We start from the raw sequence: 144,179 nt of genomic DNA, 5'->3' as shown, positions 1-144,179 counted from the left end.
CTCCACACTGTGATAAGATAGAACGAGATAATCCGTCATTCGTCCCACTTCAGGGGAAATGTGCCGTGTTACAGCAGCAAAGAGGATCATAAAAAAACCTAAACATCTGGTGTAAAGTAATAAGCAAACAACTGAAAACACAAGGAAATACAAAGAAAAATGGCAATATACAATGTGAAGAGAATATAAGGTGAGGACAGGTTACATTAAATTATTTCCCACGTAATAATCTACAAATAAAAATGTGTTTTTAAGCATTTGTAGCTTGATAAAATCAGTAACAGGAGCTCAGATCGAAGCCACGACACGTAAGTCACTAATTTACCAAATATAAATCCAGTGTTTTCAAAGGTGAATCAGGGCAATGCTGAATGTTTTCCTCCATCTGCAGCAGAGCAGGATTTCTTTTAATATCAGACTTTTGTTTGCACGTGTAATGCCATCTAAGCTCATTGTGGAGACTCCAGATTAATTTCTGAGGCGAAGAGGAGGCTTGACTTGTAACGGAGAGCAGGGGGGAGCAGGGGGGAGCAGGGGGGAGATAAAGAGGCAGAGAGACAAAGCAGCGGCAGACGAATAAAGACGACAGGCCACGGGACAGAGACGGGGCTTTATCAGAGGAGTGTTACTGCACCTCCTCGGCTCACAGGCGGATCCACGGCTCTCGTTATTGATGGAACGGCAAACTCGACTCTGTGCCAAAAAGAAAAGGTCACGTTACACAAGTTATGGTCGAGGAGGCGAATGTGTCTCCAAACGTACAGAGAAAATGTTTCCACTCCCACTTCGTCATTAGAGCGGAGTTTGGTGCGACCGCAAAACAAAGAAAACAATACCGGTAATAAAACGGTAAAGTTGGTCCGAAAAGGTGATCTGATAATGAATCTGCATCTGAGTCGAACTGCGTTATTTAACCCTTGATGATTCATTTTAAAGATTAATGTACAGCAATCCCAATTTTTCACTGGATTTTCAGACGTGTGTGCGTATAACATCATATCAGGTGCAGCAGCAAAAACAAAGAAATGAAAAGAAATTCGTGTCGGAACTGAAGCAAAGACCAAATGCAGCCAGTGTGAAGATGAACGAGTCCCTGTGTACTGTTGTGTGTCGGTAAATTAAAGTGCACGTCTGTGTCTGTACAGAACATGCATGTGACGTGTGTGTGTGTTGTGCACGTGTGTAAAGATGGTGGGTTAATAGAGCGACCGAATTCTGTGCCTGAGGCGTTAATCATGTTTATTATAAAGCATTAAACATTAATCACGTTGAGAATTACTCAAACATGGAACCGGCTTCTCAGGATGTTATTTAGGAAAGTTAATTATAGTTCCTGGAAAAACACAAACACACAAACACACAGAAAGTCACAGTGGAAAGTTGCACCGAAGGACGACAAAGTGAAGCTGCACTGAACCCAATGAACTTCGGTCCAATCTGCTTTGAAAATACAGTTTTATTCAGCATTTGTTTTTTAGCTCATAACCTCAGATACTTCACCAGCTAGAGAAATGTGGACGATGAATTTCTTCCATGGAGGATGAAGAAAAGTTTAACTTATCTTATCTGATCTTATCACACTTCACCTCACTTTGAGTGGATGTGAATAGACAAAGAAAACAGGATTTATATGTTTGTGTGAAACAGTTTAAGCGTGTTAGTGTTTATTCGGGGGAAACCTGACAAAACCTCTTTGAATCATTTTTTGTGTTTTTATAGTTCCCGGAGTTCATGCAGCAGGATCACAAGGACCACATTTATCACATGCTATGCAAATAATATCCCATAATTCGTCACGTCTATGTTGGCACCTGTCGCCATCATTACCAAAGCCGGTATAAATGACAGACTTCAACGTGACGGATGCTGTTAGACGTGGATCCACGGCCTCCTGCGGAGAGCGGTCTGGCTGACTGAGCAACCTTGCTTCCTGAGGAAACTCCAGCTGCGACTCAGCATCGAGTTCACGCCACGCTCCTAACAACGTGGATTTGGATGTGCTTCAGCACTTAGCACACGCTCCTTCCCAGCAAGCGTCCGACAGACGGCAGCTAGCGGGAGGCGGCCAAGTTCAAAATCAACCCAGTCAGCAAGCGGAGGATCTTCACGCTGATATTGTGGCAGAAAAAGTGATATGAAAGGATAAATTCCCACTGAGTCGCTCTCATAGTCCATCAATCTGACGTTCAGGGCGTTCAAGGTGTTGTTTTAAGAGGAAGTTGATGAAGTGCTGTTCCCACTTCACTCTGACATCCTTTCTCTATTTCCATTTTTATGCATTTCACATAAAAAGATTTCAAACAGTCTCTGGTAATGTGTCACTAATGGTGACGTTCTCCTGAGAGTTTAACATATTGGTGGGTAGAGAAGTGGAAAAAACATAATGAGAGAGAGAGTGAGAAAGAAAACTTTTCAAAACTGCAGCCAAACTTCTTGATCGCCCCCTGGTGGCTGGCCCGTCAGCCACATAGAAGCATGATGCACGTCGGCTTCTGTCGGGGGGGGAAATGTGACGTCTCTGCTGTGGTGGATTCCTGAAGTCGATGCCTGAAGGTTCATGACTATGGTTCTAAAACGATTAGTTGATTCTCGATCAGGAGTAAATCCTCAACAATTATGATAATCAACGATCATGAGGATGTGATGACACTAACTCATCAGGTGTTGATGGGAACACACGCTGGTTGTAATGGGTTTACTCTGCATCTCCCACTACCGAAGAACAAAAGTCTGTGGAAACAATTTGCTGATCAAATAATCCCTCAAACAACAAAAGATGCTTCACCTTAAGAAACCGTCGCTGAATCATGTTTAAATTTCCATTTCAAATCATCTGCGCAGCACTAATGGACGACATCATGTTATCGTTTCAGCGTCTGGCCCTCAAGTGCATGTAAATGTGTCCCCAAAATCAATTCATGGGTTCATTCTCGCTTTTTCTCCCCCTGCGTTCTATATATTCCTCGTCTGACGGGGCAAAACGCGAGCATTAAAATAAGTAAAAGAAAAACACAATAAATGAGTCGTCTGAGCTCGGCCACTTCATGAATCCGCCGTCATAAATGTTGTTTCATCTGAGGAGCGCGGCAATAACAGGGCTGTTTGGCTTTTACTGCTGGCAGTAACTTTTAAAGCCACAACAGAGAGCGTGACACGCTGGCAGCGGGAGAGCGCTTTAATTCACTGGGACCGAGGACAGAAATATTCAATTTGCATGCATTTGTATCCAAGCTGAGAAAAGAAAGGTGAGGGGGCAGGAACAGAACAAAAAGACCCGTCGAGGAGGAGGAGGAGGAGGAGGAGGAGGAGGAGGGACGAGAACAGAACATGCACTTCTTCTTTATAGCGGAGCCATCTTGAAATCTGGTTTGTTTTTAATTGAAGCCGTAGATGGAGCCGTTACAAACGGAGTCTGCTGGACGGAAAGCAGCGGGCGGCCGGGACTTAGAACCAAGAGAAAGAGAGGAGACGGATATTCAAGCTTTTAATTCACCGAGAAGAGACGGAAAGATGACAGCGAGTCCCACTGAGGAGATGAGAATCGACTCGGGGGGGTTTCAATGAGGATTTTGAATCATCGGCATTTAAGTGGCAACCGTGCGGCTTGAAAGAAATTGAGATTATATGTTTTGGGGATATCGACTATAGTCGTACTTCAACAGGACTCTTTCATCTCTTCACTTGAAATCTTGGAGAACTTTTTAATAGCAAAGTTAATAATTGATCAGTGAGGTTGAGGGCAAACCGACAGCAACACAAAATAACACAAAACATCAGATTACTGTTTCACCACAGACCGTATATACAAGAAATCATCTTGATCGCCCCCTGGAGTTTAGTTTTTTTTCTGTGTAGCTTCTGTGTGATAGTCCCAGAACTTGAGGAAAAGGCCACAGCGCCACACACACACACACACAGACACACACACACAGACACACACACTGGCCGCATGTGGTCTGACGGCTCAGTACCACCCCCGCCTAATTTTTCAGCCAGGAAAAACCCTGCTGTGGTTTTTCTCCGTCCCGGTTATAACTTCCAATGACAGAGGAAAAAGACATTTCTTGCCAGTCAGCCAGTCAGCTCTTTTTGTCTTCCGCTGTCTGTGTCGGTCAATCGTAGAGGACGAGTGTTCTCTGGTCGTTTGCTGCGTCACGTGAATAAAAACTCTGATACATGAACCTCCTCTGTGAAAATGATTTCCCCCTGACTCACGTCTGGTAGATGTTCAACAACTCCCACGATCCCACGCTTCTTCACACCATCATACAAACATTCGGTCTTCAGTTATTGTCTTTTGCTGTTGTTTTGTTATGTTTAATGTGAATGTGGTTGACCAGCAGGGACAGTTTGGTCTAAATGTCCAAACCACAGTGACGGCCCTGTTTTCTGAAAGCTTCATCTCACCCTATGAGATCCACAGCGATTCATTATTAACCTTACACGTTCCCATTGTGTGCTCTCTCTCTTTCTGTGTGTGTGTGTGTGTGTGTGTGTGTGTGTGTGTGTGTGTGTGTGTACATGCCCGAGCCTCGTTTGTGTTGACAACGTGATAGATTCAATACATGGAGCAATAAATCATCACTGCGTCACGACTGACAGAGAACACACACACACACAGACACACACACACACACACACACACACACACACACACACACACACACACACACACAGACACACACACACACACACACACACACACACTACAGATGTCAACATGACAAGGCCAGATGTAAGGGTTTGTTTGATGTGTCCAGATGGGACAGAACTGGAAATGATCAAGTCAGTGTTGAAAATGAGACACTGAGAAAATGTGGAAGGGGGAAAAAGAAACAAGGGAGGAATAATGTGGGAGGAGGGAGGGACAGCGGTTTGTGAGACGTTGGGAACAAAACCTTTGAACTTGTGTGTCCACGAAGACGGGAGGACGAAATGAGAAAACATCTGGAAGTAAACCTGTGTGTAAAAGAGCAAATTCAGATAAACAATTAAGACATTTGATGAGTTTTGTGGTGGAACTGACAGCGGTGAACACACATGCAGCTGCACCACACAGAAACATGTGAAGGAGCAGATCACACGTCTAATGAATCATGTCAGGATCGTTTCCTGCTTCAGGGACGAGATGGCACCAAAACATAAAACCTTCTCCTCTGAAACTTTCCACTTACTGAAGACGTCTCGACCACATGTGAGACGAGACTTCGGTTTGACATGTTAAACGTCGTACACAGTTGTAAAGATATTAGAAGATGCAGAGTGAAGCTGAACTGTAGAGGAGTTAACAAGACGTAGAAAATTCATTAAAAACAGAGTTTATCTCCAATATTCAGCAGGAAACTTTTAAAATATGAAGAATTCTGAACAGCAGCTCTTGTAGTTCAGGAAGCAGAGGATCATGGGTAATATCCAGCGTTCAGTTGTGTTTTAGTTCAGAGAGTCGCATGGTTTGAAAATAATTGTTCAGGTTGTGCGTGCCGTCAATTTATTAATTATCTCAGGGTGAACAAAGCTGCACATTCTTCTTTACTTAGCTTCAGGCGCATGTGACACATAACTTAATGTTAAAAAAGGTCAGATGTCCTAAATCTATAAAAAGAATAATCTCTGTATATTATTATTTCTTGTCATGTGCTTTCTTATCAGTTCTAAGTACATTAAACTTCAGTTTCTGGCCTTGAACAACAGAGCGATGCAGTGATGGATAAAAATCTACTTAAATTCTCTCTTTCATCGTCACTACATTGTTATTACCAAGTTATTATCGATGCTTTAATAACCCTGGACCCTGTTAACTGAGCCCTGAGTGTATTTGATTTGATCGGAAATCATTTAAATAATCCACCACTCTATTATTATTACAGTGGTTGTGGATCCAGCTTGACACATTTTCCACAGTAATATTCATAAAGCACATTACAGGACTTAATAGAAACCATTACCAGGCCCCATTCGACTGGGCCTCTGTGATGTGGTGAATAGTCCTTGACCTGCTGCTGTCTGTCTCTAACAATACGACCCCGGCTTTAATTAAACACTGTTAACCGCACTAGTTGTTAAAGGGGACACGAGACGTCGCTTTGAAGACACAGACGTATTCTTTTTAGCCTCATTAGCAATGCTGACCGTAATAAAACGCACATTACTGCAAATTTGACCTTATTGGTTATGACCTCAAAAAGGCATTAATAACCAAGCAACTGTTAAGTCCATCAATGGGAAAGAAGAAGCTTTATGGCAGCTCTAATGTATATATAAGGTTATTTAATACGTCCATATAATTTAATATTTAACCCAATGAAAGGGGCGTAAATAGAAATCCCCCCCCCGACACATTAGACGTTAAGTTGCGAAGGAGAATCTTCCGCTGCGGAGAGATCGACTTCCTGGAGGTGGATTCCTCTCGGGACCCATAACAGGACACAAACCTGTTTCTGTCTGCACAACACAATACTTCTGGTTTAATGAAGCCGGCTCCCTCAGGTGTCTGTGGAATCATCTTGACGTATGCAACATATAATGTGGAATACAATACGAGTGTCTGATTTAATGATTCAATCACGGCGGCTCACATTAAATTATCGACTCTTTATGTTCGCGGAGCCTCGTGCGCGCTCCGGCACCGCTCACAATGTGCAGTGTGTTTATTCCAGCCTGTGAATGTCTGCGTCACGGCATAAATCTGCAGGAATCCTTGCTGCACCGTTGCTCCCCGCCCCCCCCACACTTCACTGCTCCTCTGAGGAGTGAAGTGAGGAAAGTCAAAGGCCAGGAGGACGTTTCCCATGGGAAGAACCAAAAAAAAGCTAATTTAACGCCATGAAACAGAATCCAATGAAAGGTGCTTCATGTATTTGACGTAGTGTACGTCATGCAGATTGGTTTTAAAATGTAAAAGAGGTCTCCCACCTCTCGACTGCAGCGTTCAGAACACGAGAGAACATCACACAAGAACAGTATCCGAGCCAGATGTGCTCTTAACATCTGTTCCAGGCAAGTTGTGATGTTGGAACTCACTGCAACAAGGCTAAACATCTAGAGCTGGCCTTTCGAAAGACATGACTGGAGGGTCGGCTGCAGTGGCTCTGCAGGGACGAGCTCTGAGCCGACGGGATCATCATGGAAGCTGCAGAGAGAGTGTGGAGGTGACCGGGGAACAAGAGGGGGGGCATGTCTGTGGACTATGGGAGAGAACCTCCACGCAGACACGGTGGAAACTGTTTTATATGTTTGTTTCAAACCAGGATTCCAACAGGAGCCAATCATCGCACCACTGTGCCGTCTGTTTTCTGTTTTGTAGTCAATATACAGTACGTGTTGGTCATTAGTTGTGACCACGTGGAACTTTCATTGGTGAATTTATCACACTCATGTGTCACTTTCCTGTTCTTAGTGACCACTCAAAGTTCTTTACAGTACGAGTCACCTCCATGCAGCTCTTTATCCATCACACTCATACACTGCTGGAGCAGCTGTCAGGGGCAGTTTGGTGTTCAGTGTCTGTCCCAAGGACAAATGGGGACTTCACCTGGAGGTCGAACTACCAACCGTCGGTGGACGACCCACTTTACACCCGATCCAGCCACAGCAGCCTGGATACTTCATTGTATGAAGTACTAGATTCAGCTAGTAAAATTTCAATCACTGAAATTAATGATGATAAATGACAATGATTGGGAAATGTAGCAGTCATCTTTTCGATCATTATCATTCTATTATTTGGAAAACGTAAATAATAACAATAATAGAAATAATAACTTTATTTGTATTGCACTTTTAAACCCAAGTAACAAAGTGCTTTAGAATAAACAATATATGATACACATTACTGTGCTAAATGCAGGTTTTTACCAAGAAACAAATGTTTTGAAGACAACTTGAACAAAATGGTGATGGAGCTGGAAAGAGAGAAGTAAAATGGAGACGTATGAAAAGAGGAAACGGACGATAGAAGGTTAATGAAAACTATTCTTGGAGAATCACAGCTGAATTACAGCAGGTTTCTAACCCTGCGATATCCAATGTAAAGCCATCACGTGAAACCAGCCTTTTAAACGTGGATAACAGGATTACACAGGTTTTACCGACTCCGTGCAGCGACTCTAAATATAACTGTCACATTCTAAAGGATTTGTGTGAACAGCCGTCACGTTCACATGTTACTGAGTAAATACATACGACTAATGAGCTTCAGTTAAATACATGGAAGGAGAAACGTGAACTCAATCATGTGTTTAATCTTAAACTGCTTTTGGAAGCAGATTAAAATGTAGAGAAAACTCTGAACAGAGGAAAAACCTCCATCGTTTGGTCTTTAAACTGGAAAATAAACTTTCTTAATTTTCTTCTGCATCATCAGTGATAGAAATATTACAAGGAAAGAACGAGAACATGTCTCGATGTCTTTAAAGGCTAAATAATAGTTTCTTCTGTAGGTCATGCCCCGCCCCTCCATGGAAATCAGTTCGGTAGATTTTGAGTAATCCTGTTGACGGACAATAAAACTAAGAAACAAACCAACTAGAATGGCACACAGTTAGCCAAGGCACAACAGTCCATTTAAATTTAATAAATTTAAATAGATATCACTCCTTTTAAATATGCCTGATCCCTTTTTCATCAAGATACATACGTTTCTCCCTGGGAAGTGTTTTGCAAATGTCAAAAACACGCCGTAGTTTGTATTGTCAAAGTAACAGAATCCCAGGATCCGCCCTTTTACTCGATTCTCAGGGTTCTTCTTCGCCATCTTTCCCAAAAAAGTTTCGTGGAAATCCAAACTGTAGTTTTTGCATCATCTTGCCGACAGGAGAGAGAACATCACCTCCTTCCTCCTTAGATTCCTCCTTTGACTGTAGCTGCACGAGAGGGGAACCGAAGTCCGCTTGACATGTGCACCTGAGTGACGGCTGCAGGTCTCATACTGACGTGGTTACACTGAGGCGTGCTGCTGAGTCATGCACGACCATTGTGGCAAAGCGGGGGGGAAACTTCTGATGTTGTCTGCATGAGGATGGAAAAACCTGGATGTTTTTACGGTCCGCAGGTTTTTCCTCCCTGTTCCCGCTCCGAGAGACGGGTCCAGTGTCGATGTGATTGAAAGATGGAGGCAGACGGTGCAGCGGGGGGGAACTGCACACAGCTCTACCAACAGGATTAGAAGCACACTGGAGATCTTTCATGTAATTATGAGAAGTGTAGAAACTTTTTTGGGATCATTATGAAACTGTAGCGGGACAAATTAAACTGCAGCCGGCCGCCACAGTCTCGGTGATTAATGGGAACCACTGCAGCGATATTAATAAGAGCTTCTTACATTTCGCACGCTTTAATACTTTTGCCATTTTGCTCGTTTGTAAATAATCGGACGGATCTTTAAATCAGAGGCACGTGACGGCCAAGGGCATCACAGCCTCTGCGTGAACAAGGCTTCTCTGTCCCGCACGAGGGTCGTCTTGGTATCACCGTGGACGGCGGTGATTTACAGCCTGTGATCAGCTGATGAATGGCGAGCGAAGTTGCAGAACTAAAAGCCCCTCCAGCCATTTGGAGGAGTCAAGATAATCCCGTGCGCTCCGCCGTTTAATATCAATACAGTGGATGTGAATTTCCTCGTCCGGAAAAACAAACAGAGATGATGAATCGGGGACAGAATTACCATTAGAGGCATTGGATGTGTGGAATTCGCTGAATAATTCAAGGTGTTTGTTGATGGAGGAAGGCCCAGTATCTGTGTGATTGAAGCAGTCACGATATTAGACACATTTCCGAGGTGTAATTATGTGCACGCAGATTACACTGGCACATCTGTATAAGTAGAAGGACCGTTCGTGATGCCTGAGAAGTTTGTGTGACTCTTAAATACAGAACAACCTTTTAAAAAAACAGTGTCACAGGTGTTGTTCTCTCAAGGAGACTTCACACGTTATATTGTTTATTACCATAAATATTAATGTGACTTTAAACACGTTGAATCAACTGATGAATTTGACTGAAATACAACTTTCTTTGCATTTACGATTTGCAGACTATACGTGTATTTACAATAAGCAGGTGGGGGTTCAGAGACTTGCTCAAGGGCACTTAAACAGGACATAAGAGCTAACTCACACTGACAGGATTCACACTCAACCTGTATAAAGTCTCAGTTGTGATTGTGGATCCAGTAGTTTTTCCGTTCAGTTCTGTCAGCCTGTACTTTAACAAGTTAAATCTTACTTTATATTATTTTTATTTTGCCCCCGTGGTAATGATCAACACAGCAAATCATTTAAGCATGAATATGTATAGGGGGGGGGAATTTAAACACGTCTTATATTCATATTAAAGTTATTTTTAGACTGGTTGTAAACAAACATGGTATCTTAAACATGGGGATTTATGTTCGGAGCTTAAATTAAAAATCCATGTTTCTTTCTCCAGCTGGTATCGTGGTGTATAGATCTCTGCTTCTCGTCCTTCGTGGTACTTCCTGTTGTTCCCTCTCTTGAAACGTACGCACGGACTCTCTCCATGTTCGCTGACAGTCGAGCAGAGTGGTGCTCGGTTCCCTTCAGCATAATGTTGAGCTTAAGTGCAGCAGAGGTGGGATCAGCTATTTTAGTTCCCCCCCCCCTCGTTCTGCAGGTGAACGTCCATCCACCTCCTCGACTGTGTTGCGTGATGGTGGCGGCTCGACATCTTCAATTGCAACAGGAAATATCTGGTTATTTGATAAAAGTCCGTCTGCATAACCGGTTGTTCCTTCCTGCTGTTGTCGCACCGTTCAACCATCACTGCTTCCACAGATCCACTCAGGTGCGACGTTTAATGTTTGTGCAATTTCAATATCCGTCTATTTTCTGTCAACATTATTTCTATTTTTACTGCCCCCATGGCCGTTGTAAAATGACAGTGGGACTAATAAAGGATTATTACTTCTTAAATTCAAGTATGTGCTCAGCGAATAACATGTGGAAGCTCAAGATGATTGTGTTTAGAAAATAGACGATACAATCTACAATTTAAAACATTTTAAACGATTTTCTGGGTCAAATTATACCTAAGATGAAGGTACATGATTATTTTTACTTCCTTAGAGGACGTCCTTTGTCCTTTGTCCTTTTGCTAATGTCTCCAAACACTACAGTACCCATGAGCCTCAGCTGCTATCGATACGGAGAAGGACACTTAGAAAATACTGATTTAAAACATTTCCACTTTTGATCTCCTGCACGACGGGAACCAACTTGAAAGTCTTCCTCCTCCTCCTCCTCCTCCTCCTCCTCCTCCTCCTCCTCCTCCTCAGTTTGACCTTCGCTTCTACACAGATGCATATTTTCCTGTAAAGAGGAAAAACAGGTTCACACCCACTGGGCACAGTCGCCAATAAAAAGCATCAGTATTCCTGAAGAACACCCGGACACCAAGAACAGGGGTGAATGTTTTAATTAGCCAGCAATGGCTACTGAAGGTAATATGTTCTAATTAGGCAGCAATCAACACAGAAAGTATTATATGATTAAATTAGCTATTTCTGACGATTGAAGGTCCTATATGTTTTAATTAGCCGGCAATGAAAGGCTGAGGATATATGTTTTAATTAGCAGCGTCTCCTGTGGCCCTTCAGGTCTCCGGGCTTAAGCATGAGGTAGAGTGTTAATCAAACGTGCAGAAATTAGACTAATTGTTTTCATACAGCGGTTCTCCTGTGGTACGACAGAAATAATCCTTTCACATCGCACATCTCTATGTTTCTTTCCATTTTTGAAAGTTTCAGCAGAGTTAGGTACGTTAGCGCAGGTTGGCCTACTTTCATCCGCTCCCCTGTGACCCACGTGGGCTCCTGCACGCAGGAATCCATCCTGTGGAACCGTGAAGCTGTTGCTTCCTGTTGGAAACACAACAATTAGCTCGTGTAACTTTGAAGGCGTGAAGTTTTTGCCGTTTCCCAAAATATCAAGTTGGTTGTATAACTGTCAATCCTTCTTCTTCCCCTGAATAAATCTCATTGTTGAGCAATCAGCTGCGTCACGGAGAAAAGACAGAAACACTGGATCTTGTGCTTTTTGCACTTCTGTTTACATTAAACTGAAATTTTCAAATTAAAAAATGACTTGAATTTAATATATTAAATAGAATTTTCAAGTGCATATGTTTCTAAAATCCGATGATATTCACTGGAGAGGGATTAGTGTTGAATTACGTCATTAAATTAGTACGTACACATGTAAAATGTTGTTTAATATTCACACATACGTGCTGCATTCAACTTTATCACAAAGTATCTGGCAATCAAATATCAAGAATATATCAGCTACTGCACATTTAAAAATATCTTACTAAATAAATGTTAATTTTCTGTCTTAAGTTTCATATTAATAATAAACTTTAATTATATATCACTTGTCAAAACAAAGTTACAAAGTCCTTTAACAAGCCGAAATAATCAAAATGAAAAATAAGTTTCCAGAAATGATTAATCAAGAAGGAGCTGAATAAATAAAGTAGAACAATATAAAACACTTAAGATAATCTAATAATTCTAATAAAATAGAGGTTTCTTGAATGCCATTGTATAAAATCTATTACTCTGAGCAGGTTTCATTCCAAAGCGTAGTGTAGAATGTGTCGTTGCTATTTGCAGACGTGTTGTTTGTAATTCGAAGTGTAATAGAAAATAGTGCTGGGATGAGATTTTAAAAGTTACACCTCCCACGAGTCGTATCTGTGTCGTAAACACACTTCTGCTGTTCCTGTGAAGAGTCTCAGCTGTGGCTCTGTGCTCCCTTCGCCTGCTGCTGGTGCCTTTTTGTTATTTACAACACAAACTGGACCAGAACTCTGTAGATTATTTATGATTTTTACATTCATGCAGCCTTGCTCAGCTTTTGGGGGAAAAACACGGAACCAGGACAGAATCATCACTAAGGCAATGGACATGTCTGATTACTGAGTTCACACACGATAATACTTTATTTTAAATATTATAAATGAAAAGGTCAGTTAACTTTGTCTTTCTCTTCAGGAGTGTGTTCTCTGTGGCACGTTTGCTCGCTGATGCACTTCACACTTAAATCAATCAAATCTTCCTGCCAGAGGAAACGCAGTGTGTTCCCCGTGAGTCAGAACCTATTTCCATTTAGTTTCAGGTCTCAAGTCTCTAAAATGAGATCGTGTTGAATCTACAGGCTGAAGTAGAAACTGAGCACATAAAAAAATATAAAAATGAAATGAAATATCGTGGGAAGGAAGATTACGAGCAGGAATATGTGGAAATGTGATTCAGGCAGAATTGTTAAAACATGCTCTGAGTCCGGTTTGGTCTTTTAACCCCAATTAAGATGAGAAACGTATAAAGTAAAACGTGGTAACACACACACACACACACACACACACACACACACAAATATACTTCATCCATGGATATACTGTATGCCTTGTCAACTCTGTCTTTCTGTTTCAGTAGATCAATCTGTGTGTGTGTGTGTGTGTGTAAATTATTGTTTGGTTATACATGGCTGCTCTTTAACAGTGTGTTGTTGGCTTGATGGGTTCCAGTGACTACCTCTCTGTCACTTCTCCTCAACACACACACACACACACACACACACACTCTCTCTCTCTCTCTCTCTCTCTCTCTCTCTCTCTCTCCCCCTCCTCTCCTGTCCAGCCAGTTGAATTGAAATCACCAAATGGCCCTGGACTCTGTATGTGTGTGTGTGTGTGTGTGTGTGTGTGTGTGTGTGTGTGTGTGTGTGTGTGTGTGTGTGTGTGTGTGTGTGTGCGTGCGGTGGCTGTGAGAAGGTAAATGGAATAAGAGCAGAGCGAACAGGTGCAGAGAGGAAGACGGAGGAAGAGAAACGAGATAAGAACGTGAAGCTCTTTGGAAATAATGAAGAGAGAATTAAAAATAAATATATCTAAGAAAATAGAAGATATAGAAAGAAGTTAGAATTCGCTCTGCCCCCATTACAGAAAGCAAATACACACTTTGATTGGATTTCTTTCAGCTCTATACTGGCCTGTGTGCGTCCGTGTGTGTGTGTGTGTGTCTGTGTGTGTGTGCCTGTGTGTGTGTGTGTCTGTGTGTGTTCTTTATAGGTTTAATCTGAGAGGAGATATTCATTCACTGAAATTAGTCATGTCCAGCTGCTGTCACATCAAAGTTTGGTAAAGTTTAGTTTTTTTAAGAATTTATTTAATATTATTTCAGGTAAAGTTTCATAAAATGCTCTGAGCCACTGACTCCGACATTTGCATTCTCACAAAATGTCCAGTGAGCTCGGTGCCCGTCTGAAAGCAGCTCATGAGTTTGTAAGAAGACTTTGTTTCATGATGAATCTCTTGACTCTGCGTTATGTCCGGTCGCTCCAGGTCTTTAGTGAAGTCACTTCCCCGGGAACAGAAACCTGTTGCTGCCTGGTTTTGTCTCGCTCCCGCTCGCCAGCGTGAAGCATGTTGTTTGCATTGACATTGTGCTCTTTCTGTAAAGGTTAATGAGAGCAGGCTAATGTGCTGTCAGAGGATACAGAACATATGGCCGCTCTGTATTTTCAGCCTCGTTCACCCCTGTCTTTCCTTTTTTCTGCCCGTTAGTCTGAAAGGTTACAGAGCTGTTACAGCCCGGTGACGGCTGAGGCCTCAACACGTGTCCATATGGGTCAGAGTTAATTAACGTCAACGTTCCCTGAACAAATGGCAGCTACTGTAGCTGCTTTACCGCGACTTTGGAGTATTTAATTGGGAAAAAAATGTGATTTATCATGTCTCACTTGATGAATTCACCACCGTGCAATAAGCTGGAACACTAAGTCACTACATGACAGTAACACCAACAGAATTATCAGCGTCACGTCTGGAGGCCGACACCATTTTACTCCAGAACACGGCACTGTCCAAATAATAGGAACACGAGCACGGCCGATAATAATAATTTGGGGATGAAAGACAGAAAACAGATGCCCTCTTATTAATTAGCAGGGGACACAAACGATGACAAATGGCGGCGGCGGTGGTATTATCCGTGTCAGCCGACCCTGTTGCTCCGTTCAGGGTGTAATAGCAGAGGATAATAGCTTCTCAATTATTCATATTGCCCCTTCGCTCTGTGGAGAATTCTGTCACACAGTCACTATATATCTTGATCTAATTAGCGTAGAGACGGAGGACGAGGGGAGACGGAGAGAGAGAGAGAGAGGGAGAGAGAAGGGAGGATGGAGGATGGAGGATGGAGGATGGAGAAGGAGAAGGAGAAGGAGCAGTGGAGGGGCAGAGAGACGGAGGGAGAGAGAAGGGAGGATGGAGGATGGAGGATGGAGAAGGAGAGGAGAAGGAGCAGTGGAGGGGCAGAGAGACGGAGGGAGAGAGAAGGGAGGATGGAGGAGGAGGAGGAGGAGAAGGAGCAGTGGAGGGGCAGAGGAGGAGAGAGAAGGAGGATGGAGGAGGAAGAGGAGAAGAGCAGGAGGGCTGAGAGACGGAGGGAGAGAGAAGGGAGGATGGAGGAGTGGAGAAGAAATGTAGAGAAGAGCAGGAGGGCAGAGAGGAGGGAGAGAGAGCGGGAGGGCAGAGACGGAGGGAGAGAGAAGGGAGGATGGAGGAGGGAAGAGGAGAAGGAGCAGTGGAGGGGCAGAGAGACGGAGGGAGAGAGAGAAGGGAGGATGGAGGAGTGGAGAAGGAGAAGAGCAGTGGAGGGGCAGAGAGACGGAGGGAGAGAGAAGGGAGGATGGAGGAGTGGAGAAGGAGAAGAGCGGTGGAGGGGCAGAGAGACGGAGGGAGAGAGAAGGGAGGATGGAGGAGTGGAGGAGGAGAAGGAGCAGTGGAGGGGCAGAGAGACGGAGGGAGAGAGAAGGGAGGATGGAGGAGGAAGAGGAGAAGAGAGGAGAAGGAGCAGTGGAGGGGCAGAGAGACGGAGGGAGAGAGAAGGAGGATGGAGGAGTGGAGAAGGAGAAGGAGCAGTGGAGGGGCTGAGAGACGGAGGGAGAGAGAAGGGAGGATGGAGGGGTGGAGGAGGAGAAGGAGCAGTGGAGGGGCAGAGAGACGGATGGAGAGAGAGACGGAGGGAAGACGGAGCAGAAGTGTGGAAGTCGTGTTTTGCCTGGAAGCTTTGTAAACACTCTTCAAACAGTGTTTGTTGTGGAGAACTTCCTGTGTCTGCGGAACCGTCTCTGCACGACTTCCCCACTGTGTGTGTGTGTTTGTGTGTGTTTGTGTGTGTTTGTGCGCTCGCACACTTGTTGTGTTCACATATAGGCTGCGTCTCTGGTGAATAGTAAAGTGGCTTCATCGTCGTCGTGTTAACAGCAGATGTTTTTGTTTGCCTGTCTCCTCCAACTTCTGCAACTCAATCAGTCAAATCCCCGTCGGTAGAAGAAACGGCGCCAACAACACCAGCGTTTAATAAAAATATATGAAAGGGGTCCAGATGTTTTCTGGGCATCAAATATTCACACAGAGTTTCTACTGTTTGTGAGGTTCATAACGAAGTTTGAAATGTCATAACTTCTTTAATACAGGTCACAGAGAACTGGTGCACGTGTCATTTTAAACCTTTTTCATGCACCATCTCGTCCTTTACGATGCTGTGAGTGACGTGTGGTAGTTTGGTCACGTGACCTTGATTATGCATCAAAATGAATGAATCAATATTTTTGGGAAGTGGAAGTTGACATATGGGAAAATATATTTATGTTTTTGTATTAATATAGCACTTTACTGGTCTTAATGACCTCACACACACACATTTAAACAGTGCAGCACTTGCTCTGTCACACATCAATCACTGCCAGGGCTGTTTGTGGTTCAGTGTCTTGCCCATGGACACTTCAGAAAACCCGATGGGGGAGACTGGGATCGAACAGCCGACCTTCCGGTTAGTGGACGACCCGCTCCAACTCCTGAGCCACAGCCGCTCACAACAATATTTAAAATTTAGTATGCACATCTCTCTGCATTTTTTTATTCTGTAAAATAAAGGTTTTCATATTGACACATATCACTCAAACAAACAATATAAACACAGTTGGTCAGTTATGAAACTCAATCAGCAAAACACTGGTGAGACGTCAAGACCTGAAATACAGTATAAATAATGCAATGTGTGGGAAAAGCAGGTAGATAAATATAAATATACGGTATGTACAGAACATTTCAGGCTGATGGAAGCGACTGCTGGAAAAACCAGGATGTAATTAACGGGCGTCTGCGTTCTGAAGATAAAACTTTATGTAAAAGAAAGTCAAGGACACTAAACAGACAGATGCAGCACAGTCTGCTTTACTGAGACATGAAATGGATTCTCAGATCTTAACCGTCACTTACACAATAAAGTTCCACCTCTTTGTCTCGTGCTTTTGTGATTACTGCCAGAATCTTGAAAAATAAAAACGGTACATTAGGCTCAACGATGCCTATTCTATTCTATTCTATTCTATTCTGTTCTTTTCTATTCTATTCTGAGCCCTGGGTCCCTGCTGATAAATGGAGTGGCCAGTCAGGTTATGCTAATTGATGTATCCTCCTTTTGCTTCCTTCCTCTTTTCTCCATAGTTCAATTACACTCATCCACCGCCATCCATCACTGGAATGAAGCCGGCTGTAGGGCTAAATTAAATGTGCCAATTTCAATTAGCCAGCGTGAGGCGGTGCGAGGGACAGAGGTGACTGTGGTGGAAATTGGTTAGTGGAGGAGGAGGGGGATTAAAAGGAGGGACGGTGGGAGAGGGGTTTTGACGGTGCGGAGGGGGTGTGGCTCAACGCTGCTTGGTTTCGTTTGCAGCTGATTTGTAAATTATGCAGATGTTTAGCGAGTATCGCGGCTGCATGAAGGTATTTGAGACAAAAAGAAACTCAAAATGTTGCCGTGGTGATTTAAAAAAAAAAGCCGACACGTGTCCACGTCGTCGTTAACGAAGCCTAAAGGTTCTGCACTGGATTCTGAAAGTGAAACAGATTCATGTCCTGCACATCCAGGAATCCACCGAGGCAGCAATTGGAGGCGAAGCGTGACGGATTTGAAGAGTGACACGCATGCCAAATAGAAATGCTCTGAAAATTAGAGCATATCAGTGGCTTATTAACAGTTATTAACTGTAGAGGGGGAGGAGATGACGCAGGGTGAGGACAAGATGGGGGGGGGGGAAATATGAGAAATGTACCTGAGAGATGAATTTACTCCTTTAACTTTCAAAAACTGAACATTTAAGACTTTTTCTTTCTTTTTTTTATTGTGGAACCTTCAAGAAATTAGACTTTTATTGCATCATAATGAACATTTTCTTGTTAGAAATACTTCCAACAAAACTTCAATCTGCATTTTTATGTTACTCATAAAACAAATTGTAATGAATCTCTCGGTCGATCACTCAGATGACGTCGACTCTCAGCTTCCAAACCAGAATCATTTATTCTGCACACACCTGGAAAAAGGTTTTGCCGCCGCGCCTCAGATCTTATCTGAAATAAACTGCCGTCACCTCGGCTTCACGTGTGTTGTCAGAGCGGCTTGTTTAATAAGCACTAAGCCAAAGCCGCTCCTTTGTTAGCGGCTTGTTATTAAAGCCGTGGCGGCATGACGACGACAATCAGAGGAGTTTCTTTGTGAAGCCGCTCTCACATGATAACTAGAACTCTCTGGGCAGCCGACAGGAACCTCTGATAAATAATCTGGTCTTAACTGAGGACTGGCAGGCGGCCGGGCGGAGGAGAAATGATAATTTTCCCCCTTTTCTCTCTGTATCCTTGGTGACGGACCTGGTTTTAGCCTTAACCCCCTCCCTGCCTCGCTCCCTCCCTCCCTCCCTCCGGCTGAAACAGGCTGATACTTTACAGAGAAGTGATTTCAAACTTTTAAACGGTTTCTCTGTGACTTGTATATCCTCTAATTGTTATTCATAGCTCTGTCAGGGGAGGAGGAGGAGGAGGAGGAGGAGGGGAGCGAATGAGTAGAGGAGAGGGGAAAATGTCGAGGACGGACGGTGGAGGAGAGGGAAGGGAAGGAGATGGGAGAGGGAGGAGAGGAAAGGAGGGCGGATGGAGGGGTGGGCGGGCAGAAGAGATGAAGTGAAGGAGAAAATGAGAAGAGGAGAAATGTGCAGGGACAAGGACGGGGACGTAGGAAAAAAAAGTTATAAAATGATAAAAAAAAGACGTGAAAGGAGACGAGAATATTACGTGAATTCAAATCCTCGTCGTCGTTCTGGTTCTAATCAATAATAAAAAGCAGGGACAGTTTCCATTGACAACAGTTTCATCAGCCTTATCGTGATGTGATGACGCATCGTGAAGTTTTAACCGACTGCATTGTTCCATGTGTAACCTGTATGCTCTGGTAGCATAATGTTTTATATTCAAATATCCAGAAATGTGTTATTTGGCCCCAAAAAACCATTTACTTTAATACCCTGAACTCTACAAATTCATATTTATGTTATTATACTTCTGTATTATTCTGTCTCTTTCCATCTCATCTTATTTGAAGAAAATAGTTTTTCCAGACCTTAAATTCCTGTCGATGAAAAGCGAGTGACATTAAAAAACGAATCGTGACCCAAGTGATTTATTAATGTCGTGTCATACAACCTGTGTCACATGTCGCCTCGTCCTGAGCACAGACTTTACTTGTTCTGGGAGTTTTTTCTTTGACAAATCAATTAACACGTCTCAACTGCAGTTACTTTGTGCCTGAAGCCTCAATTATACCCCTCAGTATAACCTGTCACATCCAAACCTCTGGAGACGTCACGTGGACTCGATTAATCTCCCCGACTGGAGGAGCGTCCGGGACACAGAGCAAACAGTGAGCAGGAGACCCTGTTGGGGGAAATGACTTATTATTAATAATATTATCGGCACCTTTTGGGTCCCACGGGCTGAAGTTTCTGTCCGAGAATTGACAAAAGAGTATTTTTATTAATCTAAATATGTCTTGGTCAAAAGTGTCGTGAAGCAGAGCAGCTGAACTCGGTCACATTAAACAGGTGCTTTGTCTCGATAAGACGTCAGAATCAGAAATACTTTGATTTCAATTCATTTGCCAAGAATAGAAGTAAATACAGAATAAAGACACATAATACAAATATGAAGAATCTTAAGAAAATACAACATAATCCATCTATAATCCAAATAATTAGAGACCACAACATTTTTGTGTTGCATTTGGCTCATAAATAAAAAAGCGTTTTTTCTGTTATAACTTGCTGTTATATGTCATTAGGCCTGAAATAAACGTGAGAGTGTAAATTTAACCCAATTATCCTTCAAACCAGACAACTTAAGAACTGGACAGTTTTCTTTTCACAAACAACGACCATGAACAGGGATGGAACCATAAATACATACGTGCAAAGTCGACTTTACATTTCCAGGTCGCTCGTCACTTTTAAGTTCACGTCTGAACTTGACATGGAAACTTCCCAAACTTTAGATTTGCTGGTTCTCAGGTTAGTGATTGAATGAAACACCTCCTCAGAGTTTTAACTCCAGTACGAACACTCAACAAATCAAACACTCAGCTGCTCGTCTGTTGTCCTGAAACAGAAGAAGTGATAAAACATGATGAGTCTGCACATTTTACACATTTGAACTTCCATGTGACGTCCTCAGTGATGTGTGTGTGTGTGTGTGTGTGTGTGTGTGTGTGTGTGTGTGTGTGTGCGCAGGCATGAGGGCGGAACATGACTCAAACCGACTGAGGGCTCTATTTTCATGGCGGTGCACAAAGACTAATGCAAGCAGTGCTCCCAGCGTTCGGTAATTGCTCGTCCTTTAGATTCCCTTTGTCCATCTGTGTGGTTATTTCGGTGCCAAGTGCTGAGCTCACAGTGCAGTGGTTCCAGAAGACGCTCAAACAGTTTGATGGTTCACTCGAATTAAGCTTTTTGTGCTGAGGACAGAGACGTCTCTGCTGCTGCTTTTATCGTTTTTATCTTGTGTTGGACCCGTGTGTCAAATTTGCTGCGATTTGGACACGTGATACGTTTTCGATCACGTCAGCTGATTGTCCAGTTCATCTGAGGGCGGCAGAGAACATATCGATGAATCTGATGCTCTGTCGACCTTCATACAATCTGAAGGACACCACCCGGCTGCAAGGGGACCCCATTCAGTGCGACACTCCACATCCATCCTTCATGACATGTTCTGTTGTTTAAAGTGTGAGATGTCAGATTAAAGCAGCTCATTAATCACGTGCGTCACTGCCTCTGATCCATTTTCCATTCTGGCAAAAGCAGCGCGATGGTGCAAAATGCTGTTTTGTCACATTTAAATAAGTGAGTGTTAATGCCGTGGGATAAAACTGAAATAGTGTGAGATGAATGCAGTCGTGTAAAAGACGGCACCAGAGTGTTTTGTATTATTTACTGCGATCCTCATTGACGGAGGACAACAGGAAGCCTCTGCACTGTGGCTGCAGATCAGAGCTGCCGCGTGCCGACGTCACGCAGCCGCTCTGTGGCCTCCAGACGACGATCTGATTTCCTGGAGAGGACTCTCTCTCCGCTCGTTAAGCTGTTGTTGTCATGCGCCGCTGATTGGCAAAGCTGTTTCAGGGCAATGAGACCGGTGATGTGTGTGAACGTATCAATCACCACACCCACACCGGGTGGATGTCCCACCTCGCACGGCTTCACCTACATGACCACAGCAGCCGCTGCACTCGGAGACTCCCACACAGCGTCTGCACCCGAGTCCTCCAGCTTCGATTGTGGGAAATGTTCAATATCTCAGGTCTGAAACACAAAGAGCTTTCAGTGTTTTTGCAGCAGAAACCTAAAGCCTCTGTCTTCTGCCTCGTCACGTTGTCTCCTCGTGATGACGTCATTACGTTTCATGACGTGCAGTCAGCTGAACTCGAGGATTTCCCTGAAACGGCCGCGGGAGATCGTTGATGACATGATCACGTTCGGATCGATCTAAAATAAAAACCAGTTACAGCTTTCGTTCTGTTTGCAACAAAACTCCAAGGTCTCTGTCTTCTACCTGTTCATGTTGTATTGTCATGGTAACGTTACTACTTTTCATTATGTGCAGTGAAGTACATGTTTAGAAGACACACAGAAAAATGGACATATGCTCAAACAACTTATGGAGCCTTAAGAAACACGTTTTTCATGTTTCTATGTTTAGAAATATTGTGCAGTTATGTTTCATGTGTCTACTTAACAAAACATGTCAGATTACATGACTTTTCTCATTTATTATGGTTCATTGACTTACAAAACCTTTTAGCTTGAGTGTTTTGATGTGAATCATTTTAAGACACTACTGATGGATCGTTTCTATTCAAAGGGTTAAGCTCAAGTCAGTAATAAGTTTAGGCAGCTCAAACTGCTTCTGAGTGTGTGAGGCTGTTCACTGATCATCTCTGAGGCTCTGAGGAGAGTTTGTGTTCTGCAGTCGGTGACAGCTGATAGAGGAACAGGCTGATGGCTGAGGAGGGAAATGAGTTATGTTGTTATATTTATAAACAGGCCAACAGAGACTCTCCATAATCCTGAGTGGCTGATCAACTGTTCTGATTAAGTCCTGCATCAACAGTGTGTCAGGAGTGAAGCTCAGTCCTCAGTCTGAGGATATTTTACATTAATGCAGCACATCTGGCTCAATGTGAATCCAGTGTCTGGTTTTCTTATATGCAAATGTTAGAAAGAGAAGTAGAATCACACGGACGAGTGAATTCCTCCACAACCGCCTCTTTTAACTGCACTAAATCCGTAATGATTGTTTGGACATTGTTCGAAAACTATTGACGATGTGTGTAAACTTTTAATTTCCCCCTGAATCCACATAATCCCAGCTACACATGGTGCTAGTTACCAGTCTGCAGCTTCCTTTGTTATCGTGAAAACTCCACGAAAACTTTGTTAACTGCCCCCTATGACTCCACATTTAAATCCGTTAGATCCGGAATTAAATTTGGATCTGCACCAAATTGCAGAAACACTTTTAGTTTCAGTCCCTTAAATCTGCCTGATCTTTTTTTTAGTTCTCTATCAAGATCCCTGCGTTGGCTATTTGGTGAAAATGTACAAAAATGCAAATTCGAGTAGGTGAAAAATCAATCCCTCGTTCCAGATCCACACCGAAAACCAAGTTTTGTGGAAATCTGTTGTGAAATTTTTGTTTAATCCAAACTGACGAATAAAATATCAACCAAATTTAATATGACATCAGACAGGGGGTGAAAAACAAAACCTCCACGGTGGAGATAATACGAATGAGTCCAACAGTTGAGCCACCGTTGTGTTTAGACTTTTCTACTTTAGCTCATCACTGCTAGTAGCTTCCATTTCTCTCTGGAATACGTATCGTGCCGTTACAAACTCACATCTCAGCACTGATTTCACTCTCGCCCTGCAAGCTGCTTTATTTCTAAATAGTGAAAATATCTACATGACTATTTTGGGATAACGCTGACCCCTCAGGACATTTTAATCCCGCCCAGATAATTGCTTTGAGTTTCAAACCAGACCTTTGCTGCAGGCGTCTCCGTTATAGGTCCGAACATTAAAACCATTGCAGAGGAAAGATAAAGCTGCAACAGTTGTTCGAGCTGCGCCTGTTTCCTTCTGCTGTCGGTGCTGTGGTGGTGCAGTTTTCCCCGGTTTGCCATAAACCTCCAGTAAATTATTTTACCATCTGGATGACTGATTGAAATTACCGGTGTGCGAGGGCAGAACCAGATTTATCAGCCTCCCCTGGTAACACTCGTATCCAGAGAGGACTCCGGCCTGGATGACTGTGTAAAGAGCCTCTGGTCCAGAGGTGAAGACAAAGATATGAAAGGACGGTGAAAAGAACGTAACTCTGTGTCGTCACGATGAAGAAACACACACTTTGGAGGAGTGAGACGTTAGAAATGAAGTAAAACGCAGTGATGATACCATTTCTACCTTCCTCTGTGGCGGCCTGGCTGCCTGGCTGGTTTGTCACCCTATTCTTTAATCTGTTTAGGGTCTAATTGTGAGTAATGACGCTGTTGGCGATATGGCTTGTAGCTCAGCCAGCCCCTCTGTGCCCACGCTGCATATCCAACCCATCTGTGAGCCACACACAGCCTCAGCAGAGCCCTCACCAGTACACACACCGATACACACACCAGTACACACGCCAGTACACACACCGATACACAAACACCAGTACACACACCAATACAACAAACTGCAGTGCACACGGCCGCACATATCACTGCAGTAATCTCCCTATGAAACACACACACACACACACACACACACACACAGACACACACGCACCACAGCAACCAGTCAGCGTCGGCACGTTGGCTAACCAGCAAAGACCATTCATAACACACCAAATTAGCTTTAGATTTGCAATGAAAGATCAGTTCATTAAAAATGCATTAAATATGAGCGGGTTCAGTTGATGCTAAATGGAAGCAGGGTGGGGGGGATTAATCATGACTCTCTTTATTCCCCCCCCCCCCTTTATATTCATTCCTCCTTTTTTCTGCCTTTCGTGTGCCGCCAGTGTCGCCGCTCAAATGGCTGTAATATCTCCCTTTGTGTGGGAGGCAGTGTGGCGTGTGGCCGCGGCGGTGCCGAGGTTTTCCCTTTATCCGGGCCCAGTTGTTGATGTGACGGGTTCTGGACGCGAAACCAGTCACGTCTTTTATAGTGGATTCAATCAGATAAGATGGTGGGGTTTTTGGAATTTGGCAAATCAAAAACACCAGTGGTTGCAGTTGTTCCAGTCGGGTGATAGATGTGGTTTGTGGCTCCAGCTCGGTGTCTTCATGATTTACCTGCCGACTTTTCAGTGCATTGTTCCAAACGTATTTCACAATAAAAGCCTTCAGGGTTTCATATGCGTTGTGGCAGGTTTGCTTCCAGATTACAGCACCGAGACATTCCTATCACAATGCCATTTTTTCTCGGGGTATTAGAAATCCAACAACGATATGAGCAGAAAGCTATATATTTTTTTTGTGTGTGCCTCCAGACCTGTCCCCTAATGCATGCTGGGATGATAGAATTCACAGGCTAAAGAAGTGACAGTGGTTTACTCAGGAGACAGCGAAGCAATTTGTGTTCTGGATTATTTTTGCGACAGAGGAGAAGGAATTCGAGACACACACCGGTTCCTCCTTTTGTACAGTGAGGTCACGGCCTCCGAGTAATAACCGCCGAGGTGTCGCACTGTTGGGAACAATTTCCAAACGGAGCAGAGATGTCACAAAAAAAACAGCAAATTGGTAGATGGTGCCAAGAACTGCTGAGGTTACACGGGTCTTGATACCAAATTCAAAACCACAACGACAAAATAGAAAAGCAACAGAAGCTGCTACACACACACACACACACACACACACACACACACACTTCCATATAGTCAGTATGCGAAACAAGATGACGTGAGCCGATGTGAACGTTGCGTGTCGAGCGTCGCTGCAACATTTCGACGGTTTGTTGTTAAACACAAAGTCAACAACTGGAATTCTTCACCCTGAGTCCTGAGCACTGATCTGGAAACCAGATGCCTGATGTGTCTCAGCTTTTGTTTGTTTCCTCTTCACATTCGGAAAAATTATCCGTGGCCCCGTTTACATACTTTGATTTTCTGTAACTGCTTCCACATGATCTGCGTCGAATCCAAGAGATCCGCTGCACATCAGCTTCGGATTGTTTCCTTCTCGTTCCACAAAGTGCAGCGGATCTCTGGCTGCACACGAATAAATGTCATATCATGTGCGACTAGAACATACTTCAGCATCTCTGTACTGTGAAATACAAGTACTGGCAGAATTTTACTTTGCAGAACTTGAAGTTAGCTGTTTTGTGTTGTGCTATTACACGACGATTATTTTCTAATCCCCAAATAAGAGATTCATCTGAACGACTGATTCAAGAATCTGCTTCAATCAAAAATAACATTCTCATTATTGGATCATATAAAATTACAAAAGCATGGTGCAATTTAACCTTTCAGTCAGAATCTAGATTTAAAATTAAGACTTTATCTCTGCTATTAAAGGATTTTAAATGCTCCGAGGGCGGGGCCAGCCCATAATCCGGGTAATTGTATCAGGATTATCGTCCGGCCCCTTGTGTCCAGTCTCTGGCTTGGTAGAGAAATGAAAGAGGAGCATCCACAGGCGTCTCTCTAGTAAACACAGCTCGTAGAAACACATGACATCGGCTGCATCTGGCTTCAAATGGTCAAAATGGGACAAACACACACTTGACATTCGCCCGAGATGTGAAATTGAGGAAGGAATTATTCTTGATCTTCTGGGAGAGACTTGTCCTGGTCCTCCCGTGACCGCCGGCTTTTCACCGCACCGCTGTGGGTTGAAGGGACGGATGTGGGGGACGGGTCCAGAGGGGGGCGCAAAAAGCAGGGGGGTTAAGGGAAAGAGAGATGATGATTATGGAAATGAGCAAGATTAAACAGGCCACTGATTGCTTTTACATAACCTTCACTCACTGGTGCACACACACACACACACACACACACACACACACACACACACACACACACACACACACACACACACACAGGTTGCATGCTTTGTCTGTTGTCTCTCTTGTGTAAAGGTGCCCCCTTCCTAACCTCCTCTCTGTCATATTCAGCTTCAGACGCACACAAAACACCAGCACACAAAATACCAGCACACACACAAACACACAGCACACACACACACACAAACACCAGCACACACACACAAACACCAGCGTACACACAGAACCGGAGCGCTGCCGTTTGATTCCTCAGATCCCAGAGGTCAACACAGCTCCATCAGACCGCCTGCTGTCCCCTCTTTGTGTTCATGTGCATGATTTCTTTTCATTGTACAATGCGACAATGCGGCAAGCTTTGAGGTGGCAACATATTGATTCCACAAACAAAAGAGATGTGCGTCCGTGTGTGTGTGTGTGTGTGTGTGTGTTTGAAGGCAGTGACCTGCAGACGTGGATCTATACAAGGAGGCTATGACAAGAAGCAGGCACCTGAAAATGGTTTTCATCTCTCACATGGAATCAGTCCCATCTTGATGTGTTTGATAGATGGACGTGCAGAGAACTCATCACTCATTCCATGTGTTATAGTATCAGGTGCATTGAGAGCCATTGTCTCAGATGCTTTACCTTTTCGGGGGATTTTCTCTTATACTGCATCATTTGCAAGGGGATTTTTTATTTTAAGACAATTCTGCCCATAGGCTCGACTGCTATTCATCCATTTAATCCTCCCATTACACTGCTTTAAGTACCAAACCAGGTTTTAACACATAATAGTCCAGCTGCTGGCTTCAAACTGTGCTAAGCTCTTAACTTAACTAATTACCTACACAACCTTCCATTTCTGTGGAACGGCTCCTTCTTCTCCTCGTGGACGTGCAGCAGGTGCAGCACACAGCTGAGATCGAGCCGCTGTGCTGGTGAATAACCTGAGGGCAGGTCTGACTAATCAAAATACATCTAATATATAAAGACACGTGATTCATTTGTCATTTGTTCTGGTTAAAAAAGTAACTGGACCTCATCTGTTGGTGTCTGGTTCTACAGATATTTGGGAAATGGTTGCTCCTCCTAAATAATAAGACTTATCTTGACCAGAATCTAAAAAAACAACAAAATCACCAAACATATAGAGAAATGCATAAGTAGATCCTCTGCGATTTCCAGAGACTTGAAATCTCACAGAAACTCACAATATCTTCTTCTCTTCTTCTTCTTCTTCTTCTTTATGGTGGAATAGTGGTGAAGAGCGAAGGTGAAGGAAGTGTGATCAAACTTTGCAGTTATCTTATTGTGTTTATTGTATGATCATTGTTTTGTGTGTTTGTGTAGTGTTAGTGTCGTTAGTGTAGTTTTCTGTGTGTTTCCGTGTCTCGTGGCGGGATGGCGTCCCAGGACGCGATGTCCTGAGACATGGCGTCAGGCTGGTGCCACAGCTCAGCTCCACAGGGAGCAGGTGCTGTTAGCCGTGGGAGCAGGGGACACGGGAACATCTCCTACGCTTCCGCATGAATAAAGGCTGGTGATATTCTTTAAGATCCGGACACTGTAACTGAGCTCATTGAAGCGGGTAACAGTAGAGGAGGAGTTTCTTCAGGTCTCCCGCTAGGGTAGCTTCTACCGGATCACCGTGTCCAGTCCCTCCGTTCATCCCAATGAAGCTGGGGAGGCTGAGGGCTTCGGGAGGTTTGCAGTGGTTCCGGGGGTGGGTCTGGGATGTAGAACTGAAGCTGAACGTCAGTCTCTGCGGAGACAAGTGTTTATGTTTCTGACGCTGAGTCGCAGACACTGACGTCCTTCCGGGTTCGACATGAGGCAGTTTTATATGGTGTACGCGAGCTGGAAGCATGAAATGTTTTCAATGTGGAGAAGTGGGACATAAAAGTTACGTGCCCGCACGGAAGACGGCAGGGGGGCTGGGGCGGAAGGAGGAGGGCAGCGCCGGGGTGACTAGCCTGCGTGGGGCGGTCGGCCGGTTCTCTGCGTCCCGAGGCTGCTGGTCCGGCTGCGGTGGGTCTGGTGGTGGGTCCGGGTGCTGGGGTCCGGTGGTGGCGAGTCCGGGTGCTGGGGTCCGGCGGTGGCGGGTCCGGTGCTGGGGTACAGGTGGCGGGTCCGGGTGCTGGGGTCGGCGGTGGGGGTCCGGGTGCTGGGGTCCGGCGGGGCGGTCCGGCGGGCCGGGCCTGCTGCGGTGGGTCCGGCGGTGCGGTCGGTGCTGGGGTCGGCGGCTGCCGGGCCTGCGGTGGGTCGGCGGTGGCGGGTCGGTGGGGTCCGGGCTGCCGGGCCGGCTGCGGTGGGTCCGGCGCCGGCTGCGGGCGGGTCCGGTCGGCGGCGGGTCCGGCGGCTGCCGGGCTGGCCGGCGGGTCGGGTGATGGGGTCCGTGGTGGCGGCGGTCCGGGTGCTGGGTCGGCGGTGGCGGGTCGGCGCTGCGGGCCGGCTGCGATGGTCCGGTGCTGGGGCCGGCTGCTGCAGGGGCGCAGAGGTTTCTCGGCTGGGCCTGTCTCAGAGGCCGAGTTGAGGGACGAGTCCTTGGTAAGGGTGAGAAGTGACAACGTAGCAATAGAAAAGGTGAGTTTGCCAACGTGGAGCAGGAGACGCAGGGGTCTGCACAGCAGGCAGGCCGGTACAGGCTGAAATAGACAGCAGTCAGGTCAGTGAGATGGCGCGAGAAGAATACGAATCTGATAATGTTTCTAACAGACAGCGTTCCACACTGATTTATATTCGTTAAAGGAGTTGAACGAGTTGATGACCTTTGGCGATCAGTGGAGTAACTGATTACTCCAGATATAAAAGTTCATCCAGACAGTGGCACCCTCCAGAAAGGTAGGACACCTCCTGATGGGAAGAGAAGGTACAGGCTCAAAGCGTGACTGCAGAAGGAAAGGTTATGTAATGTAAGATCTAAGAGAATGAAAAGTTGTAAATAAAATTGACCATGATCATTCAACACTGGGTGTTTTCTATCTGTGTGTATACCTGTTTGTCTTCGTGTATTCTTTATCCTCATGGCATTAAGGGCAGCTTCACTAAATATGAACGGGTGAAGTGCTCAAAGGTTTCTAGTATCAGAACTTTTTAAAGAGAAAAGCTGGATGTTCTTTTCAGGACCCAGCGATTGCCTGAATGAGAGACTGGGAGTATGGTGGGGGCACACTCAGCCATGGCTCAACCTGGCTGAGTCGCTGTTTATTTTCTCATTCATTAAATATGAACATTTATCAGCCAGAGATCGTGGAGCAGGTTTCTGATTATAAGTAAACACAATATTATTTTTAATTTGATCAACTGTATGCACAAAACCAAGGTCTGAACGGTTACTTTTAAGTATTAAAAACAAGTTGGTAGTGTTGGTCAAGGGAGTGTATAATGGGGTTGAACTGCTCACGTCACTTAGACAGAACAGACAGGCTCATCTCAGTCCTTCTGTTCTGGGCCAGACGTCAAGGGCAGATCAGTGGACTGAGAGGAAAACCTTCACCAGCAGTATACCTGATAAAAATAACAACGGCAGGGCTGCTGCCGGCTCGATTCATATCCGTCCTTTATTACCGACAACTGTCAAATCCACCCGGTTGGTTACAGACCATCATTTAGTTTGTAGAGCGCTTATCTCCCTAAGCTGATCCTTCTGCATTTAATGTTGCAGTTTACTGGAATTTAAACTGTTCTGGCCAACTGGGATCCAAGAAAAGACGTTCCTCCCTGAGTCAGTGGTGGGAGAAGGGTCAATCAGGCTTCCCAGCAGTCACCTCTATCTACAAAAACATAAGAGCAATGAGCAGCTGAGGCAGATATAAAGGCTGGAGAGTGTAGCACCAAACGACAATTACTAGTGAGGCAACAACTGAACTCCTTCAGGAGAAGGCCGGCTCTGTCAGCCGTTAACAATTAGGGCATAGGACTACCCTTTTTTTAACCTGAGTCGCAAGCAGATGGGTGTCTCGCTGGTGGAACCACATCGAACCAGCAGATGAGAGCACGCGGTGGACTTCTATACCGACCTGTTGGGGCAGAGGAAGGGGGAAGTTGCAGTTGCTGGGACCCCAGCTGAGTCAGTGAACGACACCTGAGTCACATCACTTGAGGAGCTGACCGCAGTGGCACGATGGCTGCAGCAGCACAGGTTTGACGGATTACGCGTTTTACAACATTCGAGTATTATGGGACAGGACCTGCTGGATGTTTTGAAGAGTCGTTTGGGAAAGGACTTTCAGCCCCGCAGACGGGCTGTATCCTCCTCCAAGGATCTAACCCTACTGAACTGAGACCCGTCTTTTTGAGTGACTATGGTTTTATCTAAGGTGTTAGCGATAGGTTTGGTTTTGGAAGTATTTGTGATGTGCAGTACAATGAGGACAAGTTTTAATAGAGACATTTTTGATGTGTGTACAACATAATAATATTGCATTATTTCCATTGACCAAAAGCTTTGATCGTGTCGGTCATTCCTGTTGCCACTGCAGGCTTTTGTGTCGGAGCACTTCTGTCCTGGGTGAAATTATTATATAATGATACGTGTGTGTGGTGAAGGTGGGAGGCTGAGCAGACCGGTTAAGAGGATCAGGCAGGATGCCACTCAGCCAGCTGTACAGCGGCCATCGAACCTCTTCGGCCGCTGACAGGCGCCTGAGCTGGCCGCCCCCTTATGTTGCGCTGATGCAACGCCTTGTCCAGGTCAGGGGACATCCAGGTTGAGGCAGTCTGGGTAGGAAGGCTACACGCAAAGTGAACTGGGAAAAGAGGGCTGTGATTGGTCAGTGGACGAGGAGAATCCAGTTCCTGGTAACCTGACATGGGGAATAAGAGGTAAGTCCTCGGAGTACATCTAGGCAGTAAAGAAAAGAGAGGCAGAACTGGGAGGGGGCTGGGAAGGTGCAAGCAAGTTGTCTAAATGGAAATGGTTGACCAGCTCCCAGGAAGAACTCTGATAGTCAATAACCTGGTTGCAGCATCCCTGTGCAAGACCAGTGCTACCCTCGACTCATGGAACAACTGCGGGCTGCTGGGACTTCTTTGGTCAGTTCACTGGTGCGGTCGGTACCTCCCTGTGGCAGAGGGACAGGGTTAACGGACATCATCTCAGGACAGCTGTTTGACTGCGGCAGCCCAGAGCTGTCGCTCCACTGTGTTGGTCGGTGTGGCCGCCTGGGCCGGGCCTCGGGTATGATAAGCAGCTGTTCCTATGAACTCTCCTCACACAAATGACTGACTCAGTTGTTATACCCGGATAGATGCCTGAGACTCTCAGCATTAGCCTCTGACCCACGCCTGGGATGTGGCTCTTGAGCCACGTTTGACAATGGGTTCTGGCTGATGTCTAACATCAATACGGAAAAAACAGTTCAGGAGGCAGGTATAGTAAGCGGGCCACTGACACGGACATCATTGAGAGGCTGGCGGGGTGACGGGATAAGATCCACCAGGTTGCGGAGCTCGTGCAGGTGTGTACTGCCAGCCGATCAGGCAAGTCAGCTGACCAGTGACAAAGTGTACAGTTTCTATCCTGATGAGTCCTGCTGGGGGGAGGAGAGAGAGGGGCCAACTGCAACCCTCAGGACTCAGCACTGGGCAGCTTCAACACCGTGGAGAAACAGCTGCTCAGCGGAGTCGAACTCGCTTGCAGAGTCAGGGAGCGAGATGGACTGGGTGTTTGACTCAGACTCTTCTAGTTGCGGTCCTGTATAAACCTCTGGGAAAACGGATGGCAGACATCAATGGAGGATTCATGGCTCTAGCAAAACAGATACAGAGCTCACCTGACCCAACACTGAGGGGTGTCCTTTCTGCTACTGCAGAGCCTAGAACACTAGTGTCCTGTCCGTAGCGGCATTTTTGAACAGCGGGAGTGGGTGGGGTTTAGGAGAGGTTTTCTCTGTGCCACTCTTTGTGTTTGGACGACACAGCAAGGAAACACAATGGTTTGATAATTTATCTTTGCAATGCAAAATAGCATTGATAGTCAGAAAAATGGTGGGGAGGCTGACTGATCCCGTGTCTGAGGTTTGGGTCGGCTGAAGATAGAACATGCACTCCGGACAATTTGGAGGGTTTCAGGGGTGGGGTGTTGACAGGTCCTGTCACTGTCTGGTTTAAATTTTACAGAAACATTTAACTCTAGTGTTGTATGATGTGTGTGTGTGCATGAAAGGAGTATCCTTTTCTTCACATAGTTGATAATTAGGTTATTTGACAAATGTTCATAATTAGTTATTCAAAAGTCTTCTTCTTCTTCTTCTTCTTCTTCTTCTTCTTCTTCTTCTTCTTCTTCTTTTAATTGATGGCAACAACACCATGGTTGGAAACGAGGCAGCTGCCAATTACTTTCTGCCAGAAGCTTTGTTCTTTTCGAGGTTTGGTTGAAGACTAGAATATGAAACTGCTCGTCCATGATGTGCCTGAGATGTTAAACTTTACTACTGTACTTTTATTTATGTGTAAGCATAGTAGTGTTTATAATTTTGATAATAACATATATTTTTGTGAAGATTGGAATGATTGATTATCATGTACCAACATCTCGAGATGTCCCCTTCAAAGACCTTAGTGACGAGTTCACAACAATTCTGAAAAGTTTTCTAAAGTTGTGACGTCTCATATAATCTTGATGGAGTTTGTGTTCGTCCCTCGTTTCACCATCTGCCTGTTGGACGGAGGTTCACGCTGAAGGATCGGTGCAAACTGCCAAACCCCAGCGACTGAATGATGCATAATTACAAAGCGTCGTATTGACTGACTCCTTAAATAACGCACTAACTTTCAGTCTGGGTAATTAATGTGCTGTGACTGACTGATGGGTTAATTTACCGTGCGAGCGCTCGCTGGCTGTGTTTCTATTTGCGGTGCATTCAAGGACATCCAGTTGATACAACAACACATTCCCCATGCATTTCACCAACTTACAGACTCACTGGCAAACTGAATGAATAACTACATTACCGACTGGCTGCCTGACTGGTTAATTAACTTACTGTCTGTCTGTTTGTAGTGCACCCAAGGACATCCATCCGGCTTGTACACAAACTATTTCCCACACGCACACACACACACAGCCCTCCTCTCTGGAGTGACGGGGAGAATATTTCCCTGTTTACTCAAGTGCCACTTCATGATTAAAAACTAATCAGGCTTCAGCCAGCCTGGGATCCCCCCTGCACACTGACACAGGATGAACTGAAATTATCTTAACGGGGGAGCGAGAGGCAGAGAGGCACGGACAAGGGGGGGAGGTGAGTATGCAGATGGAGAGGAGAAAATAAATTGAGATAAATCAGGACTTGTCGTCTCTTCTTCACTGATAATGTGGGAACATGCACAGCTAGAGCAGAAACGACCGATTCTGGCTGCACGGCAAGGACGTTAAGAGCTTAATGGATTTTTCACCGTGGTGTCGATGTCGGATGAGTCAATGTGTTTGTGAAAGAGAGAGAGAGAGAAAGTTATTATCCTTACTAATGGGTAACTAGTGGTAGCTGTAGAAAGTAATGGCCAAAATAGGAAGAAATATATTGTGTAATGATGCGAAATCGTCTTTTAGTTCATTTTATTAAGTAATGTTTTCTTGTATGAAAGCTGCGACAAACACAGAAACCCGTGTGAACCGCAGATTAATCCAAACGGCTGGTTTTAACATTTCTAACATGAACGATGTCACTTTAGGACACAAACACAAAAACACAAACCTGAATACAACAATATTCAGAGGGGGACACTGTTCTGTTTGGATACTACACACACACACACACACACACACACACACACACACACACACACACACACACACATTCTCTCCGTGTCCACTGATGAGATTTTGTGGAGCAGAATGGCGTCTGGCTCCAAGGGGATTCATGGAATTTAGGTATTTACAGATTTAAATAAGCAGGATAGGAGGGACACACTAATTCTCACACAGAAACACACACACACACACACACACACACACACACACACACACACACACACACAATCTGCTGCTGCATCCTGTTTCACCAGAGAAACTAAAAGTTTGGCTCTATTTTCTCACCACTTTGTCTGTCAGCACTTCGTCTCATGTTTAAAGGGACAAACCAACACCTCTGAACCTTTCAGGGTTGAGGGGGGGGGGGAGCTGGAGCCAATCCCCGTCTTGTAGTGATGCTAACCACTGTACCACCGTGCCGCCCGTATGCAGAAATACGAATGTCAAGTTACCTTGTTTAGATCTCTTAACATGACACTCCCCCCCCTCTCCATCCTTGACGAATCCATAATCTATGATCTTTTCATTTTAAAAGTTCAACGAATACGTTTTTATATCAACAGGGAATTTATGTGTGTCTTGTTTTGATCCTTTCACCTCAGGTTAACGGCTTCACCAGGCCCTCACATCTATTCCCGCTGGCCTTCCCCAAAAAGTAGAGCGACACCTCGGCCAAGAACAATCCTTCTACTACCTTGTTGAGTCGTTTTTGCCTTATTCTGCAAACAAATAAACTAACAAACAGATACATGTGAAAACATAAACATAAACTCTTACAGTATCTGATTACATTTCCACAGTAACATCACATGTGGCCCAATAACAGTTGAAACTTCTCCTTTCTTTCTTTAATCAGCCAAACCTGAGTGTCCTTGCGAACGCATCTGTCTCTCTCCCAGCTGGAGACGCTCAGTTTGCATAAACAGATGCAGAAGTTCACCTCCCGTCTGCTTTTTTTTTAATCCTCCCCTCTTCTTGAACCCTTTCACAGGTTTCTCCTCTTCCTCCCTCGCCTCTCTCACCTCTGTCTGACAGACACAACGGTTTACTTATCCTCTTCCTTTTTCTGATTGATTCTCCGTCGATTTCCCTTCCGTCTCTCCTCTCTTCCTCCCAGTGGGACGCAGCCGAAGCAGATTCAGTCAGGTGCAGAAGTTCACCTCTCCTCCCTCCCCCTCCCTCCTCCCTCCCCCTCTCCTCCCTCCACCTCTCCTCCTCCCTCCACCTCCCTCCTCCGCGGTGGGACCACGGTGAGCAGAAGCACAAAAGTTCACGCATTTGTTTTTCTCTCCTTCCCCGTTGATCTTTGTTCCTCTGTTATTTACACTCCCCTTCTCTCCTCGTCAGATATTATCTGCTCTTCCCTTTTCTCCATGTTGAACTATAACAAACAGCTGGACTCCATTATCGTGCTCTTTGTTGTTCCGTGCTGCAGAGACACAGTCACCTCTGGGTAGATCACAGAGTGGCTGCAGCAGAGAGAAGAACTGACTGAGACAAAACAGATACCGTCGAGGGAAATACCAATAAGGCAATTGTTGAATATCAGTTAAATGCTGTGTCATGAGAGGAACTGAAGCCAGATCAGAGATTCTCACATCTTCTCCATAGTAGATTAATAAAATCTCAGTAACACATCTGCAACGTGGTCGAAGCTCGTGTTTCGTTTTCTCACTCTCTGCACAGAAGGACAGAATCACAAAGCACCATGGCCCCAATACTCGTTACAATAGAGAAGAATGCATCGGACAAAACGTGCATTAAGCAAATACAATAATCTATATTTTAAAATGAAACAACCCCCATTGAAATGTCAGAATAATTTTATAAAACATGATAATTGATAAAAGTCACCACATTAATACACTTTGCTTTCACTTCTTCTCCTTGTGTTGTTCCTCTTAAGTGCAGCCTGACCTTTCTCAGTGTTGCTTCCTGAGGAGAGGCTCAGAGATATTGTGTGTCTGTGTGTGTGTGTGTGTGCGTTTGCACCCGTGCATGGCCTTTCTTAATGATTGTGGTAAATGAATACTGTGCTGTCTTTACAAAGGTGTGTTTGTGGAATCTGCCAATGGCTTGAATATTAAAGTGATCTCAGAGAAACACAAAGCCTGAATAATTTGTCCTTGTTTCACTTGCAGCCACACAGTCAAGAAATAAGCCTGTTATACACTGTGTGTGTGTGTGTGTGTGTGTGTGTGTGTGTGTGTGTGTGTGTGTGTGTGTGTGTGTCTGTTTGTGTGTCCACAGGATGCCTATCAACATCAGGCATGAAATAAAACGGTCAAACCAACCACAAACAAACAGGTTTAACCGAAAGCAGTGAGGTTTGGGGGGGGGGGGTTCTGCCACATCCATCAAAGGAATTTTATCCCGAACACAAAGTTCACTCCAACACACATTTTAATGTCATTTTATAAAAAGAGCATTTATTTCAAAGTTTTTTTTCGCTTCGGAGATAGAAGCACATAGTAAAGCAACAGTACAATGTTCAGAAAATATAAGTGTGATGCTGTAACATTTTTTAATCTTATCTTCTTAACATGTTTTTGTTGTAATACTGGAATATTCTGCATGTATACTAAAATAAGAACTTTTAAAATTGTACAAATCGGTACCATAAAACTTGACAGAGAATAAAAACGAGGCGTTCTCTCGCTGCAACAAACACGGATTGCTAGTTTTTCCTCTTGAACAGGGAGAAAGAACGACAAAAACGCCAAATAATGGAAAAAACAAAAAAAAGAAACAAATCAAATAAAAGAAACAAGTCGTGTTCACACAGGCGTGAACCAAAAGCTGAGATTTAACTTTCGGCAGCACATTTCTTACAGCTGTCCAAAAATCTGAAACTCATTCACCGTGCGCTCGCTCCCACGTTGAGACAACTTTACATCTGAGCTGCGAAAAGTTAAACGTGAATTTGTTCCTGTGTAGCTGCAGCCAAAGAAAGAACAATTACTGTCATAATAATGATAATAATAATAATAATAATAATAATAATAAAAAAACAACAATAATAATAATCATAATAATATAATAACATTTTTTTAAAAAAGCGATTGAACGAGAACCTTCGTGCTCAAACAGGATGTTCTGGTTTCGGCCCCTTCGGGTACGTGGCTCCGACGAAACACACCTTGTGTAATATTTACCGATTTGCACGTGTTTATGTTCAAAGAGCAACGCGTGTTGATACAACAGATGTCGCTGCGAAACATAGCCGGTGTTCGGAAAACAAACACAACGCACGTTTCCTCGGACGACATTGACCACGCCGGCAGAACCAGTTCATTCTATGTTCTCAAGGTCCAGTGTGTAAGGTTTAGGTGAAAGGGATCTATCGGCGGAACTGGAATATAAAATAATCCTAGTTGTGTTTAATCATCTAAATTGTACGAATTGTTATTTTCTTTCCCCTAGAATGGGCCCTTTATATTTAAATACTTTATATTTACATCGGGAGCGAGCCCGCCATGTTTTATTTTACAGTAGCCCAGACTGGACAAACTAAACCTTTTGAGTTTCTATGACGACTGAAGCTACCACAGGTTCTCTTGGGGAGGGTGAGGCGAGGGGCGTTCAGCTGCAACACGACAACTCCACCACTAGGTGTCACTAAATCCTACACACTGAACCTTTAAGAGTGCACGAGGTGCAAGTTGGATCCTCGGAGTGATTTACCACATGTCTGCACATTGCTCTGTACATACCTAACATGGAGAATAGTTTGCTTTCTGAATATACTTTTCAAGTTACAAAAAGAAAAACGGAAAAGAAGATTAAAAACGGAGAATGCACTGCGTTGCAAGAGTGTCCATTAAGTTTAAGGCGATTTTTAGAGCTCACAGGTTTTTACTCATTGTGATTGATCATCATTGGTGGACTCCGAATGAGCGTGTGATCATTCATCGGTGGACTTGGTAATGGGAAGTGATCGTTGATGGGAGGGGACACAGGGGCGTGTACAGGGGGACGGGGACGGGGACGGGGTGGACGAGGCGTCACGTCTTCTCTGCAGTGAAGAATGAAAACAAAGAATCATCCGCAGGTTTAAAATTGAATCCGTGTTTAGCTTGTCTCTTTTTGGGGGGGGGAGTACAAAAAACAGGTACGTGAGGAGCATTTTTCATAGATACTCATAGTTTGTCTGTGTGTAGCTACTGAAGCTAGCGGTCTCTATTGTTCCTCTTGTTGTGTTTACCCCTGGAGTTGTTGTTTATTTATTATAAGGCCACCATACTGTGAGGATGCTGCGAGCATCTTCAAAGTATCAACAACCCAGAGTCTGTCACGCCATCGAAATCACAGTACCTGCTGAATTCTGCACACACAACAACACGTTGGGAAAAGAAAGCGTTTTGTTTGAGCCTAGCGACGCAAAGGTACCTTTCATTTCTTCTCCGTAAAAACAGGCAGTTGCTGGATCCCACTCTAACTTTCTCTTTTAATTTGCTCTATCTCTCGCTTCCTCTCTTTTTCTAGCGTGTCGTTTACATACATCACAACGAGAGCTACCATGTGACCTGTTAAGACCACTCAGGAACCTGCTAAGGGACTAAAATCTCTTTCAGAGGAAGGACGTGAATCCAGTCCACAAAAGTATCTAGGAACTCGAATAAACATTTTTGCTATAAGCAAGTCATTTTGATCATACAGCAACATTGTTTTCTCCCAGCAATTTACTTACAAACAGACAAATGGTGACATAACAAATCTCCCAGCCCTACAATGCTCAAGTCTGTAGAAATAGAGAGAAGGAAAGAGATATAGGAAGGTAAAGGAGGGAACCGGGGGGGTTGGAGTCCAAGCGTTCATTATTTGTTCGTCAGCAAATCGTCTTGGAGGACCGAGGAGGTGCCAGGGAATGAAGGGCTGTTAACGTTGGTTGGCATGAACTGAACAGTTGGTAGCAACCGGCAACCGGGGAAGTGTCAAGCCTCAGTTAGCGAATCCTCATGGAATCAGGAAATCGGAAATCGGGGGGCGTCCACTCAGTGAGACCACTGTTAAGAGTCTTCACCGTCATCGGCATCGTCAATGGAGCCGTCTTTGGTCCCGTACAAATCCGCCAGCTTCTTAAACCTCGGCCCCCAACTCTGCAGATAGTCATAATCCAAGTCGGACTCTGTTGTGACAGACTCGAGGGAACTCAATGAACCAGCCAATGATCCTCTGCCTTCGTAGCCGTAGATCTGAATGGAGTCGTAGGGGGGTGCGGTGGGGTCGCAGTCGGCCTCTGCAATCCGAGTCTTGATGAAGTCGTCGACGTCGACGCTGTTGGCTCCAGTATGGCCGAGCCCGGGCCTGATGGGATACTGGAGCTCCGGTTTGATGTCCTTCCTTGGCAGGAAACCATTTGCACCATCTGGGTTCTGAGGAAGCAAGAAAATACAAAAAAGCACCTTGCTTTAGAATCCCTCACTCAGATAAGGATGTGAAAAGAGAAAGAAAGGAGGAGAGAGCTGAGTGAAATGTGTATTTTATTCACAGGCAGTTGATCCATCTTAGTCAAAAGAAATGGAAACGTAATGTTGAATAGAATCGTGGGTTGTATAAGCATTTAAACTGACAGATACAAGTGGAATAAAACCAGCATTTAGAAATAGTGGGATTTTTATCACCCCCCCCCTCTTCGTACCTGCAGTGTAGCGATGTCGAAAGCCTCCGTGTCCTCCTCGCCGCCTCCCTCGTCATCGTAAGTGATGATATTCTCCCTGATGTCCTCCTCCTCAAACACTATCAATGGCTCCTTCTTCTGACGCCTCAGTGCCACAAACAACACCACGATAGCTGCCAGAGAGAGAGAGAGACGCACCGTTACAAAACCGCTCTGCCAAACAGATTACACAACAATCCTCACACGATCTTTGTTGAAAAAGTAGAAAAGCGAGCGTTAGATAATTAGTATGCACCGTGGGAGATGGTGTAATTAGACCTCGGACGGTTTAATTAATCTAATCATCGTGCCACACACACATGCTACTTTAATTGCAGGGGGTTATCAACATTTCGGCTTTTTAAAGAGTTGTCGGTTGTGTTGTCCTCGCAGTGCGAGTGCATGAGAACAGGGAGGCAGATAACTGCGACGTGGGTAAACCAGTGGGCTGAGGGAGAAATTAAAGCTGGAGACACAATTAAGGACTTTGGAAAACAATTGTTGTTTCAGAGAGCGAGTCGTACACATTTTCACACACACACAAAAACAAAAAAAGTCCAAACAGAAAACAGACAGACAACAGAAGCATTGTTGTAGCATTGTCCTCATACAAAGCGCCCACACTAGGTGATAACGCTGAGGTGTGAAGGCGACGTGCAAGCGGCTGGGACGCGCGTGACCCCCGAGCTTAAGAAGAGCTGGAACGCTGCGGTGGAAATGAGGACGTGGAGGTGGACAGCCGGACTCAGTCACATCAAGTTTTACCTCATTGCATAAGTGCCGATTTATGCTACTGCAAGTGGGCGCTGTTCATTTAGAGTGCGGCTCGGGACAGAATCTTCTATCGGATCCCGTTGTGTGTCCGAACCCACCCTGAAGGTTGGGGATCCGCACTCTGGTGCTTGAATGCCCCAAATTCTGTTTGCAAAACCCGTGGCCCACACAAAGCTTAGGCCAAAAACAAACTGCAAAATATTAAAGTTGGAATAGTTTCCCCTCACAATTGTCATAACTTCTTTGTGGCAGTTAACTGGATTATCCGGTTTGTGGGTTGGGTTTGGAACCCGTGACTGACAGCGAAATACCCCCCGAAGTCACAGATGCGTAGTTGAACCAATTTCGCACCAACCATGAATTTTGATATCAAATCAGAGTAAACAGTTGGGAAGGCGAGCCGACTTTAACTTCAACTTACCGAGCAGAATGACGATACAGGCCAGTATAGCGATGAGCGCCCCGGTGCTGAGGCCCGCTGGGAGGACGTAGGGCTCCACGTTGCAGGACACGATGGTGTCTTTGCTGTCGCAGGAGCACACTCTGATGGTCAGCGTGTTGGTGCTGCTCAGAGACGGTAAGCCGTTGTCGTTTATCTCGATGGGAAGGTAGTAAACGTCCTGGGTGAGACGGCTGAATCCTTTACGCAGCACATTAATACTGGCTGTGCTGTCTGCGGAGAGACAGACGGACGTGGGTTAGCACGGAAAGATCAGCAGGTAGATTAATGGAGAAGTAAGTAAACTACTAAAGAACAGTGGGATATAAAAGTAAGTAGGTACATGCAGTGGAATTTGGCTAAAATCTGTGTTTAAACTTTTTAATACAGCAACTCATCCACATTTGATTAAACCTACAAAGACCTGGACAAACCTTTTGGTCCCTAGTTGCGACATTTTTCAATTTCTCAACCTTTAGCCTCAAATGAACAGAAAATCAAGCTTCCTGCAACTGGTAGAAAATATAATATCTGCAGCATCTAGTGTCACCGATTTTCATTTGCTTTCACATATTATTCACTGGCAGGTGTAGGTGTTGTTCTCCATGCATACATTTCAGAATAACAGCGTTCAGCGCCTACACAATATCTATCTATCTATCTATCTATCTATCTATCTATCTATCTATCTATCTATCTATCTATCTATCTATCTATCTATCTATCTATCTATCTATCTATCTATCCATCTATCTATCTATCTATCTATCTATCCATCCATCCATCCATCCATCCATCCATCCATCATCCATCCATCCATCTATCTATCTATCTATCTATCCATCTATCTATCTATCTATCTATCCATCCATCCATCCATCCATCCATCCATCCATCCATCCATCCATCCATCTATCTATCCATCTATCATCCTGTCGTCTGTCTGTGATAAACAGGGATTAAAGTGAGACCCCCTGATTTTTTTTGTCCAGCACTGTGGGAAACCCCTTTAAATCCTGTACTTTCCTCCATGTTGATCATTTAAATCTCAGCTCAACACACTTTTGTGTTCAGCTCCTGTTCAGTCTTTTTTACAGCCTCTTGTTCTCCTTCTCTTTCTCTCTTTCTCTCTTCCTTCTTTTTCTTTAAAACTCACTCCCAGCACCTAGAAACCGTAATTCAATCAGGTGCCCCCCTAAGATATATGTACAGACGGACAGGGACCCCACCGCAATTAATGCAGCCTGCAGGACGTGTGCGTTTGTGTGTGTGAGCGAGAGACTCCGAGCACCTGCTGCTTCCTACAAGCTACTTTAAGCCTCCATCTGGTCGTGCTTTGATCTAATCTGAGTGAGAACCAAGGGCGAGGGAGAGAGAGGGAGAGAGGGAGACCAGGGATGACGACACGCGGAGATCGGCTGCTAGGAAACGCTGGGAAACCCAAAGTAAGGGAGAGGCAGGAGGCGACTGAGTAATTGGAAAAACGGTGGAAAATATACATTTAAAGGTCGCGTACCTCGGTTGTCTTTCAGGGAGAAGTTGTGGTTGTGGGCGACTTCGGGAGCGAGTCTGAATGTGAAGTGTTGCCTGTGAGCCATCTCGTCTTTGTCCACGGCACTGACTGTTTCAATCACCTGAAACACAAACACACACACATGTCAACACAAACACACACGTATACAAACACATGCATATGCAGAAAAAACTCATTAGAAAAAAGGAGTAAATTACTGTCTCTGGGTAAAGTTTAGGTTTGTTTACCATCATCTTCCAAAGTACATGTCCGTTCACATATTCCCACACTAACACACACACACACACACACACACACACACACACACACACACACACACACACACACACACACACACACACACACACGCACGCACAAACGTACCTTCCCCGGCGCGACCGTTTCACACATGAGGACCTCGTTGTTGGTTGCAAACTCTGGGGAGTTGTCGTTCACATCTTTCACTTTGATGTTAACACGCACTTTTGTGTCTTGGTGGTGGCCTCCTATAAACACACACACAGACACACAAACACACACAAACAGAGTACAAGTCAGAATCATCGACATTCAGCTGCTCATGAAAACACAAAGACGTGTCGGAGGATGTCATTGGTTCCTGAATGTGCGATGCCTGATTGCTTGTTTTTCTGCTAATCCACGTTTGGCGCCGGCTGAACAACAACAAGCCGACTGAATATTTTCCAGCGAGATTGGCTGTCAATCACTCCGCCTCTCAGACGTCCGTGTTTTCTTTTTTATTTGCAAAATTACAGACGTGAGTTTGAGCGACTTCAGGATTAGCAGTCAGACAGTCTGCCACTGGGTTTAACGTGCAAGAGCAACAACCGTTTCAACCCGCTGCGCCCTCAGAGTTACGCCTGCCGGAGGTTCAAATGAAATGAGACTGAAAGAGAGCAGAGTATTTTTCTATCTGTCCATTGGTCTAAAAGAAGAAGAAGAAGAAGAAGAAGAATTACACTCTCCGCTCTTCTGACTTCTGCATATTTGCAATTCTAGTCAGTATGATTTTTCCACTACCCTGTCATTAGTAGGCATTTATTTAGCTTCCCAGGGCCTGTCGGCGGTTAGCGTAGCCTGCAATGGTCCTTGCTCTGTGGGCGGCAAGCCCGGTTCCATCTGGCCGTCTGGCGTCGAGCGCGCCACAGGGAAACCACGCGGCGCTCTGCTAGTTCGAGCCCCGACCACAGAATACCAGGGTGGGGCCACTGTGGCTCGCTGGCTGGAGGGTTTGTGGGGCTGGAGCCGGGGGAAAGAACGCTCCAGAGGGACTGTGGGTCAACTGGCATTCCCCTCTTTACCCTCTCGGGGTGTATAGTTAGCTGGAGTGTTTGTGGTGGCGATGGGCAGCGAAAACGTTCCAGTGGTGCCTCAACTGCAGTTTTTCACGACATCAAGGGCTTTTTTTGTTTTACTGAGCATCCTGAGCAATAAACTGTTTAATTAAAGTGAACAGTCTAATAAAGTAGAGATGTTAGTGGTGTCTCAACAGCTGTTTGTGCTTTTCCCCCTCACAGTTTCTCTCGTTTTGTCAGATTTTCTCTCTGGTCGCATCTTTTTTGAGCATCTAATGGCTCGTTTACACCAAAATGAGCAGGTATACATGTGTAAATCTGCTAAAAACATGGTCGACTTCCTTCCCATTGCCGATAGAGGAGTTCACCCTTTTTCCCCTCATGCGTCATGTTCAACGTCATGAGTGCAGCAAAGACTGAGGCGCTCTCTCACCTCGCTGTCTCGCCAAATACGTGCGTTCACCAGGGTGTCACATTTCGACCACTGCCGATCGAAGCCGATAAAAACCTGTTTCTACGGCAGATTCAATCGACCAGGGAGTGAATGTAGATCTGGACTTTTTTGACCAGTGTAAAAGGAGCTAAATTAACACAAACTCGCTGTGAAGTCGATTAAATAATTCACAGATTTTGCTTGACTTAACCTGCAGACTCTGGGATAACAACACACTAATGTGCCGACCAGATCCAAGCAACAGAAATCACACCAATAAGTATTTAGTGGACAGCAAACTCCTCAGAGTCAATCCCTCCTGACTTAAACTGAATAAATTATTACTTTACCAGGACTTGCACAGCTCTCCGCTGACATTCATTGCAAAAATGCAAACTTCCGTCTCACCCTGGAGGACGACAGAGCAGCTTGAATCAACTTAAAGTCGGCTGCACAATATGTCGTGGAGTTTATCCAGCGCTGCAGAAATTACAGGTTTAGCTCTGGATGCCAGCAAATGTACAGCCGGGTGCCTGTGTGGGAAGTTTTCCATCTGTTCGTTGCATCTTTGAGTTTCTCTCACTATCCCACACCAGCACATCGACTGTAGAAGCTTCCATCTGCACACACCGCACAACAGCCGGGATCACACACACACAAGGAGACGGGAGCTCTTTAACCACTTGCTCTCCCCGAACTGGCTGAAACGTCAGTAGATTTGTGCCGACAGCCTCACAGCCACCGTGTCACTTTACATTCCCGTGCATTTGGTTTGAGTCTGGGCTTGAAACCGCGATGCTGATTAGAAGTTTGTGTTTGTAGCTTGTGTTTTGAGACAAAGAAAGACTTAGGGACACACAAATTTAAGCTAACCCTGCAATACAAATGTTCCGTCATTGTCTACATCGGTATTTTTGCTTCCTATTTATAAAATCTGTACAACCTAAACTAAAAGATTAAGTAAGTTAATAAACTATAATAAATGACCAAACTGGCTGTATAGGTTGTTTTCAAAGCGTTAAGCTCATTCCAGATTTGTGTGTCTGCGTTTGTGTGTCTGCGGTTGTGTGTCTGCACTCGTACCTATCTCCGTCGCGGACACAGAGATATTGTGCCAGGCCTGAGCCTCTCTGTCCAGCGGCCTCGTCGTGGTAATCCTGCCGTCGTCTACGTTTACGTTGAAGAACTGCTCCACGTCTGTGTACCGAGGGATCATGTACCTGCACAGAGAACGAACACATCGTACAGGATTATTAAAACATGATGGTGCTGTTATTCATAAGATAAATAATGTGTTGAAAGAAAAAGAAGTGAGGCGTTAACTTTAATCTTTACTGTTCCTGTGTCTAGAGGCTCGTGTTAAACTTTGTTGAAAGACCCAGTGATTGTTTTTTCTAAGTTGTTTTTAACTGGCTGTGCCTTTTGTAATCCCACTTTGCATCCCCAGCCTTTTGAACACGTCTTCATGTGTAATCTGTGTTCCTGCATAAAAAGCACGAGTTTAAAGCCGAGCTTCTCCCCGACTCATGTTGTTTGTTCAGTGTAGCTGAAGGAATACTATTTAGCAGTTATTGTTTTGGCAGTGTTCCATGAGACTTTACACCAGTGTGGAAATCCAAATTCTCTCACAGCTACGAGCCTGACTCAGTGAATATGTGTGTGTGTGTATGTCTGTGTGTGTGTGTGTGTCTTTGTGTTTGTTACCTGACAGGATTGTTGGCAACGTCAGTATCTTTGGCGTGGACTCGTCCCACCACGGTGCCTTCGGGCGCGTTCTCTTCCACCTCAAAAGTGTAACTGGGAGCTACAAACACAGGAGGCTCATCTGCATCCTCCACTGATATCTACACACACACACACACACACACACACACACACACACACACACACACACACACACACACACACACACACACACACACACACACACACACACACACACACAGAAGTGTTAAAACGCCTTGTGATGTTTGTGTAGTCGCACTCATAAACACATACAAGCTGTTTATTATGCCATCATAAACCCACATTTGCATATTCTTGCACATGCACTTTTCTTTTCACGTGCACATATCGCCACACACACACACACACACACAACACACACACATATTTAATACTTCTAACACATACCTTTATTGTTGCTTCATCCTTATAAGGCCCCCAAGCGAGGTATTGAGGGTCAATATAGGTGTTGGCTCCCTCCACCTTCAACGTGTACATCCTTTTAGTTTCATAGTCCACCATCTAAGAGAGAGAGGGGGGGTACAAGTCAGTACAATCAACATCCCTGTTTGATCAAATATTAACTCTCATCACACACAATGGGATATTGTCTTTTTCTTGCTGTGAATGTGAGGACTGAGGACAATTGCAGCTTTTTTCTATCCACTGCAGAGGTTTTGTGTGTGACCGGTGCTGTACCCCCGTCTTCTGCTAGGGGGAGCTGTGGCTACATGAATGACTGCACGGGTATCATCAGCTGTGTTCAGCAGTCTGACTATCACTACTGTTACCAGCCAACACAACCTGGAGGAACCCAAACACTGACGATGATACGATGCAGGATATCTGATGATTTGGTTGTTTCTTTGGGCTTTTTGATGCAAACACAATCCTGAATGAGTCTGCAGCACGTTTGAGAGTTTGGGACATGACGTGATGGAAAGTAGTGGTGAGAGCTCTGGGTCACAAGGTCGTGTCGTTTACATCCCAGAAGATAAGAACAACAGCCAGTTGACAGTTTCATTGTGTTTTGGGGTTTTTAATTTATTACAAATCCCTGATATGGAGTTTCAATGTGTAAAACCACAGGATCTCTATATCGAGCCCATGCCTTTCACCTTCTCTACAGTTTATTTGGAGGAAACCCACTGACTTCTATCGGCCTTGATATTGAATTGACTCGCGTGTTTGCTGTGAAGTGCGTTGCTCGATTCCAAAACCCCCCAAATCCTCTTCATCACATTTCCATTCCGTCCCACTGCGATTACAAAGCGATGACCCCCTCGGCCAAATCGTCTGCTCGGCCGTCTCATGAATATTCCTCTTTCTCCTCATTTCTATTCTCATTGTACCGAGTGCAGGGGAAACTTGAAAGTCAACAGAGGCACTGGCAGTCGTTGCAGAACAGCTGTAATACCCAGGAGATGGTCTCCGCTGTGACTCGTGCGTTTTCTGACAGCACCTGGCAGCGACTCATCGGCCACGCCGTCGAAGCCATAATCACCGTATATAACTCTCGTTTGGGTATAATTGCTGTATTATTAACCCAGATAATAACCACTTTCCCCCACCACTATTTTTCCAGCTGGTACAGGGGCGTTGAACTGGCATAATCCCAGGAGCAGGCTTAATCTTTTCATCTCCGGGCTACCATCACTTAATGAAATCCCAGTGGGAGGAGAGACGGCTCGTGTGTGAAGCGTTGTAAAAGCGGAGTGAAGCTATACCACAGATTTATGAGGTTGACACACAAGATTTACCAGGGATTCCCAGTGATTAAGATGGTCACAGAGACTAACCGTTCCATATATTAAGCACCGGGCGCTGCTGTGCGACGACGTTTCACATCTTTAAAACGGTGTCAGCGTTAATCTCGGGAGAACATCCCCCGTTTGTTATCGATAAAAGGATCTAATCCCAGGTGTCGGCCAGATTATCATGTCACGGTTTCCTTTCCCCGGGATGCCAGTTTCCATCATGTGCAGGTGATGCCTCTGACAGCAGCCCCGCCGTCGCTCTTTAATCTGATTCAGAGCGGTTTTCAGTCAAATGACTTAATACCGGAGCGACGTTCCCTCTCTCAACGGGTTGTTGCCCTCTCTTTCAGTCACAGCCGACTCGCTGGTGTCGGAGCGTTCTCTCGATGACAGGTACGATGCTAATAGAATAGATGTGACCCAGTTCTTTCATTTTCCTTTTTGCGTTACGCTGCCTCTGTCTCCGGGTCTCTCTCTCCGTCTCCTTTGCCCTCTCTCTCTCCATCGCTCTCTCTCTCTCTCTCTCTCTCTCTCTCCCTGACACACATGCACACACACACACACACACACACACACACACACACACACACACACTGCACACACACACTCTCTCTCCCATACACACATTCTCACAGTGCTCCTTAATATTCTGTGGACTGCTTTCGTCAGGACACAGTTGAAAGAGAATAGCTGATTAAAGCTCATCCCTGTGTGTTTGTGTAGGTGTGTGTGTGTGTGTGTGTGTGTGTGTGTGTGTGTGTGTGTGTGTGTGTGTGTGTGTGTGTGTGTGTGTGTGTGTGTGTGTGTGTGTGAGAGGAAGATCGAGAGAATAGACATTAGCGAAGGCTACTCCCCATGCTAATTTTAAAGTGTGTTTAGGTGTGCGAGTGTGTGTGCGTCCCTGTGTATGTGTGTTGCGTGTGTTTGGCTTTTGCGAGGCACTGCAGCCTTCAGGGGGCAAAGGTGTTGATTTCCCCAGAGAGGCATTAAGACACAATGATTACACACACGCACACACACACACACACACACACACACACACATGCAAATACATGTACATAGACACACATCAGGATGCAACAATCACATTGAGTGGAGCAAAAGTGGGGCGGCACTGTGTGTGTGTGTGTGTGTGTGTGTGTGTGTGTGTGTGTCTGTGTGTTTAGAAATCAGCCTCTAATTATACTTCCTTCTGACTTCTCACTGCAATTTAAACACGTTTACTTCAATTATAGTTGTTTTAATTTGAAAATCTAAGTGGTCTTCAAACTGAAAGTTAATGAAACTAGTGCTTAATTGTTTGATTGAGTTTGTGGAGCTGAATTATTTGCAAATTACAAGATTTACACTCGTGAAACTATCAATTTGTATATTTTTTATAATCACACTCAAACAATTCTATTTAATTGAGTTAATGATAAAATAAAACTAACAGTTGAACTTTCCAGAAACAGTAAAGTGGGACCGACTGTCAGCTTCTATACGCGACTTCATTCTGATGTGGTTGCATGTGTGCAAGTGTGTGTCTGTGTGTGTCTGTGTGTGTCTGTGTGTGTCTGTGCACCAGACTGTTTTTACAATGAGGTCACAGTCCTGGCTAGTTTTACCTCTATTGAGTTTAACACAAGGATTTAACAGTTTTCTGCCTTTGACTGGAGGAAAAACTCTCTCAACAGACACACACACACACACACAGACACACAAACTGCAGCCTGTAATGACTCACTCTGATTGGTCCGTCTCATCCTGCTCATCAGTAAATTTAATCAGACGACTTCTTTGTTGTGTCCTTCTTTTAAATCTTTTAACTGGTCCCATGTGGTTTTGCACTGGTCATGGAAGACGGAGGTAGCGGGGGGGTAATTTGTGTTTCAGTTCTTCCTCCGACCTGAGATTAGATTTACCGATTCCCCCCTGAGAGCTCCCCTGAACACTCATATAGTTTACTAGTGCTGCTAAATCTCTCGATTAAGTGCCTTGCTCAAGGGTTCTCAAAGTTTTTTTTATACTTCCTCGCTCAGTCCCAGTGGCACCAGTGAGGAATAGAGCTCCTAACCCTACCAGTCTTAACGGCATCTTCCAGCTCCAAAGCCTCATTCAGACGGCTGTGAGAAAACAAAGATGAGACTCGTATTGATGGAGTCAGAGATTTTCCCACCACATCTTTGCTCGACTGCTCTTCCCAGCGACGTCACTGCCTCTGGACCGGAAACGCAACTTGCCACAAGTGCCATCGTACTTTTAAATTACACATTTGAACGCCAAGTCTGAATTAAGGACACGGTTTGTAAATCTGACGGGAGAAAGTTATCACCTCGGTGCAATCGTGTGTGAGTTGAGTTTAATCTCTGAGGAATGCAAAACTAAGAATTCAAAAGAAGAAGAATTCGACTCTCTTTACGATGTTTGTGTTTATTTCACTCTTATTTTTTAATTCCCGCGCCTTGATGGTTTTAAATGAAATAATTTGGGGTGAAAGGCAGGAAACCACAGCTCACTGCATAATCCTGACCTGCAGCCACACATACAACAATGTGTGTGTGTGTGTGTGTGTGTGTGTGTGTGTGTGTGTGTGTGTGTGTGTGTGTGTGTGTGTGTGTGTGTGTGTGTGTTTGAGACTGAGGGACTGACTGTGTATTTGAGAGAATAAGAGTGTGTGTGCAATAGAGAGACACGGAGGGTGAGAAAAAAGTAATTGTGTGTGCTGAGCTGGATCACTGAAAGCTGTGGTTATAGAGAGTGTGTGTGTGCGTGTGTGTTTCTCTGTGTGTGTGTCTGTGTGTGTGAGTTACAGTCACAGTGCAGATGATGAGCTCTCTGGCCTAAGGAAGCATGGAAGTTAATGCACTCTCACTCGCACATGAAAGCCGGTGTTCATATCCAGCACAATGAGGAACCGTGAGGGTCGTCAGCGACGGGAACACGGAGAACCCTAACCCCCCCGCTGCTCCTTCCCTCTCCCCTCACTCGCTGCACATCTTCCTTTCTGGACACAGACGTAAATCTGGGCTGGCAGAGAGAGACTCACACTAAACTGCTTTTGTGCAGTCGAAAAAAGTGCCGTCTCCACTACATTTGTGTGCTGGCGAACTGAGGAGCGGGCGATGACGCACACATAGTTTCCGTAAGAGCTCGTAGAAGCAGCCACTATCGGCGAAACACTTATTCTGACCAATGTTCTTCAACCACAAACTGACACAACTAATTCAATGTTCTCTGTCCTGGTTTCTTTCACGAGCAGAGGAACAACAACCACTGATACCGTCTCTCTCTCTTTCCACTGTGAAGTCTTGTTTTCATCATGTTTTAGTGAGACACAATATCTGTTGGTCAAGAGAGGCGCTATTATAAAACTATTTACTAAAGGAAAAGTATAGCCCGTGAAATCAAACATCAGCAACACAATCGTGAATCAAAACCCAGGCATCTTTACTTTTTGAGATAATTCTTCTAACATAGGATTAATGGTGTTTTTAGAATCAGAAGCCAGTTGGACTCGTGTAAAAGACGATGTGACGATGTTAGTGGATCCTTCTTCTCCAGAAAGAGGTCCGGACAATTGTGTCTGGACCTTTTTCCATCGTCTCTCACGTATGACGAAGGCAGCGGGAGATTGTTTTCCGGGTCAGACGTGTTCACGACAACGGGACAATCTCGTACACGTTTAAGTTAACGTCTTCCTCTGCATCTTCCACATGTATCACTCCTCTTTTTCATCATTTTGCGTTCTCACATACAGCCCCTCCGGATAATCTCAGGGGAATATCCAGAGTTCAGTGCACGTCTAAAAAACCGCGATAGTGATGATGAACCATCTGATTCTGCAGTGACTCTTGGCCTAACAGAGCTTTTCAGTGCGTTACAGCTCATTGTTTAGCTTCTGGTCCACAACTTTGCTGTTTCGGTTCATTCACACCATCCTGAGAGTAATGTTCTTTGGCTGCAGCAGGAATCTAGACCTACTTTCTGCAGAATCCCACAACCTGCACAACAAACAGTCGCTAGACATAGTTTTCAATGAGCTGAACTTGGTGTTAACGTAGTGTAGCATTTCATTTACATGCTAAATAGTCTGATATTTCCTCAGGAGCTAAACGGAGAGTGAATATTGGACTTAATATTCAGAAATCGTGACTCCAAATGAATGCTAATGTGGCTGTGTTCCTGCTGGATGTGTAAATAAGGAACTGTGTGAACATGTTTGTCATATTAACTTGTCGGGTGGAACAGCGTTCTTACCTTCTTCAGTTTGATAACAGCCTCTCTGGTCTCGGAGTCAGTGGACAGCTCAAACATGCTCATTCCGTCTCCGTCTATCAAGCGGTAGTTCACCAGTCCGTTGTCTCCGAGGTCGGGGTCGTTCGCCTTCAGCCGACCCACCTCCTCTCCGGGGACTTTGTCCTCCAACACGGACATGGCATACACGCCTGGGAGGAAGGAAGGAAGGAAGGAAGGCAGAGAGTTTAGCCGGCTGTGGTTGGCTGGTCGGTGAAGTTGCTTTGGTATTCAGCGCTCCTCAGACGGTCTTTGGAGAATCGCTGGCTGCCTGCCACCGTGTTTACTGTCTGAGGCAGGGTCAGTTTTTTGGAGGGCAGAGCAGGATTAACATGAACTATACCATCTGTCTTATATGGCCCAGAGGATATTAATACCCCCTTTAGTGTCAGGTGTGTGTGTCTGAGGGGGGGGGACACCTGGCTTGCAGAGTGAGAACGGTAAGACCATATGTCGACACTCTCTCTCCTCCTTTATATCCCTCTCTCCTCCTCTCTCACTCCTCATCCTCCAACCTTTTCTCCACACGCTCCTTCACTTCTCTTCTATCTCTGCTCTATTTATCGTAAATCCTCCTCTTCCCTCCGTCCATCATCCTATTTCTACTCCTTTCCCCAGATCTGTCACTTCACACATCCCTCCTCCTGCCTCGTGGTCCCTCCTTCCTCTGCCGTCGCCTCCAATCTACGATGATTCAGGCGCCGAGCACTCGAGCGCTCGTCATTCTATGTGGTTTACGCCATTAGCATGTTTATCCTGCTTGTCCACGTGTGGCAATCCCGTGAATCATGAAATTGATTTGGTCACGTGTTTGTTTTTTTTCCCCCAGAGCGAGAGGAAGAGGAGAGAGATTCACGTGATGCATCCAGCCCCAAATCCTGCTGCCACCCTGCAGCCCTGCACTGGTTTCTCTCTCCATTGATCCTCACGAAATCCCTCCTCTCCATCTTCCCTCTTCATCTCTGCGCGCTCTCTCCTCTGCCTCACATCCTTCCCATCTTCCCCCTCTGTCATTCGCTTCTCCCCCTTCCACTCCATCCCTCCAAATCCCCCCCATTCATCCTCACCTCTCCTCCCCAGGTCCGCCCTCATTTCTCTCACGCCTGTCTCCCCTGCTAGTCTTTCCTCCCCCCCCTCTCTCTCTCTCTCAAGCCTGCCTATTCTGGCTAAGAGCACATTTCATCCTTGCCCTCGCTTTGCCCCCTTTTCCTCCCTCTCTTCTCCTGTCGTTCTATTCTGTCTTTTTCGCTAAGAAGCTTAACTTAAATGGCTCCTGGCAGCTGAGTTAAACATTGTATGACAGAACACACCGGCGGCCTGGAATACCTGGCTGTGAGCGGAAATGTGCGTTTGCATTGAAGGACCACAGGGGAGGCGAGTGCGAGTGTTTCAAGTTTTTTCTTTCCGGTAAAAGAAAAATGTGTTAAACTTTCCAGTGATTAGGAGAAAGTTCACGGGTTCATGAGTGGTGGCGCCGTTTGATCGGGATGTCTGATCCTTGGAAGGAGACGCTCAGGATAACCAGCAACGTTAAAAGAGACGTGTGGACCAAGTGTTTCAGACAGAGGCTGAAAGGAGGAGCTGCAGCAATGAACTGTATGATTGAGTAATAACCTGAATATGAGCAGAATATGTCTTGTTTAATATGTAAACTCGTAAATTACCACAATCTCTCTTCACTAACTTTAGGGGATTACAGAAACTAAAACAATAATACAGCTTAATTAACCACTACTCATTCTTGTGACCTTATTGTTGTGCACATAGACAATTAGACGATACTGAAGAAGAGTTTAATGTTGGACGTGACGATGATTTAAAGTTAACAGGGGAGTTGTTCATTCACGGAGCTCGTATAGTGTCTGTGAACGTGTGTTGATTACACTGTGGTGGGTGTGGACTTCGTGGTTAACAGCACTAAACTCATTACTGAAATGAACCTCTGCCAATATTTTAATTCACACACGTCTTGCTCTACGAGGATATTTGGTAGCAGTTAGTCGTTGTAGCTGCAGTAGGCAGACATGTTGTGTTGTGACTGTGTATAAAGTATAATTTAATACTGAGCAGCTGCTTCTCAACCCAGTATTGTTTAATTACTGAGCCACTATGAGTTTTCTCAGTTTCACCGAATATACCACAGAGCTTTTCTTTTGTATTTTTGCCTTAACTTGTCAAATGTAACTTCGATCAAATGTTGGGAAACGGATCAAACATCCTTCCACTGACACAAGAAGAAGTTACGTTGAGGATTTCTTGTATTGACAGATGCCGATTTTGCGTTTTTTGAGGGATTTCCAAGATCTTTTCGTTGTGCAAATGAAAAGAGAAAAGCACGAGGACAAAGAGTCTGTGTCAAACGGAGACGTAGAGATCAAGCCAAGGAGTGAAAGAATAAAATCCAGCAGCATGAATGGAAGCAGAGGAGCTGCTGGAACTCGGAGGGGGAGTCACGCTGTGCCATATTTCCCTTTCTGTCTGTTTTTATCTCTCTCGTTGTTTTTCTCTCCCTCCCTTTGAATCAGTTTTATTTCCCATCGTTTCTCTGCCTCTCGCTCTGGACTCTGTTTTTCTTACTTGACTTGCTTATCTCATATCCAATTTTTCTCTCCCGGCTCTCACGTACTCTGCCCAGCTACTAAATAAGTAATCACTGTCCTCATTCACACCATCTGGGAGACGTTCCTGCTTCCACTGCCGCTGCGTGTTTTTTGTTTGGAACACGAACACACACACGACCACAACAGATTGATATTTCGTTGCGTTGTCTTGTATCGCAGATGTAAACCGCCTGTGATGCTCGGACGACATTCGGCAATAATGCACGGAGGAACTTTGTTAACATATGTAGTGGTCTTATTGGAAAAATGTTTTCTGTCCACTTTGGATAAGAAAACACGAATCCTCACAGACTTAAACACAAAGTTACCACTATAGCTATATTAGTTTACAAGTGTAGGATTGTTTGTTTGTAAACCACATGACACAAAACCAACTGATCAGAACTCCAGGAAACTTGGTGGATGGCCGGGACGTGGGCCAAGAAATAAATCCATCACATGTTGGGTGTGGATCTGACTCATGATCGTTTCCCTTGATTTCTCAGATTTGCAGATCACACATTTTTTCTCGGGGGACTGATATTTTCGAGTGTGAGCAATTTGCTGCAGATCTGGTGAATTTAAATGTGGTTTTCTAGTTTGCAATGTGGATTCCTCAGTGTTGAAACTCCCGCAGAAAAAGTCTTGTTCCCGTCTGAAGCCCTGTTGCCCCTTTGTTCACGACACCCGTTCTAATTTCCCTCAAAAACGCTGCCTGTTATTTGTCCCCGACATCCGGCGTCACCGGCAAAATAAGATTTCAGCTTCTACGCTGCGAGACGTTGAAACACAGTCGGCTTGTTGGAGAACACGGGAAGTGGAGAGATCGTTCTGACAGCCTCTTTCTCTCTCCCTGCGTCTCCCTGTCTTTTATATTCTCTCCCTCACTGCTTCTGCTCATGTCCCTCTCTTTTCTCGCCTGTTCAGCTTCTCCACAGGCTAAATCCTGAGCCCTCGTCTCTTCCTTTCTCCACACCCCCCCACCTCCTCCTCCTCCCTGCTTCTTCTCTCCATCCATTCCTGCAGCTTCTCTGCTGAATCTCTGCCAGGAGTACCTCTGCTCAGAGCTACACGAGGGGGGGGGAGAAGGAGGAAGAACGGGGGGCCAGGAAGAATCTCAAGCGAGGAAAGGCAGGGTGAAGGGAAAGAGAGACGGATTGAGAGGAAGGGTTGTTAGGCATCGAGGTGGACTGGAGAAAATACTGTGGTGCAACTATCTGCCTGCCACAGTGACTTTCCTGGTTTTCTTGTCCTCTGGGTCACATGCACATGCACAGAATCATGCACACGTATGTTTGTGCATTGACAACAAGGTGCAGCACGTCACCAGACGATGCGCGGACAGCAGGTGTGTGTGCACTCACTCTGTGGGAACTTGGGCGGGTTGTCGTTCACGTCCGTGAGGGTGATGGTAACCTCGGTGGTCCCCGACAGCCCCCCCATGTGACCGCCCATGTCTTTGGCCTGGATGACGACCTCGTACTCCTGCCGAGCCTCGCGGTCCATGTCCGGCAAGGCGGTGCGAATAATACCTGAATGGACAGATTCAAAAAACATCGCGTTAACTCTCACTTTTACATCTGTATGCGTGTAGCGTGTGCGAGTCCACGCACCGTGTACCTCCATCAAAATGATTTCAAAATATTATCTCAAGAATTTGCGTTTAAATTAATAACTTCGAAAAAGTCTCGCTTGGCAAAACAGAACAAGTCGACGTGATTTACCTTCCTGAGAGAGGGGGTAGTTTTTTAAGAAGATCTTTAAAAGATAACACATCATCGCTCATCAGAACTGTAGTGAAACATGTGCGACGTCTTGTTTTCCTGCATTTCAAGGCCCGGTAATTTTGTCTTTCTGTTTAATTCATCAGCCGCCGCTGCCGCTCTCTTTCCATCTCTCTCTTTCTCCAGATGTCGAGCTGCAGTGTTGTTGAGTTGAGGCTTTCTACTGTCATATTATACCGTGTGTGTGTGTGTGTGTGTATGTGTGTGTGTGTGTGTGTTGTGTGTGTGTGTACAGCAGGAAAAGCTGGTAATCTCCAAACCAATTAGAAATGTGAGCTATGGATTTGAGCCAGTCAAATACCCAACACTGGTTTGATTAGCCAGATTTACTCTGCACAAATCTCTCTCCCTCTCTCATGCACTGACTCCTCTCTTTCCATGAACTTGCTCCGTCTAAACCGATCTCCCTCTCTCCTCCTCCTCCTCCTCCTCCCTAACCTCCCTCTCTCTGTTCTTCTTCCCTCCATCTGACCCAGCGTAGCTCCGTCTCTGCCCTAACCTCCCTCCTGACATCCAATTTCTTCTTTTAATGCAAACCCAAATATTAGGCCTGGACTCCGGGGACCTCTTCTTTTGCAGCGGCGCCTTCTTTCCCCCGCCAATTTCAGAGAAGAGGACGTGCTGCTACCTGATCCCTGCAGCAATGAATACTTATATGGAGAATATATTGTATATTGCAGAAACATTTTCACTTTGGTCTCAGTAACAAGCAGTTTCCACAGGTTGCCTTGTCGACGTGGAAGTTAAAGCAACACTCTTACTGAGCGACAGCGCCCCCTTCAGCCACGAAATAACTATGTTTACATGCAACAGTGCATAGTGTGATTATGATTTTACGCCAATATGTCTGACATTATTCCGCTGAAACGCAACCGAGCGATGGATATTACCCATGATCCTCTGCTTCCTCAACCAGAAGAGCTGCGGCTGTAACAAATCCACCGAACTCTGTTCAGCATTCTTCATATTTTTTAAAGTTTCCGGCTGAATATTGGAGATAAACTCTGTGTTTTTAATGATTTCTCCGTCTTTTTAACTCCTCTACAGTTCAGCTTCACTCCTCAACCTGCTGGACCGGATTCTGCCTCCATCAGTTTCTCACGTCTCACAGGAGATCGTACGTTCAGGGCGAGGAGTGGGAATGAAAGAGGAAACATTCTCCATATTCACACCCACTGAACCAACACACTCATTTTGAAGCTGCTGTTTCAATCTTTAAAAAAGTCGAATAGTGTTGCTTCAAGACGTGTGAATACACATTCATATCGATGACGTGACAGTATTTTGTGGTGATTAGTATTTAAACTGAAGTGGATGTTTAGAGGAACTTGTCATGTGACTATATATTGGGTGTTTTGCAGGATGTTGCTCAGCGAGCGTGTGTCAGACTAATCCCATAAGCCCGTCTTTGTTTCTGTGTCGTTGCATGATACTACATCACCAGCTGTAAGCCTGTAGATGCTTGCAGACTATTTCCAGCCTCACCTGTCTGAGACTCCACGGAGAAATACGGCTGTCCTTGCAGGATGCTGTACACCAGCCGGGCGCTGTTGCCGTAGGTGGGGTCATCGGCATCTGTAGCTGTCACCTGCATCACCGAGGTACCTATAGGACAGACACGACACGACGAGTCAGGAGACAACTCTACTCTCAGGGATTCGGTTCAAGAGCGGTTTGACAAACAAGCCTGTCCGCGGAGAGTGTGTCGATTCACCTGCCGAGGAGAGAAGGGAAATAAAAAACACTCTCCCCTTCTCCCTCTGCTCCCGTGAGGCAGGTCCACACAATCATTTCTCCACGTTTCATCATTGTCGGGTTGGAAACACTCGCTCGACAATATCGTCCGTGGTTTTGTTGAGTGTTTTAAATACATTATATTCCCTCGATGCGTTGACAGTGCTACAGCCCCGGGATTTATGAAACTCCATCAAAACCCTCTGGATAATCAGAAATGGTTGTCAAACTCCAAAACAAGGTAGTTCATCTTGGTCCCCCCCCCCCCAAAAGAATAAAATATTTGACACTTTGAAGATGCGGCGCTTTCACACGACAACAGCAATTCACTCGGAGTAAGTCTCGCTTAACTGAGCTTGACACAGTGAAGCTGAGCAAATAGGCTCAATGAAATTAAAATTTGCAGGAGTGTGAAATGCATTTTCATTAACATCGCGTAATTGTTGAAATTTTCCTTTTTTTGCAGATGTGACACAACTAATAAAAGTCACACGCAGAAACTCTCCGAACTAAAAGTCCTACGATTTGCATTAACCAGCGGATGGTGTCTCCTTCTCCTGAGAGCGTGTCCAAGTGTCCTCGAGCAAAACGCTGAACCTCTAACTGCTCCTGATTCTGTGTGTAAATGTATGTGTGTGAATGTGTGCGTGTGAATGTGTGTGTGTGAATGTGTGTGCGTGTGACTGGTTGAATGAGACGTACGTGGTAAAGAGCTGTGAGAAACACACTATATAAATGTGGTGCATCTTCTCTTTCTGCATCCAGATGTCGAGCTGCAGTGTCGGGGAGTTGAGGCTTTCCACTGTCAAATTATGCCGTGTGTGTGTGTGTGTGTGTGTGTGTGTGTGTGTGTGTGTGACAGCAGGAAAAGCTGGTAAGCTCCAAACCAATTAGAAATGTGAGCTATGGATTTGAGCCAGTCAAATACCCAACACTGGTTTGATTAGCCAGATTTACTCGGCCCAAATCTCTCTCCCTCTCCATGCACGAACTCCTCTCTCTCTCTCCACCAAACTTGTTCCGTCTAAAAATATCCTCCCTCTCTCCGTCTCTTCCCCAAATTATAGTTCACCCTCTGTCGTATCATTATCTCCCACAGACGACACACGTAATCACAGTGTGAAGCCGCAGCTGTAACATCCGTCGCCTGTAGGTGGTGCGTTCTATTTATATGTTTCACGTACGAATATAGAAAATCGTCCTGTGGTGTTTCTGGTTGTACTTTCAATAAATGGCCACCATGTTAGCTTCTAATGATTTTGTAAGTGTGTCCTTTGTTTTTGCATCTTACTCCAACTTTTTCTACCTGGTTTCAACTTCTGCTTCTGTGTTAAACAGTCGCTTTTTAAAGGAACTGAGGAAGTAGAGACTCAAATATTATCTTTATACTCAACTGGTAAAGTTTTTGAGTCAAAACATAACATATTGAGATTTAGGGAATGTGCTCTTTGGTTTTTCTGGTGCTCGACCGTCAATCAAATGTGGTTATTTTTCATTTTCCCATTATTGATATTGTGAGAACCACTAACTTTCCCCATATGAACTCCATTGTTTCTGCAACTGTAAGTTTCCCTATTCTCAATGTGGCAGCTACCTTAAGTCTACACGATAAATTACCAAGAATGTTAATTTGAGAACGACTTTCTTCTGCGTCTGATCTAATTCTGACATCCATGAGGGAACATGGACCTAGTCAGTCCATTTCTCTCCCTCTGTCTCTCTTCTTCAGTCGTTGAGGCTGATAGCAACCGGCGGCTCCTCCCTGCCAGACTTCAGTATTCAGGTTTGAGCTTAAGAAGCGGATGTGCAGGGGAGAAAAAGGAGAAAGAAGCCCTGAACAGAACTCATTGAGACGTCCTTTCAGAAGTTCTTTCTTTGGAAGTCCTGTTCATTCAGAGGAGGGATTTCTCCGGCTCTCAGAGTCTCAGGCAGCTCCACTGCCAGTGGGGTTCAGTTCAGGTCAGCCTTCAGGGGTTGAAGACTCTCCAAGACCGCATAATATTTGGAAAGACAAATCTATCAGGATCACAAGCCCTGAGTAAGAAGACTCCGAGGAGATGGCTGGAGCTGCTGCCCATGCCAACGCACTGCTAAATATTTCCCAGCTCATTTTTTCCCCTTTTGTGTGCACACGAGAAAAAGAAGGAAAAGTGATATATACGCAGGAGCTGCATGTGTCGGCTAATGGCCCCGTCTGATATCCACTTCTCTGCCACACTTCCTGTGTTCAGATTACTGCCATAATTAATAATGTATGAAAAAGGCTGTTTAGCAGACAAACAACACCAAGTCCATCAGTGACTTTATTAACAAATGTCACTCAATAGACAGAGGAGATTTTATTTTTCCCTGGACGGAATAAGATGACATTTCATTATCTCGTCTGAATCATCGTTGTTATCAAATTATATGAGGACAGAAAATAAATCTGCTGGTCTCAGCTCGCATTCAGGACGGGGGAATTTTCAACAGCGTCAATTTAGAGCTTTTAAACACAACTTCTGACTCGTGCATTTTTGGTCCTCTGTCCTTTACTAAACTGTCATTATCACAAAAAATGAACTGCACTGTCCACACTCTTTCCTCTGCGGTTTCATCCACGTGCACGTCACTAAAGCAGAGATTGTTACTCACCCACGTTGGACATCTCAGGGACCCTGGCGTAGTACGGCCCGTGTAGGAACTCTGGAGGATTATCGTTGATGTCCTGAACTTTCACTATGAACTCTGACGGAGGCTCCAGAGGCTTATTAGTGTCTCTGTTCACTGCCTGGGCCGTTAAGGTGTACTGCGCCTGCTCCTCGCGGTCCAGGGTCTTCGTGGCGTGGATGTTGCCCGTCTTGTCATCGATGACGAAGATCGTCCCCGCGCCTTCGCCGGAGAGGATGTACTTGATGTTGCCTTTGCCCGAGTCTACGTCTGAGTGGAGCTGAAGAGACGAGGAAAACAAAAAGGATAATGCAAATCGTGAGACGTGTTCTGTGCTGCCCACATCTGGATTTCAAGTGAAAGAGAAAGAGTGACAGATGAGACATTTAGCCTCGTTGGCAAAAGTACCACGAGGCTTCTGTTTGTCAATTCTGTGAATGAAAGAGGCTGAAATGCTCCGATAGACAGGCGAGTGGATGTGCGGGGGTGGAGACGGCCAAACGCTAATAAGTAAGAGATTTAAAACGTTGTCATAACAAAAAAAAATTCAATTAAACACGAGGTTTTCCTTTACAACCCCGTGCACAAAGAAATATGATGTATTTGTTGTTTATGGAAGCCGCTGCAGCATTTGAGCGATGTCGCTGTGGAGGAGTGCCACCAATCATCCTCACCCCCGAACGTGAGCATGACCTCTCTCTTTCTCTCTCTCTCCGTGATAAACGAGAAACGCACATTTCAATCCTGTTTGGAGTTTGCTGTCACCCTCCGTGCCCCCGGGCCGCGACTGTCACCGGAGGACGGGGCAGCTATTAATTAAACGTCCACGCCGTTATTCAGGAGTTAATTGTGTTTCTGCTCCGGCGAAGAGACGAGGCTCTTCATCGTCTTTGTGATACTCACCCTGCCCACCAGAACTGGGTCAGGTCCGGTGTACTCCTCAATGACGAAGAACTGATTCCAGACCCATCCTCGTTTGGACCGATGCAGCACCTGTCCTTCCTTCCCCGTCCGCTGTCTGTGTCTGTGCAACGACAAGTGACCTGCAAGTACACAAGTCCACATTAGAACCAACACAACACATTCGTAGTGGGCTTAAAGTCTAGGTTTTAAAATCTTAGAGACAAATGTAAAAGACTTGAATGAAATGCATTTCTTTCTTTCTCTCGAGTTTCCTTCTGTGAGAATATTTTCCAAAAGGCTGAACTCAACTCAAAGTGGGTGGGAGGCAGTAACCTCCCGAGCAGAGAGGCCCACTTTTGAATTATGGATCACTGGTTCAAATCCCAGCTGAGAAAATGTGGGTGGCTGCTGGGGAACGACACACACTTCCAACGAGCAGTTCTTTTTAGGTGGGGGGGCACTTGACCCGTTTCAGTGCAGCTGCTCGGCGGCCAGCAGGCTGAGGAGCAGCACCGTTTAAACCTCGGCTAAAAAGTGAAGGGAGCTTTGATCGGAGAAGAATGACTTACTAAGTTAAGGAAAGATAAATGACAACTGTAATTTGATAGAAAACTAATGCATGAAGTCAAAATATCGGATTATCCAACACCAGAAAGTCCAGATCAAGTTTAGTACTTTTCCATGAGAATAAACAATTAAGTTTTTCTCAAGTTCACATTTTGTTCACAGCCTGGATGGACCAATCATCCAGACAGAACAGAGTGATGAAAGCATCACTGTCAGTTTGAACGACAGATGCCATGAACAGGAAGTGGTGTTTTTCAGATGCAGGTAAACACACATTAGGTTATTAATTCCATATTCGAACCTGGATTTCTGTGTCTGTGGCTCCTCTGATCCAAGGAAGCGTTTCCTCTCCGGGTTCCTAATGCGACACTGCAGAGCGCAGAAACTCCCACCAGCACCAGGAGGGCCCTCAGGAGCCCGAGGCCCTGTCGCTTCATCTTCAGCGTTGGCTTCTCGTCCGACCTGAGCAACCGAGCGCTTCACTCCGACCCCTGCTCTCTGCTGCCTCTCAGCGGAGCGCCGCTCCCACCGAGGTGATGTCCTGTGTTGGCAAACGAAATGTTGTTGATGAATTTCTGGTTCATTAGCTGAGACGCGGCCTGTTGCTGTCGGGTCTCATCACAAACCTTCACGTTGCTGCCTTTCGTCTCCTTGTTCTTCGCTCTCACAGTTTGTTCATTCCCTCTCTCCTCCAATCACAGAGCCTGGAAGAGAACAGAGGAGGATGTAGCTTGGTTAATAATCAGTAAAACAATCAAACTAAAGCTTTAAGAAACTACGACTTAATCAAAACTTTTGCAAGCAATCAAATTGACTTAACGCTGCGAACTAAAAACACAAACAGTTCAGTAATGGATCATTCCTGCCTGTGTAGACAGGGTAATGTTAATCGATTGCAGTCGGAGATCTGGCTTCTTAAATGGTTGTTGTCTTGATTAGGACATTGTACTAATTACTCAGACAGTGTCTGCAACCTCATTAGCTTTAATTCAATTAGACACAGACTGATTTAGTGAAGGAGCTGCAGCTCATGTGCAGCACAGGGTCGCTCTCCCGCTCCAGTTACAGCCTTTTCAAATGTAATCAAAACAAATGTGAGAATGAGTTAAACTGGACGAGGGCGTCGGACCCTCTTTACGTGGGATCTGCTAAAAAGGAGACAGATTAGAAAACTGTGGATGACTCAGGCATCTCTCCGTCTCCGCAGTGAATGAATCAGCAGGAAAAAAGAGACCACATCTGATCCGTGCAAAAAACAAAATAAAACCTCAGCTTGTCCATCATCAGTCCTGAACTGTGAAGCAAGAAACTGCTTTCTCACTGCTCGGGTCCCGAGATGAATGTCAATGAACTGCCCTCGGTGCGAGTTTAATGAAACGACCCCGCGTACGAGCACGGAGCGAAATAAATGTGATGAGAGCAACGGAGGAATGGATCAGACGATGCCAAGATCCAGTGAATAGCCGACTGCAGAGGCCTCCGGGGGCCAAAGGGGGGGTCGAGTCAGATCCTCGGACCAGGAAACCCCCGGTCCTTTGCTTTTCCAGGATCTGGTCCAGTCATGACTACGGAATGATGAGGTTTAAATGTGTTGGTGAAGAAGGGGTGGGGCTAGACCCTGAAGTCTTTGTTTGCCCAACTATTAAACCTCAGCCATTCTCATAAAATGTGATGCAACGATACAACAATACCATAATTCCTCCAACTTCATTCCAACTAACGCTTTATTGTTCTGCTCAGACTCGAGAGATTGTTTCTCAGGAAAATGTTGCAGTGCGCAGTTATTACAAATGAGGGAAGAGGAAACAAGCAGAATATAATGTGTTTGTTGTAATAATTATATGGTTTAATGTCACGTCCATTAGGACGACGTGCATTAGCGTCCATCAGGTGGAAGACAAGGAATTTAAATGTGTTCCACTCGTGCAAATTGGGAAACACATGCACCTAATTACTCCTAATGTGAGACGATGAAGTCAATTAATCGACCCACACTAACAGCACGTCGACAGTCGGATATATCACTGTGTCGTCCATTAGTCAGATACTGATGCATCATCTGCTCACAGCTGGATGTGCTGTGAATTTCCATCATGGCCCCGGACATGGTTGACGGGGGATTTAGGACACGGCTGCAAGTCCTCCATGTTGTTGTCCACGTAAACTCATAGTGTTGGATATTGTGGAAACATTGAGAGGGAGCGATTGTGCACGAGTCTCTTTACTACAACAACAAATTGTTTTTTTGGAGCTGGACCATACAGATGTTGTGTCTGTGTGTTTAATATTCAATAGCTCAGTAGATGAGATTATTCCCTCGGGGCTCATTGGCTCCCGTTGTCCACATGACTAGCCAACCAGGAAGTGTTGACAGTTAATCCCATACCGGCTCATCATCTGACTAATTATCCTTGAGTCCTCTGATAGATAGATGTGTGTGTGTGTGTGTGTGTGTGTGTGTGTGTGTGTGTGTGTGTGTGTGTGTGTGTGTGTGTGTGTGTGTGTGTGTGTGCGCGCACGTTGTCCATCATTTACTTGTACTCGAACCTTAAAGCTGTTTCATCCTCTCAGTTGTACAAGGGAGACTAAAATGAAATAACCATGAGGACAATACAACAATTATTTAAGAGACAAAAGGGATAAAAGTTAGCAAAGTTAGAAACAGATGCGATAGAAAAGTAGAGAAAGACGAAGCTGTGTGAGGAGAATCGTGATTAATTTATCTATTTTACTCAAAGCTGTAAAGGCCCCAAAGTTACTATCAAATAATAAGAAGAGTCAACACTATTAATTTCAGTAAAAAGCTGTTAGTTGGTTTATCTCTGAACAGGATTTACACCAAAACAAATTGTCTACAAAGCCATGAAAACAGAACACAAGTAGAGAACTCGTATCTATTCTTGGACACTGTCACTCGCAGGTGGGAAGTTGTGGACGTGAACAGAGAACGTGCTGGAATTTTCAAAGAATTTCCTTAAGAACAACAACACCAAAAACAATTATAAACCCCGGTGTGCACTTGTTGTGCGTCGGAGCTGACACACACACGCGCAGCAGAACCTATTAACAGGCTCTGAAACTGTCACTGATTCGTCAAATTAGGTGTCAGGTGTGTTTAACAAGTAAAAATAAAACGTGTCCAAAAATAAACAGCTTCCACCGACATCCTGTTATACCCTGATATTGGTCATGTGGTTTTTTTTATCTGAAAACCTGTCAGATGTGTCGAGTCCAACAAAAAAAAGAAAAACACGAATAATGAACTTGATTGACAGCCGCAGAGTGACCGCTCTGAAATCCTCAGCCCGACTGCGAATGTGATGACGTGCGACAATGAAATGACCCTGCTATCAAATTCAAATAAAGCAAAGCTGCAAAACGATTTCCCCCCCCCGCCACACACACAAACCTCCTGTCCATTATAAACTCAGAGGAGCGTTTGGATTGTGAACGCTGCATCATAATCACAATATTCTTTCGTCTAAGAGAGAGAGAGGGAGAAGAGGAAAGAGACGGAACACATGCAAGACAGAAGCGGAGTGATAACGACTCCCCTGGGTCCGCGTGCCTTTTGGCCAGACCACTTCCTCTCTCTGAAAACGTGACTCCAGAGTCACATTAGACCAATGAACAGCATAGTGTGTGTGTGTGTGTGTGTGTGTGTGTGTGTGTGTGTGTCGTGCGTGTCGTTCCCCCGGGCTCGGAGCGTTGCTGTGAATCCATGACTCAAGTGTTGGACTAGACTCCTGTGATTCATTGGCTAACATTAGAGCGCAGCTACACAAACAGTGTGTGTGTGTTGAGTGTGTGTGTGTGTCACGCAGAGGTCAGAGCGGGGGGGTTAAAAACAGACCCGCCGGCTGACATATCCTCAACAACTGACCAATCACACCCTGTGTTTGACTATTAATAACCAAGTCTGTCTGTTGCTAAAAGACGGGAGCTCCAAGTCAAAGTTATGGTAATAATTACATTTATTTATTTGATATGATTTGCACCTTAAGTTTGTATTTAAAGCTAAGATAATTCCCGTAAGTCATTGGTTCAACTATTCCATTTACTCTCTGGTATTATTAAGTATTAATATCCAGATATCATGTATTACTTCTAATATGAATCACAACTTAATCTCCTTCATCTCTAAATTCCTTTACTTTGCACCAAAATCTATAACAATATGAAACACGGTGATTAACAAAGCATCTGGGTCGGCAGGGAAAGACTCTCTCTCCCCCTCTTCCTCTCTCTTCCTTAATTTCTCTCCCTCGCTCCTTATTGAGCCAAACCTCCAACAGCAGCCATTAAAATAACTTTGGAAAATGCCTGGACACAAAAAAAACAGACCTAACCCCAGTTTTTCTCTTTGTTTCTCTGTCTGGAAGTCAGAAGTAATAAAGGTGATTCATTCATCACGTATATAAACCTCAGCACTTTGTGGGACTTGTCTTTGAGTCTCTCCACACTTTGCACCTGTGTCAGGAATGTGTCGATCTCATGTACAAATCCATACATAGAGTTGTAAAGAGGAAAACGGGGGGATGTGGATAAATGTGTGTCTCTGTTCTTCTCCCATTGGATTTAACAACTTTCAAACATTGGTCTGATCTTGAAAAACCAGACGTGGTGTTTATGAAATCATCATTTTGGTATTCGGGGACGTTTCTTTATCCCTAAAGCTGATGTGGCTCAAAGGCGGATTTTCCATGTGGATGAATGTCGACTGTTACAAACACTGGGAAAGTGGCTTTTTGGCGTATTTATGATAATGATAATTCATAATCAGAGTTTTAACACGTCATGGCTGCCGCGACTTGTTTGAATGCTGACACACGGTTGGCAGAGTCGAGTGTCCCCGGAGCCACGGGACTAAAGGATTATGTCTGAATTAGCTAACAGGCCAAGACGAACGGGGGGGAATTGATGTCGAATGTGTTGTTTGCTCCCCCGGCGCGGCCTGGAGGCGACATTTGTCCCTTCTGTGTTCTCACAGCCACAGTTTCCTCGTGTGTTCCTGCCACATCGGTGTCGTTTGGCACCGCGGCGAGCCCGTTCCGACGTGAACCAAGATGGCGGCGCCGGGGAGAGAACTGTGGCTCGGTGCCTCATTTCGAACAGGGAACAAAATAACAAGACTGATCTAATCTAGAAGAGCCAGGATTTATGTAATGTGAACCTTAAACTGGTTTTGTCTACTTTACTACCGCTGGTTACACTAAACAGACAAACGTGTGTTGGAGACCTTGCCTGAGAACTCAAGGTCAAACCCCAAAACAAAGAGATCAGCCAGGATCAGACCTGCGACCAGCGGACCCTCCCATAACCTCAAACAACTATTTGAACCAGATGTGATATTTTTCTTCCTCTGTTTATGCTGCTGTGAGGACAGGGGGGGAGTGAGGTTTAAAATGAGATTTTCTCTTACTGTATAAATCCACCTCCTACTCTCCAAAACAAATCCCCAGGCCATTCTGCTGTAAATGCAAAGCTATGTTATTCCCCCTTCTCTTATCTTTTTTTTATGTACATGCATGTTTTTCTCAAAGTGACATGTTCTGCGAGGAGAGATGAGATAAGATGAGGATGAAATGAACCCACCAGTCGGCAGGAGGAAGGAGGGAGGAGGGCGAACCAGCAGAAATAAAGACGTGTGTCAGAGATTCAGTCCCAACAAACGTCAAGTCAATTTCAAACAGGCTTGTGATGTTGCAAATATTAAAAAGCACATAAATTGTTTCCGTGTTGCTGGTTTTGAAGCACATGCATCGGAATCCTTATAATTGAGGAAGCAAACAAGATTTCCACCGACACAAAAAAAAGCAGACTTAGCTACGGAAAGATGGCTACGTGACCACCGGAGAGAGAGAGAGAGAGAGAGAGAGAGAGAGAGAGAGAGAAGGGCGACAGAGCGATCAGTCAGGGGGTCACAGGACGCTGAGAGACACAAGGACGTGCAGACAGACGGAGAGTCAGTGTATTAAAGTTCACTCCGAGTGTCTCGTTTCGGTGAACCGGCTCTTTGTGGTCTGTTAAAAGCTTAAAAACAGAACGGTGCTGAAAACAGACACCCGGCGTTTAGCTCACACCACGAAACTCGAGGCTTAATTGCCTTTCAATTAGAGGACCTAATAGGCCTTTGTGCGCGGGTGTGTGTGTCGATGTGTGTATCTGTGTGTGCGTGTGTGTGTGTGCGTGTGGGGGGGTGTAACAAAAATCCGCAGCGCTTTCTCAGCAGTCATGAAAATGAGTATTAATGGCAACAGACTTGCACAGTTACTGCAAAGTTCGTCTTCGCTTTGTGTGCGAGTGTGTGTGTGTGTGTTTGTGTTTGTGTGAGTGTGTTATTCATGTGTGAGTTTGATAGCGCGTGTGTGTGTGTGTGTAGCAGTTGCTGATTCCTGTTAAGCCATTAGTGAAATAAAAGTGCTAATTACCATCCACAAGACCCCACGTCTCCAGTACACACACACACACACACACACACACACACACACACACACACACACACACACACACACACACACTTTTTCCTGAACTATTATCTCCGATCAGCCTCACTTTAACATCGTTAGTATCGTTTTACATGAAAGCAAATTTAATTCTAAATGTTCTGCTTCCCATTTAATGTCCCGAACGTTGGAATCAAAGTAACATGTACGGAGAAATGTAATTGTCATGTAATCTAACGAGCGTGCGATTATAATGATGGTGTACTAAATGCTCCGTCCTCTCTTCCTCTGTACTATCAGACAGTTGAATGGGAGAATTGATGGAAAAAGCATAAATCAACGTGCGGCAATTTAGACATGATCCACTGTATTTTCTTCCTGTGGCACAAACCCAGTGAAAAGGCCAATGACACGTCTGCACAGGTCATAATCACAGACTCTGATGCTGCATGGCGCGGTGAAAAAAGGTGTAGGCATACATCACCGGCAGATTTGATCGGCACGAGCACCCGTTATCCATCCCTCTAAAGGTAATGCACTTTGTGTCGCAGGGCTTTTGATATATTCCTGACGGAGAGAACTGAGCGAGGAGGATCAGATTCCTCTGTGAGGCAGAGAGACGATTCCTCCGGGGAGACGCAGACGCTTCTCCCACGAGGACACGGACGCCCTTGCGTGAACAGAGGGGGCAGACGGGCCACTGCGGGTGGACATGGACGCGCTCAGCTCGGAGGGAGTGAGGACAGTTGGTAAATCACATGTTTTATTCTGGGGCCTCGGAGCGAACGACACACACGCAGGTCATTGATTCTCTGAAAAAGCGTCTGAATAGATGTTGCATGCAGGAAGAGCCCGGCTACAGGGAGAGATTCTCCCTCTGTCAGTCGGTGTCGTGTGAGAAGACGTGGTTTCTGAAAGTGTCTCCGTCACATCACAGCCTCACGTGTGAAGGTGCAGCTGAGTCTGATCGTTTGAATCTGTTGCTGAGGGGAGGATATCATTTTCATCAATAGCTATATAACAAAAGTCTAATAAATACATGGATATAACGTGTGTGTATTATACAAACACACTGAGGAGGTATAACAGAAATCATGGTTGGTTATTCTCTGCTCTTAAAGAGTTATGACGCACTAATGCAACCATCAAAGATTAATACAGAACTTAACTTAACTTTGTTTGAGCAAAATAATTGTTTGTCTCCTTTTCCATGGACGGATGATAAATATATAATTGGTGCTTTAAGAGAAAATGTGTTTTTTATGGTACTTGGAACTACGCAATGTTGCCATATGACACCAAATTACCAACTACCCCCAACTTGATTTTTTACTTCCAATATTTCCAATTTAACGTTATAAAAACTTATTTTTTGAATATTTAAGTATGAATTCATCCAACCGATGATTAACAACACAAAACTTGTGGTGACATTGTGCCACATTTATCATTATAATTATAGATGTCGACTGTTATAATATTTCCGCTGTAGATTGATGTGTGTACTTACTGTGTAGCACCACCTCCCATACAAATCACAAGGTTTCTCCCCGTTCATAATTACATTTTTTACATTGTTACGGATCAATAAAAGGGGAAATTAAAAAAGCAAACCACACATTTAATTCTCCCACCAAGAAGTTATATGTCTCTGAAAAAAAAGGCTGTGATGCGTTATGTTAATTTGAAGGAGGCTAAATAAACAAAGTCTTTTCTAGAGGAAACACATTCCGTTAACTAGCAGCCAATTATTTCTGCCATTGTTCACACGCCGAGCTGAATTATTCTGTGTACGTGCAGTAAAGTGCCCTGAACTGCATGCGGATGAGTATTTTGAGAACATTTTTGATTTGCTCACGTTCATTAGCATTCTTAATTATAGAGAATTGCACCAATTTATATGGAAATAATATGCAGTGAATTGTGTGCAATCAGGAAACTTTTTTTCTATTCCGCTAATGAGGCGGCGATGGCTTCGTGAAGTCGTTCGGCGAACATGAGTTGTGACTTTTAATAGATCGTGAGACCAGTTAACTGCGGGTTTATGTCACTGTGGACTGTTTAAGTTCCTTCACTTTTACTGTCTCTGAGGTCGTTACTTTGTTTTTCATCATTTATCCAGAACTTAAATAGGGAAATTAACGTTTTTTTGGAAACTTCCATGAATCCAAAATACCATAAATTTAACGTCTCCTCTATTGAAGTATTTGCTGAAATGTAAACAACTGTGCAAAAAGCTAAAAAAAAATAGGTTTTCAGTGAAACATAATGAAAACATAAACAATGCCAGTAATGGGGGATGTTGGCTTTTGCATTCAAATGGTTAAATCCTCTCGGCTGAAGACAACTGACGAGCGAACCAATCTGCTCTGCCGTTTTCTCCCAAATGAGCCGCAGAGATAGACGGTAAAACAACGGGGGCGCCGCCGTTAAGCCTGGGGCCAAAACAATGCAGCTCCAATTATCCTGATTACTGCTGTTTATTGGCTGTTGGTTTGCCCGGGAATGTCCTCTTTTCACTGGGTTTAACTTTGAAACTATCGGGCCCTTTCGCTGGAGAAGACCGACTCGCGGTTAATTGTGACTAATCGACAAAAACAAAGAACCAATGCTTTCAATTAAAAGTGTGAAAATAAAGAAAAGTACAAGAGGCGAGATGTTCAAATTGACTTAAAGAGAAACCTTGTGAATGTGGTTTTGGAGGTCGAAACCCTTGATTAACAACACTTGTGTTATTCCTCTCTGTCTCGCTCTGTCCTTTCTTTTGTTTAAATAGTTTTTCTATTAGTTCTACCTCTTTCCTCCTCTTTTCTCTTTTTCCATCACAGCAATTACATTACAGCATTAGAACGACAGGGAGGACAATGAAAATGGAAAAATCACAGGTTATATTTTTGTTTTTCCTTCTCCTTCTCTTTTTAATTTGGACTTTTTTTAAATCTCGCTTTTAGAAAATGGATCAAGGCCGTGAGACTGTTTATTGTTTCATTGTTTTCCCAAAATGCTCCCGATCAACTGTTTAACGAATGAAATGCTTCTGAAACCCGCTCATTGAGGACATGTGCAGAGTTTAAGAGTTCACAGACACACACGCACACACACACACACACGCAACACACACGCAACACACACTTTATCACAAGAGATTCATGACACTGTCACCGCACCTTTTAATCTGGAGATAAAAAGACAGATGTGTGTTAGAGGAGGCGTGCCAAGACAAACCCACGGAGAAAAGAGGGGAAAAGTCATCGGGGAAAGATTGTGCTCAATCATAAAAATAGACGCACAATGACACACACACACACAACAACACACAATTCCTGGAATAGAAATGGGATATTGAGGAAAGTTTGAGGAATTTATGCTATGGAAAAGCCAGCACAACCCGAGACCTTCCATTCCTCACACACACGCCGTCTTTCTCACTCCATTTGTATGTGTGTGTGTGTTGGCGTGCATGTGTGTGTGCATGTGTGTGTGTGTGAGGGGTTTCGGTCTATGGCCCCTAAGGGAGGTGGAGAACGAGTGAGTTGGGGGCAGGAAACAGTGGCGTCTGGAATTGATTTGAGGCAAAGGGAAAAATAAAATACTTTGGATTCTTAAAAAGCGGGGAAGCGGGGGACAGACGACCACAAAGAAGCGAAGGGAGGGAGCGAGGGAGCGAGAGGTCGGATAACAACAAGAGAAATGAGTCTATACAAACGTAAAGAAGGATTTATACGTCTGCACTGAAGTCTGTGAGGTCGCCGTCAGTGCATTGTGGCTGAGTTTTATTTGTGCCGTCACACGTGAGACGGACACGGTGAGAACTGTGACTCTCTCTCTGCGTCGGGGCAGTTGCTTTGTGTCCGGTGCTTCTGCAGGAGAATTGAGGAAACAGCATTTGAAGGCTGATTACAATGACAGGCAGAGGATTTTACTCATTCAGGGCAGGAGGTCGACCAGAATAACAGCTGGAGCGCCCGTTTTCCGGCAGTGAAAGCAGCCGTACGCAAGAATATTAATTCTACCTGCAGGACGGCATCAACATGCAGAGCTGCAGCTCGAGTTTCACGTAGAAAAACCAAATCAAAAAGGGAGAAGAAGGAGAGAGAGAGACGAGCGGAGAGAGAGAGTATCTGCAAAGGAGAACTGGAGTGAAGGGAAGATGTGGGGAACAGGGGGGAGAGCGTAGCAGGAGGTGCGGGGAGTAACCGGAGATGCTGCAGCTTGTGGCTTGAGATTCACTTTAAAACCTGTTTCACACTGCAGCTGTGAAACAGTTTATTTTCTATCCCATTTCTGCAGCGCGGCGTAAGAAGCCAACTTTGCTCTGTGACAGCTACCGTGATCCTCACACATGTCGGAAACATTTCCTAGACGAGACGATTCCAACATCATCGACTCGCACATAAATCAATACATTACACAGGATTCGTTCAATGCTGCATTTTCACAGTCGATTGAAACTCAACTTTTAAAAGTCACAGAAAGTCCACGTTGGAAGTTTGAGTAGCAGAGGAGAGGATGAGAAAAAACCTCAAAATGTCTGTTGACATAGTTTGCATTGCTTTTCTCTGAGTTCATCGTTTTTTACTGCCTTTTAAAGGGGGCAGCTGTGGCTCAGAGGTTAGTGCGGGTGGAACCTGAATGTCGGTGGTTCGATCCCCGGCTCCTCCAGTCTGCATTCTGGGCAACAGCTGTGTTCCGACGGTGTTTGGGTGGTGTGATAGAAAAAGGGCTGCCTATAGAAACTAGATGTTATAGTACTGCTAATGTTCAGGTTTAAAGTTTTAATTTGTGTTATAACATGAAAATGCTTCCATGTCACTAATGTTCAGATCACTTTCCTCACACATGTCCAGTGCTGCAGCTCCTCTGTTCAGCCTCTGTCTGAAACACTTGGTTTTAAACTCGTCTCTGGGATCAACCGCCAGGAAATATCGACCAGTCGACCGCCAAGACTTTAGAGGAGCTTTAGTGTGTCTGTGCAGGAGACACACTCTGAAACTCAAACTGCAGCAGCTTAACACGTCTCCTTTAAAACAATTAATATCCTTGTAAACTTTGTGTGTGTGTGTGTGTGTGTCTGTGTCTGTGTGTCGTGACTTATTTGACCTCGCATTACTCATTCAATCAGCCCCTGTAAAAACCTGTAAATCACCACGCTGCAGAGGGCCAGTGAACGTACCATTAGCCGATCAGCATGACGCTCGTTCGTCCTATTAGCAGAGCTCGTTAAACCGACCGCAACAATGAGAGGCTCTGTGGCGCGTTATTGGCCCCGTGCAACAGATGCACAGCTGCCAGACCGCCGCAGACCAAAGAGGCAGGTAGAGAGAAAGAATTTTTACAGCCGCAACAAACAAGTGAAATCACGAGACGACGAATATTTGCGAAGCGGTCGGGGAGGGAGAGAGGAGAGAGGGGGATTTGTGTCCGGCGAGGTTGAAGCCATGTGTGTTCATGCTTTGGTGAGTTCAGCGTGTCTGCTCCAGACGTGATGAATGGAGACTAAAGATATTAGAATATGAGACAGAGAGAGAGAGAGAGAGAGAGAGAGATATCAAAGGGAGGCTGAGAGGATATGAGGTGGAAATCCTCTTTTTTCCATTCTTCCCCAGAGAGAAATGAGAGAGTTAATCCTCAGGGGCTTACATTTCTTTTCCTCTCTATCTCTCTGTATTTCAGTATCTCTGCCTTCTGACATTCTCTCTGCTCCCCCCCCCACTCTCCATCTTCTCTTTCCTCTCGTTCTCCTCTCGTCCTCCTCTCGTCCTGCTGTTAACCATTATCTATATTTGCATTTCTGCTCCCTCCCTTCGACGTCCCTCTCCTGATGAATCCCCTCTCCTCCATCCCTCTGATTCCTTGCAGGGTTTATGGGTTTATGATGCATGGTAATCTCACCGCAAACATATTTATCTGCTCTTTCTTTCCCCTCTCATCTTTTCTGTGTCTTTTTTTTGGGCTCAGCAGGCCTCTGAGCTCTGGCGCGATGCTTATGGGATATTGACTTTTGATCGGTGCGTGCAGAACAAAGTATTGACAGAGGTCCAGAGCGGAAACAAAGCGGAGGAGAGAAATGCAGAAGATAACAGTCGGGGGAAGGAAGATGAACAAGACAAAACGGTGCAGATGGAGGTCAACGCAGAGCAGAGCATCTAAAGGCCGATGTGCCGGGACGAGGAAAAAGTCTCTTCTGATCTTAGAAAATCTGAAAAATCGATGTATCTGTCTCTCCGCCTGTCGGTGGTGTGTCTCAGTTTAAAAAGCAATAGAACAATGGGTTGCATTCGGGTCAGCAACTATTGTTTTTTTTTTCTGAAAACCCAGCGCAGGTGGCTTTGTGGAGATATAGGTTGATCAAGCCGAGCCTGTAATCTCAGATTGGAGGATAACTTCATATCTCGAAATCCGTTTTAGCCCGACGCAAAAAAGTAATTTCCCCCTAAATTCCTCCTGAAATTCCATTTTCTCCTGACAGTCGATCCCTTCAGCTTTTAAATTAAACATTTGTTACCTGCTTCCTCTGCTCATTGTTCCCAACGCTCAGAGGATTAAAGTGTCACCTGTGGCTCTGTTGCATAAGCAAACATGTAGAACCGATTTTTTACGGATACAGAATCGTGCTGCAGATTTCACAGGGTCACGCTATTTGTCAAATGTTATCTTAACTCCTTTGTTCACAGGATCCAAGAAACATGAAACTCTAGCCATCTAGAGAAAGTTAGAATAACCACTCTGCCTTTCTCTTCTTTCTTTCAAGACTCCTGCAGACAATTTTTGGTTTCAAATTGTTCAGCTGCATTTTAGAGATTTGAATTATCAATCTCTGAAGGTGCAAAGTCACGTTTTGTAAGTGCATCAACTCATCGCTGTCACCGTTACCGTGCCAACCAGAGACATAATAGAAATATAACAAAACCCTCACTTTGGATTTTCTGTTAAAAGTGATCCAAAGCTGAAAGAGTCTGTCTGCAGAACTTCTGGGATTCGCTACCTCACGCAAATTTCCGGGCATTAAGCTGAAGCTCTTATTCCGAATGGCTGAGTGTTAGAGTAATATAAGCTTAACCTATTACACTGCAGACAATACAAAAGACAAATCTGAAGCAGGAGGCCAGACAGAATTTTCTCTTTTTTTTTTTGGTGACATGCTCCCGTTACCCCGGAATGATCCTGGAGGAAAAGACGGCAGCGGGAAAAAACGTTTTTCATCCACGAAAGGATTGATGTCTCAAAGACACTGGATCTGCTGCTTCTTGTCGTTCTCATCCATCCGTCTTCCATCATCTCCAACAGCTAAATCCGTCTCCGGGTTTAAAATTAGACTTTTAGTCGTTGTTCAACGGCCTCACAGTCAACTCCGACCTCTCCGGTACAAGTACAGACGCACGAGCAGTTACAACAAACCTGCGTCAGATGATGGAAGCGGAGTGAAAACCATCACACACAGATCAGCTGGTCAGAGTAAAGTTTTATTTTCAGCTGCCGCTCAGATCTCTGGGATAATTGAATCACGTGGTAGCTGTTGTGTGTTTGTGTGTTTGTGTGTTGTGTGTTTGTGTTTGTGTGGGTGGGAAAGGGCAGCGTCTTTTAAAACGCTCCCCAGGTTTTCCAGAGTATTTTATTGATGTGTGCTTTTCTATATCTAGCTGTGAATCTGTCAGACTGCCGGGTAATCAATACTGGTAGAGGGCACTAAAACTCCCTCTGTGTGTATTTGTGTAAATCCCTGGAAAGAGAATCTCCCCCCCCTCCCCTCCCCGGACTCCTGCTCCTTATCTGTCCTCCCAGACACACATCACTGTCACATCTGCAGAGATATACGAGGCCGATAGTTAACGAGTTTTTTACAACATTTCTCCGGTCGACTTCTCACTTTGGGAGAAAGACCGTGTCGCTCCCTCCACCGACTTCGTGTGTTGACACTGCACCGGAAACTGCTGCACTTTGCATTTTGTACTTATTGTTTTCACTGCTGCATCTTACTTGTCCCCCGATTCAGATACCTGCACTTTGCACATTCTCCGATTTCTGAATACCGATCACGTCAAAATAACTCCTCATATTACATATTTTAAAAGCTATAAACTATTAACCATGTATGGAAGTGATGATTGCAAATAAAATATCCTTTATCATCAAGTTTGACAAAATACAATTACTTCCCTTCAATAGCTTGAAACTGGAGCCTTGCTCACATGACGCTGTTTTACTTATATTGCCAGTTAAACTCTGGCTGACGCTGCACTTCTTCAAAGTACACAGATATACTTTAAAGATGTGGCATCGGATCAGAACATGGATTTGGGTTCTCGACAATGTCGGACGTATCGGAGGAACTTCTGATATCGGAACATCTCTGCTTCCTTCAGTGTGACATGAAACAGGGATTGAACTTTAACTGTTTTCCTTGAAGTCCTTTGAGTCTTTCATTGACACAAAGGCTTCTATTAGTTTTTTCAAAGACACATGATTTCTATCTTCTTGCCCTTTTGTGCTGATCGATCCAATCATCTGCCATTGCAGCTAAATCCCTTTGCACATTGAACATTAGGGTTTTTTCTCATTCTTAAATTAGCACAGTGGCCTCACAGCAAGAGGGATGTTGGTTTGAATCCCCGGTTTGTGTGTCGTTTGCATGTTCTCCCTGTGTCTGCGGACACTTAAGTTATGCAGAGAGGAGCCGCCACGACCTGGTTTTTGAGGCCCAAGTGTCTGATGCACAATAGATGAGCTCATTAGCAGATCAGAAAACAGGGTTTTTCAGTTGGCTTGTTGACGTGTTTTGGTGAAAACCTTTTGGCAGAGGCGAGCTGCCGTTTCGGGGGAATTCTCACTTCAATATCTCATTTTGGAATCGTTACACCGCGGCTCCACTTAATCTGCAATGATGCCGCTGTGAGCATCGCATTCTCTGTGGTTAATGCATGAAAAATCTGCACACAAGCCAAGAAAATGTTTTTGTATATACACGATCTGCATGTAGACAAAGCCAAGACGTACATTTATATATATATATATATAAATATATATATCAGCAGCCGCAGCTCGTGTAAAAGTTAACTGTGTCCCGCTGCACCTGATGCTGGCGTCCTGAGAATTGGGCAGCGAACGTTTTGCAGTTGTGCCGCCAGGAAAGATTAATCCCACCGAGCCCGGAGCCGGCCTGTGAACCGGGATAGAGCCTAATTGTAGAAAACTATCTCCCCCCCCACATCATGAAAAAGCCCAACAAGCTGAGGGAGTTGAACGGGTGCTGGTCCTAATGTCGTCCTGCTGTCTCTGTTTGTGTTATAGACTGAAATAACCGGGGAAAGGTCGCCCACGGGCCGCCACGTGCACGCACGCACAGCCACACTCACACGCCCAGGACAATAAATCTGTTGCTTTTCCTTCAGCGACAATTGTTCTAAAGGAGAAGGCACTAATCTGAGAGAGGGGGAGAGAGAAGAGAGAGAGAGAGAGAGAAGAGAGAGAGAGAGAGAGAGAGAGACAGAGAGAGAGAGAGAGAGAGAGGTGATGGGACTTGAGACGGATCCAGATAAGCGCTTTTATTTCTTGTCTTTTTTCTTCAAAGCTCACACACACACACACACACACACACACACACACACACGCACATAATTTCCTTTGTCGCCTGGCGCCTCCGAGTTGTCACGGTGACAGCGGAGGTCATCTGGATAAATGCCCCCTATTATGGGATATGTGCTCTGATCCCAGTTTGGGGGTCAAAAGGTTAAACATCCAATCAGCAACACAGTGTCGCTAAACCCTTTGAAAGCAGGAATCGTAATAAGTTACCGAGCTGAATCAATAGGTGTCGATGGAGACACGTTTCACCGGCGGCCGCGGCGAGCGACCCGCCGCAGGAACAAGGTGGAGGAAGAGCTCAGGTCTTCATCCACGTCTGACTGATATGACTTTTTCAAAGGTCAAATTTTAAGCCTCCAATTACTGGTTCTTTGTCTGAGTTCAATATCCATAAATGAAGCCATTATCATCCCCGGAGTGTTTCCACAAGAGCCGACTTTGATGGTTTGGTCACATCCCAGGACGGATCACCACTTAAACCATCACGAGCCACTCATCACATGATCCGTTTCCAGTAAATAACCAGTGTAGGGACCAAGTTGGACAGGATCTCAAATCAGATACGAGTTAAACCCACTGGACAAAGTCACCGGGGAAAACCAATGCAATCACGTAACCCTGGTAAAAGACATAATGACATATTAAAAACTTTAAGACGGTGATTATGTCATGACAACAACACACGTCAAGGTCTTGGAGACGTGAGACGCTGAGTGTTAGAGCCTCGGTGACTTGGACGAGGACGGGATGAGGGGGTCGAAGTATGAGAGGAACAGAAACTAGACTTTAGGGAAAAGCTTCTGCGTCATAAATTACAGAAGATGTTCATGATGATTACGGGAGGAAGGTCATTTAGAGCATCGATTTAGAAATGCAAAATCAAGACCTGTGTGTTTGCGTGCACAGATTTGCGAGTCGTGTGTCGGTCCTGGCTTTTGGTAAAGTGGATTATTCAAATTATTGATATTAGAGTCCTATCAAATCATGTTTCTGTTTTAATCTCAGTGTCACACACACACACACACACACACTCCAGTTTAATCAAAACCTCTCCTGATTGTTTTTTCCTGTCTGACCTACTGTCTGTGAGTCTCTCTACCTGTTTGTCTCTTTCCAGTTTTCCAGGCTGCAGTTGAAGGATTAGACGATGCTGTTCTGAAATCGGCTCGTCAGCCTGCCAGCCCCTGATAAGCACACTCAGGATCGATTAGATCTGCCTCTAATCTATTCAACTTTTTTCCAGGCGAAAAGGAGAGAAAGAAAAAAAAATTGCCTCGCACGGGAGATGTGAGGTTCACGATACGGTGACTTTGGGAACACGTGCCCAGAGGGCGAAAGCTTTGTAATCCACATTTTCAGGCATGAGATCATATTAAATATGCATCTTTACAAGTCGTCTTTAACAAACCGCTCCAGGCAAATACAAGCGAAAACAATTCACAATCACTTCCTGTTGAACATGAAGGACAGAGGTGATTAGTGAGGGAGACGGAGCGAAAAACAGGGAAATGATTTTAAGAAAGAAAACCGACACAAAGACATATTAGAATAAAAGAATAGAAGAAAGAATGAAAGACGGATGAAGCAGTTTGCTCTCAGCCGTCACTCACACTTCCTCCATGTGTCTGTGAACGAGAGGGAGCCAACACAATGCTTAACAGCCCCGGTGAGGTCACACACACACAGACACACAAACACACACACAGAGAGAATGGGATAAAAAGTGGCAGAACGCACCTTTAGCTCATCCCTGGTGTTCTTCTCTGCACAGTGACACAGATCTGCCTGAGAAGAGAGAGAAGAACGGAGGGATTCACATTAATCACGTGTAACAACGACCATTTATTGCAGAGGAAAAGCTTCGTGTGATGTATTATGCAATTAGATGAGTGTTAATTAAATGCACAGCGTATCGCACAGTGTTGTGACACATTATTATGCAGGGGGCGACTGGAGCTGGTTTGTCAGAATATTCATAAGAAAGAAACTAAACAGGAAACAAACGTGTGACATTTGACTTGTAGATGTAAAATAAGCTTTTTTTTTTGAGAAGGAGCATATATCAAAAATACTCAAAATAGTCTCCGGTGCAGATTTCAACACGAGAAACTTCACAAACAAAATAACTCTTGTAACCTTCAAACACACATGAAGCACAAATTCCCCTTTTTTTACATTCGGATAATGAACCAGCGAGTCAAACAAAATCCAAACACTCCAGCAGAGATCCTGTGGGGATGTGATATTTTCCACTCGGCTCATATTGCACCTTACTGTCGTATCAAATTTATTGCATTTCACTCGCTCGCGTCAAAACACCTGCATGACCGGAATGAGAATAAAAGATATTAAATTCATGTGTTGTTTTAAATTCCCCAAGCTGCTTCCTGGGTGTATAGTTTATGGTTCAGACATTTAAAGTCTTTTTGATTAGCTGTAGCTTGTCTTTAAAAATGTCAGAGAGGAGTCAAACCCAGAGTTCTGCATCTCATGTCTTCAGGTTTACTCTTAAAACATGAACAATGCTTTGAAAGTTGATTCCAAACAATTCTAGTCATATATATAAAGATGGACAAAATGGATTTGACCCAATGGTGAAGCCGAAACATCTTGATCGGCCATGTTGGCTCACAGCAGTCGAGGCTCCATGTCCATGTCAGCCAATGGGACAACGGCCCAAGTTCAAGTGGTCATTTTCTAATTTTTGATGGGATCATGGGCTCAACACTGTGGCTCCATCCCCTGATCACTGCTGTGGAGACGCCAACACTCCACTGGATGAAAGCCTGGGCGCTAACGGCAAAGTGTGGGTCAGAGCCCAGAGGTACGACGGTCGAAAGATTAGAAACGGTCGTGAAGGATATTAAGAAAAACGTATAATAGACGCCGACGTCTTTGTGTTTCCATTGCACTCCCACGTCACCTGAGGTGTCATCGGGGCAGGAACATGAACAGGAACGTGCTCTGGCCTCCGTCGGTAACCACCGGTGAAAAGCCCTTGAGCGAGCTACTTAACCCTGGCCTGTCCCGGTGGAGAGGCTGGGAGCCGGTGGTGGGGGCTCGTGTGGCAGGAGCAGCTCCCGGGTGAGAGAGTGAAGCAGGTTGAGACTTCACGGTGTGAGAAACCAGTCCGTGGCAACATGGGACTTTCTGAAGGAACGTGTTGTAGTAATTATGTCGGTGTGATGACACACGAGTGAAGAGTCGGAGCAGAAACACAGCGAGGGAGATTTTTTTATCACGTTAATATCAAAAGGCTAAAAAAGCTCCCTTTATCTTCTGGGCCACATTTCCTGTATCCAGATCCTTTTATTTTGTGTAGTTGTAGTTTCAGAGAGAAACATTAACTGTGTCAACCAGAAAGAAATGATTATGTTTTACACATATTTTTAATTAAATTGTACCTGAAGGCTGGATTATGGGTCAGGGAAGAAACCATTACAACCAGATAAAGGAACCAGTGACCCAGGGGGACACACTTCATGGATCAGGCTCATCTAGGGACACTGACTGTCTATGAGTTTGTGAAATAAATAAACATCTTGGAAAATCCAACAATGCCTTCATGTTCCCTTCATCTCCTTCTTAATACATGTAATTCAGAAGAATAGATTTCAAACTAATGACGGCAGCAGTGGAATCACACGAGAGCGTCGACACGAGCACGACCGAAATGATCACAACCCGCCTTCATCATCAGCAAAATCGTTATGAGACATCATTTAATAATCAGTAGTGGTAATCTCCCTCCAGTATAATTACCATCACCATCATCATCATCATCACCATCATCATCCTCATCATGCTGCAGGACTGATTGGTCTGCAGGGAACTCCCGCTCCTATCTGAGGCAACACGTCCTGAATCGTAACCAAACTTTACGTCGGCCGTAACAGATTTTCCCTTAAAAACGAAGCCCGCACTAATCATTATTCTGTGATTTTAGCGATGACGCTGTGGAATTTTACCCGACGCCGTTGTGCTATTGTTGTTATCACTCTGCGGCTAAACCCGCCTGCTTTGTATGCAGGAACGACTGAGCTCATTCCAAGCAGAAAATGACAGCTTGTTATGTGAGAGAAAATGGATTTCACCGTGTTGTGGTATTGCGAGGGACCCCGAGACAATACTGTCAATACTATAAAGCGCCGTCTGAATTGCTCCTCGTGTGAAATGTGCGATGCATGGATAAAGGCCTATCGATTGGTCGGCCACAGCCAATAAGTGGGTCGCATGCATGTTTCGCCGCGTGCACAAATGGCCTCCAGACGCCAGAATGCTTTGTATTGATTTATTCCTGATGATTTACATTCATATCCGAGGTGTGATTTTCCTCTCGGCGACCACGGGAAAAAACCCACACATCTAAAATCGAATGTTTTTTCCGCAATAAATGATCGAGAGGAAGTATTTAGAATATTTTATGACGTATGACCGTATATCCAACATACTTCTGAGTGTACAAATGGTTGTTTTGGGCTATAATACACATAAAGTACATGGTCTGTGCTGTGCTTCCCTAATGGATGTGTTAAGTGCATCGGACTGTGTCAACATGTATGAATCTATACATTGAAATGCACCGCAGGCCTCTCTAACATCCAGAGGGCAAAACAGCTGCACTTAGTGTTCAGCTTTTATTTTATGACGCAAGAAATTGGATGTTTGTGTTGTGTTGTGATATGTTGTTGTGTGAGACGCCGCTCGACAACAGAAACAAAGCAGGTATGAAGTGGTATCGCCTGTAGCTGCGTGGAACAAGGTCATGTGAGGATACTGACAGACTCAAATAAGAATATATATATTTTTGTTATTTGGATTTTATTGGATTTCTGGTGCACGTCATTTGCACATCTCATGTAAATACAGAGCTTGAAATCTGCCCGTCGGTTTTGTCTCCGTCATTAACTAAAAGGCCAGAAGCTGGATCGAGACCAGAATAATTATTCTGATTACAGTCGTCTATCTGAGCCCAAACAAATTACACTCCCTCGGATTAAAATCTCCCGTTTCCACTCGTTTCTAAATCAACATGCTGGGGATTTATTCCATGATAGCAGCCAATTGGAAGCTCGGGCCACTCGCGCCGGAGAAGGGGGGGGGATTTCATCTGTCGAGCCTGAGAGTGAAGTTTGAAGCAGTTTCCACTCCAGCCTGACTCGTCAGACAGCGGCTGCTCTCTGGCTCTACAGGGCACGACAGCACCTGACCTTTACAGGGAGGAACTTGGCTTCATCCGAGGGCCCTCAAGTCATCCTTGACCCAGAGTTTAATTAAAGAGCATTTTGACCTTTTGCAGATTTTGACAATGGACGGTTTATATTTTATTTTGTGTGTGTGTGTGGCTCCGTTTTAACACTTGAAGGGCGACCGCTGCTTCCTGGAAAAAAACGAGCATTTCCCCCAAAAAACTCACATTTTATTAATCGCACGTCAGCGAATGGGTGTTTATGTGAGACGGTGATTTCATGCATGAATGTGGGCTTGTAACTGTGAGCATGTGTTCACGGGTTTGATGCTCTCAGTACGACTGTGGTGAAATGATGCAAGCAGAATATGCTAGCAGCTTTGAGGATCAGCACGGTGGGCACAGCTGGTAGCTACACACACACACACACAGACACACACAGACACACACACACACACACACACACACACACACACACGCACACACACACACACACACACACACACACACTCACATATTGGCTTGCCGCGGCTGGTGCGACCCCAGCTGTGTCAGTATTATCCAGGAGGCAGTTTGCCTTCGCAGGCGCCCAGGTGCTCATACACAAACACACACGTTTCATTTCGATGATTAAACACAAACTGCTTTAAGTGTTACCATGAAGAGGTTCGTGCACACGGACACCGGCAGGTACACACGTGGGTCAGTCGCTCCTGCATGAATTCCCCTCGCACCATCACAACTTCAATGAATGAGCCGTGCACCGTGTCTGGAATATGTGACACCGGTCTAAATTAAGCGCGGGCTGTAAAATAAAAAAAGCCTCTTTATTTAACTTTATGGTTCCTCTTTATCTGTCGGCTTCTCTTTATTTTTGGTGCATATTTCTTCGTATATTTTATCTTCAGGCGAGCATCCTCCTCCTCCTCCTCCTCCTCCTCCTCCTCTTCCTCCCCCTCCTCCTCCTCCTCATCTCCTCTCTGACTCATTGCCGGGTCTAAAATAAAATGCTACACAGGAGATGCAGGTGCAAGTGGCGGACAGTTATTTCACGGGGCGATTGGCTGGTAACTATAGGCCTATTTTTTATCCTTGAGCTCAGACGTCCTGCTCCCACAATAGCTGCACTCCTACAACACTTGCTCTAGACAGCTGAGTATTTTTTCCACCTCCTCATCGGAAAACATAAAAAGTCTGTTTTTTTTTTTCCTCTGTCAGATGCTCTGAAATAGCACCATGTGGTTAGATAAGCCTGAAAGATGGAAGTCAGTGTGACTTGCTTTTTCTCCATCTCCACTGGTCTGGCAATAACTTTGGGTCTGTACCCCGTGAAAAGTGTAGTTTTCTGCTTCTTTATTTGATTTAGAAATTGACTTAAAGTACGAGCACGAGGAGGCAAACACCTGTGTCACATAAACACGTTTCAGGTTTCAACAAGCAAGTCTTAAAACCCGTTAGAGCCAAACTAATGCTGACAGCACTGATGACTCCACCTCCTTTGGTTTTAAATTAAATTAAAACTGTAAATGACTTGTTTTTAAATGCACTTGTTTTGACCAACAGTCCAGAGCCTCCAGATATTCAATTAGCAACGACTTTGAGAAAGAGGAACGTGTTACAGTTTTGCTCGCAAATCTCAAATAGCGATTGCTAAAATCTGTTTTTAACCAATCGAGAGGAAACTAATCAATCGATCAATTAGTGAAACGGTCAAATTCAGGCTATATTGTAAACACGTAGACTTAAAGCTCGGGTTGGTGAGCTTGGGAAAGATAGTAGCAGCAACCGATAGATCCCACCCCCGCCTATCGGACCTCTGGTCAAAGCCTTTAAGTCTTCAGATGTACTTTTTAGTTTCTGTAGATGTAACCTACAGCAGAACATGCTGGTTTTGCTGGATCTGCAGAATGTGGGCGTGGGTGTCAGGTCGCCAGCAGACGTGAGTTCGATCTGAACAGCAAGATGGAAAACTTTTCTTCTTCTTCTTCACAGACACTAATTGACTTATTCTTCAAATCCTCACTTCAGTGAGTTAAACAAGCCTCTGAGGGCAGATAAACAGCGATATGGTTGAATAGTGTCACACATGAATACACAAAGTATATTGTTTGCATTGGTTGAAGTCGGCAAACTGAAATGGTGCTGCTCTACCAGTTAATTTCCGTTACTTCTTAGTGACACTGCAAGTTGATTATGTGTCACAGAGAGTCGACGGGTCCGTGCTCCTGCAGATCTCATTTTATTGTCCAGACTTTGTAATTACATCTCCAGTCCGTGGGGCACCGGGAATTTAGTGGTAACGCGCTGCAGACGAGCAAATTTGGCTGAAATCTGTGCGGCATCAGCAATGCCTTTCGGTGATGCCATTATAAATTGTTGCTCATTTTATTTCCCACATTGATTTCTTCCTAAATTAGTTCCGTCCCCGAGGAAGGCAGCATTGCTCATTTACAAAAAAGCAGCCCGTGTTTTAAAAGGTAATTTAAAACTCTCAAGACCTCAGCCTCAGCATTCCCGCAGCCAAACGCGTCTTTATTGCTTTAAGGTGAGAAGCTTTTATTGGCCCCTCGAGGTTCTTATCTTCACAAACCAGTCACTTGGATCTTGAATATTCATTGTTTTGTCACATTTGATACTAAAAGGAATTCGTCCTGCGGCTGTTTTATCGCCCTGCAAATAAAGTAAGGAATCTAAAAAACTCAACGTCCTCGTTTAGGATTCGGAGAAAACTAATTTTGAGGATTCAGAGCAAAGCTTGTGAGCGGACTCGTGTAACGGCAGATTCTAATTTGTAAAGATTGTAGCCTACGTTCGACTGTGCGATAGGAACCACCTCCAATGACAGAAATCTATTTAGTTTGGTCCATGTCACATCTGCTAACATGGAGTAGACAGGTTTTATGACCCAGGGGGCGATCACGGTGGTTTGGTTTCACTTTTTGAGGGGTTGTCATGTCGTCCAATCTTCATGCATCCTGTGTTGAATACTCTGCAGTAAATGTAACTGCGACATATGAAGCTGGAAGGCAGTAAATACGTGTACAAATACACACGTGCTCGCACCAACTGACCCACACAAACATGATGAATACACAAACCCATGTATACAGTCTGCACATACAGGAATGCAGGCAAACTGCATCTATCTTCACATATATAATTACCAAGAAACGATAACACAAGGACATTGTGCACTAACCCCGACATGCATCCACACACAAACACACACACACACACACACACACACACACACACACACACACACACACACACACACAGATGAAGCAAGTGTTTACACAGACAGAACGATGATGATGGTGTGTGGTACCAATGACGGACGGACGGAGGAGATATATTCCACTTGACAAGTTGACTGGGAGAGACGGAGAGAAACGAGCAACAGTCGTTTAGCTGACAGGGTGGGGAGGGGGGATAAAGAGATGGATGATGGATAGAGAGGAGGAAGGAGAAAGAGAGGGAGAGAGAGAGGGGGGAGGGAGGAGAAGACAAGATAGAAAATAAATATGCTTTTTACATATTCAGTTCTGCATGGCTGAGCCGCTTATGCATGTACGTGCAGACTCAGTTATGACTTGCCTCACTTGTCGATGATTTTCATTTAGATAGTTTGTTATTGTGTGACACGCTCTCTTACTCGGAGCGGCTCAGCCAGCCTCACACACACACACACACACACACACACACACACACACACACATGAATACATAACAATGCCTCAGAACTGTATCCTGACGCCGGCTCGGCGCTGCGATCATCACGCTAACCACACGTGTGGCTTGGAAACGAAAATTGTATAAATGGATCAGAGCGTAGCGCAGAGATGAAGAGATAAGCTCCGTAAACATCACCAACATATTTTGCAGAAAATGCCGAGGTATTAAATTAGAAATCCATCCATGCCTCCTTCTGTTATAGAGACTTAACATTTGAGGGTTTCAGACATGGATTTCAGAAAATGTCCAGAAGATTTTCACATATGAAGGACGTTATTCTTCATCTGGCTATTATCGCCAAAAGCTCACGAATCTTCATCAACGTCTTCTACGTGTGTAGCTCCTCTGGGTTTTCTTGCTGTATTCTCACAGGGGCTAAGTTGGACATGACACTAGGGACCAACTGGCTCTAACATTCTCGTTCTCCCACACAGCTCCAGAGAATGTCCAGATTTCAGCTATAGAGACTAATAACCTTTTATTCTTTCATTCACACCTACGGGCAATTTACAGTCTCTTATTAACCTGAGCTGCGTACGTTTGGGAGGAAGCCAGAGCAACTGGAGAAAACCCCCACAAAGACACTGGAAGAACAAACTGGGATTCAAACCATCGAACCTCTCGCTCTGAGCGGACAGCGCTAACTGCACCACCGTGCCACCCTAATAAGAAATATTCTTTTTAATTTAGTTATTCATTAGTATCTGCTCCCATTTGGCTCAGGAGGTAGAGAGTCCTTCAACTGGAGGACATGCTAAGTGTTCAAAGCCTGGAAAGATAAAATGGATCCATAACCAAATTACAGGTGAGCTCTTAGTGTAAAATAGAGCAATTTATCACCCGTACAGTGGTTGAGTCATCGTCTGTGACTCCGGCTGCCCCTCTGTGGGGTGGTGACCCAAATACCGAGAAGCTCTGCCCTCATGTCCTCATGCTAAACCAGTGCCGTCCCCTTCTGGGGCGAAGGGGGGGAAGAAAAAACAGGGACGTTCCCTCCAGGGACCAATGATGTATAACATGTCCGCCATCCTTTTATAATATAAACAGCGGCGCAGCAGAGGAACGGCTATTTTCAGTTTAAAGAGCAGCCGGGAACAAGTAATATACAGTGGAGCTTTTATCTGGATTCCGAGTTTCGGTTTCTCAAAGTGTTTCCATGAAAGCTGTGTAATCTTGGAGATCTGTGGTTGAGCAGGTATTTATTTCCTCCGCGGTGATCACTGGTTTGAGATCTCTCCGGCTCGCCCGTCTCTTTATTTACCGGCCCCTTCACAGCGGCTCGTGTAAACACAGGCTATCATTGTCCTGCCCACTAATTAATGAGTCCAGTCAGAGCGCTGGATGCCTGCACGCTCGCGCTGCCTCCTCGGAGAAAACCACTGGCAAATCCCATGAATCACCGCATTCAAATGGTCTCGCGGTGAAAGAGCAGAAATGATTGAAAACCAAAAGGAGGAATTTGCGAAGGCTGGATGAGCCATGATAAATGCATTAGCACCAGATGACATTTCCATCACCACCTCATCGATCACCTTGGGGACATTTTAAATGGTGGACGTGTGTGTGTCTGTCTGTGTGTGTGTCATACACAGAATTGGGCAGATTGAAACAGCTCCCACACACACACACACACACACACAGAATGACAAATCGAAGACGGGGACATATGAGACATGCGCACAGGGTGAACTGCAGGATAGAAAGTTCTAATTTCTTATGTTTAGCAAGTTTATTAAACCACGAAGCTCCGACTCCTCGTCCCTATTCCATCGAGAAATCATGAAATATTGTTTTCATGTATTATTGCTTCTCCATTTATTCTTCTCCATCTCCCTTTCATACTTTGTTGTCCTGCTCTCCCCCCCCCCGCTGCCCTGACAGATTCACTCCCTAGTTCCACCGACTGTTAAAAACCTGCTCGTAGGACGAGGTTCGCTTTTAGAAGCACCACCACACTCGTCGCACGCTGCCTCCGCAGAATCAAACGTTGGAAGGAGAAAGGTGAAGCTCACCCGTGACTCGCGAGACGAGCCGCAGAGGCCAGCCACGCTGCACTCTGAGCCCAGTGCACCTGTTTGATAAATAACAGGAGAGGCTCGAGCCGCAGGAACCTCCAGACTCTGAAACAAGGTACAAATGGCTCAGTAAATCTGGCTCTGGCTCCCTGCTCCTCTCTGGGCTCCGTCTCTCTCTCTCTCTCTCTCTCTCCCTCTCTCTCTCTCCCTCCCTCGCTCTTTCTCTTTCCTTTGGTCTGTCTCTTGGTATTCGGCGGCTGCTCTCTTGCAGCTCAGACTCTCTTATCTAAATCTCCATTCAGATAGAGAAAGAGACAGAGCTGGGGAGAGAGGGAGAGAGTCAGAGATAGATAATACAGGTCACTCTCCAATGACAGCTCTAAAAGGCATCTGGGGAGAGGGGGAGTGGGGGAGGAGAGGAGGAGAGGGGAAGGAGAGGAGGAGAGGCGAGCGGCGGCAAAGCCACTGTATGGATTTCTGTTCTAAGCCGGCGCTGTGGAAAAAACATGCAGACTTAATAAGTAGCTTGAAAGTTACTGTACATCTGGTGATTTTCCAGGCTCACGGCGTCTTAGCCGTTTATTTTAAGATCTGTTGAAAGCCTGTGGCAATGATAAATCAGCAAAAAATACCCACCATACGCCTGAGTAATGGAAAGCTAAGCTGAGCACCAGTGAGCAGCATTAACTCTTATCTAGGAAGCTTGTACCTTTTGTACTGTTTTGTCATTTCGATGCTGCAAAAATAGTCTTTTTCTCTCAGTTTAGTGGTTTTTAATGTGCTGGCTCTGTTGTTCTGGAGGCGGATTTTCATCTGCAGAGCCGAGATGTAACGGCAACATTTAAAAACTACTAATACGTTGAAATTTACAGAAAGTTACTGTGAATATATTGTGACAGTGAATGTTTTCTATGCACAGAGGCTTCCTGTTGCTCGAAATGTCAGCCAACCATCGGCCAGAGGGTCGAGTAGAATCAAACCGGCTCTAATGGATGATGCTGTTAGATTCTCGTTCAGCGAGTGGCCATGAATAGTGATGTTGTGCAGCATTAAGGACCTGCGGGTTACGGGTGTAGGTGTGTGTGCGTGGATGCATGAGCAGATTCAGTCTCGTTCCTGAACAAACAGAGAACAAACACACTGATCCTCGTGATAAGATGATGAGGAACACAACTAGGAAGTAGTGATCGGCCCTCGGAGCTTTAGTTTTACTCCTCAACGCTTCGATTCATGTTGTTCCTGCAGGATTTTCTAAATCCATCACGCATCAGATCACAAACACATACAGTTTGACTGATGTTCAGTCCTAATCTGGAGCAGGAGTAGAAATTATGAGAGTCCATGGAATATCCGGACGTTGTTTTGTTTTATCATCCAGCCCCTCCCTGCAGCACGGTTCGAGTCGAGAGGCGTTTATCGACGTTCATTTATCTCTCTCGATTACTCCCGACCTCCTCTCTACCTCCTCCTCCCTCCCTCCCTCCCTCCCTCCCTCTCCTTCCCTTCACCTGCGGCAGACGCTAAACTCCCGACTAAATTGAATTTGGCACGTTCTCAAACGGCTGTCCAACGTCAAAGCGCTGCGAGCGAGGCGGCCGTGTTTTCATTTTCGACTCCAGATCTGGTCGTGTCCATGCAGCGCGAGGCAGCGGGAGTTATTCTCCGACCTGTTTAGCTCTTCCGAGATACGTTCGAGCACATCCGAACAATAATAATAAATAAATGAAGACACCTTGCAGGCGAGCAGCGCTGCTATAGGAGGAAAAAAACACTAAAACAAGACAATTGTTACAATACAGTAAACCTGGGGACAGATCTACCTCGTCAGGCCTTTTTACTGTTGCTTTTATTGGCTGTGTGAGTGTGTGCTGGATTGATCTACACCCCCAACACAACGATCCCTTTACAGCTCTCTATTTATCTTTTCATTTTTTCCACCTACTTGTTATATATTTAGACATTTCTCCTTTTTCCTCTACGCTGTCTCTCTGCCCACCTCTGCATCTCTCTCTCTCTCTCTCGCTCTGCCTCTCTCCATCATCACCACCCTCTCTCTCTCTCTCTCTCTCTCTCTCTCTCTCTCTCTCTCTCTCTCTCTCCTCCCTCCCTCCCTCTCCATGTGCTATAAGATCTGGTACGCCCGTGCTGTCCCCGGCAAATGAATGTTAAAAGCCTATTGAGTTTCTTTGTGCTAGCTGCAATAGCTTATACAGGTAATACGATGTCCCGTGTGTGTGTGTGTGTGTGTGTGTGTGTGTGTGTGTGTGTGTGTGTGTGTGTGTGTGTGTGTGTTCTGTGTGTGTGTGTGTGTGTGTAATGCGATGCAGTCTTTTAATTTAGGAAAGGAGACACAGTCAGCAGGTAAAGGTTACGACCTCTGCCAGAGGACACGCGCGCACTGTAATCTAACATGAAATTGATTTCAAGGTAGAGTAGCAGAACATATGAGGCTGTGGAGCGTGCGGCTGCCGGGTCGTACAGTTGTATATTGCAGAGAAGAACAGATTTCTGATATTTTCGCTTGCAGGAAAAGTTCAGGAAACAAGTCTGGAGCTACTGACTCTGACTCATTCTCACCTGCAGCCCATCTGGAAAATGTCTGTGTGGATATTAACTCTATCAGGTTTTTCTCTTCCCTTCTGTCGCCGTCATTTCAAATCAAAGATACTCTGCCTCGTAAATGTCACTGCAGAAGGGGGGGAAAATGTATACAGCAGAAACACGATATTATATTTTGTGCCTGACGGTTTCAGAATGAGCTGTGGAGACTTTGCCACTTGGCTTTAACTCGGACCATCCACAGGTCTCATGTGTTTCCATCGACCCGCTTGTCTTTGTCTAAGAATCGCTGCGGACCTGACTTGAGTTTTTGCATTAGAGTCATTTTTGCGGCCGGGGGGGGAAAGTGGTCCTCCTCGTGGCAGTAATGACTCGGAGAATCACTCGGAGAGAAGTGCACAGCAGCAGCAGTGAGACGATCAATGAAGAGGCTGCAGTTAGAAAATAGGGGTCGCGCTAATCAATTAGACTAAACTGCTGCTGGAGCGGGTCAAACATCAGCTGCTGGAGAATCTCCGTCTCCGTCTCCGTCCCCCCCCCCGCTTCTTCCTCTGACACTTTCTCTACCTGTGTTTGTTGTCGCACATTGTGTCACCGACTCTTTTCTTTCTTTTTTTACACAGCCGTTGTGTCCTCGTAACATTCACCTCCCCTTTTAATTTGCTATTCAATTATGTAAATTACAGTTTGCACTTTTATTGCTCCCAATTACGCGACTGACATGTTTTGTACTGTGAGAGCGTCGACAGCAGCGGGGGGGTTCAGAGTTGAACATTTTCACTGCCCCGGGGCTCCGGAAAAAACGAAGCTACGCGCGCACAACGTTAAATCCATTTGCCTTCTGTGTCCTTCAATTTCATTCTGCCCTGCTTCTAATTGTTTTTCTGTGATTCGCCTCGTTCGTAGGGACGAGTCGATGCGACTGTTTCAGTCCTGATTCTGGTGCTTGAGGTTCGGATGTGAACATACGAGATGAATACTGATCCAACACCTGTGTTCAGGTTGGTTGTGTTGTGACTTGCAGTTCTTTGCTTTTAGCTCCTTCCATGATGTGTAAGTTCGGCCTAATATCAGTATTTTATTGATTTTACAGCACAGACGATACAGAAAGATGTTTTTTGTGTTTTCCATTGTTGTGTTAAACTGTAAAATATACAAGCCTCAGTGAGGGTTTGATAACAACATCTTAGGAAACTGTATCATAAGGTTTTTTACTCCCTGATATCGGTATCAACATCTGCTCCGTCCTCATTGGCTGCCTGGTCTAACTTCTCCACACACACTGTGGCCTCTTCTTCATACTTAAGGTGTGTAAATGAGTGTGTTTACATTACATCTAACACACACACACTCACACACACACACACACACAGACACACACACACACACTGCTGATTCAGCTCATGAGCCTCTTCTGTGTGAGAAAAGTTTTGTGAGTAATTTTTGTTCATCCAGCAGTTTGTGTCACCAGAGCCTAAAATAAGAGATTCAAAAATGTGTTTTTCTTTATGCACTGATTAATCATTGATGCACGGAACACACGCGGGACGTTCGCTTTCCACTGATCACAGCAAAAAATATATAAGACACAGTTTTCCCAGAATCCTTCTTTCCACGACCAATCACAATCTTCACTCCTCGTGTCTTTATTCACTTAATATTCTCGTTATTGTTTGTCGGCCTTTTTCCAAACTGGCCTGGACGGAGTGTAGGATGTCAGCAGCAATATCACACACACACACACACACCAGCAAACACACACACACACCGGCACACACGCGGCACTATAAATGGTTTATGTCACAATCTTTGTCAAGCACCCCCACCCATCACAGTATCACAAACACACACACACACAAACACACACATACCCTAAAGCAGCATGAGCCATGGACGTGAAAAGCCACTTCAGAAAAATAATGGATCCGTGGCCGCCCTGCAGCGTGTGTGTGTGTGAGTGTGTGTGTGTGTGTGTGTGTGTGTGTGTGTGTGTGTGTGTGTGCGCCTGTGTTTCTAAGTGTGTTTTCATAAGGGTGCGTGTGAGAGTAAGGCGGGATGTATAAACGAATCTCTGAATGGTTGTGGGCGAAGAGATTTGACCCATTTACCAAGTTTGTGAATGTATATGTGTGTGTGTGTGTGTGTGTGTGTGTGTGTGTGTGTGTGTGTGTGTGAGATGGACAGAAGGAGTCGGGGCTGAGCCGCGATTAAAACGTGCACACGTGCAAAAATGCGAACTCCCCAATGAGGCCGTAATTGGTTTTAATGTCTTCCCATATGGACTAATTAATTTACAGTTTTACATTCCAAGTGAGAGTCTCATCCGGAATGACTTCCAACGAGAGAACAGCAGCGGCATCTTTAATTCATGGATGATTAACATTACGGGCAACAAACGGTAAAACGTAACGGGCAGAGCGGCAGCGGAGCGACAACGGCACGAGGTCATGTACGACCGAGGAAGACACAAAGAATATCAAGAGCTCAGGCGGTAAGTGAAGAGGATTTCCTTTTACCTATCGTTATTCACACGCATCATCCAGATAGACAGATAAATAGATGGAGATAAAGGGGGGGGTAGGTTGTTTTACTTGCAGAGACGTGGTCACTGATGAATAACCCCATCTGCCTGTCATTACCACTAGAGCTACTGGTGCTACATGCACATACACAGCAGAGTCTGTCACAGATCCCCACTAAACAGCCTCCAGGGATCGGGGGAGCGGGAGAGGAAGATAAAGAGAGTGAGAGCGGGGAGACGCCGGGTGCGTCCTGCGCTGCCGATAAGCACCGAGGCTGCGCCGTGGGAAACACAAACCAGGACACAGCACACTGGGATGGTGAACACCTGTTTGCCCACGCAGCTTCTCAGCCAGTCCACCTATTTTTAGCGAGCCTGTAAAAGCACATCTCAAAGGCTCCTTTGTGTTGTTTGTTGCCGCGTTGTGACGTCAGGCCGCCTACAGTCTGAATCAAGTGTAAAACCATCAGGATTGAAGAGACGCTGTCGGGGGGGGGGTTAGCGGTGGCCCTCTCGGATCCCTGTTGGCTCGATGTGCAGCCTTTTGAGATGACGCGCCCCCAGAGATCGATTGACGTAAAGTGTCAGAGGTTGATTAGAGACGCGAGCGGAGGTCAAACCAATCCAACCAGAGTTCAGAGCAGGTTCACGGTTCCACTTGTTCAGACATCGTCAAGGTGGCGACTGAAATTAAGACGTGGTTTGATTTATTGGTGTCAGTCGTTGTTGGTTCAGATTAGGACAGGTAGGAGATTTTGAGAGTTTTACAGCGTTCGCGTGCTTCAACATGTAAATAGTCAAGAATGTGCTGTTGGGAATGATTCCTTTTTATATATTGAACTTTAATTAAGAAGAAATATAGTTATATGCATTTCTAATTATGTAAAAACAAGTATTCATGTCCGTGAAAGGCTCAATTTGGCCAATTTTTATCAGCAAAAATCATCCAGCCTCTAATATCACTTGGTTAAGACTGAATAAGCCAAACTTTGACCCTTTAAGAAAGAGATATGTGACAAAAACATCACCCGGACACAATCAAATGAGAAAAACCAAGTGTTTTCAGTCCTCGCACAAAGCATTAGAGTCCGAGGAGGAAGGTTTGATTCACTGGGACTTGTGGTATCGCTCGAGGAGACAAGTTTGCAGTTCGTAGAGGCCGATCAGAAAGTGATCCCTCTGTCTTTTACCAATCCCACACAATTTCCTGTGACACCGGGCGATTGCTTTTTGAACTATTTCTCTGTTTGTGGCAGCTTCGCGGTAATTTAAATCCCTCAAGCTGTTGTGGGTCTGAGAGCCGGAGCTGAGGGCAGATCTCCTCCAGGTTAATCAATCCACCAGGTGGACGGTGTAGTGGCTCTGTAATAACGTACAACTGGAGGTCACACCCGCTGTCTGACTTCTGAGAGGGTTGTGTGGAGTGTGTGAGGAGAATGAGACGTGAAGTAGAAAGTAAAGTTGTTTTATCCACCGTAGGAAACTTTCACAGCTCACTGGCTCGGGCCAGATCAGCTGAAATGATTTAAATTCACTCTATATATCGGGAGCAGCCTTTAGTATTAAAGGGGTCTGAATCGATCAGCTAAAATAAGGTAAATAAAATGCCAAGAGCATATATACGCAGCATGCATTTATCAGAAAAACATAATTAGGGTTATATAATGAAGCAACATAAGTTATTGCATTAGTAAATGCATAGTCATGTCACCCAGGCAGGGTGGAGGAGGGAAACAGGAAGAGAAGAGAAAGCCAAAACTAACAGATTAGTTTGTGCATCAGTGAAGTGGTCACAGAGGAATATTTTATTCATAATAATACACTTTGTCTAATTGTAAGTTCCTTTCAGGACGTTTAAAGAACTGTGTAGTCAAGCTGCTTTTAATTCTGACACACAAAAACATTTATACCCTTTTTAAACTAACACATTTGGCAAAGAGAGCAACGCAGTGGGACCTGTAAAAGCAACGTGGTATATTTTGGAGTTCTGGTTTTTTGTCACACGGGATTCCTTCTCTCCTGTATCCGCTCGGTGAAACAGAGACTTAAGTGGAACAAATAGTCCGACTCCGTTCAAATGAGCATCTCCGTGTGTTGCGATCCACCGGGAAGAGGCCGTGTCCCCGATGTGCCGCAGCTCACTTGGTTAAACGAGCGCAAGAATTAAAACAGGCAGGAAAGGACCATTCATATTCAGGCTCACGTTCCCCGTGCGTCCTCACCGCATCACGCCTGGTTTCTTGAAAAAAAAACGGTTGAATGGCAGCGGGAGCGTTGTGAGCTGCCTCAGGACCGTTCAACAGGAACAAGCAACAGACACGAAAACACGGAGAAAAGACTCAGCATTTACATCACACTCAGCTCGTTTGTTAGCCGTTTACCGTGTGTGTGTGTGTGTGTGTGTGTGTGTCTGTGTGTGTGTTGTTTCCTAACCTCCTGCTGTGTCTCCCTGCGGGTCCGGCACACACACCATTAAAAGATGTGTCCCTCTCCACCGCAGTTGACTGTAGTGTTATGTAAATGAGTGACGTTACAGAGCCTCCCCTCTCCCACACACACACACACACACACACACACACACACACACACACACACACACACACACTTTACTGCTCCACCACGTTGTCTCTTACATCCACGGATATGTAATTGTGAGACTTTGTTTTAACCAGCCTCCGTTTCCATAACGACGTGGACCACCCAGACTTCACTGTCACGAATGACTGGGTGAACTTTCCGTTTCCAGCTCTGCTCCACTTAATTTGTGAAAACTGGTTCAGTTGCATGATGGGAACATTTAAAACAACCACCTGTCCCCACTGTGCAAACCCATCAGAATAAAGTCAACAGAGTTGCAGCGGGAACAACTTGTAGAACATGTAATGATGAAGGAATCCTACGTGGACTACTTTATATAGTAAGTAAAAACGAAATGTCATTAAAACCACTGTGTAAACCTTGTTTACTTGAAATTGTGCTAAATATTACATGCACTTGTAATAACGTGAAAATGACGACTGCAAAGAAAAGAGACGTGTTTCTCGGTCTACATGCAAACTTAGAGATTGATAAACAGGTGAGTTTCTGAGCCGGTCAGTTTCCAGAGTTTAAAATTGATTTAATGCAGAGGGAACGACACTGAGAGTGAGGAAAGTTAACGAGAAAGAGAACCTGTGAAATATGAGAAATGGTGGTGGGAAATAAATCCAGACTTTTGCTCAGCATGTCCAACCAATAAAGAACGCCAGAAATAACTTGAAGCTTTTTCCTTTTCGCCAAAACCACACACGAGCTCATGCACAGTGAAGAGGGGGCCCCGGCCATGGAAAACTCATCAAATTAAGAGTCTGAGACGGCCAACGAACACGTCTGCAGAGAGAGAGAGAGAGAGAGAGAGAGAGAGAGAGAGAGAGAGAGTTCTCCTCAAAGCAGGTGTGTGTGATTGCTGTCAGAGCAGGTTTGTAGGTTTCTCTCAGCAGACATTTTAACAAACTGGCATCTCTCTCTCTCTCTCTCTCTCTCTCTCTCTCTCTCTCTCTCTCTCACACACACACACACACACACACACACACACACACACACACACACACACACACACACACACACAGCACTAGTTTCCACTCCTCTTTCCCCTTTTGCCTCATTTCTTCTTTCCATTCTTTTTCTCCATGTTTGTTCTCCTGTGTCCTTCCTCGTCTCGTCCCCATTTTGGTCCCTTCTTCTTCTTCTTCTTCTTCTTCTTCTCTTCTTCTTCTTCTTCTTCTTCTTCTTCTTCTTCTTACAAACTCAGTGAATAGAGAGGTTTGAAAAAAAGGCCGACTACTGTTACACCACAGACGAAGCAGCGACTAAAGCTGAACTATTTCTCTTCATTATTTTAGGTCCATACAGTCTAATCTGTCTTTGAGTTTCCCAGAGGTGGAAACAACCTTTCCAATTCAAACTCCAGCCTTTTCCCCCCTTGTTCTTTTCTCAGGCTAAAAAACGCACCTCATCAAGAACTAATAAAGTGTTTCAGGTCTTTTCCCGCCTGTGCTCGGCCTAATATGCTTTTACCTCGCAGCTAAAAAGCTTTTCTCCTTCGCTGCTTCGCTCTCATCTCTCTCCCGTGGCTCCGACACTCTGCTCTCCACCTCTGTGTTTGTAATCGGGGTATTTTACGATATTCTGCCGTTGCTGTAAGCGTGTGTGAGAAGTCAGGACGCAGGATCATCACACGTAGAGTCCACCTGGTGGACAGAGACGCTGGGAGAGCTGATCCGTCTTTCACCAGTTTACAGTTCAACCTGCGTTAACGCCGAGTTCGGGAAGCAGGTATCGAGGCTTTGGGTGTATTGACGGATTGTGATAAAAGTGTGTGTGTGTGTGTGTGTGTGTGTGTGTTTGTGTGTGCGCCAGTGACCTGAATTATACAGCTGTGTGTCTGTCTGCTTATCTTCCAGCTGTCTACGGTCTGTCCGCTTGTGTCTGTGCCTTCAGGCCTCCGTCTCTTATTGTCCACGACAGATAAAGAGATTTGGGCGCACAGCAAAAGGGGCCTACGAAATCACACACACACACACACACACACAGACACACACACACAGGCAGGCAGGCAGGCGGGCACACACACACACACATGGACGCATGCACGGCGGTGCACACAATCAGATAGTTCTTTGCATGAAAAGGGTCATTGTGGTCGCACAGCTACAAATCCTGGCAGCACTCAGCACTCGACAGCTAAAACACACATACACACACACACAAAATTCTTGTCGGACAAAACGCTCCTTGTCTTAAAACCTGCGAGTCTGACCCGTCTGTGCGCACACACACACACACGCACACACACACACACACAGACACACACACACACACACACACTGCCCATGCAGCACACAAGCGCAGGGGTCTCATAAAGGTGGATTACCCTCATTTACAAATCTATGGCTTTGTGACTGACCCATTAGCCAAACTTGCGGGAGCCCAATGAATTATTCAGAGCCTCCTTAAGGGTTAAAACAGGCGGAAAATATGCCTGTTAAGATCTAAAGGAGCAGACGGAATACACTTTTAAAGAGGAGAAAGGAGACAAAGTACAACAGAGAGAGAAGGAGGCAGCGACAGAAGGCCGGTTAGACGTTTCAGGCGTATTAAAAACCCAAAATATAAAAATACCAATCAAACTAAACGTATGAAATGACTTCAAATAACGACGTAGACGTATGTTGGGAAACAAAAATCCCTGAACGCAAAAAGCTCCGGCTTCAAGCTGCTCTGAGGCATCCAGCGGTTTCTGACATCAGCTCATGGCGGTTTACTTTGTGTGGTCATCTGCTCCGAGCTCATTCTCCCAAAACACTCTACCTGAGTAGTAATTCAATATAATCCAGCATACAAATAATCCAGCAGAGCAGGTTTACTACAGAGTCAGCAGGATAACGTCTTTTCTTGCAATGTCATGTATTTCCTGACCGAAATATTTTATTTCCTGATTACGATTGAACGACTGAATCCATCGTACGGTTGCACGATGAGGAGGAAGTGGCCGTAATATTCATAATCTAATATGTCTTTTTGTTGCTGTAGATATTTGTGCTGCCCACTCTTACATTACCAATCAGATTCAGGCTTGAATACGTGCAGATTGATTTGAGATATTCAAATGTCCAATTAGAGTTCAGAGGATGAGGTGGAGCGCCCCCTGTGGCCGGCTAATTGAAGTTGGCCAATCAAGAGTTTAGGCTGTTAAGATCCCAGAGCCAATAATATCACCTGTTCCAGTCAGAGGCTGAACAGAGGAGCTGCAGCGTTAAGAGTGAACTGTGATTAATGCTAAATAACTGCAGTGGAAACCCAGCATTAAAAATAAAAAGCTGGCAACGAGCATAATAGTTCCACTTTAATAAAATATACGACGGATACACATCTGCAGTTTCAAAGAGAAAGAGACTCAAGCAGAAGTTGGAACAATACGTTTCTGATGAAACGTCATGAATTATTCAAAGTGTCCTCAGGAGGGAAAACAGCCGTAAAATACACTTGTTAAAAGATCTTGAAATAAATAATGAAACTAAACGGACAAAATACACTTAAATAACACAGAGAAACCCTCCTTTTCTCAGAGTTTGTAAAAGACGGAGGGAAAAGAAGAGCGGGAGATTGTCGATCAGTATTTCGATTCATGTCTACGAGTCCTAACGAGCAGCATCTACGAGTCAGAGAGCGAACGAGAGGCCGTTCACGTGTCGTTCCCCCGCAAACAGTCGCAGGAATAAAGTGGAGAGAGACGACACGTCCCCGCCATAAAGAGCGCAGATCAAAAAATCCTCCCGATGATTACATGACTCAGTGGCCTTGGAGAATGAGGTAAATCAATCAAAAACAAATCTCTCCTCCGACTCCTTCCCTCCACGTCTCGCTCTCGGTGTCCCCCCCCTCCATCCATCTTTTTTGTCTCCCCCTCCCTCTCTCTCTCTCTCTCTCTCTCTCTCTCTCTCTCTCGTGCTAAACCTTCGATCTCTCCTTTCCGTATCCGTCCAGGCGTAGATAAGTGAGTGTGGCAGGTCGGGGTTGGTGTGTCTTTGTGCATCGCTGCTTCAGTCTAACCCTCATTTCTCTCTCTCTCTCTCTCTCTCTACACACACACACACACAGACACACACACACACTGTAAACATACAAATTCAAAAGGCCGAACAACTTGAAGAGTCATGCCAGATGTTCCGAGCGTCACATTCACACAACAACATCCTCTCCTCCTCATCTTCGTTCCCTTTTCTCCCTTTTCTTTTCTGCTAATTTCTCCCGTTTCCTCCTTTTTCTCACTCATCTGCTCTTTTATTTGACTCGTCAACTTTCACACCAGCTCGCTCGCCCCTCTTCTCCTCATCTCTCCGTTTCCCCCCCCTCATCCTTTCATTCATCTTTACTGCTTTTACAACTAATCTCTCTCTCTCTTTCTCTCCTCGTCACACCGAACCCCCTTTCTCCTCCACCCTTAATTTGTTTGTATGTTCATACAGCATCTTCTCTTCCTCTCCTTTCTCTTCGCGTTCTCCCTTCCCTCCTCTTCTTCTTCTTCTTCGTCCTTTTACTACGTCAATGTGTTTCCATATATATTCACTTTCAGCTCGAGCAGCTCGAAAAACATTAAACGCTCTTTTTTTTCTTCCCGCTTTTGACGACAGATTCATTCTCAATTATTTCCGAATCATCTGGATTAGACCAATTTTTTTTTTGTAAAGATCTTCATCCTTCCCTTTCCACTCGGTGTCTCCCCGTCTCTTTCCATTCATCCACTTTCATTCTTCGGGCTTTTCCTGTTCACATTGTATTCACGCAGCCTCCCAGTCGCTTTCTCTTTTCTCACTCAAATTTGATGGCATGCATCTTTATTTACCATCTGCACCCTCCATTTCACCCTGTGTGTCTCATTTCCTCCACCTTTTTCTACATCATCTCTTTCGTTCCTTCCCCCACCTCCTCCTCCTCCTCCTCCTCCTCCTCCTCCTCCTCCCTCCCTGTCATTCATTCTCGGAGGCCCATTGATTCTCCACTGAGGCCTTTTCTCCCCCTTCTCAGCTGTCGGAGGGAGATGGGATCTTCTGATGTCCCCACCGTGATAAACAAATTCATTTTTTTGTTCTCCCCGCAGAAGTCTTCGGAATACAGAGCACACTCCCACAAAAAACCTAAATGTGAAACAGATGGGAGAGGGAGAGAGAGGATCAGGAAAGAGAGGAGCAGGCCACTGATTTGCACACCTCCTCATTTTTAACATCTCCCGAGGTTTCAAATCTTCTCTGACCGTCCTGTTTTGCATGTTTTCCTCCTTCCATACATTTTTCTCTCCTTTCATGTCTGCGTTTCCACCACTGTTCTAATCATTCACTCCGTTAAATCGCCGTGACTTCACGAGCAGCGATATATCTCACATTGTCTCTGAGCGTCTCTGGTGTAGTTTTTCACTTTGATGCATCCGTTCAAGCTGGAGGAAGAAATCTGCACTCGTTTGGCATGGTTTAATTTCCTTTCATCCCTTCATACGTTCATCTGTATCTGATCTCAGCCCACTTGTATCCACTTCCTTGTTTCTCTCCAACCGTCCCTCCGCTCGCTCTGTGCAGTCGGCCTCCTCCAGACTTCCTCTCCGTCCTTTCTTCTTCCCTCTATCTCTCCATCCCGCCACACTTAGCGCCTCAATCCGTCTACACTCAAAGTCCTCCCTCGCTGCCAGCCTCCGTCTACCCGTCCCACCTTCTCTCCGGCCCCGTCCCTCCCGAGTATTGATCTAGCTGTCCATGATATGTCACAGTGATTGACAGCTACTAATTGGCTTAATCCCAGCCCCGGGGGGGCTTGTAGGTCTTCGGCGGATCTGGATACAGCTGTCCTATTGTCCAACAGCTGACACCGTGACCCCCGGGAGCCAGTGATGGGTGGAAGAAAGAGGAGATAGGGAGGTGGAAGATGCTTGGATTTAAAAGACACACATCTGCTCCATCATGACGGACACACTTTTCGCAGGAGTGTTTGATTAACACCACCAAGGAGGTTTACTTTTCACCCTAGTGCACTTGTTTGTGGGTTTGTTTGTTCGCAAAGATCGAACATTGGCCAAATCCTTTTTTTCATATATATATATTCTTTTTAACATTGCATGATTTGGGGATATTTTCACCAATTTCCCAGGGAACAATAGATTGATCCTGAGGGGAGGAAATCAGGGACAGAAGGAACGAGTGTGATCAATTTGGTGGAGCTGGGTTGGATTTAAGGAGACTGTTGTAGGGATGCACTCTACTGAGAATCATACTAGTTTGTTTGTTGCTTTATTTAACAAACAGGATTATGCAAAACTACTACTACTACTACTACTACTACTACTACTACTAATACTACTACTACTGAACTGATTTCCACAAAGTTTGGTGGAAGTATCAGACAGAAAAACCCATTAATATTAAGACTGGACAAAACAACATATCCTGGATTTTTTCATCACTTTCTTCCCACGGAATAATTCATGGGTCCTGACGAGCGGCTGGATAGAATTCGAGGCGGCTGTCGCGCCTTGGCGGTGGAATGCGAAGTTCTCTTTTCTCCCTTTTGTGAAGATTTACCTGCTTGCCAAAAGTTTCAGATGATGGTGAGGGGGGGGGGAGAAAGGACAGACAGTCGAACAGTTGGAGGGAGATCACTGGGATATTGGCAGCAGGTTTTTCCTCAAGTGGAAAAGGAGAGGAAGGGAGAGGGTGACCCACGAGTCGAAAGAAGCGCCCCCTAAACAGACCCAGATTAGCTTTGCTCTATTGAGGAGGCAAGGGGCAGAACACAAGGTCTTAGAGGATGCCACTAAGCCTTTTAAGACCACCCTCCCTTCAGCTTGAGATGTACACCCCCCCACACACACACACACACTCCAATCCCATTTATCCAGTAACTGACACACAGCGTTTACATACACATTAGCCCAGGGAGACCTCGCTGCCCAAACATTCAGGCTCGACGGAAGGTCGCGATCTGTTCGGCGAGAAGTCATTAGTCGTTTTACGGCTCTGAAGCCGTTTTTATTCATAATGATAAAGTGCAATGGTGGGTTTTATTCCAAAAGCTGTCTGCGGGTCATCAAACGTTTTACTCCTTTGTAAGTAAAGGCCTCAGGACAGCTAATAACTTCATTAATATTTCATACAGGGATCCACGCTCTCGTGACAGCAGCTCACTGTTGGACGTCTCAACATGGAACAGAATATCAAATTTAGAAAACTAGGAGATATGATTTTTTAAAAAAAGGACGTTAATTTCATTTCTGTGGCTACGATTCAAAACAGGAAGCTTCAGTGTGTTTTGCTTTGCTGTCGATTTGGCTCTGGATCGATTTGACCTTTTAAACCTGTGTTTTATAACTTCATGTAAATAAAAGGTCATTTCAACATGTTATTGATCCGCCTGTGACGTCTGGGGCTGGAATATCAACCATTTTAAGACAGGGACAGATTTTTTTAAAGGCGTGATTAATTACTTTGGAATGGACACAGTGAAGATGAATGAGTTATGGTGAATTGAAGGGAACGAGATCGGCCACGGAGCGAAGAGGGAGGAATTGATCAGCAATGTTGCGGACCATTACACCTCCCATGCATGTGTAATGACCCTAATTACCCCGTCTAAATTGTCTCCCACCCCGTCTCCCACCCCTCACCCAACAAACACTCCCCTCTGTGACAAACCGGAGGACACAAGGGTCATTGTGCCCAAACATCCTCCCCTGGAAAACGATCCCCTCGGCTGTTTCCCCTTCAGTCTCATATCCCTCCCCATTTTTTTTGTTTTCCAAACTGATGCATGGACGCGCTGGATGCTTGATAATACCCCCCCCCCCCCTGTCTTTTCTACCCCCACATGCTTGTTGAAACCAAAGTTCCCTCCCGTCTTTCTCCAGGTTGCCACAGAGAGCCCTTTGTTACGCCGAGCTGCGACCCCATACTTCAGTGGGCCTCCACTGTTGGCTCTCGAACCTCCTCGCCAGACCATAACCCACATATGAATCACATTTATCAACAGAACTGCGAAAGTAGCTCAGCGTCTTTAAAATCTGAGGCATGTTTGTCTAATGAAAACCATCTGGAGACTATTTGCCCTGGTTTGGTTTTTTTTTTAAAATTTGATTGATGACTAAATGTTTGTAGTGCTGCCAAATACTCAGCAGTAAAACAATAATTTTTAAAAGGGATGGAATGATTTTTACTGTTCTTTTATATCCTGGGCTCTGGAAATAATTTATTCTTCGTGACATTGGGAGCTCCGCAGAATCCTTGAGGCTCCTAAAAAACCCTCTTTTTGAAAACTTGCAGTGCAGATGGTTTAAAAATAAAATAATAAAAAGGAAAAGCTCACATCAAAATCACAGCTTCCGCCGGCGGCAGCGAGCAGTGAAGTGTCCTCGAGCAGCTGAACCTGTTCCTCCACCATTTAGTGTACGTTTCTCTGAATAAAAGCATCAGATAAGTACTGTATCCAAAAGGATAAATACCAAATAGAAAATCCTCATAAATAAGAGCTGCTCTCACCTCTAACTGTCATGGCAAGACGCGCTCTTTGATATATTTCTTTTCATCCGCAGAGTGAAACCTGGTGACACGCGACTCCTCTTTCTCTATACCGCTCTTAATGATTTGTGCGCTTCCTCCTTGAATAAAATATTAGCATTCTCTCCGTGAATAAAACATAAGGACTACTTTCATATACATATAAAAAAGGTCAAAACCGCTGTCTAGACAAGTGGTGATCTATTTATCTCTTTGCACGACTGCTCCCTTCACACAACTGCAGCCACACATGCACTGCTATTTCAGTTTATCACAGGCAAACCCCTTATCCATCTAAATTCAGCCCGACACACACACACAGACACACAAACACACAGCCTGGGGTGACCTTACATATGCAACCTTTAGGTGCCACGGACACATGCAGTCGTACAGCCTCAAACGCCTGTTATGTGATGTTCTGGTGATGTTCTCACGTGCACGACCGCGCCGCGCACGCAAACCCACATATTACACGCTGACCTTGCATGGTCAGCTTTAGCCCTCGTATGTGAACACGCCCACATTGGACGGCGCTGCACACACACACACACACACACACACACACACACACACACACACACACACACACACACCACATGCACGGTGACCTTGTTTGTTCAACCTTGCCACCAGAATATAAACAATGTCGATGTCACCGGCTCTCCTAACATCACAGTGAGAATGAAACCGCGGCTGTGACACATTGGATGTCACTCCACATAAACACTGAAAACACATACAGTTTATGAAAATGGCTCAAAGCGATCGCTACTTCACTGGATTTAAAAATAACTCCACGTGGATTATCTGTGCACATTTCAAAGAAACTGCAATAACAACCACCGAGTGTTCTGCAATGTTTATCCATGTACGATATCATAAGCTGCCTATATGTATTGATAAGCTCTGCAGAATAGGCACGTCTCGGTTTAAAATAGTTTAAATGATGTTTAAAAGGCAACTGAAGGCTGTCAGAGGAATTCACAGAACATCGGCCACTTAAATCTGTTCAAATACCAACGGGGTCGCGGTCTAACGGGCAAAAAACAGCGTGTTTTCATTCTTTTTTAAGTTTCAGGTGTTAATTATATTTCACACGTGGATTAATGGCAGTGTCAAGAAAAGTGTCAGTGACTGGACAGCGACGGATCTGCCTTGTTTCACAGTCTCCCTATGTATAGCCATGGCCTTTTATAGTGAAATAACAATTAGCGGGTCCTGAAGGAGGCTATATCTGTCATTCACTGCTTCTCCTCTCACTGCAAAGGTCAGCGCAGTCACAGCTGCAAGTGAAACCTAAAGAGACGGAGGGAGATAAAAAAACAGAGGGAGGATGAGAGATGGAGACCGTTGAGCAGAAGATGCACAGATAAAAGAGAGAGAGAGGGGCGAGAAACGAGCTGATTAACCAAGCAAAACCTGAGAGGACGGATGACAAAACGACACAGAAAGAGGGAGTTGGTTTTATGTAAGTGCTGCTGGAGAAGTCTCTGAGTCATGTTGGGGGATTAAGGCGGAGAGCGGGCGAAGAAACGCGCCAGAGTCGAGCCGTCTGCACGGGAAAAGTGAAATTAATACTGTCCAATGAAGGGGCAGCAGTCATATCCCATCATATTACACCATTATGAGTGTCACGGTCAGTGGAGCATGGATGGAGGGAGACGGAGGGAGAGAGAGAAGGAATGAGAAATGGGGAGGAAGATGGGAAAAAGCGATAAAAGAAGCAAAGAAGAGTGTGGGCGTGATAACGGGGGAGAGAGAGCGACGACAGGAGAAGAGAAATAAACACGAACACACGCCGAGAAACAAACACAAAGAGACAGAGGGAGGCCAGTGGAGGGGTTATTATGGTAAAGAGGTCAAGCTTGCAGAGATGCTCACTCTTGTAGAAAAGAAAACAGTGTTTTGTGTGTGAATTGTGTGTGTGTCGGAGTCCCATGTGCGACGTCCCCCCCCCTCATCCGAGTGAGCCATCATCTGCCACTACTCTTTCTGACAGACGTTATATAATTTTCAAGGAGTTCTTTCTGTGGGAAGGTAAACAAACATCCTTCCGAGCACACCTTCCTATCTGCAGAGCTGAATCAACACAGGCACGAGATGCTGTTTAATCTAGTAAATGTTGAATTAATTATAACGTCACGTTGTATGTTTATCTGTAAATCTCTGTTTCGTCCGTGTCGGCTCGGTCGTGTTTATTTTGGGAACTTTTCCGGCTGAGTAACTGCGTTCGGTTCATCAGGAGCGGGAGAAAAGGAGAAGAGATGTACTGAAGGGGTCAGGAGGAGAAAAGAGGAGGGACGAGGAGCGAGGAGCGAGGAGGGAAGGGGAAAGAAAGAAGGAGAGTAAAGTGGAGAGAAGGAATGAGGGAGAGGAGGAGGAGGAGAGAGGGAGAGAGAGAGACAGGGGAGGATGGGAACTACTAGATAAATCCCAGTGTGATCAAAGCGTTGCTCTGACATCAAGAGCGGCAGCATCACGCTGACTGGTTGAAATACACTTTGAAACCGACGTGTGGCTGAGGAGCCTCTTCACATATTTATCCGAATTATACAGATACACACACAGGATCAAATACGTTTATTAAAATGCAAACACGAGAGGCTGCTTCCTTTTGGAGAACACGGGTAACACGTCCCCACGAAGGAGGGAGTCTCCGTGGGCCGCGAACTGCGAAGGAGAAACCGAAATGAGGTGGTCCGGTCTACGGAGGGTTTCCGTGATCGCCGTTACCATCTCGCCCCGCCCCTTATTACTGTAGCCTAGCAACAGAGCGGAGTGGAGACGCGTCAGCCATCTTTAATTACAGCCACGGGGTCACAATCCCATTACCTGACATCCACCTCCACCATATACAACAAACAACAAGTAAAAGAATGAGCTTCGACTTCTCCCAGTCGGGCTGTGACAACGTTCTCGGGACAAACAACCATTGTCCTGCTTGAGAAATCGGTTGCCATGACTGTGTTTTTGAGAAGTTTCTCAAAAGAATTCACACAGAACAAGTTCATCGGTGAAACCAGTTGAAATGTAACAACCACAACTCTTCAGTCTCTACGGAAAGAGGCACAGAAAACAGAAAACCTCCTTCAGGAAGAAGGAACAGAGAAGAGACACATCTTCTTATGAATTCTTATAATATGAATAATGATGGTGGTGCGGAGACGTTAAACATGGAGATCAGGATGCTTACTTCCTACGAGAACGTTTATACAAGTCGGCGCCAGAGCCCCTCTCCTCACGGCGACGTCAGACGCCACACATCATAACAGTTTCCCGTGCGTTCTGCCCTCCAGCTGTATGTTAGGGGCTCTTCCTTACGCGGCTATTTCTGTCCCCTGTCGTCCGATTGCATATCTCACTTCCCAGTTAGTCTAAACTGAGGCGAAACTAAAGGAAAATGTGCCGTGAGGAATGTACGATAAATGTCGTTGGGCAGATGGAGGTCGTGGATCCATGGTTTTGAGGCTGGTGAGCCGCGAGGACGCCGCTGTTTCAGTTTAACTCTCTGTCAGGCCTATGCAGAGTCCTCTATCTAACCCCGCTCCTAATCAGATAAGCTCCGTGCAGCATTTGCTGTTTTGGCTGACCACTGAGGGCTCTGTGTGTGTGTGTCTGTGTGTGTCTGTGTGTGTGTGTGTCTGTGTGTGTGTGTGCTCAGCTTGAGACACACTGTTCAACTTCAGCATCTCCGGTTGAGTCGGTCAGCACGTGCATGTGCTGCAAAGTAAATTCTGTTTACAGGAGATACACACCTACACACACGCAAGCTAACAACACAAAACACATGAATGCAGTCGTACGCACACTATTCAAACAGACACACACATTCGCACTGTGAGCCTTGAGGCCACAGCCACAGAGTTCACCTTTACAAATGTGTTTCATCAGCAAAATTAACCTGCTGCAATTAACATAACCATGTTAATTATGGTAATCGACACCACTGTCTGCTTGTACATACATGTGTGTGTGTGTGTGTGTTGTGGGGGGGCACTGGAGAGAAAGAATGGAGGGAGCAACAGAAGGGGTGAAGGTGAAAAGAGAGAAAGTTGATTAGTTGATTGACGAAAGAATAAATCTAAATATTGATATTTGATGAATCAGTCCAGAACTCTGCGATCTCCAAAGTCGAGTTGGTTGTTATTTATTCGCTGTTTTTAATGATTTCCATAAACTTAATGAGTTGCATGGTTTAAAAAAAATGATCATCAGAAGGTTTATCGATAGTCCAATTAATCTTCGGTTGACGTTCTAATGCGAATCAGAGAGGAAGAGGGCGTCAGGAGAAAGAGGAAGTGAGGTGGGACGGATGTGATTGACCGCTTTACTGGTGGCTCCACAGAAGAGAATGAACACACACACACACACACACACAGACACACACATGCACACTGTTAATTATTATCCTGTATAATGAGAAGCAAATGACTCATTAAATCTCTCCTTGACCCGCGCGACGCAGCAACTAGCCTCTGTTTCCTGCTTCCTTTCTTTCCCAGCGACTCGTCCGCACTTCATACGAAATCTGTCAAACACGAAGCCTTTTCAGCCGTGAATTATTAATTGCCATGAAATAAAATCCTCACCGACCGGCAATCTGGAGCGTTTTTCTTTTTACGCCAAACTCGTGGAAGAAGGTGAAAAAACAGAAGAGGATTGAAGCCCAGTGAAATTCACATGAGAGCTGAACTTAGTTCTTGACCTTCATCTCGAAGCCCTCGTCTTCCTCCCTCCTCCTCCTCCTCCTCCTCCTCTCCTTCCCTGTGTTTCACTGTCTCCCGGCTGAATAGTGTCCACCAAAGCAGAAATGCAGTTAAAATTGGCTGCCGGAGAAACAACCTTGCTTTTCTTCCTCTCGTGTGACCGGTGTCATGAGACCAGAAACCACCTGACTGCACCTAACGACTGTCACAGAGAACAAATTACACTGGATTACACAGAGATGCTCCGTCACACACACACACACACACACACAAACACACACACACACGAGACGTTTGGTTTCACGCATGCAAACATGCACCGGTGGCTTAGACACACACACAGCAAAACGCTAGGTGTCCAGATCAATATCGTTCTCTATCTGGAGCAATCCATTCTCATTCCAATCCGATCAATGCGCCTGTCAACACTGTGTTCTGATCATCGCTATTAAAATCAATGAAATCGCCCATTAATCCTGAAGTAACATCGACCCAGACTCCGCCGTGATCAGAGTTACACCGCGGCCTCGTCGTCTGAACCGAAACCACGAGGCCTGAGCCGCCAACACGCCGCTGTCTCGTGAAGAGAAGGTCACGAGGACTGAGGAGCGAAGTTCAGCAGCTCCAGGAGAACAACTGACGAAGCTTCCGTGTAGAAATGACAAAACACAATTCAGCTGCAGCGTCTGGCGTCGTGTTCCCGGGACAGGAGGCACAAAGAGCTTTAAAAGTCTCATGTTTAATTGATGCTGGTGTGTTTTTCTGTGCAACCACATGATTTGCGTTGAAGCGTTTCAACAGCGTCCACTGTTTCCTGTCTCCACGTCCTCAAGTGCCTCCATCCAGTTTGAGCCTGGCACAACTTAAAATGGCTCCAAGGTGACTTTGCTCATCAAATAACGAGAACACGCGACTCGTCCGTGGATCTCGCTGCGGCGGCCGCCGCTTTGTTTCTGTGGCCAAAAGAAAAACTGAAAGTCATTTTCCAGTTTACTGACTTTTAGCTTGATATTTAATTCATTCATTTGTCCTTTGTCCTTTTTTGGGGGGGCTGCAGGGATTTGATTCAGTCTCATCTTGCGTTAGGTTGAGGGCAGAGAAACACCCTCAACAGGTCGGATGGCAGATGTTGGTCTGAAGAAACTGCTTACATCTGCAGTTTCCAAGTTTTGTTTGGAGTGAGACGCTTTTCAGCTGTCGGATTATTTAAGGGATATAAAATCAAGAAAATTCTAAAGGTTAGCAGACAGAAGGAAAACTTAAAAATGTCAGACACAAACGACCTGACTGCATGTTTTATTTATTAAAGCCCTGTATTTTTATGTGTTGAAGTTGGCAGGTAATTGAACTTCTCGGGTTCCTGCACCGTAACTTTTAGTGTCACTGGAATGTAGAAACACTCGAGGACTAATTGAAACCACATGAGCTCGAGGAAACAAGCCAGTTAACCCCCGTTAAACACAGACAAATCAGCCACTGTCTCTTTGTCTCTCGAGGGCGAGTAAAGGGACGAGAGGTCAAAAACACTAATTACTGGCTACGTCATTTAATCTGGCGGAGACCGGAGATTAGAGTTATAATCCCATCACGCTGCCACGGGACGTTATGAATCAGTCTATACCTGGCTTCACGGGACGTGGTCTTGAATTGACCGGGGGAGACGAGGACGGAGGGAGGACAGAGACGAGGAGTCGAGGGAGAACGGCAGAGCTGAGACGACGTGTAAAGAAAGAAAGAAACGAAGGCTGAGGTTTAAGCAGCCGTGTGTTATTCTGACTTCACTTTCCACCGCACCTGTGGACCCGGGGACGAGAGGAAAGCTAAACAAAACAGAAGAGCCAAGTCAATTCCCTCCTCCCCCCCCCCGATGTCGCCTGCTTCTTAACCGCTGCTCTCCATTTTCTTTCTCTTACCCCCTCCCTCCCTCTCTCTCTCTCTCTTCCTCTCTCTTTCTCCAGGAGGGAATGCAAATCTGAAGGTAACAGAAGCCAGTCACGGTGGACATGCTTATGCAGACTAGACGTGTGTGTGTGTGTGTGTGTGTGTGTGTGTGTGTGTGTGTGTGTGTGTGTGTGTGTGTGTGTGTGTGTTTGGGGCGTGCAGATTGAATCCTGCATCCCTGGGGAGCCTAACTACCTCTCCAACTCTCTTGACTGGCTCCTTCAGAGAGAGAGTTAGAGAGAGAGAGAAGGGGGAAGTAAAAACAGAGATTGGGAAAAGAATTAGAAAGAGCAGAACGAAGAGGAGAGAGGAGGAGAGGAGGAGAGGAGAGAGGAGGAGGAGGACGTCTGTGCAGCAGCAGCAAAGCCCAACAGCTCCCTCTGTCGTCACCTAGAAAAGCTCGAGTGCTTCTCTCATCCACTCCGTCTCTTCGCTTCTCGTTCCCGTTTGAAGTCTGACCTCCTGCAGGCCGCTCTCTCCCCTTCCCCGCTTTCAAAGAAGCTAGTTTACAATACCGCGACTCGCGAGCACGAGCAGCTGGTGCCTGATTAAATATGAATATGACGATTAGAGTGCAATAAATTAATCCCTCTATCTCGCCCGCCTCCCCCGGTGAGCTACGTCAGCAGTGTTTGCAGTCACTTTGCCTTTAAAGTCCGTCCAGCGGTTTATTTATTTTTTTCCCTAAATGCAATCCTGCACATTTGGAGATTGATGAGGCATCGTGGCAATCTTTAACTGGAGGCTCTGGGCCAGTGCAAGTCGGACAGAAACCACAACGTGAGCCTGTCGTGTGTGTAAACCCTCACCTGCATGAAGAGAAGGGAAGAGACGAAGGTTCAAACGACTGAAATCAATCTGAAGACGTTAATCTGCAGCTCAGACGCTCATAAACAGAATGACTCTATATGCTGCTGCTCCCCACACACACGAGCTGTAACTTTAATTCCCGTGTGCGTCTTAACTTCAACGCGGCAGCAAACACTGGCCCAGTTGTGTCTTTTCAAACGCTGCTGAAGGACACACATTTCTTCTCTGTTCCACACATTTAATTATATCTTTTACAATACTATGAGGACGACAGCCACCGAGCACAACGTCGGCACTGCCAGCTCCTGGAAAAAACGGCGTTTGACGACTCCCAACGAATCTGACGACGTTTCTGTGTCAGTTTCTGTGCGATACCTCACCCAATCCCCCCCCCTTCTTTCATCTGTCAACCAAGCCAGGTTTTGTGTGTATGCAGCTCAACCCTAAATAGCACAAAGAACGTACTGGTGCGAGGGGGATTCTGTGTGTGTGTGTCTGTCCTGCTTTTTTAAACACACAATCACTTTTTCTTTTTCCCAGACATGAAACCTGTACTCTTTTCTCTTTCTTTTTTTTGTGTTGCCGGGAAGTGAAAAGGGAGCAGTGTTGGCTCCGGAGATGGCAAAGTGAAGACAGGCAGTTCGCCGGCTGCAGTTCTCATTTCAACTCAGACAAACAGTGTGAAAAAAAAAAAGAAATATAGTGCTGATGGAAGTCATGCTGTCCTCCTCATACCCTGATAGGAGTCGTGCTCTTTCCTCCGCCCTGATGTTTCTCCTCTGCACAACACAGCCTCCCTCCCTCCCTTCATTCTCCCTCCCTTCATCAGTGCATTTCTGTGACTGACACAGGGAATAAAAGCAAATATCCAAAAGCACAAACAGGAAATACTTTGGTTCAACGCAGGATAAATACAATTTTTTTCTTGTGGTGTCTTCTAAGTTGCCACAGAACCACAAAATTGTCTCAAAAACAGCAAAGTGAGGGTTACTTTACGTCTCTTCTCTGCAATGTCGACTGGCCTCTGAGCTAATTAGCGAAATGCAAGGGGGCAGACGTGCACAGTGAAGTGCTGTCAGCGAAGAGACCACACACAAGAGCCACAACAACATTGTTGCTACACTGCAAAAATGTGTCGAGAGCCTTTTTCCTCCTGTGAGAATGTAAGACGAGAAGTTTTTTTTTTCTTCTTCTCACAAACTGGAGCCGGCGCCTCTGAAAGGATCGTTTTGTTCTTCGCTTTGTTCTCTCACCTCAAGAAACAAGAGGAGCTGCAAACCAGCCGAGCCGGAGCTGATATAAGAACTCCCCATCGGATAAAAAACACAACAGCAGCAAATGATTTTCTCAATAGCTCCCTCAAGACTGAAGAAGCACAGGGAGGGATGGGGAGGAAGAGGAGAGGAGAAGGAGAGAGAGGTGTGGGTGAGGATGAAATGCAAAAGGGGGAGAGGGAGGAAGAGGAGCTGGAGGGGGGGGGGATTGCGCAACAGTGTGGGGGAGAGAGGTGGCGAGTGAGAGGGAGAGATTATTGCCTGCTTGAGAGCAGCAATCTTGAGCTGTGCCATGAATACCAAAGACTGAACAGCTCCACAGTCAACGCCTCTCTCTCTCTCTCTCTCTCTCTCTCTCTCCCCCGCCCCTCATTGGAAACGCAGCGGAATTGCAGCTGCCCCAAACTAATATCTCACTTACAGGCTCCTCTCCGGCAGAAAAAACACGCACCAGCGGCTCGGAGCTCCATCCACACGCACGCCAATTATCAACATCACACCAGCAACGTTTACAGTAGATTTCAGCAGATGCCCGTGCAACAATTACAAAACACCTAATGTGGCCCCTATAGGGGACGTTACGCAAAGCGCACGGGGCTTAATTGAGTGCAGAATGAGCCCAGAGGCAAGTGTGTGCGTGCTGTATGCATTTTTCATGCAGGTTCACCGGCACTGGCGCACTTGGAAAGGGCAAGGACGCAGCTCCGGTTGAAGTATTCAAATGGACTGAATACTAAACCGTGTATGTGGAATCTGTGGGGATTCAGGGTTTGGAGATCTGAGATCCACAAAGCGAGACTGACCGCTGTGGAGAGAGGGGTCCACGTGATGGACGAGGAAAGGAGACAAGACTAGGAGAGAAAGGAAAGAAAGAGAGATAGATGAGACGTGGTTGGTAATTCGGGCTGTGGAGCAGAATTTATGGACTCGACGGGAGATGGAGAATGCGTAAAATCGATGTCTGGCACCAAAAGGCCTAAATAAATGCAAATAAATCTCCCGCTCCACAAAGTAACTTGTGTTAATTCCATGTGGCTTCGTTGGCTGAATGTGTGGATTCCACGGATGAAGGGATTTGACCGTTAACCATCCTCACACATGCGTTCAGAGGCTGATCCAAAAGTTGTGCGTCGCCGTTACGCGGAGGCACGGAGACGCGGCGAAACCGGAGCCTGCACCGAGATCTGCCACCATACGTGGCCAGACACACACACACACACACACATAAACACACACACGGTCAGACGCGCACGGACCCAGCACTCTCTCCATACCATAACATCGCCAGTATCCAGACACACAGTGAATAACACTGACTGCGTTATATGGGGAAAAAACCCGCAGAAATCCAACCGTCATCCTGCGGCTCCAGGGAGCACAGAAAGTCCGCTGTGTTACCAGCGAGCAACACAACAGACACACACACACCACGCAGGTCTCCGGATCTGGTGACAGACGCTGGTGCGCAACGGCTCCGAGGGGGATTCGCACCTTACTCCTTATTTACTCAAACATCCTCTCACTGGGAACTTTTTAACGGCTGTGTGCGCAGGGAGCTGTGCGTGCAGCGGACTGCGTGATGCATTCATCCAAAGTGGAACCACCACCATCATCCCCACCAGCAGCAGCACCAGCACCATCCCCGAGAACCGAGACACTTCCCCCCCCCCCCTCGCCTGCTCCGCGAAGCCTCCGCAGAGAGAGAGAGAGAGGCGCACGGACAGAAACAGACCCGAGGAAGAGGGAGGATGGACGGAGCAGAAATCCTAAACTCGAGCGGTCCTTACCTTGGAAGTGAGGGGCTCCGTGCGCAGCCAAGGGAATGTCTCCCCCCCCCAAATACATACAAGCCAGGGGAAAACGTTCACTTCTTCCAAGTAGTATCGCTTCTCACATGAGGTGTCCAACACATCCACTGATGGAAAACCCAGTTCCTCTCTGTGTGCGTGCGCCTGGAGGAGAAGAGGTAATAAAAAGTCGGTTCTCCTCGGAGCATGAAATGTTCTTTTATCCGCTGGAGCGCACAGGCAGAATAAAAACCCCCAAACCAATAAAGAGGGAATAAAAACAGTGCGTCTGGATAAGGCTCCGAGATGAAGAGGAGTGAGGAGGAGGAGGTGGTTGAGGAGGAGGTGGGTGTCGGGAGAGAAGAGAAGGGAAATCACCGTAGCATTCCTGCCCTCCTTCGGGTATCAAATCCGGTGAGTCGTCTGCGCCGTTTATCCGTCCTCCCTCCAAGAGCCTCGGAAACGGTGTGAGGGAAGAAGTGAGGCAGAGATGGACGTGCGCGCAGTGGCAGGGAGAGAGAGAGAGGGAGGGAGGAGAGGAGAGAGAGAGGAGGAGGAGAGGAGGAGGGAGAGAGAGAGAGGGAGGAGGAGAGGGAGAGAGAGAGAGAGAGAGAGAGGAGGGAGAGAGAGGGAGAGAGAGAGAGAGAGAGAGAGGAGGGAGGGAGAGATAGGGAGAGAGAGAGAGAGGGAGGGAGGGAGAGAGAGAGAGAGGGAGGGAGAGAGAGAGAGAGAGGGAGAGAGAGAGGAGAGAGAGAGAGGGAGGGAGAGAGAGAGGGAGAGAGAGAGAGAGAGAGAGAGAGGGAGGAGGGGAGAGAGAGGGAGAGAGAGAGGGAGGGAGGGAGAGAGAGAGAGGGAGGGAGAGAGAGATGTCGCTGCCGATGGAGGGCGTTGGAAACTCGAGTAACCCTCTCCTCTCACTTTCTATCCTCTCTGCTTGCTTACAGTTAGAATCATAATGTTTTCACTATATGTTAATATAATTAATTCTGCATTTTTAATATCAGGTTCACAGGAATAAGTTGTGTCACCACAGAAGACAAGTAACACAAAATGCAATAACCCACTTTTTCCTGTTGTTTTCCTGCTACAATTCTGATAAAGCATTAAAAGCTGCAAAGGCAAATATACAAATGCATTTATTGAAATTCATCTTGATGCTGAGTGAGACGAGAGTCACAGACATGATTCCGTCTGTGTCACCGCAGCCTGCTTCACATCAGGAATCCTGCAGGAGGGCTCAATGAGTGCAACAGTTGCTCGCTGCTCATTGGCTGAGAGCAGCATCCAACTTGCTCCCAGGGCACAGTTAGAGTCTCGCAGGCAGCCAATCAGAGGCGGAGGAGCAGGGGGGAGAGGGGGGAGGAGCAGCAGTGGGAGACTCTTTTTCTGAGAGGCGATTGGCTGAATGAAAAGAGTCACATTTAAAATAGTGTGTGTCCCTGACCAAAGAGAGAGAAAGGAAATAAAGTTTTAAATAATAATAATAATAATAATAATAATAATAATAATAATAATAAGTCACACCAGCTACATTTTATGAATAATCCAGTAAAACCTTTTATTCATTAATGTATTTATTTGATGTGTTGACATTTCTCTCATGACTCACATCAAAGTGTCTGTACAGAGAAGTGGTCGACATTAATTATCCACTTTTAATCAGGGTCAGAAAATAAACACAAATCCATGAAGATGTTTTTCTTTTTCCCCATTTGGCTTTTAAATCCTGTGAAGACTCTCCACCACATGTAAACGTTTGTACTGAAACACTCTGGCAGTAGAGTGGGTGTTCCACTAAGCAGAAAGTCGGTGGTTTGATCCCTGGCTCCTCCAGGATGCATGACAAAGTCTCATCTACCCCTGGGGGCTGTTTGGTCAGAGATCCACACACATTCCGTGGTGACTAAACTCTGCCTCTGCTTGGATCTGTGAGTTTGATATATTGGTTTTGTGCAACCGTCACAAGACACGAGAGCCAATCAGAGGTCAGACTAATTAGAAATGATTTGCCATAATAACAACAAGGAATCGTTCAACCTTAAAAAACAAAAACCACAGAGAGAAAGGAGGAGGTTTAAGTTGTATGAAGCCGAGGTCACAGTTTCTGGATATACACAGTTTGAAAGATGGAAGTTTGGAGTTTTATGACAATACACAGATTAAAATTTGACCCATTGCTCAAAGTTAACAGATTTAATAGATTTTCAGTTTCCCACACACGGTCTTTGCTGTTTCCACTCCAGTCTACAGTGAATGGGATCGTGTGTGGACCAGCAGAGCGCTGGAAATGCTGCTGGTAATAGAAAGCAGGGTAAAAAAGGGGTAAAATGCAAATGACTCGCTGACTGTACGAGTCTGACACGGTGTCAATCAAGTGACAATACACTTCTCCACCAAGTCGTCTGTGCTGGGAACGTTGGTGGAGTTCAGTGGGATGGAAGAAAAGAAAAAAAACCTGTTTACATTCATCCACCCAGATTTCTGTCTGTAAAGAATTCAGAACATTTTGGAATATCTCAGAAGACTTTGCAGAAAATATCTCGGCACCTTTTGAATAGAGGGAGTTAATGAATGTGTGTAGCTTAGCTTAGCACGAAACCCGTAAGCAGTAGCTAGTCTAAAGTGCATGAATCTTACTATTCTTGTGTCCTTTATATGATGTTATATAATATTTATTGTGTCACAAAATGCATCCACATTGATAAATTATAAGCAAATTATAGTTATTATACATGTCTGAACTTTATCTGGTCGCTGCTGCTGATAAACGTTGGATGATTATCAACAGGTGCTCGTGTCTCATCTTTACATTTTGTGCGGAAGTCTCATTTATTCATCATTGTTGTTTTAGGATTTATTATTCTAAGGGGTCAGAATGTATTTATTATATTTCATTATATTTATTAAATCCTTTTAATGGTTGTTTCAGGCTAGAATTCAAAAGCTGGACCTCAGGGTCCTTCATCCAGTGGGGAACCGGAGATGATAATACACATTTCCATCGTGGCATTCAGCACGTCTTTATTACTGTGGATGCAAAACGACATAATTAGATTAAGACAAAGGGCAAGTTGTCGGATGCAATTAGAGTCATTTCTGCGCACTCGCTTTATTTCCTACATACGTTGCCTCGTTGTCCTTTTGCACTTTGCAGGATTCAGGCATGAAATTTAAAGAGTTTAAAGAGAGTTTCATGTTTCTTTACGCCAATATGCAGACGCACCTGTCTCTGTGCTGAGCGAGGAGGAAACGGTTTCAGTGAAATAACAGATATCCGCTCGATCGTGTCCCAGCAAGGTCATAGTGAAGCTGCTTCCCCCCCCCCCTTTTCTGGACGAAGGTGGTACGTTCTGGTTTAATTGCCGTGCAAAGCTTGCCCATAAATAACCAGTTTGTTTGATAGTTTGTCAGAGAGCGGTCAAGTGAGCTGATTATTTGTTCTGGTCAAGACAGAAATCTACAGTTTGCTAACGTGAGATGTTTTCGACAGAACGTGTGATTAACGAGACATATTTTATTTTAATCTTTTGGTTTATTTTGGTCTCAAGGATCTTTGATTCCGATCACCGGCGGCTCACGAGCATCAATTTTTAAACACACATCATCACCCTGTCATGACACATGTATGTAGAAAAGAGGTGAGGTCACGCCTCTCTCATGCAGTTTTAATGCCGTGTCTTCACAGTGGCTTTGTCAGGGTCATGGGTAAATGTGAAAATGAAATGTTATATGTTTGCTGCTGTTCAGGTTCATGTCTTTGACTTTGTAAAATAACAAGATTCTACTTTCCAATCCTTCAATAACCAACACGAGGAAACCGAGCAGTTTAAACGAGCAGATCGAGTTTCTCTTTCAACCTTTTGACCTCGAGTTTGCTCCTGAAACCTTCAAGCGATGCCCGGGCCCCTCGGCAGACACGACATTTACATGCTCACGTGCCACAAGGAGCATTAGAGGCTGAAACATAGCACATCGTGGCAGGACGTCAGTAACACTTTGTGTGTTGTGGCCACAATGAGAGCCTGCAGTCGCACACTGTAAACATTCGGCCGAGGCAGCGGGTCTCTCCGAGGCCTGGAATCGAAAGACGATGCTTTTGTTGTACACGCTGACCCACAAACCCCAAACACAGAGGGTAGGGTATGTGCAACCATGAGCTGGGCCACCCACAGGATGTACACACACACACACACACACACACACACACACACAGTATATATATGAGCGGACACGAGGACGTACGTAGACACGACTGTAAGCGCTCGTTGAGAAACGGCAGAAACAGAAGCTCAGAATCGATGTAGACGAAACAGAGGAGAGGAAGAGAAGGGATGAGAGAGATGTTTTCTCCTCTTCGCCTCGTGGATGTCATTGCTCACTTATAAAGTATTAACACATCTCACTGCAGGCGCACAGGCAACACATACAGGCAGCACTGTTTGAGACAGCTGTGTGTGTCTGTGTGCATGTGTGTGTGTGTGTGTGTGTCTGTGTGCATGTGTGTGTAAGAAACAAATCAGCAGAGCAGTCTGCAGATGTGCATGTGCAGGTTTTTTTTGGTGTGGGTTTGTTAATGTATAACATTGTAGTGTGTAGGTTAGGGCTGTGTGTGTGTGTGTGTGTGTGTGTGTGTGTGTGTGTGTGTGTGTGTGTGTGTGTGCAATAAAAAAAAGATCATTGTGCGACCGACTTCAACAGAAATTCTTGCACTGGTAACACATAAATCAATTATTTAACTATATGACTTAACAAGTTACATTAATTAATTGCTGAGTTTGATTTGGGAAAAAAACAACTAATTTATTTATGTGTGTTTCTTTTTAAGATCTTGGTGCATTTGTGTGTTTGTGTTTGAAAGGATGTTTCAGCCTCAGTTTGCCTGTTAGCTGTTGACTGACTGCTCCACCAGACCTGAGCCTTGTTCCCCTTCTGATGCTGTGAATGGTTTTGATCTTCTGACTGAAACATTTACACACATTGAAACGTGCACATGTGTGTTTTTTTACGGCAGCTTCTAAAGTTGAACAGCTCAACTCTCCTCTGAGCGTCGAACCCTTAACGTGCTCTAACAGAACTCATCCTTCTGGGACTGAACCAATTCATCGCCGTGACGCCGTCGATCCTTGTAACCTATCGATCAGGAAACACATCGGAATCCAATTGATTGATTGGCCTCACGTCAATACTGCTGTCAAGCTGTGGATTTATGTTTGTGTTTCCCAGTTAACTCGCTGGTGGTGCACCAGGCCTTTTTCCCTCGTGTCCAGAACAACGTCTTTCCAGAGACAAGCCCCTGACTCGCTTTTTTAATGCTTTGGGTAAATTGCATTTTATTAATATAGTAAAGTATGTGAATAAAAGCACTTGTCCCTGTGAGCAAGGTGCTGTGACGCAGAGGAGTTTATAAAACTTAACTTGTGTGCGCTTGAAAATGATAAAACTCTTTCTCACATTGATGGCATAAAAATAATTATAAAAACCCATTATTATTGGTTGCAAAGCTTTTAAACTTGAAACTTAGCTTTGGAAAATATGTGTATTGCTCCTGGAGAAAGACCTTTATGTTTTAGTTTGTTCTGTGTCCCATCCACTAACATGGAGGAGGTGGGAGTCATGACTGCAGATCGAGATGTTTAGCTCCACTTTTTGGGGAAGTCGTCCATGTTGCAGTCTTTGCTTTTCAGGAGCACATAGTTCTTTGCATTATATCGGCTTCCTGCTCACTATTCACCCCCCCCCCCCGCTTGTGCACTATAAACATCCCGCGGGACCGATGGTGAGAAAACTGTGTCTTTCCCTGATGTCACAGCAGGCGTCATTTTCACAGTTTGCGTTGTTGATAAAAAAAAAAAACTGGTAGTTCAGTGTTTTCCCGTAAAAAGTGTGACCGACTCCCGAGGGACACACCGATAACACAGTCCCAGTTTATTGAGCGACCTCAAATAATATCCTACACTTCCCTTTTCTCCCGTTTCTCTACCAGACAGAAAAATAAGCTTTCAGATTCCCCCGCCTCATCATAGTTTAAACAATCTGTTCCACGTCGGCTCTGCTTTGATTTCCGTACACGCCGCAGATAGAAGCAAACTTCTTGCCGCTTTCAAATTACATTTTCGGGATAATATACCGACTCCAGCCTTTGGTGTTTGATGTGGAGAGCAGCCAATTCATTTTAAACAAAATAAAACACACACATATATATCGCCGTCTTCACGCCTCGTGTTTTGGTTGTGTGTGGCGAGGCTGCCTGAGTGGCTACGCGGGGATTATGGACGAGGCTTTTAAGGGCAGGCTTGTTTGTTTTAGCTTGAGCCTGAAGGATACCAGGGGCTTTACGGGGATGAAAGGGAGTGTGGGGGGGCACATTTGAGTCCTTTAACCTTATATTTCCCCTTTTCTCTCCGTCTCTGTCTATTTTTGTTATTTTACATTTGAACCCCACTGTCTCTATTCATTAAGCGTCTCCCCTTCCCACTGTGCTCACTTAATTGAGGGCTGCAGTGACCAATCAGTGGCCCAGGATTATCACACAGGCTTCGGTAATTGAATTTGGGCTGTGGGCCCAGTAACCGAGGGGGAGCTGGTGGGGGGGTTAGGGAGCCGGGACCATCGAGGAGGGATGGAGAACGGGTTCAGGGATTGGGTTTCATTTGGAGATAGAGAAACTCAGACAGGGGGAAACCAAAAAAATAGAGAAGTGATGCCTGGTAGAAAAGAGGAGTAAACATCCATCCGTCTTTACCTATTCATTCCTTTTCTCGGGGCTGATAACAGCTCTGGACCTCATCCTGAATGAAAATGAGAAAAGAAATGTTCTGAAATGAGAGCGACACGGAGAGGAGCGCGAGACGGAGAGAATTAGCGAGGCGAAGATGGAGAATTAGAGCGAGATCTGGAGATGAAGAGACGTGGAGAGAGAGAACAGAGAGCCGCCTTGTGTACGAGTTAGCGGCGAGGAGCAGAGCTGCATAGCAATCACTTGTTTGCTTTATTCAGCGAGACAACGCTAAACATCAGCTCACCTCCTACACACCACGCTCATTTCATCAGCGCCCCGGATGTGTGTGCGTCAGGTCGCCGCTCTGCATCAGCGTCTGCAGCAGTGGAGGGGCGGACTGGGTTTATACATTTGAGTGATGGAGGCGAAGAGAGAGAAGAGAGAGAAGAGGCTTTTGGCTTTTACCCTCATTTATTAAAACATGTCCACCGATTCAAGAGGACGGAGGTGGACGTTAACAGGAAGCACATGCAGCTCGTTCTGTGGGCGATGGAGACGCCGTTCACAGGTGGGCGGGGAAATTAAAATAGGGAGGATGTCGCTGTAGTGGCCCGACACCAACTTCTGATATTAGAAAATATGGTTAAAAAATTGGACTAGAGAAGCTGAAGAAACAAGGGCAGACACTGTATTTTAGAAACCAAAAAATATATAATTTAAGTTTCCACTACAGCTTCACATCTCACTGGGTAGCAGGGCCGTGTGTTACGAATACAGGGGAACAGGGGACATGGTTTTTACAGCCTCCAGCAAAGGGAGTCCAGGTACAGGAGACTGAAAGGACACCGGGGTCAGAAACCCCCCAACGAGGCCCCATGCCACTAACCTCTCTGCTAAAGGGTTTAATTTTGGAGGTTTGGTTGAAGACTAGATCGTCACCATGCATTTCTTCATTAGGGGGAGGAGGTGCCTTTTGCCTGGGGCCTCCTGCACGGACCTCCTCTCTGAAGATCCTGGCTTGGCTCGGTGTAACTTTGATCTTTGACAGTAGTTGCTGCGGTCAGCCTCACTCTGGTGTGAGTCAATTAGAAGTATTACCTTCAGATTTTGACACCTTCATTAGGCAGAGTTTGCAGATTCACTCATTAAAGTTCTCAGGTTTCCTTCTGGCATCGATGTTGAAATCTGAAATATTGACAAATCTGCCCTTTTTTTCGCTTTGACACCGAAGCCTTGATGTCAACGCTCGTCCCGTCACGTGATAAAACTCTGCTGCTCTGCGTGGAACTGACTCAGAATCAGGGTTTGTTGCCAAGTAGGTTTACTCATACAAGGAAAAGTAAAGTATGAAGAAACTAAAAACACGAGAGAAAGGACTGTGATGAACGATAAGATATTTACAAGTGAAGTGTGCACAGTATGACTGTTATTCTCACAGTCACAGGTCAGGACATTTATGCAGTAACCAGTGATTGGGTCCTGGGCCTTGTTGACGAGGTCAGCAGCCACTCTGGATTTACTCTGGAACACAGTGTTTACTGGTTTCTTGCTCATTCCATTTCAATCTCATTTCAATCTCATTTCAATCTTTTCCTCCTGCCTCTCTTATCTCTGATTGCATGTTTCTGCCGGTGAGAACCAGGCCGACGCTTCTGGACTGAAACAGCAGGAAGCTTCCCTGCAGTTTACACATGTGAATTCACAGATGTAAGCATTTCTACAATAGCACTTTAGAGACGTAATTATTCAAAGTGACACAGTGTGAGCCACATGCAAATACAAGTTCTTGCAGGAATGTGAAAGTGTTGCACAAGATTTCATGACATAAACATAAGCAACATAAAGCGCACGCACACACACACACACACACACACACACACAGGGCGAGCCAAGCAAAGCACGCCACGTCATTCTGTCCATCGCTTCTTCTTCTCTTTCTCTCTTCCCCCTCTCCGTCTAACTTTCCACCTCGATTCGTTCACATCAGAACGTTTCGACGGGTCGAGGGTCATTTCTAGATGTACCTGCAAAACAATAAAACAGCATTTCACTCTTTAATCCTCATGCAAGCTGCTTAGTTCGTGCTTTTTAGTTTCTTTTCAGTGACTCAAAAAAGGGGTCACCGTGTTTTTTAAAATCACTTCCTTGATCGTGCAAGTCGACGGGGAAACGAAAGATTTGTCTAAACCTGATGCAAACATTTTTCCAATTTGAGCGAGTCCCACTTGCCAACTGTTAATACCTGCTGATACTCGTCATGTCCTTGGAACATGACGGAGAAAACTTGGCAGGGCTTTGCCAAACAGACCTTGGTGAATGGACCTTGGTGTTGATGTTGTGCTCGCTGCTTCTTTTTTTCCAACAGCGGACACGACACATTCATTACGACATCTCTGCTGCACTAACAGAAAGTCTGATTTGAATCCAAACGGGGACTCAAATCTGCTCAATCTCCTCTCCTGTCCCCACAGCAGGGGACATGTGGCAAATCGTCCTTTCACCCCCTTTGTTAAACCTGGATAACAAAAACCAACACAAACAGCCGCTGACATCTGGTTTGCAATCAGCATTAACTCACAGATTCAAATGACACTGCAGTGGGCACAATTATTTATTGGCTCCAACCTCCCGAGCAGCAGTTGATGTAAATATGACAAACGAGTGTTTCCCCCCCCTTTCATGTGCTTTGATGTCTGTCAGGACACAAAATCACTGTAAATATACCGACTACACAGAAACACTGGGGCTACATCTACTCACACAATCTATAGGCCTCTGCACACAGCAGGGATGGATGGATGGATGGATAGATAGATAGATAGATAGATAGATAGATAGATAGATAGATAGATAGATAGATAGATAGATAGATAGATAGATAGATAGATAGATAGATGTAGATAGATAGATGGATGGATGGATAGATAGATAGATAGATAGATAGATAGATGGATGGATAGATAGATAGATAGATAGATAGATAGATAGATGGATAGATAGATAGATAGATAGATAGATAGATGATAGTTTTCAAACTCTACACAAAACATGTGCAGTATTCTCTATAAAAACGTGATAGTTCTGATATTGCTGTGTCACTTCTTGAGCCCCAGCCAGCTGCTTCCTGTCCAGACGCTCCCGAGCGGTGCTAACGAAGAACGTGCTGTAGTTCAGCTGCTGGGGAGCAAATTTTGCTTTTCAGGCATTTTCAGCTGACGACGTAGATCACTCCGGATAAGTGCAGGTCAGTGTTTATGAATCCCGCCGTCACAAACAGAGGTTCGGGCTCAGACCTTTAGACACTCTTCCCCTTGAAGGAAGACATTTTGTCTTCATCAATAAATAACAAGCTGCTAAATTCAAACTTTGCAGCAGTTGCCAGCGCTGGTGAGTCAGATGCGAAACCCAGCAGAGAAGCAATTCCGCCGCTTCACGCCCACAGGTCTTGTGTCAAGCGCTCAGTCGGTGGGTGAGAGGGTGAGAGGTGTGTTTTGGTTTTCAATGGGGGATGCAACACTTTGTTTTTGTAGAGATTAGAGATCCCTTTTCAAAACAGCAGAGGTAATTAAGGATTAAATCCCCTTCTCCACCTGTAAACACACCAGTGTGATAGTTTTTCATTAGGTTATTTAACTCAAATTGATGCTGTTTTTGTTTCAACGTTAATTTTAATTGTTGCATCCTAATTATGACACTTCTTCTTTTTTATTTCTGCGCCTCCCTCCTCTTTCTACACGAGGCAGATTGTCCCTTTAGTTTAGCTTCACGTGTTCCACGAGGTCGGTTAACGTGTGAGAGCCTCCCGTGTTTTTTCTGAGTGTGTGTTTGTGTTGCATGTTGTCGGCTAATGTGTGAAAACCACCACTTCCCCCCCCCCCCACCCCCCTGAGCGCCGGCTAAATAGGTTGCACACAAACACTCCTGTGTTTTTCTTGCATCTCATCTCTCAGCAGGACTCCTCTCCTCGTCCATCTCCTGTCACCATCTTATCCCTCGCTGATTGAGTGCAGAGCGCCTGCTTAGGTTTGTGTGTATTACAGAGTGATAATGAAAATGAGTGAGTAAACACAGATACTCTGATACCTCCCCCGTTAAAACCCATCAGAGCTGCAACACTTAACTCCTTTACACCTCCTGCCTCTTTCTTTGTCTGCTTGAACGCTGAATTACATTTATATCCTTTCTTTTCCATGCAACAGGGAAAATTGCAATTTCAGATGCTCCTGCTGCCCACGAAGCAACTGCACTGGGACGTCGTCTTGCTCAAAGTTGTTCAGATGGTAATCGTTCCCTCTCCCCACCCACATTCTCCCATCAGCCTGGGTTGGGAGTCTAATACCACATGTAAACCTGATTAAAAATGTTAAATGTCACAAACGCAACGAGCACGTACACACTCTCACCTCTCGTGGCAAATTGGCAGAGTCACCCAGGAGCCAATAGAAACCTTTGTCGACTGCAGAGTCATTTACCCTGGAAGAGAATGCAGATTCAATCCTTTCCCTTTGCAGACAAAAGCCAGATGTTAGTCGTGTACTGGGACTTCGTGTTCATGGCCGAGCACATTGCTCTAAACTTTAGCTAAAAGTGAAGGACGGTCATAGCAACAAAGGAGTTAAATTGTAATTATATGTGAAACTCAGGCCACAGACCATGTGCTCGAACCTCAGACCTCCGTCTCATATATCACATCTGACATAGTAGTTATGCAAAGGCCTTGTGTTATTCACTTAAACCTGATATTACTTGGTTTTTTTGGCCTTTTTGTGGCAGTGAAGACAAGTTTGGGTCACATCATATATTCACAATAAGCAGTTCTGAGCATCTTCATCATTATTTTGTCCTCCCGCTGAATGCTCGTCCTCTCTTTTCGCTCTGTTGTTGGTCTCTACCAACTTCTGAGGGGGGGATATCAGAGTTTTTAGCAGTTAAATGTTCCATCTGCACGGCCTCAGTTTGTGTCTGCTGTTCGCTGCTGAGCAAGCAGTGCACAGCGGGGGGGGGGTTCATGGAGGTTCTCTCCACTCTTCCCTGTCTTTTCGATCTTTCATTTTCAGAGCTTTATTTATTAAAGCCTCAGATTTTGCAAAGCTTTCCCTCCAAACCCTGCCCTCTCTCTCTCAACTAGTGCCCTGCTTGCATGCAGATGTGCTCCAGCTGAAGTCTACACTCAGATTTCCTGGTTGACAGAAGAAACGGTTGCTTTCTACCAACATCTCTATGTTTCTATTTGAGACCTCCTGCTTGCACATGCTGCTTCTGTGCAAAACTCTGCTCTGTAGCTCTAGCAGGGTATAATTGCACAGTGGTTTTGGTCGTCATGGGGATAAAAAAGAAGCAAAATCTTCTCTCGAAGCTGAATTCCCTATTTAAATGTCGCTGGAGGAAGTTTTGCATTGAGGAAATTCCTCGTCTCTGAAGAGGCAACGTGGCGAGCACCGAAAAAACTTCTGTGGCACGTCGGAAAAAAACCCAAAAAGAAGCAAAACCTCTGGATCCAACTCCACGGTTTAGTTTATTCTTTAATTAGACGATTGCGGCTCTATCAAGACGAGCTTCGGGGTGGGAGGCCGCGGGAGCGAATAACTAATGAGCTGATGAATCAGACGGATGCTCGGAGGTTCACATCTAGAGCAAATAGCAGCAAGACGCCGGCTTATTACACCCGCTCACACTCTGACACGCAACACACAGCCTTATTAAGAGGAACACACAGCACGACAGCTCAGGGTCAAAATCAACACGTACACTCAGAAGAGAGGGAGGAACAATGAGAGGAAGAGGAAAAGAGACGAGAGGATATTTAATAAAACGACTTTCTTCTGAGGACATCCTGAGTGTTACACGTGTTTTCATTTGCATACATCTCCGTGTTTGCGATTGTTTACGTGCCGGTGTGCGTTGTAATCTCGGCACATGTATAATTCAGTGGACGGAGCGTTGTCGCTTTGACTCGTAACCAATCAGTCGCATCCAGGGAAAAATTGGAAGATTAAAATTTTATGTGTGAATATGACAGAATGTCTGTCTTTTGTGTCTTCAGAGAAAAGAGGGAGACAAGTCGGGGGGGGAAGGTGGAAAAAGGTCTCATCTGAACCCACAATGTGAAATGAGAGGAAATGAACAAATGCTTTGTCGTCAACTTTATGTAAATATTCATTCTTAAAACATTTGAATTCACTAGATGTGGATTTTTATTTGGATCTGCACCAGATTGCAGTTGTAGATTTTTCACTTAGTTTCTAGGTGTTGAAAATTTCATGTTCTTGCTCAAAGGCTCTGAACACAAAAGGCTTTTTTCTACATTAGAAACTGAGAAAACATTATCATTCCTTTGATATAACACAATTATCACTCAGTTATAGCATGTGATGAACTGAAATATGAGATTTGCATGTTTGCACAAAGTGTTGGAGTCGTCTTCTCCCAGTTCCAGCTCCCAGTGGACGTCACCAGCTCACACGACTCAGAACGAGAGAACAAATTAAATGAAACTGTTCAACTGACCTCAACCACAGTGAATCTTTGAGGTTCGATGCCTCCGAACCGACGGCGTCGTGTTCCGAGCGCTGGCGAAATCTCTCGGGGTCTCTTGAGCTTTTCTGCTTTTCAGGTGATCAGTAATCTATTATGGATTTTCTTTTAATAACAGCGTTTCTTTCCACCGTGTGTATTTTGCCTCAGCTCACTCCAGTGAATGTGTGTGTGTGTGTGTGTGTGTGTGTGTGTGTGTGTGTGTGTGTGTGTGTGTTTTCCCTCTGGGTGACAATTAGCTCACAACAAGCACTCGTTTTCCAGGCTCTGGGGACAATTAGCGAGCGGTGAGTTAGCGATTTGTCACGTTTGCAACACGGTATCATAACACAACCACCCACTGTGGGATTGGGTGAGTTATGAAGCTGCCATGTCGATCCTCATAAGCTCTCTCTCTCTCTCTCTCTGACACACACACGCACACAAATAAGTATATAAATAAAAATGCTGGAGTCGGGTACATGAGCCGGCCACAGGCCACTGATCAGATGACAGGCCAATGTAAAATCATTAGAGCTTCCTCTGTAGCCCACACCCCCGAGAATGCTTTATTAAATATGTAAAGAAAGACAGAGGAAAGCACGTGTGGGAGTGAATCATGTGTTTTTATTAAATTTGACACAAAGCTCATCTTTGACTTGATAACATCTGTAAAAGAATATTCCAGCTCTGTGCGGAGACGATTAGCATTCATCCCAGCGACCGTGAGAAAATGTCAGACAGCCCCTGCTAAAGGTGAAATGCCACAGTTGCACGGATGTCAAATGGAAAATTGAATCAGATATATTATTTTTTTAGGCCTTTTGAGGTTTTGGAGAGAAAGAGATTTTTCTTGTGTCTCTTACCTGACGTCTGTCTGACGATCTTCTGTTTGAAGACGTTTACACGTGTGAGTCACAATCACCGGGAACAGATGGGTGAAGGAAATGCCAGAGTGATGATTTGCCAGGAACCATCGTGAGTCAGTTAACCTTTTAGGAAAAGATTGTTTATTACAAGAATATAATAAAAAAAAAAAATGATTCAGCCACATAGAAAACTACGATCAGTGTGTCGACAGGAATTCAATTCATCGCAGACTGAAAACATCTCATGGCAGAAAACACAGATTCATGGCAGTTCCTTGTTTTAAATGAAGATTCTGGCTTTGAAAATACAGCGTGAGAAAGAATAATTAAATGAGACATTGTGCTCACATCCATGATTTGAATTTTGGATATTTTCTTGAAAAGGTTTCCTCATATTATCCATTGCTGCAACTTGATTGTTGAAGAGGTGTTTCAGGAGCTTCAGGAGTTTCAGGAGCTCAGGAGTTTCAGGAGCTTCAGGAGCTTCAGGAGTTTCAGGAGTTTCAGGAGCTTCAGGAGTTTCAGGAGCTTCAGGAGCTTCAGGAGTTTCAGGAGCTGCAGGAGCTCCAGGAGTTTCAGGAGTTTCAGGAGCTCAGGAGTTTCAGGAGCTTCAGGAGTTTCAGGAGCTTCAGGAGCTTCAGGAGTTTCAGGAGCTTCAGGAGCTTCAGGAGCTTCAGGAGTTTCAGGAGCTCCAGGAGCTTCAGCAGGAGTTTCAGGAGCTTCAGGAGTTTCAGGTGTTTCAGGAGCTTCAGGAGCTTCAGGAGTTTCAGGTTTTCAGGAGCTTCAGGAGCTTCAGGAGCTTCAGGAGCTTCAGGAGCTTCAGGAGCTTCAGGAGCAGTGGTTTCCATCGAGAAGAGTTTTGGCTTCTTAACTTTGCAGAACTTTCACATCCACAAAAAACCTAAATAACACATTGGAGGAAAGTTACTGAAAAAGTATCATATGTCTCCTTTGAACAGAAAGTGAATGCGTTGGTGTTACAGGGCAAATGAACCTCTCCTCAGCTCGCTACTCCCCAACACTAAGATCAGTTCCCACACATTTGTCCGGTAACATTTCTGTCTGAAAGGTATTTCTCACACGCAGACTTGAGAGGTTATGGATTGACACTTCTTATCTTAAATTTGCGACGTCTTCCACTAGCGGCACTGGGAATCCTCGCGCCTCCTGCAGCGAGCTTCCATTGCACCATTTCATTGTGTCGCAGCCCAGCTCTTCTCCTTCATTCCACCCCCGACACCGCGATGCAAAAATGAAACTCCCAACATGTAAAAGTCTGTTTCTTACCTTTAAGATTACCACTGCTGGCGTTATTAATGGGATTTGATTGGGACTGCAGATACGAGACAGGATGAGGGTGTGTGTTTGTTTTGTTGTTGAGTTTAAATGTCACTGGTTTTCATCAGAATTACTTGCTCGACTGATTCTACCAATAAAACACGAGGGGAAAAATGTTTTATCCCTTTTAACGTGTTTGTTTTGACCTCTGCGGTTTGTAGGTGTTGTTGTTTTCTGTCCTACAACCAGAAACCATCGTTCATGTTTCCATCTCTGAGAAGACACAGCAAACTTCAGCTCGTCTTCTGCAGAGTTGTTGCTCAAAGTGCCACATTTTGATGGAATTAAACTCCCCTTGACTCAGTATGAATTACACATGAGGACAGGTTTTTTCGCAGATGATTTATTTATTTACTTAAGATGGCTGTCTTCCCTTTTGAAGGACGACAGAGATTAGAGAAAAACTTTAACGCTCGAAAAATTGTTGAATAGTTTGTGTAGACAGTCGTGTGGAAAGTCCTTTTCTGTCGAGCATGAAGTGTGTGTCCTCTCTGAGAACACGGGACATCTCGGCCTGTGCTGCTTTGTTGTCTCTGTCCTTGCTCTGAATTGAAATACTCGGTTTCCAGTCGGTGCTGCTGCCGCTGCCTTTCCACTCAGGTGAGCTGGTACAAGAGAAAACTGCCGCTATGAGCTTTTGTGACAAATCAAAAATCGTACACGTCCTCGCAGATGTTGAGGACACTTGGTTTTTTTGGCAGCATCACAGTTTGTTCCCTCAGACACCGACTGGAATGTCGCACACAAATCAAAGAAGTTTTGTTCACCGGCCTTGGAAGGAATCTTAAAATCAGGACTTCTTTAAAACATTTCAAACACTCTGCTCCGAAGAAATTCATGAACTAAAGATGAAGAAGGCCGATTTAAACAAAGTATTTTTCTGTCTCTGCGTCTCAATCTCCTCTTCTTCTCCTCTGTCTCTGTCTGTCTAACCAAGTGAGTAACTGCTCCCTCACTCTTCATCCTCTCCCTCACTCTTCATCCTCTCCCTCTCTCTTCATCCTCTCTCCTCTCTCTTCATCCTCTCTCCTCACTCTTCATCCTCTCTCCCTCACTCTTCATCCTCTCCCTCTCTCTTCATCCTCTCTCCCTCTCTCTTCATCCTCTCTCCTCACTCTTCATCCTCTCTCCCTCTCTCTTCATCCTCTCCCTCTCTCTTCATCCTCTCTCCCTCTCTCTTCATCCTCTCCCTCTCTCTTCATCCTCTCTCCCTCTCTCTTCATCCTCTCCTCACTCTTCATCCCCTCCTCCTCTTCATCCTCTCTCCTCTCTCTTCATCCTCTCCTCACTCTTCATCCTCTCTCCCTCTCTCTTCATCCTCTCTCCCCTCTCTTCATCCTCTCTCTCTTTATACCTTATCTCTCTCCTACTCTTCATCCTCTCCTCTCTTCATCCTCTCTCCTCTCTCTTCATCCTCTCCCTCTCTTCATCCTCTCTCCTCTCTTCATCCTCTCCTCTCTCATCCCTCTCCTATTCTCTCTCTCTCTTCATCCTCTCTCCTCTCTCTTCATCCTCTCTCCTCCTCTTCATCCTCTCCCTACTCTTCATCCTCTCTCCTCTCTCTTCATCCCTCTCCTCTCTCTTCATCCTCTCCTCTCTCTTCATCCTCTCTCCCTCTCTCTTCATCCTCTCCCTCTCTTCATCCTCCTCTCTTCTCTCTCCTCTCTTCATCCTCCCTCTCTCTTCATCCTCTCTCCTCACTCTTCATCCTCTCCCTCACTCTTCATCCTCTCTCCCTCTCTCTTCATCCTCTCTCCCTCTCTCTCCGTCTCCCTCTGTCCCTTTACTAACCCTTGACTCTCCCTCTGTCTCTTGTCTTACTCTCGGCTTTATCACTGTCTCTCTCTGTGTAGTGATGGATGGCTCGGAGTGAGGGCCAGTGACTTGAGCTGGATGGAAAACAACTGGCTGCACACACACACACACACAGACACACACAGTGACAGGTTTCCACTGGGTGATCTTGTGTGCGTGTGTGGTTGTCGTCAGGCCAGTTATCTGACTGATTGGCAGCTGACATCCAGTTGCCTTAGATATAAACCAGACTCCGACGGAGACACAGTACAAATCAGTACTATTTGTCCATATACTTTGTTCAGTGCAGTATTTGTTCCGATATGAACTCTTCAAAATGTCTGGGAAATCGGTTCCAGACTTCCAGGAACGAGACAATAAAGTTGACTTCAGATTGTTGTCGTCTTTCCAACTTGACATCTTCGCCTTTCTACGTGTCTGGTTCTTCTTGTTAATCCCGAGGTATTTGTACTCCGTCAGTTTTGCGTGCGCCAAGTGTTGGAAACGTCATCAACGTGGACTCACTCGGACATTTTCAGCACATTTTACAAGACGGATGGACGAGAAAGTGACAGAGAATGTCCCGAGCAACTGACTCTGACGTTTGTGTCCTCACGTTTAGTCCCTCCGGAAGATTTCAGCGTGCGTCTGAAAGAATGTGAATGAAGGAGATCATCTCTGGGACTTTATATATTATACATGTATATACACGAGCAGTATATGACCACTGTCACTGTCAGTTAGTATTTCAGTCCTCCTGTAACGACTGACCAAGTCCTTCACCTGGAGTGTGTGTGTGTGTGTGTGTGTGTGTGTGTGTGTGTGTGTGTGTAGGGTCATGTGATTGCAATCAGTCTGTACACTCCAGTGTTCATATCAAGATGGCACTTATGTAACCAGGTCATTGTGAGTTGAGGATCGAATACTGAAACCACACGCACACACACACACACAGGCACACACACACACACAGACACACACACACAGACACACACCTGCTGCAGATACACCCTATGGAATATATTTCCACCGACTGCCACTTCTTGTAACACATTACAGCTCTGAGCTGATTGAATCTACAGCAGAATTCTGATCAGCGATTCTTTAAATTCCATTCACATACAAACCCTTCGTGCTTTTCCCGCACAGATGACTTATGGTATATCTTGAAAATGCATTACATGTGGGCAGAGTTCCACACAAAGTTCACATTCCATATTCTGTATACCAGCATTGCATTTGTATTGGCACAGAAAACCAATATTGTCTTCCACATAGACGTATGAAACTGTTTTATTATCTTGAGGACGAGCCAAAGCAGCAGGAATTGTATCATAAATCTTAAAGGATAGTTTCACAGTTTTAAGCCAACAGTCAGGAGCCCGTAACACGGACGTTTTTTCTTGTGCTGGTGATTTATCATGTTCGTGGTGACGATTAAAAGATTCCCTTTAAATAGGCTTTCAGCGCAAGTGACGGGAAACAAAAGCCCTCAGTCTTCATTCTGTGCGGATCTATACCAAAGTTCATCTGAAGTTAATGTGAGGATTCGGCAAATCAAGTCTTCTTCAGACCAAAGAGTCGTTTTAAAACCAAATCCCTTCTTTTTGTTACTGTTCTCCACCGGAGATCAGCCAGGAAACAAAACAAGGGATTTTTGAACAAAAAAAAGAACTGACTTTGGAAGATATCCACTTCATTTGACTACTAATATGAAGTTTAACGTAGTTTTCAACATGGGGATTTTGTCCTGGGTCACCTCCATTGGAAACACATATATTTAACACTAAATGGACATTATTAACAGGAAAAAAACCATTACAACAATAAAACATGTTCACTTAGGCACCCGGATAAATTTCCTAAAAGCTGGCGTTTTAAAACTAAAACAATTATTATCTCAGTTCATTCTAAATCACCTGGAAATGCACCTGACATTCACATACATCGGACATGTGCGTGTCTGTGTCAACAGGAAGCAGATTGTCTACACTGCGGTTGCTTAGTTGCAGGAAATGGCACGAACGATACTTTGCATTCAGTGTTTTAAAACCAAAATTATTAAGAATGGATGTCCCCTCAGATGTGACACGTCCACCAGCCTGACCTCCACACGGTTTCTTTCTACCTGGATAGATAACGACTCGCTAATTCCTGCAGAATCCACAATATGAACTTTATTCCCTGAGACGAAACCACCTGCACGTTGTATCATTGCCTGAAAGCAAAGCCACACCCACTAGTTCAAGGTGACCTTCACCACTGAGAAACTGTCGTCCTCCCAGGTTCCAGGAGGGATTTGAAGCCAGGGCGAAGTTTAGACTATTCAGTGGTTGCACTGGATTTTCACACATCGCTGCACTGGGAGAATAAGGGAAGTGTGTGTGTGTGTGTGTGTTGGGAGGGAATAAGGGGTGAGGAGGAGGGGAGAGGGGGGGAGGAGGTTTTCAAATGTCAGGTCCGGGGAGATTAACAAGCCAGCGGGAGGGGGACTGAGTTCGGTTCGTCTCCTCCTTTTGCTTCCTCGACACGAACATCGTCTCTCCTCTCTCCTTCTCTCTCCTCTTCTATCATCCTCCCTTTCTCCTGCACTCACTTATAAGTATGCACACACTTTTGTGTTGTCTGAACTCAAAACGACTGAATGACTCGATAACACAACGTTTAAAGTTGTGTAGGTGTAACTTGGCTTCAGTGAACCACGCACTGTGCTATGCAAAGAAATAACAGCACAAAACACAACGTTAAACATATTTAATGTTATTAAAGGATTGTGAGTTTGGGTTTGTTGTGAAAGTAAAGGCCGGACAAATAAGAGTAACTAATGGGAAACACTCCCCAATGCAGGGTTGGTGAATTAGAAGCAAACAGAAAAAAGGTGAATACATTTTAGAGGAAGGGTTGGTGCTGGGAACAGAAACGTGTTCTCTCATTGTTATGCATGAAAAGTGTGGCAGGCTGAGGAGGGAACGTGGAATGAACCGAGACCAGCAGCTGGGTTTTTATGCAAACTAATAATCGACTGATAGGAATAATCAACCGGGGCTGCAAGACGCGGCGTCAAGGACAGAGCCCGGGTTTCCAAAGCTCGTGCAAAGAAATGCTCCGCTCACGAGATGAGTCGACACAAAGAGGAGGTGACAACACGAGATGAGTCCCTGAAAGAAGAGAGGGAATTGGGAAAGTGTGAGTTTGAGGCTCTTCTTCTTCTCCACAGAATTGGAAGAGGAAACATTTAGAAGGAGCAGTTAAAGGGAATCTGAAGCTAAATTCAATTATTCAATGGCTCAACAATGATGAGTAACTGAACCTCAATTAGTGTCTCAATGGAGGCTCGATTTCTCTTCAGCATTCCAACGCGTGATCGCTTAATGTGAGGAGATAAAATGACTGAGTGTGTTTAACGAATCTTCTCATCCAGTCATCGCCTGTCACTTTTATCAGGATTCATTTCAGTATATATATATATATATATATATTATACTTGTTTTTCACAGCTAGAGTCGCCCTCAATCTTATGACGTTTACTTTGCTCTCGCGGCTCTTTGCAAAGTTGATACCCACGATTCTGCTTCGACCTTTTGTCTAATAATCTGTGTTAGATAAAACAGGCCAGATGGAGACGTTTGGAAGCGTTACCTGAATTCACTTCTCGTCAGACATGACTCAGCTGCCAGTGGTGAAGGCAAAGCGTGGCTATCACTTGCTGATATGCTGCTTTCAGACGTGCACTGAACTCCAGAGATCCTCGGCACTTCCTCTGGAGGAGGCGCATGTGTGAACGCAAATGTCACAGAGAGAGAGAGACTCCAGATTATCTGCAGACTTTCTCCGCCTGGCCCTCAAATAAAGTCCGTAGAAAGTGGGGGGAATTGGATGTGAGAACACAGCAGGGGATCCCCGCTGGAAATGCTTTTATGCTCTTGTGTCGACAGAGATTGTTTTAGTCATAAATGGCATCATTAAAATGTAGCCCCAACATTTCTCTGTAATATTTAAGCTCGAATCTAGATGAAGAACAGTTTAGATCTGTTTTCACATGTGATACATTCAGGACTGAAGCTCAGTTTTCGTGATGTGTGATCATTCACGTTAACACTTCTGTATCTGTGGTGTTTTTAAGTGTTGTTTAGGATTCAGGGATCTTAAAAGTTGTGTCCTTGCTTCTCATCCGATTGGCTTCACACATCAACCGGGGAGCCAGAGAGGATCAGTATAGTGCAGTCGCGAGTCGTGGCAGATATATGAGGCGAGCTAATGGGAAGTACACGCCATCCTCGGCCAAGTGTCTCGAGTGTTGCCAGACCTCATCAGCGCTGGCCTCAGACCTGACCTGGCGTTGGGTCCAACGTTTGGCAGCGTCTTGTTTGTACTTAAACTTCCCTTTAAGCAGCAGACGAGGCTTCTGAGGAGAAGCTCAAATACACTGAGCTCTCAGCCAAGGACGATCAGCGAGGCAGGAGGCTGTGGAGATTACCCTCGCTGCCCACGTCCACGTCTCCTCCATGTGCCTCGGCTTCTGCTGACTGGGATGGAGGAGGAGGGCGGAATTGAATTTACTCGACTGGACCGGACATGAACACTGTCCGGATCCATTAAAGCCACAACTGTGCAGCTGCGTAGGACAAATATTTGGACGGACGTTTTCCTGAATAAGCAAAGATTCAGGAAAAGAAAAAAATACCTTGTGGCTGTTGACAACGAGAGTCATCAGGAGATGACAGATCCACACAAAACCTGAGAGATGGAGTGGTGCTGAAGGGCGATATGCGCACACACACAGACAGACACACACACACAGACAGAAAACACACACACACACAGAAAACACAGGTGGTGTTGTCATGGAAGACTAAGGGTGGAGGGCTTCTCTGTAGCTGTGTGTGTGTGTGTGTGATGGTCTCATGGTAATAACAGAATGGTTAATAGGTTAGGAAATTAAAGTAATAGAAACATTTAATCATTTATGTATTTATTTAAATACAGGACAACATAAAATCATAAAGATCAGCCCCAAATCTTTTAATGCTTCTTCCCAGACTCATGTTTAATCCTTCAGGTTGTGTCACTAACTAACAAACAGATAAAACAAGTCCCTGGTGGAGGAACTGGAGTTATTGCATCTTGCTGCCCTTGTGGGAACCGTTGCTCGAATCGGAGTGTGAGCTCGTTATTGAATTTCAAGACTGCAGCAACATTAGCTCGACAATAAGCCGGACACACGCTGCATCACGTGCCACTCATAACCAGGACAATTAGTTAATAATTCATACCACGGCAAGAAGTGAGAGGAAGCCCCAGTGTGTGTGTGTGTCTGTGTGTGTGTGTCCTAGTGTGTGTGTGTTAGAGAGCGACGAAGAGAGAGCACACTGGCCCTGGGGCCATGAGGTAGAAACCAGGAAGTCTAAAAAAGAAAAAGTAAATGAAGTGGCAGAGACTCTCCTCCTCCTCTTCCCTCTTCCTCCTCCCCTCTCCTCTCCCTCTTCCATCTCTTCTACTTTCCCTCTTCCTCTTTGTCTTTCTCTCCTCTCCCTCTCCTTTCCTTCTTTCTCCTCCTCATCTCCTTTCCTTTCCTTTCCTCACCTCTCCTTTCCCTCTTCCTCTGCTCTCCTCTCCTCTACCTCTTCCTCCAACACTCATATTTAGCAGTGACTATTTCTCCTCAGTTTAAACATAGGAAACACAAACGACACACCCACACCTTCGAATGACGTATCACCCTCCTCTTGTATAGTGTGTGTCTGTGTGTGTGTTTGTGTGCATGAATTGTGGATTCAGCAGTCCTTAACATCTGCAGCTGTCTCGCTCTGTCCCTGTCGCACACACACAAAAAGACATGCAACCCCGTGTGCACACACACACACACACACACACACAAGAGCATAAACACAAACGTACATATGGAGAGTTCACCGGATATGTGAGAGGTGCTTTTCAGACGCACTGGAGATGTAACACAGATGGGGACATGTTTGTGTGTGTGTGTGTGTCTGTCTGTGTGTGTGTGAACATGGGGCTTTGAAGAGAACAGTCATTAACTGGAAAATCAAGCTGCTTTGAAGATCTCAAACACACACAGAGACTTTAATGATATCTGCAATACAAAGAGTTGGTTGGAGGAAAATTGCCTCAAGATGGTTTCAACCAAACAGCCACACACACACACACACACAGACACAAAGACACACACCTCAACATGCTCACGTAAATGTAGATATATTTTTCTCTTTTCACACATTTTACTTTTGTCTCACACATCTTTTCAGACCCTCTCACACACACACACACACACACACACACACACACACACACACACACACACACGTATACACTGACCTGTTGTTCTGTGTTTGTCACTTCAAATAGCCGGGAGCAACAGCAGGTGAGTTTAGGCCACTGTGCTGTTTGCATCGAAAACACACAGGAAGTGTGACACACACAGATACGTGATGGAGGACGGAAGTAAACAGACAGCCCCCTCTTATGTGTGTGTGTGTGTGTGTGTGTGTGTGTGTGTCAGAGAGAGGTGGTCTCAGTCCTCTAACCGTCTTTATTAAAATCACATGCACAGTTTTCAGTCATGTGATGCTTCTCTTTTGTCTTTGTTTCAGAATCTCCATGATCCCATGTGCACTTACACAGTTTTACAGCTGTGAGTGTTTCTTTTTTCACCTCACAGTCCTATTCTGTCCTAAAATCCACCAACGTGATTTTGACGGTTCTGCACCATCGTTGTGCAGAACCGTCAAAAAGATAAGTTTAACTCCAGAGTTTGTTTTTCATCTTATTCACCAAGATTCTCAGTGTAACTTCCCTGAAAACAAAACCACAACTCTGAACCAGAAAATAAGACAAACGTAATTGTGGTTTCATAAGGGGGGTGTTGGGCTCTGGTATCGACTGAGTGACATTCTGGTTTTAAAATAAATAATCTCGTCCAAAATGGGAGCCTGTACGACATTGAAGGAAAAATACCCAATTTGCAAACCTGTGAAAAGCAGCAGTGTCTTTAATGAATAACCGATTATTAGAATTAAAACTCCCACAGTGCAGAAAGGTCTCCTTCCTGTTCGCAGCCTAATGGTGGATTGTTGGATTTCCAAGTGAGAAACAAGTCAAACTTTGACACATTACATTTCTGACGCGTCTGATATCAGAGATTTGTCAGGCAGGGGGCGATCGGAAGATTTAAACTGTGGCCTTCAGCTGTTTTCCAGTGATTTAAACCCAGGATGCTGAGGTGGCCGTGTTTATATATTCTGCACAGGTCGCTGGATACCTCGTCTGGAGCTCTGAGATATTTTACAGCTTTCTTTCAACGCTGCTCATCACTAATCAGACCATATGTCAACTTAATGGCTGCAGAGACGCCGGGTGTAAGACTGGATCTGACTCGTTATCGTGCTCAAGGTAAAACCTGAGCTGACGGGCAACAGGTGGCGTCCAATCAGCGCAACACAACAAGTGACATCGCCTCAAGGTATCAACAAATCTGCTCTTTAAATTAGAACCAGGAGGAGCTGCAAGCGGAATTCCATCGTGGGTTGAAGTTTCTCTCTTCACCAGTTCATCAAGTTGTGCGGGAAGTCGGATGTTTGGGTGAAATGTGAAGTCTGTAGTTGAGTCATGAGGTTTTACGAGTTCAACCGAAAGCCCAGTCATGTTGTGGTGAACGTCTTCGCAAGAACTGTTTGGATTTCCAAGAACCGCTCTGTGAGCAAACAGCTTCGTCGTCAGTTCAAAAGAAGCGTGACCACGAAATTAAATAAAATGCAGACACACGGTTCGCGTGTTAGTGTGTGTGTGTGTGTGTGTGTGTGGGTGTGTATTATTAGAACAAACTCACAAAGCAATTTGGGATAATGCAGTTTGATCATGCCACTCATGTCGAGGTCAGATCGGGTTTGTAACCAGGAAGTGGTTTTTCAAGTCAAACACTGAAAAAAAAGCTTTGACCTTTTTGTGTAAACATTTCCACGAGGGTCTTGTTCCCGGAATGAAACGTACTGAGGACGAGTGTTTCCTCTGCAGAGTCCTGAACTGAGAAGCTGTGCGTTCCGACCACTGAACGTCTCACATCTGATCACTTCATTATCTGCTCACATCTGAGCCGTGGACACAACATCACCTGTTCACACTGTTAATATCTGATGACCTGTCTCACTGCCCGTTTGAACCTTTTAATGCCGAGCAGTGATTAGCGATCATCCAAATATCAACACTTCTACATGTCCCGTACAGCCTCACTGAGGAGATGAAGCAGAGCAGCACAGAGGGAACTCTTCCTGCTATTTGCAGTGTTGTAACGTTTGTTTTCCTGTCCTAGATCCAGTGGTGAACCAGCCATTGTTGGTGGACTGCGGTTTTCCAGGCCAAGGTTTCTATTATGGACATGTTGTTCTCAGCAGGAGTGATGAATCAGCACCGAGCACACAGCACACGACGAAAAACACGGCCTCCGAAAATATACAGCGGATAAAGATGGTTTTGTCTGTGCGAGTAACCGCATGAAGCCATCGACAGTAACACAACACCGCTCGGTACCTCTGCAGCTGATGAGGTGTCACATGTCCCGTTGTTCAACTTTGAGCTTTTTTAATTATTACTTTATGAAGGATGTTGTCCAGATGTTAATTGCTGCAGTTAACGGTAACTTGCAGCTCAACGTGGAAATTCACGACGACGACCTGCTCTCTGTTGTCGAGGTCTTCTCATCGGAAGTTTGAAATGTTATTCAGGCAATGTTTTGGTCACACATGCTGGTCCTTCTACATTTTTAAACAGACCCCCCCCCAAAGTGAGTTATGCATAATGTAAATATTGCTTGTATATGACCAAATAAATTCCACATCAGTGTTTTAAGCTGCATAAGTTACTTTAAAAAAAGAAAGAAAAGGGAAAGAAGTCATGCTAATGTCTGCTGGTCCGTGGGACCACCGCTGACTGGGATGCAAAACACAGGGACACGTTCTCCAGCTTCTGTTGGGAGAGAATAAGGTTTTTTTCTGCTGCTGCTGCTGAAATGTGCTGAAACACAACATGATGAAATCGGAAGTGAATAATGAAATATGCTGAGTTTGCCGGAGCAATGTTTCATTCCTTTCATCCCACAGACATAAGATTACATCATCAGCAAGTCCTCGTATTGGATCACGTCAGCGTCGAACAGACCTGGAGTCAGTCACGTCCATTCATAATCAATTTAGAATATAAACAGGAAGTGTGGTGCGTTTGTAGAAAAAGAAAAAAACACATTAATTCTCAATGAATTCTCATTAGATTGAGTCGGATATTTAACGATGGCAGTAAAGTACCAGTGAGTTGTAGTTTCTGAATTTATCACGATGCAGCACTTTCCTCCCACAAGGTTTGAGGCTGGTGGTCGTCACCAGGGACGTTCCCCTCCTGTGGGATGGACCCGGCCCCTTCCTCATAGTCGGAGATCTTTTGCTCCTCTACCTCCTTTTCATTGGCGTCCAGTTGTCAAACCCTAATGAGTTGTTGTGGTGGGCTCTTCTCTAACGGCCTCTTTCTTGGACCAAGACCTTCTCCTTCTCCTCCACGACCTGGAGTTTGGGATCCTGCTGGTTTTGCCGAGGACCTTCTCCTTCTCAGCGTCTTCCAGCTGCAGCAGCACTTCACCTGCTCCGAGTCCCACAGCTGCATCTCGGCACAGAACTCCTTATTTCCTCAATGAATATTTAATGGGAGTTGTTTGATTTGTTGTTGCAGATCATCCCGCTGCTTTCTAGAGGAATCTTCTTCTGCTGTTGCAGCCATTTGAAGGCTGTGTATCTCTTTCAGTGAAGTGTTCCTCTCCATCTCAGTGGTTCCTGAGCTCCTCCTGGGCACAGACGTCACTTAGCTTTGGTGTTGATGCCTCGTGATGCATCACTGTGACCTTCTCTGTGCTCTGAGTCTTTGAGGGTCAGGTTATTCTCCTTGTGGCTCACATGTTATATATATATATGAGTAATCAAGGGCCTGTTCTCCCTCTCCAAGGCTTCGAGTGAGGCTGCACACTCCTGAGCTCTGTGGTCTGAGGTTTCTTTATCTAATCCTCTCGGTATGCAAATCTTTTGTTCTCTAATGGACTCACTTATACCTCTGGGATTCATTCTTCAGGGCCGTTTACCTCTTTCAGCAAAGTGTCCCTTTCTCTCTCCAGGTCCTTGAATTTGATGAAATGCTCATCGATCATCGTTTCTCTTGTAATCTCAGTCTCTGGGCTTCTCACCGGCAGTATCCCTCCGCCGCTCCCTGACCTGCAAGTTGTTTCCTCCTTTCCGAGCAGATGGCAGAGCTCAGTAATCCTCATGTTACCAAAGACTGTCTTTAAGGAACTTGTATCTCAACTGATTGGGAGTTTTGCATTAACTTATGTGAGTCGCACAGTTTATAGTCTTTTCAAAATGTTGAATGCTCTTGGAGAAGACAGTGAAATTCTGTGTGTTGTGTAACTGCTACACAACAGCTCTGGCTTCTCCAGCGTTTCCACAACAGGTTGCCGCACAGCGAGTAACGCGAGTGAACACAAATTATCCTTTTGGCAAAACGTGCAAAATGTGAAAATTCACTTTTGCGTTTGTTGTGAACGCAGCGTTTGACTTGTCCTCTGTACAAATGGAACCAGATCAGCTCCAATATGTTCTGCATGTGCACAGGATCACTTCCATGTGTGTTCAACTCATTTTTCACTTTGTTTCTGTAGGAGAAGCTCAAACGCTTTGATATTGTATAACATCTTTTCTTCGACATAACATGTTAACAACGTACAATTTGAAAATGGCACATATGTTTAAGTTACAGGCTTTGTGTAGGGGGGGGGGGGCTTCCCTGGAAACTTTCACTATAATGCCCCCGGCCACTGCTTCTGAATATCCAAACAAAAACATCTCACAGCTCCTGCGTTTGCACGAGGAATTAAACCATCGTGGGATTATCTGCAGAGTTCTATTGTTTCCCACAGATTATGAGCTTTGCA

The 144,179-nt window shown here is 45.1% G+C and overlaps 1 protein-coding gene across 2 annotated transcripts; it reads right to left on the bottom strand.

Annotated features, from left to right (window-relative positions):
- Positions 1-37,678: 37,678 nt before the first annotated feature.
- Positions 37,679-116,458, bottom strand: cdh11 (cadherin 11, type 2, OB-cadherin (osteoblast)). Of its 2 annotated transcripts, none has more exons than XM_035173491.2 (17): positions 115,964-116,458; positions 80,088-80,135; positions 62,949-63,026; positions 62,624-62,863; positions 61,756-61,895; positions 60,838-61,132; positions 57,955-58,074; positions 56,050-56,217; positions 52,050-52,237; positions 46,462-46,575; positions 46,033-46,172; positions 45,412-45,548; positions 42,964-43,085; positions 42,583-42,700; positions 41,049-41,300; positions 39,836-39,987; positions 37,679-39,569 (listed from the first exon to the last, which is right to left on the bottom strand). In XM_035173491.2, exons 4-17 carry the CDS (start codon positions 62,757-62,759, stop codon positions 39,204-39,206), a joined length of 2,448 nt encoding a protein of 815 aa, XP_035029382.1. In that variant the 5' UTR covers positions 62,760-62,863; positions 62,949-63,026; positions 80,088-80,135; positions 115,964-116,458; the 3' UTR covers positions 37,679-39,203. The 2 variants fall into 2 exon arrangements, with proteins under 2 accessions (XP_035029382.1, XP_035029383.1); XM_035173492.2 differs by having other exon boundaries at positions 116,342-116,441.
- Positions 116,459-144,179: the final 27,721 nt, after the last annotated feature.

This window comes from Hippoglossus stenolepis, chromosome 12, assembly GCF_022539355.2.
Source record: "Hippoglossus stenolepis isolate QCI-W04-F060 chromosome 12, HSTE1.2, whole genome shotgun sequence".
Lineage (NCBI taxonomy): Eukaryota > Metazoa > Chordata > Actinopteri > Pleuronectiformes > Pleuronectidae > Hippoglossus > Hippoglossus stenolepis.
Note: the sequence above shows the minus strand (reverse complement) of the source record. Positions and strands in the feature narration are given on the sequence as shown.

Coding starts and splice junctions, on each gene's coding strand:
- cdh11 (XM_035173491.2), bottom strand. CDS start 62,759: ATGAAGCGACAGGGCCTCGGGCTCCTGAGGGCCCTCCTGGTGCTGGTG. Junction 46,576..52,049: donor CTGTTATCAAACTGAAGAAG/GTAAGAACGCTG, acceptor TCTCTCTCTTAG/ATGGTGGACTATGAAACTAA. Junction 43,086..45,411: donor TGTGTCCGCGACGGAGATAG/GTACGAGTGCAG, acceptor GTGTGTTTATAG/GAGGCCACCACCAAGACACA.